At 57.7% G+C, this 139,814-nt stretch overlaps 3 protein-coding genes across 7 annotated transcripts; 2 read left to right on the forward strand and 1 right to left on the reverse strand.

Moving 5' to 3' along the window:
- The first annotated feature begins 14,997 nt into the window (after window positions 1-14,997).
- On the forward strand, window positions 14,998-50,557 carry LOC119565530 (sphingomyelin phosphodiesterase 5). Of its 5 annotated transcripts, XM_037891773.2 has the most exons (9): window positions 31,199-31,391; window positions 33,691-33,809; window positions 37,606-38,680; window positions 39,956-40,028; window positions 46,345-46,485; window positions 47,267-47,356; window positions 47,717-47,780; window positions 48,046-48,202; window positions 49,708-50,557. In XM_037891773.2, exons 3-9 carry the CDS (start codon window positions 37,772-37,774, stop codon window positions 49,801-49,803), a joined length of 1,530 nt encoding a protein of 509 aa, XP_037747701.1. In that variant the 5' UTR covers window positions 31,199-31,391; window positions 33,691-33,809; window positions 37,606-37,771; the 3' UTR covers window positions 49,804-50,557. The 5 variants fall into 5 exon arrangements, with proteins under 5 accessions (XP_037747699.1, XP_037747700.1, XP_043394841.1 ...); XM_037891771.2 differs by lacking the exons at window positions 31,199-31,391; window positions 33,691-33,809 and adding an exon at window positions 14,998-15,151; XM_037891772.2 differs by lacking the exon at window positions 33,691-33,809 and having other exon boundaries at window positions 31,175-31,391.
- An 11,923-nt stretch (window positions 50,558-62,480) lies between these two features.
- OPLAH (5-oxoprolinase, ATP-hydrolysing) lies at window positions 62,481-106,791 on the reverse strand. The gene is made up of 26 exons (XM_037891775.2): window positions 106,392-106,791; window positions 105,235-105,426; window positions 101,762-101,876; window positions 101,347-101,470; window positions 100,821-101,016; window positions 100,252-100,417; window positions 99,847-99,985; window positions 97,970-98,037; window positions 97,621-97,889; window positions 96,903-97,015; window positions 95,922-96,092; window positions 95,369-95,506; window positions 92,501-92,639; window positions 91,848-91,960; window positions 85,673-85,824; window positions 77,622-77,782; window positions 77,381-77,482; window positions 76,148-76,322; window positions 75,558-75,742; window positions 75,249-75,395; window positions 74,698-74,832; window positions 73,992-74,141; window positions 68,582-68,739; window positions 68,024-68,184; window positions 67,301-67,398; window positions 62,481-66,140 (listed from the first exon to the last, which is right to left on the reverse strand). Exons 1-26 carry the CDS (start codon window positions 106,563-106,565, stop codon window positions 65,988-65,990), a joined length of 3,894 nt encoding a protein of 1,297 aa, XP_037747703.1. The 5' UTR covers window positions 106,566-106,791; the 3' UTR covers window positions 62,481-65,987.
- Window positions 106,792-126,182: 19,391 nt separating this feature from the next.
- On the forward strand, window positions 126,183-129,244 carry EXOSC4 (exosome component 4). Its single transcript, XM_037891776.2, has 3 exons — window positions 126,183-126,399; window positions 127,523-127,729; window positions 128,398-129,244. Exons 1-3 carry the CDS (start codon window positions 126,229-126,231, stop codon window positions 128,755-128,757), a joined length of 738 nt encoding a protein of 245 aa, XP_037747704.1. The 5' UTR covers window positions 126,183-126,228; the 3' UTR covers window positions 128,758-129,244.
- Window positions 129,245-139,814: the final 10,570 nt, after the last annotated feature.

The following is a 139,814-nucleotide window of genomic DNA, read 5'->3' on the forward strand; positions in this document are numbered from 1 at the left end:
AAAAGGTTCCTACCCTCCCTCCCCGCCCCGCTCTCCTGCTGGTAATAGCTCACCTTACCTGATCACTCTCGTTACAGTGTGTATGGTAACACCCATTGTTTCATGTTCTCTGTGTATATAAATCTCCCCACTGTATTTTCCACTGCGTGCATCCGATGAAGTGAGCTGTAGCTCACGGAAGCTTATGCTCAAATAAATTGGTTAGTCTCTAAGGTGCCACAAGTCCTCCTTTTCTGCTTGCTGGAAGTTCACCCCAATAAACATCAAATTGTTTGCACCTTGGACTTCGGGTATTGTTGCTCACTGTTCATGCGAGAAGGACCAGGGAAGTAAGTGGGTGAAGGAATAAGCCCCCTGACATCTTGGTGCCGTGACTTGGATGCTTCGGATAGGTGAGTGGCAGCCTGTAAGTCCCCCTCCCCAACAGTCTGCACAGCTGCTTGGAGGGGGTATCGCAAACTCTCCTGATGGTAGTTGCAGGTTCTGGCAAGCCAGGGTAAAGGATTTTTTGGATAAATGGATAAGGAAGAACCAGGGCCCCTACCAGGTGCAGGGGTCACCCTGGGAGGGGATTAAAAAGGAAATGGGGGCAGAGTTAGGGGACCCAGAGGGATGGGAGGCGGCTGAGGAGCCCACCCTCCTTTGGTATATGGGTAGTGGAAGAAGGTCCCTGCCTATGGGGACTGAATGCCTTCCAGGGAAAGGAGGCCCTTCAGTCCCCTTGTGAGCGGTTTGAAGTAAGGGCAGCATTATGGGAAGCTGCCAGGAATCTTTCAAGTTTGGTGCTGCTCCAGCAAGGGCTGCTGAAGGGTTGTCAGTTAGTTAGGGGTGGTTACACATGATTTGGCACAACAGGGTTTAGAGTCCAAAGCAGAGTTAACAGACTTCCTTAGAGACTGGAGCTGGGACTTGGCCCGGGGGGGGCGGGGGGGGAGTTTCAAAAAGTGCAGAATGGCAGGGTTTTCAGGAGCAGGTAACAACCCCCACTCTTCTCCCAGAGCCAGGATGAAAACCTGTGGGTAAGGATTCCCAACTGTTGCAACCCAGGAAGCCTACTCTTGGCTCAGAGCTAACTGTATCCTTTTCTTGTTTTCCTTCTTCTTTTTCTCAGTTTACTTAATTTGCTGCTGGTAGCTTATACTTTAAACTGACCTGACAGGCTTAATTGGTTTATTTCCACCTCTTCGCCCTCCTCTCCCCTGCCTTTCCACACTTGTTTTTCTGACGTTTTAATGGAGGGTACTTTGGATAGTTATGTGAGATGTTTTTGGTTATTTTGGACAAAGTATGAGGGAGGTCTGCTGTATTCCACTGGAATTTTTGGAGTAAAAGATCCATGGGCATCCATGGAGACAAATGTTTTACTGCCTCTTTGAACAGTCTCAAGGCGAAGACAGCACAGGTTAAGGCAGCTGTGTGGCAATAATTGTACTTAGTGGCTGAGTTGTTACAGACAAATTGCACTGCCTTAAAGAACTGAATGTAGGAGTTAGTGATTTAAAGAAGTGAGTGAAAGGTTAGAAATAGCTTTTGCAAAAATTGATGATACAGGGTTTGGAGGAAAGTAAACATTTGGGAGTTGTGGAAATGGTAAAAGGTAACTGTTGTGAAGACATTAAAAGAGTGACAGTTGTGGTGTTACAAGAAGGAAGTTTTTGTTTAATGATCAAACCCAGTTATATCAATGTAACTGTGCGTGCAACTCTGTGCAGTCACATTGGATGGAAGCTTGGTAATTGAATTATCCCAGGGGGTCAGGTAGAGTGGCTACTACCACCACTTGGCTTCTGTCCCCAGAAGCCTTTACTGCTATTCTAAGGGGAAATGGGCCCTTTTCCCACAGAAATCATAGAATCATAGAATATCAGGGTTGGAAGGGACCTCAGGAGGTCATCTAGTCCAACCCCCTGCTCAAAGCAGGACCAGTCCCCAACTAAATCATCCCAGCCAGGGCTTTGTCAACCCTGACCTTAAAAACTTCTAGGGAAGGAGATTCCACCACCTCCCTAGGTAACGCATTCCAGTGTTTCACCACCCTCCTAGTGAAAAAGTTTTTCCTAATATCCAACCTAAATCTCCCCCACTGCAACTTGAGACCATTACTCCTTCTTCTGTCATCTGCTACCACTGAGAACAGTCTAGATACATCCTCTTTGGAACCCCCTTTCAGGTAGTTGAAAGCAGCTATCAAATCCCCCCTCATTCTTCTCTTCTGCAGACTAAACAATCCCAGTTCCCTCAGCCTCTCCTCATAAGTCATGTGTTCCAGTCCCCTCATCATTTTTGTTGCCCTCCGCTGGACTCTTTCTAATTTTTCCACATCCTTCTTGTAGTGTGGGGCCCAAAACTGGACACAGTACTCCAGATGAGGCCTCACCAATGTCGAATAGAGGGGAACGATCACGTCCCTCGATCTGCTGGCAATGCCCCTACTTATACACCCCAAAATGCCATTGGCCTTCTTGGCAACAAGGGCACACTGTTGACTCCTATCCAGCTTCTCGTCCACTGTAACCCCAGGTCCTTTTCTGCAGAACTGCTGCCGAGCCATTCGGTCCCTAGTCTGTAGCAGTGCATGGGATTCTTCCATCCTAAGTGCAGGACTCTGCACTTGTCCTTGTTGAACTTCATCAGATTTCTTTTGGCCCAATCCTCCAATTTGTCTAGGTCCCTCTGTATCCTATCCCTACCCTCCAGCATATCTACCACTCCTCCCAGTTTAGTGTCATCTGCAAACTTGCTGAGGGTGCAATCCACACCATCCTCCAGATCATTTAGGAAGATATTGAACAAAACTGGCCCCAGGACCGACCCTTGGGGCACTCCGCTAGATACCGGCAGCCAACTAGACATGGAGTCATTCATCACTACCCGTTGAGCCCAACAATCTAGCCAGCTTTCTATCCACCTTATAGTCCATTCATCCAGCCCATACTTCTTTCACATGCTGGCAAGAATACTGTGGGAGACCGTGTCAAAAGCTTTGCTAAAGTCAAGGAACAACACGTCCACCGCTTTCCCCTCATCCACAGAGCCAGTTATCTCGTCATAGAAGGCAATTAGATTAGTCAGGCATGACTTGCCCTTGGTGAATCCATGCTGACTGTTCCTGATCACTTCCCTCTCCTCTAAGTGCTTCAGAATTGATTCCTCGAGGACCTGCTGCATGATTTTTCGAGGGACTGAGGTGAGGCTGACTGGCCTGTAGTTCTCCGGATCTTCCTCCTTCCCTTTTTTAAAGATGGGCACTACATTAACCTTTTTCCAGTCATCCGGGACTTCCCCCGATCGCCATGAGTTTTCAAAGATAATGGCCAATGTCTCTGCAATCACACCCGCCAACTCCTTTAGCACTCTCGGATGCAACGCATCCGGCCCCATGGACTTGTGCATGTCCAGCTATAGTTCGTCCAGCTATAAATGATCTATAAGGGACTGCTGCAGGCAGCAGGCAGAGAGAGAATCTGATCAAAATTATATGACTTTGGGTAATGTAATCAAAATCACTAAAGGATGTAAGGGGTTTCTATTGGAACTTAACTTGGCTGCCCCTGGTTGTGTCCAGTTGTACAAGATGGAAGTGTAATCGGGGTACAGCTGTATAAAAAGGAGTAATCACAGCGCAAGGGATGTTTGGCAAAAAAGAATTTTGTGTGTGTGCACAGGAAAAAGAAAAGAAAAAGGGGAGGAATGATGGGAACGCTGAGCCTTGGGCTGTCTCTGCGGGATCGGATTGTTGCTTTGGTGGGTGTGCATAAAAACTTTGTGGGCACGGGGGAGGCAGTTACACCTTGTGTAAAATTAATATGGCTAATATAATGTTATGGAGGTTAAACTATGGAAGGAATGTGCATTTTCCCAGGACGTGTGCAGTGTACATTGGAGAAGGGGTAGGGGGAAAAAAATGCAAACAAAACATGGTACTTAATTAAAATCCTATTAGGGCTCCAAAAGGAGCCACAATAGGTTGTGCTTTCTTTTTCAGATCTCTGTGTGTTTTGGAGCAGGAGATGAAAGTGGAAAGTAATCAGAACTCTAGTGGAAGTGGACTGTTTCCCTTTTAAGACAGTCTCTGAGCTGCTAATAGCTTTGGATCCAAAAGCAAGCCAGAAAGCCTCTATGTAAATGCAAATTACCTAGCTGATGGGCACAAAGGAGCTGCAAATAATGAATACATCTGGTCAGCAATCAAGCTACTAGAAGACTCAGATTATGGCGCTCCAGGAAAGGGAGGTGAAAAAACAAGTCAAGCTTGAAAATAAGGGGAACAGGTTAACCCTAAGGGTGGGGGGTTGGGGGGTGTACAGTGCTAAAGTCTGAAGCTGTGTCTCTGCTATTACCTGAGAATAAATGTAAAGCTTGGTACAGCAGAGAAACTATTGCAAACCTGGTCTGTTGTACAAGAGGGGAAACTGAGGTACACCACCTCATGAATTTCATAAATGACCAGTGAGTGGGGTAATTCACTAGCCTATATAACAAAATAAGGACAGCCTGGAGGTAATTCTTCTGTTTTTCCTGCAATTAGCAAGGAAATTTGTAAAAGGAAGTGGTATTATTATTAAGCAATAATCTGTCCCCCACTAAGGGGTGGTGGAAATTGTTTCTTTTGTTTTCAGACACTCTACAAGCAAGCTGGCACCAGCAGAAAAATAACCCAGAATTCCATGGATCTATGTTTTGTGTTTGTCTGTGGTGTTTGTCTTGTTGCTAGCATTGTTGTGTTTCAATGAACAGAAAACCTCATGACGTGGGTGGGGGATGGCTTCAAAAGACTAACCTGGGGGTGGAGATGTGTATGGGAATGCAAAATACTCAACTAGGAGGCCAGCACCTGTGTAATAGCTACCGTGGTACCTGGAAATGGAACAGCAACTAAGGTGGTCCCCACAAGCCCTATGCAAATAATGAGAAGGGGAGGAGCTCACTGGGAATCAATGGAGGGGTGTGTACAATAGTGTACAGCAAGAGAAGGTGTTTGGATGTGCCCCTCTCCTATGACTATGGAGGAGTAGGATCAATGGCCTATGCAAAGGGTGGACAATTGCGTGTACTGTGTATGAGGGGTTTTGGCGGGAATGTACATATTACAGGGGGCACAATTACACCAGCCCATAACCAAACTACACCCATCTATACGCTGCTATCTGGACTTTGGTGCACAAATGGATCTGTGAATCTTATTGCTGTAAATAATCAAACCAGGGCATACGGCCTGATTCCATACCAAGTGGTCAAGCTGGTTTGGACAATATCCCATTTCTCTGTGAACATTCAATGGACTTATGATATGGACAAAAACAGGCAAAACCTGCAGGGGCAGCTTGTTGCAACTGCCAGCAACTGGACACACACAATCTTGACCCTGTCGAAGGGGAAGGGGCAGTGTTTTGGGGGTGGCTCGGATGTTGGACCATACTGCAGTGGTCAGGACTCGGTGTTGCTGTGGATTTTGTATTGTTAACTGTACTTGTGTTACGTTGCATATGGAGATTACTTATACGTTATGTAGTAAGCCCTCCACCCCCTACAATGTTCTAGACAACCCAGACCCAACCTTCTCAGGCCCACTATAATGGGAAGTCTGGAACACTAATTGGAATAGATGTGGTATGCCCGTATGAGAGAAGGTGCAGAGCATGGTACTACACAAGGGGCAGTGGGACAAATGGAATATCGACACCTTCCACCTGGATGCCTGGCCCTATCAGGAAATGTGTCGCCATATCTCCTGGACTTTTCCAGGGATATCTGGGCAGGAGGATCCCAAAAGAAAAAGAAAAAAAAAGGGGGGTGGAGTGTTAGGATATAGGTATTCAGGCCTGCCTGTAAAGGCCCATACTCTAAGAATTTAGGTGTATTCTTATCACTTGGTTAGTTCTAGAGGTATAAATGAAAGAATCAAAATCACTGTCTGCCGGTGTCAGGGCCTTCTCTCCCTGTGACAGTCTGAGCCCTTGTTCTTAGGCTAAGGCCTTTGGCTAAGCAACAGAGGCAGCCATAAGCTGGGAAGCGACCCGTCACATCCTCACATTGAAGGAAGGTGCTGTTGGGCTGTTAGGGATACAATCCTGTCCTGATAATGCCTATTGCCTCCAGAGAAAGGGAAGTGCCTAGAAGATGTAAAAGTAAACAGTTTGAGAGCATCCTTATCAATAGCTGGGATGTGAAATCCTCACTTCTGTATTGTTTTGTCATTATATTTCCCACTTTGCTATTGTTTGTCTGTATAATCTCTGTCTGGTTCTGTGGTTGTTTCTGTCTGCTGTATAATTAATTTTGCTGGGTGTACGCTAATCAAGGTGGTGGGTTATAATTGGTTAAATAATCATATGACAATATGTTAGGATTGGTTAGTTAAATTTCAGGAAAATGATTGGTTAAGGTATAGCTAAGCAGAACTCAAGTTTACTATATAGTCTGCAGTCAATCAGGAAGGGAATGGGGGTGTGGGGGGGGATGGGAACAGAGAATGGGGGTGGGGAAATTGGAATCATGTTTTGCTAAGGGGAGAAATGGGAACAGGGACACAGGTAAGGCTCTGTGGTGTCAGAGCTGGGATGGGGGACATGAGGGAAGGAAACTGGAATCATGCTTGCTGGAAGTTCACCCCAATAAACATCGAATTGTTTGCACCTTTGGACTTTGGGTATTGTTGCTCTTTGTTCATGCGAGCAGGACCAGGGAAGTAAGTGGGTGAAGGAATAAGCCTCCTAAAAGGGACTTTGTGGATCTGCACACGTACAGAAAGGCCTCCCGGCCGGAGGTGTGCAGGACAGCTCCTGGTGTGACTGGGACTCAGGGAAGGTTGCTAGTCCTCTGCCCATCACTAGGGTAGCCAGGTGTCCGGTTTTTGAGCAGAGCGCCTGGTCGAAAAGGGACCTTGGCGGCTCCAACCGGGCCATTAGAAATCCAACCGGTGGCGCGGCAGGGGCCTGGGGCTCAGGCTGGCTCCCTGCCTGCCCTAGCTCTGCACGGATCCTGGAAGCAGCCACCAGCTCCTTGCAGCCCCTAGGCACATGGGCACCAGGGAGGCTCTGCATGCTGCCCCCGCCCCTGCAGGTCCCATTGGCCATGAACCTTGGCCAATAGGAGCTGCGGGGGCGGCGCCTGTGGGCAGCAGGGCAGCGTGCGGAGCCTCCCTGGCCACCCATGCACCTAGGAGCTCCAGGGACTTGCTTCCTGGGAGCCACGGTAAGCGCTGCTGGGATCCCACACCCCAAACTCCCTCCCAACCCCCTGCCCCACCACAGAGTCCCCTCCCGCACCCAAACTCCCTCCTGGAGCCCAGGCCCCCTGCCGGAGTCATAACCTCCCTCCCAACAGTCTGCCCCAGCCCTGAACCCCCTCGTTCACTCCAACTCCTCATCCCCAACCCACCTGGAGACCTCACCCCCTCCAGCACTCCAAACCCCCCAGCCCCGAGCCCTCTCCTGCACCCTGAACCCCTCATTTCTGGCCCCAGCCAGAGTCCTCACCCCCCTCCCAACACCCTGCCCCAGCCCTGAGCCCCCTCCTGCACCCCAAATCCCTCATCCCTGGTCCCACTCCAGAGCTCGCACCCCCAGACGGAGCCAACACCCCAACCCCCTGCCCCAGCCCGCAGAAAGTGAGTGAGGGTGGGGGAGAGCGAGCGACAGAGGGAGGGGGAAGAAGGGAGTGGGGGCTGGGGACTCGGAGAAGGGGCAGGGCAGGGGTTTGGTTTTGTGCAGTTAGAAAGTTGGCAACCCTATCTAGCCCCAGTTTCTTACCTTCCCAGCAAGAGGTTCTGAGCTGGGAACCTGTCTGCCTGCATTGATTGGTCCATTGATCACGTACAGCTCCCGTACACTGTGACCAATTCTTTAGCAATCTGGCTGCGTGTGGTTGTCCCACTGTGACTCTGCCTGGCCCCAGAGCTCCAGTGCTTATGGGTTTCCTCTCATTTCTTTAGTAAAGTTTATTTAAAATACTCACTGAGGACACCGAATTCGGCTCTCAGAGCAGGCGGGCAGCAGGAGGAACCTGCAAAGGGGCACTGGTGCCTGGGAGGGGAAAGGTCGGGTAGAATGTGGGGCTGAACCCCTCACTGCTGGCAGAGGATCTCTGCCGGAGTTGATGCCAGCCCGTGTCCGGTCTTCTCTCTCAGCCCCAGGCTTTTGTCTCTTTTCATGAGCAGGGCAGTTCATCAACTTCAGCTGGGCCCTCTTGGGCCCTGGCCAGCATCCGCCCTTGGGCTCCTTTTCTCTCTGGCAATGCTCACGCCTGCTTCTGGTCAGGCTGTAACCATGGGGCTGTGCCGACAGATCTCCGCTGTTCTCAGCATCGACTGAGCCAGCCTGAGACCACCCCACCCCGAGTGACGTTTTCACCTCCCGGAGATGTGGAACCCCGTGTTCTGTGTCACGTAACGCTACCGTTTCCCCATGCAATCACCATGACGACCAGCGAGTTCCTCACTTTGGGGAGGGACCCCACATGCCCCCTTTGGTGACGGATTGGGCAGAGGGCCGGATGCAGGGGTGCTATCAGTAGAAGTATGTGTGGGGGGAAATGAGGCCCTGCTCCCTCTCTTTGGTCCCACCCCCTGTTAGCAGATTTGCCTGTTACTTTGGGGTATGCTCATTTATTAAGGTTACTCTTCTGGGAGGGTTTCAGAGTAGCAGCCGTGTTAGTCTGTATTCGCAAAAAGAAAAGGAGTACTTGTGGCACCTTAGAGACTAACCAATTTATTTGAGCATAAGCATCCGATGAAGTGAGCTGTAGCTCACGAAAGCTTCTGCTCAAATAAATTGGTTAGTCTCTAAGGTGCCACAAGTCCTCCTTTTCTTCTGGGAGGGGGGGGTTCTGTAATTCTATCCATGTACTGCTTGTGTCCCTTGTGTTCTCATACGGAGCTCTGCTTCTCCCTGCTGCAAGTTCCCTCCCAGTGGCGCTGTCCTGGCGGACCTCGGTTCCCAGGGCTGGGTTCCTCCAGCCCCAGAATCAGATGAGCCCACAGACACATTAACAGAGCACATATGAGAGAGAGAGAGAAGCAACCAGCTTGACCATGAAAGTTATTTATTGCCAGGTAATAACCAGAGGGGAGCCAAACAAACAAAACAGGGATAATACTAAATCTAACTTAAACTTGATTATAAAGGTCAGATTTAGAAACCTATAACTGATCCCACAAGTTAGGGTCAGAAGGCTACAGAGAGAGAGAGAGAGAGAGAGAGAGAGCTGGGTTCTCACCACTCCGTGAAGCTGGAATCAATCGGGGGGCCCAGGTGGGGGTAGCTGGGGGTCCAGAGTGCTGGAGACAGGCAGAGCCCCCAGCACGATCAGTCAGGAGAAGATGAGGTCCCAGTGGAACGGATGCACACTTTGGATCCAGGCATTAGAGCACTTACTTGAGCATGGGTCGGGGTTTGTGTAGGGAAAGAACAACGGTTCAAGGGATTTGTTTATGGGTAAACTGATGGCTCAGGGGAGTATCCCAAGTGGTTTTGTTCAGGCTAGACAATAGGAACGGATCATTCCTGGCTATGGGTGGTGTTTCTTCGAGGGAGCTCACAGTGCAGTTAGGAAGCTTGACTATTTTGGATATCAATCAAGGATTTATTACTAGAATTGGTCTGATAACTACTGAGCTGGGAGCGTGCAGGCGTGGGTTCGTTAACATCTGGAGCAGAGATCGCCCATCATGCAGTGCTTCCCTGCTTTCCTGGTCCCAGAGTTCCCTGCGGTTCTTGCCTCGGAGTCTCTGTTCTCCAATCTGTATGCTAATGGAGATGCCTCCCTGTCCCATCTTCAATGCAAATGAGCCTAGGGGAGTTGCCTTTGTTCTTGTCACCCTTGTCCCGGGGGTTTAGGGGTCTCCCATGGCCTTTTCATTGCCTTTTGTCAGCCTTTCTTCTGATCGGCTTCGGTTCAAGCAGAGGCTGGGGGCGGGGGAAGGTCTCCCATGAGTCAGACAGGCTGGGTGCTGCGCCCTTGTTCCCCAAGAACACGGAGCTGATAGTTAACACCCCTGCTCCTCCTCTTCCCCCAAGGCCCTGCCCCCAGGCCAGAAGCCAGAGCCAGGCCGTGGGTGGGAGGGAGGGGCGCCCGAGAGCAGCCCCCAGCCTGCGTCCCCACCCCCAGGAGCGTGCTGCTCAGGGGCAGATGGAGGGTTTGGGCTCCCCATTGCAGCCTGGGTTCCCTGGGTGGCTCTTACCATGGCCTGGCTCCGGCCCCTGGCCTGGCCAGGGCAGGGCCTCAGCAGGCAGAGGAGGAGTGTGGGGCGAGGCCTCGTGGCGGGGGGGCTGAGCGGCATCGCAGGGAATCTGGGACAAATGCTGTCCCGAAACCATTCGCCCCGGGACCGGCACTTGCAATGTATATTAGTGGGACTGTCCTGCCCAATTCAGGAAGGGGTTCACCTAGTCCCTGCCCAGGGCCCTGCTGGGCCAGGCACTGCACTCACGGGTGACAACGACAGCCCCTGCCCCAAGAGCCGCAGTCTACGGGCCAGCCTGCCCTTTCCCAGGGCCTCAAGACCCGCAGGGCATGGGCTGCGGCTCCCTCGGTGCCCCCTGCGCTGTCTCCATCCCCAGGCTACTTCAGATTGACCCCCAGGGCTCCTGCCCCACACCCTCAGCTCTGCCCAGCGAGTCCAGCTGGGCCAGACCCCTGGGGAGACCCGGCCACGCAGCAGGGGCTAGTGCCCTCGCCCAGCGTTCGCAGGGACACTCTCCGCGCGTCACAGCCGGGTCGTTAGCTAGCTGCTCACAGCACGGGATGTGCTCAGGGTGGCCCAGGGAAACGCGGGTTAAAGCCCCGACCGGTGGGGTCAGCCCGGAGCCCAGAGCCCAGCTGTAAGAGCCCCTTTGTTCCAGCTCTGTCTGTCTGTCCGTCTGACCTCCTTGGGCAGTTCCCAGGTGAGCCCAGGCTCCTTCCAGCAGCCAACACCTACCCCCTCACCTCACTCCTCACAGTCCTTTGTTCTCGAGCTGGGGGGTCTTTGCTCAGCCTCCCTGCAGAGGTGGGGAAACCCCTCCCCGGTCTCCCCCGCCTTGGGCGCCAGGTGTCAGTGTCCTGTAACTGGATTTGCCATTGTCTTCTTGGGTCCTCCATTGATATGGGGTCAGCTGGGCCAGCCCTTTTCAATGGTGCATCCCACCTCATACAGCCCAGCGACATTCATAGCCAGGTCTCTCAGCCTGACCTATCCTTCCCCCTTCCCCACCGGGTAACCTGTGAAATATAGGGGAAACTGAGGCACACACTGGCATCATCAAATGTTTCAGAAAATTCCTGCTTTGTCCCACAGGGATCCCAAGGCTCAGTTGCATGCAGAATAATTCACTAGCGGGTGGCCTGTGGGGGTGCCAGGGAGAGCCAGTCCCATCACTGTACGGTAAGGAGCCCAACACTGCATTACCCCGGCACTCGATATCAGAGTGATTATCACACAAACCAGCCCAAACGCATCAGGCTGGCGAGGCAGAGGCAGCCCCACCCTCTGTGCCCCAGGCAGAGGAGGTGTGTCTGTGTGAACCCGGCTGCTGCTGAAGGCCCCCCCAGCTCGTCACTCTGGCTCACGGGCGAGCTCAGTCTACCCTGCTCACCTGTCTTGCTGGCTATTTCCGGCTAAGCCAAAGGTGGATGAGCCAAAGACTCCACCAGGGACTTCTCTGGTGCCAGTGGAAAGTGCTCAGGTACTGCAGCCCAGGTGACAGGGCAGACCCCGAGAGGGGGCTGCCCCCCCCACTTCAGCCATAGCTCACAAGTGCCTCCATTACCTGCTGCCCCCATGTCTGCCGCAAGCGCCTCTCGCCTCACTTCACACCCACACTTCACACCCGCAGGGGCAGCACTTGGGGTGGGGGCAGCATGCGGAGCCTCCTGGCTGCCCCTACGTACAGGAGATAGAGAGAGGGCATGCTGCTGCTTCGGGGAGCTGCATGGAGTGGGGTGAGCCCTGGACCCCGCTGCCTTATGGGAGCATGAGGGCCGGATTAAAACGTCTGCCGGGCTGGATGCAGCCCCCAGGTCATAGTCTGCCCACCCTTGATCTGTGCCGTACCTCTGTGCTGGGGTGGCCATGGGCCTGCTCTTTGGAATGTGGTTACCGGAATACCCAGTGCCTGGGCCTTCCCAGTGTTTTGCTTACAAGAAGCACACGGGATCTTTTTCAGGGGAAAAGGCAATACGCTGCATTTATTGAAAATACAACAGTTAACACATGCATTTAATCACTCTTACACACACACACACACACGTTATCAGTCTGTCGTAGCTCGAGTCAATCTAATGGCCAGTTAGATTGAGGGCAAGTTGAGGAGCTGGGCTCTGTTGGTCGCGATCCGATGCTCCAAGGCTTTGCAGGACTGAACCCAGAGTCTTATGGCAAAACACGCCAGCTTTATACTTGTAAATTCCCACTTTAGTCTATGGATTTTGCAATGTTTCAGAGTAGCAGCTGTGTTAGTCTGTATCCGCAAAAAGAAAAGGAGGACTTGTGGCACCTTAGAGACTAACAAATATATTTGAGCATAAGCTTTTGTGAGCTACAGCTCACTTCGTCGGATGCATGCAGTGGAAAATACAGTGGGGAGGTTTTATATACACAGAGAACATGAAACAATGGGTGTTACCATACACACTGTAAGGAGAGTGATCAGGTAAGGTGAGCTATTACCAGCAGGAGAGCCGGGGGGGGGGGGAGGGGAGGGAGGGACCTTTTGTAGTGATAATCAAGGTGGGCCATTTGCAGCAGTTGACAAGAACATGTGAGGAACAGTGCGGGGGGGGGGGGGGAAATAAACATGGGGAATAGTTTTACTTTGTGTAATGACCCGTCCACTCCCAATCTCTATTCAAGCCTAAGTTAATTGTATCCAGTTTGCAAATTAATTCCAATTCAGCAGTCTCTCGTTGGAGTCTGTTTTTGAAGTTTTTTTGTTGAAGAATTGCCACTGGGTTGGGGGAAAAGGTTGTTTACTCTGCAGAGAGCCAGGTGTGACTGACACTCGGCTGTCTGGGGCCTGGGCCCATGGAGAGCCTGGTAAAGACAATGGCCACTCCAATTACCCAGACATTTGGTACCTAGCAACTAACTGGCTCTCTGCAGGAAGCCAGCCAGGTGTGACGAGCTGGAGAACAAAGGGCTGAGGAGGAGGCCAGGTGACCAGGTTTCCCAGGAATAAGAACAAAGAACTAAGGAGGGGCCCCTTGGGTTTGTTAAATGTAGGGTGGCTAGAACCAGAGGGAAGCTTCTGGACTGGGACTAGAGAGAGATCATAGACTCATAGAAGATCAGGGTTGGAAGAGACCTCAGGAGGTCATCTAGTCCAAACCCCCCACCCCACCCTCCCAAAAGCAGGACCAACCCCTCTGGCCTTGGTCCACTTTTCATTTTGATTTGGAAATGCTGCCATGATGCCTCATGGTCATTGTAGTGCAGTTTTCTCATGTCCCCATTCTCCTCTCTGCGTCCAACTCTCAGGCTGGACTGTCCTCTTCATTATTTGCCACCCGACAGCTCTTTCCAGCATCCGAATGTCCTGCGACGCAAAGCCAAACACCTGGCCAAAATGTCAGGATCCTAGCTGGAGATGGAAACGTGTCAGTAATGATGCAGAAGAGCCTGAAGTGTGGAAGAGTTCAGAGACTGTAACCAAGCTGGAAGCCTAGTTCCCTTCATCAGCCAGACTTGTGATCTTGCCAAGGAATGACTGTGTTCCCTGACTGGCATGGATTATATTTCCCTCCTTCCATTCTCTGTTGATAGAGTCCTGTGTCCATCATTCCATTATTTTACCCAGGATCAGTGTCAGGTAACTGGCCTAAAGTTACCTAGGCCATCTTGTTTGCCCTGTTTGACAGGACATTGGCTTTCCACAGTCCTCTGGCCCCTGCCTAGTTTCCTACACTCTTATTACAAATGCACATGAGTGACCTTGAGAGTTCTTCAGCCATCTCTTAAATGAAACTCGTTGATGCAGATTACCTGCTTAGCAGATCCTGTTTGACATCCGCCTTCTTTCCTGCTGGACAAGAAAGTCTTGCATCCTCCTTGTACGATATGAATATGGCTTCCAGCTGGGTTCCAAACTCTGAACTCTTTCACACCTCTGGCTCTTCTGCATCATTACTGACAATTTTCCATCTCCACCTAGTCATGGGTTTTATTTGTGGTATATTTAAAACCTTCTTGCTCATTGTCTTTAACTCTACTGACCATAGACATTTCATTGCTACCTTCAGCTTCTTGTATCAATCGCTGGAGGCTTTTAACTTCTGCCCGGTACCCACTGCCCTCTGCCTCCCCTTTGGCAGATAATGGATTTGCTTTTCCTTCCTCATTGCTGCTTTCATGTCTCCTCTTAATCAAACGATTTTTAAGGAAAGCAGCTTTTTTTTTCTTTTTTGGCAACTGGGAAATTGTGGCTTTGGGACACCTAGAAAAGGTCCCTGGTTTGGGTCCCATCTCTCGTGACATTCTTCTGCTAATCAGTTTTGCACCTAATACTCTTTAGCTTTGGGAAATGGGGCCCCTTTAAAGGGTCTGATATGGATGTTACTAGCATGAAGAGGCAAGTGCAAAAAGTGACAAATTAACCTCTCCCATTGTGAATGTTCTTCAGCATGGAAGGCTCAGCAGACAGTAAATGGACTGAGTGAGCCAAAGCCATGCCAGCTGAGTAACCAGGTAACAACGTAACCCTTCCCCTTCCCCTCTGCTGTCCTCCTTTTTGTGATTGTTAACGGTGGTGCTTGGGGCAAGTCTATAATTAGGCTGTAGTTTCCTTGTGGCAGACCCTGTCACCTGGACTCCTGCTGTGGGTGCAGTAAAATGACTCTATAATAATACTAACGTGCAGGAAGTCTGGAAGCAAGACCTGTGAGTCAGCAGACCAGAGGGCGTTCCGCGAGTGGAGTTCCAAACACGCCTACAGCAAGAATGTGTGTGTAGAGCAGCCAGGTGTGCAGGGCGTTTCCCAAGGAAACATGATTAAGACTGTCGCTGTTGAGCGCACAGGTCACCCTGATGGCAGAGAGACATTTCTTCAGCGGGAGCCCAATGCACGTTGCACATCCTGACCCGGAGCTGCTAACTGGTCGCAGTTCTTCCAAAGGACTTGAACGTGTAACTCAGCCACACCAAATGGCCTGCTGGTGATGAATTCTGTCGGAGGCGGAGGTAAGTGCTGTCATAAAACTGTGCACAGAATAGGGAATGAATCTGCGGAAGAGAAGAATGAGGGGGGATTTGATAGCTGCTTTCAACTACCTGAGAGGTGGTTCCAGAGAGGATGGTTCTAGACTGTTCTCAGTGGTAGAAGAGGACAGGACAAGGAGTAATGGTCTCAAGTTGCAGTGGGGGAGGTTTAGGTTGGATATTAGGAAAAACTTTTTCACTAAGAGGGTGGTGAAACACTGGAATGCGTTACCTAGGGAGGTGGTAGAATCTCCTTCCTTGGAAGTTTTTAAGGTCAGGCTTGACAAAGCCCTGGCTGGGATGATTTGATTGGGGATTGGTCCTGCTTTGAGCAGGGGGTTGGACTAGATGACCTCCTGAGGTCCCTTCCAACCCTGATATTCTATGATTCTATGAATGTGATGGGGAGCCAGCAGCGGGAACTTGTACCAGTGTGCTGCATTCCTCTGGACACCTGGGGGAAGGTGGGCTGCTGCCTCTGGCACCAAATGTGGGCAGGAGCAGGGATAGGATACAGGGGGACCTAGACAAATTAGAGGATTGGGCCAAAAGAAATCTGATGAGGTTCAACAAGGACAGGGAGGGAGGGATAGCTCAGTGGTTTGAGCATTGGCCTGCTACACCCAGGGTTGTGAGTTCAATCCTTGAGGGGGCCATTTAGGGATCTGGGACAAAAATTGGGGATTGGTCTTGCTTTGAGCAGGGGGTTGGACTAGATGACCTCCTGAGGTCCCTTCCAACCCTGATATTCTATGATTCTATGACAAGTGCAGAGTCCTGCACTTAGGATGGAAGAATCCCATGCACTGCTACAGACTAGGGACCGAATGGCTCAGCAGAAGTCCGGCAGAAAAGGACCTAGGGGTTACAGTGGACGAGAAGCTGGATATGAGTCAACAGTGTGCCCTTGTTGCCAAGAAGGCCAATGGCATTTTGGGATGTGTAAGTAGGGGCATTGCCAGTAGATCGAGGGACATGATCGTTCCCATCTATTCGACATTGGTGAGGCCTCATCTGGAGTACTGTGTCCAGTTTTGGGCCCACACTACAAGAAGGATGTGGAAAAATTGGAAAACATCCAGCGGAGGGCAACAAAAATGATTAGGGGACTGGAACACATGACTTATGAGGAGAGGCTGAGGGAACTGGGATTGTTTAGTCTGCAGAAGAGAAGAATGAGGGGGGATTTGATAGCTGCTTTCAACTACCTGAAAGGGGGTTCCAAAGAGGATGTATCTAGACTGTTCTCAGTGGTAGCAGATGACAGAAGGAGGAGTAATGGTCTCAAGTTGCAGTGGGGGGAGGTCTAGGTTGGATATAAGGAAAAACTTTTTCACTAGGAGGGTGGTGAAGTACTGGAATGGGTTCCCTAGGAAGGTGGTGGTGGAATCTCCTTCCTTAGAAGTTTTTGAGGTCACGTAGAGACTGTCCAGTATGACCAATGTACATGGCAGAGGGGCATTGCTGGCACATGATGGCATATATCACATTGGTAGATGTGCAGGTGAACAAGCCTCTGATAGTGTGACTGATGTGATTAGGCCCTATGATGGTGTCCCCTGAATAGATATGTGGACAAAGTTGGCAACGGGCTTTGTTGCAAGGATAGGTTCCTGGGTTAGTGGTTCTGTTGTGTTGTGTGTGGCTGCTGGTGAGTATTTGCTTCAGGCTGGGGGGCTGTCTGTAAGCAAGGACTGGCCTGTCTCCCAAGATCTGTGAGAGTGATGGGTCATCCTTCAGGATAGATTGTAGATCCTTGATGATGCGTTGGAGAGGTTTTAGTTGGGGGCTGAAGGTGACGGCTAGTGGCGTTCTGTTATTTTCTTTGTTGGGCCTGTCCTGTAGTAGGTGACTTCTGGGTACTATTCTGGCTCTGTCAATTTGTTTCTTCACTTCAGCAGGTGGGTATTGTAGTTGTAAGAATGCTTGATAGAGATCTTGTAGGTGTTTGTCTCTTTCTGAGGGGTTGGAGCAAATGCAGTTGTATCGTAGAGCTTGGCTGTAGACAATGGATCGTGTGGTGTGGTCTGGGTGATGTTACGAATTATACCTGATAGGACACGCACACAACTGCTGCGAATTATACCTGGTAGGACACGCACACAAATGCTACGAATTACACCTGGTAGGACATGCACACAAATGCTACGAATTATACCTGATAGGTCACGCACAGTTCGAATCTAGGCTTAGGCACATAAACAAAGTCCACAACTGCAGAGTTCCCAAAAAAACACCAAGTTTATTACGCTCGAGCGTGGTGCCCCCCTGCTAGCCAGGAGGGGACCCCGAATACAGATTATACAAAGGTTATATACCTCTTAGCAAAGCATGTTGCCCTCGTGCATCGGAAACCTTAGCCAATAAACAAACCCTTTTCTTATCTACCACCTATCCCTGCTTGGTGCATTCCTTGTGCTAAACTAGCATGTTAATTACACAGCTTGGTCCTAAAGCCATGCATCAGTAACTTTTATTATCAGGATGGGAGGCCTCACATCAAAGGCCAGGAGAGAGGGAGTTAGGGACAGACAAAGAACAGATACGGGGAGTCAAGGCAGGCTGGAGACAAGGAGGAGGATTTTCACAGAAATGCAGTATCTAAGGAACACTCCTCCTGGTGCATGATGTGCTTGCTTTTAGACAATGGTGGGCCCCAAACCAAAATGGAGTCACATGTGCTAACTTTTCCTTAACAGTGAAAGCTGGAGGCATGTAGGTAGGAATAGCGGGCAAGTTGACTACGTGGCTCCTATCTACTCCGTCCCAGAGGCTGGTCCAGATTAGAAGGCAGAAAAAACGAACTTGGGACGACATGTTCACCGAGCTCATGCAGTCCTCCCACACTGATAGGGCCCAGCTGAATGCGTGAAGGCAAACAATTGCGGAGTCGCGTAAAACATTACATGAACACGAAGAGAGGAGGAACATGCGCGATGAGAGCAGGCAGGATGCTATGGTCAAGCTCACGGGGGAGCAAACTGACATGCTCCGCTGTATGGTGGATCTAATGCGGGAAAGGCAGCATGACCACAGACTGCCGCTGCAGCCCCTGTATAACTGCCCTCCCTCCTCCCCAGGTTCCATAGCCTCCTCACCCAGACGCCCAAGAACATGGGCGGGGAGGCTACAGGGACCCACACAGTCAACCCCAGAGGATTGCACAAGCAGCAGAAAACTGGCATATCTGAAATTTTGATTTGGTTTCTGGACTTGTCCTTCCCTCCTCCTGCACTGCGCCAGCGCGCTTTCAAACGTCCAAACGCACATTCTACCACCATTCTGCACTTGCTCAGCCTATAGTTGAACAGCTCCTGACTACTGTCCAGGCTGCCTGTGTACGGCTTCATAAGCCATGGCATTAAGGGGTAGGCTGGGTCCTCGAGGATCACTATAGGCATTTCAACATCCCCAGTGGTTATTTTCTGGTCTGGGAAGTAAGTCCCTTCCTGCAGCTCTTCAAACAGACCAGAGTTCCTGAAGATGCGAGCGTCATGCACCTTTCCCAGCCATCCCACGCTGATGTCGGTGAAACGTCCCTTGTGATCCACCAGTGCTTGCAGCACCGTGCAAAAGTGCCCCTTGCGGTTTATGTACTGGCCGCCCTGGTGTTCCGGGGCCAAGATAGGGATATGTGTTCCGTCTATCGCCCCGCCGCAGTTAGGGAACCCCAGGGCATTAAAGCCATCCACAATGGTCTGCACATTTCCCAAAGTCACTACCCTTGATAGCAGCTGGTCAATGATTGCGCTGGCTACTTGCAGCACAGCAGTCCCCACAGTAGATTTGCTCACTCCAAACTGATTCCTGACTGACCGGTAGCTGTTGGGCGTTGCAAGCTTCCACAGGGCTATGGCCACTCGCTTCTCAACTGTGAGGGCTGCTCTCATTTTGGTGTCTCTGTGCTTCAGGGCAGGGGACAGCAAGTCACAGAGTTCCATGAAAGTGGCCCTATGTATATGAAAGTTTCGCAGCCACTGGGAATCATCCCATACCCGCAACACTATGCGGTCCCACCAGTCTGTGCTTGTTTCCCGGGCCCAGAATCAGAGTTCCACGGCATGAACCTGGCCCAACACCACCATGATCTCCCACTTGCCACATGCCGTGCTTCTAGGAACGTCTGTGTCCATGTCCTCATCAGTATAGTAATCGTGCTGTCGTCGCTTCCTCGCCCGGTTTTGCAGGTACTGCACACACTGTTGGATAACGCGCGAGGTATTTACAATGGTCAAAACTGCCGCGGAGATCTGAGCGGGCTCCATGCTTGCCATGCTATGGCGCCTGCACGGGTAATCCTGGAAAAAGGGCGCGAAACGTAGGAGAGCAGAGTGGCAGCGGAAGAGGTGCTGTTCGGTTCACGATAGCTGAAAAAGGCGGGAAATGGCTGTCTTCTGTAGCTTTCACGGAGGCGGGAGCCCAGGACAGACAACATGGAGAAGCTCGGTAGTGCGGCAAGAGCGGGAGAGCAGAGTTGGCGGCGGAAGCTGTGCTGCTCGGTTCACGATGGCCGAGCAGAGTTGGCAGCGGAAGCGGTCGATGAGGAAGAGAAAGAGCAGATACATATAGAGACTCCACAGAAAGACGAGAGGAAATGCGAGGTGGATTCGTAGTACCAGGAGAGAAGCGGTGCACCGTACTGCACCGTCTGCTGAAAGCAGTATGGCGTCTGCACGCCAAAAAGGTGTGAAACGATTGTCTGCCATAGCTTTCACAGAGGGAGGAGCGACTGACGACACACACCCAGAAACACCCGCGAGAATGTTTTTGCCCCATCATGCCCTGGGAGCTTAACCCAGAATTCCAGTGGGCGGCCGGGACTGCAGGAACTGTGGGATAGCTACCCACAGTGCACTGCTCTGACATTCGATGCTAGCCTCGGTACTGTGGATGCACTCCGCCAAATTCACGCCCTTTAGTGGGGACACACAAGACCGAATGTATAAAATCGCTTCCGAAAATTCGAATAGAATAATTTTTAAATAATTTCATACTGTAGACATACCCTTAGCCTCTCTCCGCCTCTGTAACATGGGCTAATAGTGCTGCCCTGCCCCATAGGAGTGTGTGGGGAGAAACACATTAAGGGTTCTGAGGCCCTTGGGTACCTTGGTGACAAGAGCCTTAAAAAATCAAAATAAAGTGGGTACTGAGTGGTGCTAGATCTAAGCGTTTCTGAGGATTAGCGCTTGAACAAGAAGGGACATGATAAAATAACAAATGGGATATAGACTGGAGAGGGGCAGCTCTGGTTCTCCCCATCTCATAACAGAAGACAGCCAGGAGGGAATATGTAAAGGTGGCTAATTCCAAACTGATGAAAGGAAAGCTGTGTTCCCACATGCGATTAGCCTGTGGAACTCACTGCCACAGGAAGCTGTTGAGGTCAAGAACTTAGCGTGATTCTGAAAAGGATTGGACACTTATATGGATAGCGAGAATAGCCTGAGTGAAAGGAGTTGGTGCTAAGAAGGGTGAGGCCTCTCGGGGCTTCAGCCCTTCACTTGTGATTAGGGTCAGAAGGAGGCCGGCATGGAGAAGAATATCTTGGACTTCTTCCCCTGAGGCAGCTGGGGCTGGAATCTGTCAGAGACAGGAAACTGGGCTGACCCAGTCTGGCCATTCCTATGTCCGCTTCAGGGGGCTGCCGGGGCCACCCGGGAGGCCAAAAGGGCAGTTTTCCCTTGGCCCTGCATTTTAGGGCCTCCCGACTGAGTGATGTTGTGACCCTTGTGGTCAGGCTACACCTGAGTGGCGCTGCGATCCCACGTGCTGGGTCCCCGCCCCATGGTAATTATTTTGGCCTCAGTTTCAGATTGTTCCCTGGGCCACCAGAAACCTGTAGCCAGACAGCCAGCCCCCCCTCTCAGACCAGCATTGCTGGGAACACAAGGGAGCCAAAACAACAGGGCACTTAACATAAATTCCAGCACAGCCTTTGAAGCTGTGAGAAGCACAGGTGTGCTGCTACAATGTGCCTCTGGGAACACATACAACGATTAGGCTCACAGCAGGCAGAGGCGCTGTGACAGATATGGCTCTTAGCCCCTACTAAACAGCATGATGCACACACACCAACATCCTAGGTGGGAAAATATTTACCCTAATAAAAGGAATGTCCAGTAGTCGAAACTTATTGTTTCTCTCCCTTGCAAGTGTAAACTACTCTTGCGAGAGCTGGCGTCGCCCAGACAGACCAGCCCCAATTTGGCATAAGAAAGGAGAAAGAGAATAAAGGAGTACAGAGGTATAAGTAGGGGACCTACAGCACCATGATTTTTGAGTGCTTTTCACTATCTATCTGCTGGTCAGATAAGTGACAGCCTCCCAAGGCTTCTGCAGCTAAGAGGGTCCCTAAGCCTTGTCCCTTATTCGTCTTTCCGCGGAATTGAGTGACCGATCCTGGCTTGGCACCGCTGGAATCGAGAGATGCAAGGAGGGTAAGAAGCACCCACACCTGATCTCCTATCTTTAGTGTACACATATTTTGAAATAGAGCTCTATACTTTGTTTTCTTTCTTTGGGATTGTGGCTTCAGTTTTGTAACTTGTTTGTGTGTGTAACATCTCTACATTTAAATAAGTAGGCACTAGCAATTTTGTAACCACATGATTAGAATCTAGTTTAATAAATTTTTTGGTAAACATTTGTGCATAAGCCTGACTTGTTTCTCTGGTTTACTGTAAAGCAGCCAACACAATTAAAGAACCTCAGCAGTTTTGGCTATAAAGCCTGGCCATTAGGTGAGAGTACTAAGAGCCTAGCGTTGAGTTGTGTCGCCTCCACGGGGCAAACTCTTGGGGCGCCTGTCAGTCAATCCTGACTGCCCGCTGCGAAGGAGCTCTGAGCTCTAGCAGTTAAAGTCACGGGTGGTTAGGACCTTGGGGCATCCGTCAACCTAGCCCGGGCTGCCCGCCGCGAAGGGACAGTGCGTCCTAGCGGTTAAAGTCACGGATGGTATAAAACGGGCATAGCTGACACCTCACCAAACATCCTTGGCCATTGGCTAACAAAACCTCAGTGTGGCCATGGGGCTAGCACGCTGCATCTCACCCCCAGCAGCTCCCTGCTGCTCCAGAATGGCTCTCGCAGCCCAGGGGCAGAAGGGGGAAGCCTGTTGATCTGCCCTTGGGCATGTAACCCCTGGGATCTGTACTGGCTGCCTACGGGTGTCCGGCTTGGTTTTGGCTGCCAGAGCCCCTCCCCGGGCGGGGGCCTGCCTGGCTGACAGCTTGCCTCCCCTGTGCCCTCCGTTCCTCCCCACCTGTGCTGCAGCGTGCACAGCGCTGTACAGTGACGGGAGGAGCCGGAAGGGGAGGGGGCGGTGGGCTCAGCACAGTGCGGGCTGGGCAGGGACGAGAGCTTTGTGCACCTGCAGCTGGACACCCCTCCAGAGGGGCGGCTGGGAGGTGCTCGGCCAGCGCGAACTGGGCCGTGCTCCAGGCGCTGGGACATCCAGAGGAGCAAGGTCAGGCAGGCAGGAAGGAAACGCTGGGAGCAGTCAGCAGGGATGGAGCGTAAGGAGTGGGAGGGGGCAGGGCTGCCAGTGGGAGCTCTGCTGTGCAGGACCCCGGGGGGAGCAGCGTGGACTTGCTGCAGGAGGAGAAGAGACGGGGGGAGAAGGATCCTGGCACACCACAGGGCCAGTTTTGGGCAGGGTCGGTCAGAGCCATCCCTTGGCTGAGCTCCCACTGGAAGGGGCAGGAGCCTGGGCACTGCCTGCCAGCCCTGGGATGCACAAGGGCAGCAGGGAACGGTCCTGCATCACCCAGGAGATGGGCTGGATGGGCCCTAGCAGCTCTGACCGTCTCTGCCCCCAATCCCTGTTCCGTGTCCTCGCCAGCTCTGGCTTAGGGAGCTGCTCACTGCCAAGGGGAAGGCTCAGCCTGGCCAGGGGAAGCAGTAGATAGACAGAGGGATGTGCATGGGGACAGACAGACAGAGAGCTGGGGGGTGGGGTGGGGGATGGATGGACAGGTAGATAGGGGCTGTGTATGGATGGACAGACAGAATGGGAAGAGGAGATGGACAGATGGGAGGGTGTAGGGGGATGGACAGACAGAACGGGTCGGGGGGATGGACAGGCAGATGGATGAACTGTGAAATTATTGCTTTCCTTCTTGCCTCCCGCTGCTCTTGGTGAGCGTGGGTGGCCTGTCTTGGCACCGTGGCACATGGCGCGTGGCTGGGCCGGCTGGGTTCTCGGAGGGTCACCTGCAATCACTGACCGACCCGATCTGTTTCCAGACTGGTTGGGAGGCCCCATGGGAAGAGCTCCCTGGACATTGCAGCAGGACACAGGGGGATCCGGCAGGTGACGCTTTCATGTAGGTAAAAAGAAAAGGAGGACTTGTGGCACCTTAGAGACTAACAAATTTACTTGAGCACAAGCTTTCATGAGCTACAGCTCACTTCATTGGATGCATTCAGTGGAAAATACAGTGAGGAGATTTATATACACACAGAAACAATGGGTGTTACCGTACACACTGTAACCAGAGTGATCAGGTAAGGTGAGCTATTACCAGCAGGAGAGCTCGGGGAGGGGGGGGGGGGGGACCTTTTGTAGTGATAATCAAGGTGGGCCATTTCCAGCAGTTCACAAGAACCTCTGAGGAACAGTTGCCGGGGGGGGGGGGGGGGAGGGAATAAACATGGGGAAATAGTTTTACTTTGTGTAATGACCCATCCAATCCCAGTCTCTATTCAAGCCTAAGTTAATTGTATCCAGTTTACAAATTAATTCCAATTCAGCAGTCTCTCGTTGGAGTCCATTTCTGAAGTTTTTTTGTTGAAGAATTGCCACTTTTAAGTCTGTAATCGAGTGACCAGAGAGATTGAAGTGTTCTCTGACTGGTTTTTGAATGTTATAATTCTTGACGTCTGATTTGGGTCCATTTATTCTTTTACGTAGAGACTGTCCAGTTTGACCAATGTACATGGCAGAGGGGCACTGCTGGCACATGATGGCATATATCACATTGGTGGATGTGCAGGTGAACGAGCCTCTGATAGTGTGGCTGATGTGATTAGGCCCTATGATGGTGTCCCCTGAATAGATATGTGGACACAGTTGGCAACGGGCTTTGTTGCAAGGATAAGTTCCTGGGTTAGTGGTTCTGTTGTGTTGTGTGTGGCTGCTGGTGAGTATTTGCTTCAGGCTGGGGGGCTGTCTGTAAGCAAGGACTGGCCTGTCTCCCAAGATCTGTGAGAGTGATGGGTCGTCCTTCAGGGTAGATTGTAGATCCTTGATGATGCATTGGAGGGGTTTTAGTTGGGGGCTGAAGGTGACGGCTAGTGGCGTTCTGTTATTTTCTTTGTTAGGCCTGTCCTGTAGTAGGTGACTTCTGGGTACTCTTCTGGCTCTGTCAATTTGTTTCTTCACTTCAGCAGGTAGGTATTGTAGTTGTAAGAATGCTTGATAGAGATCTTGTAGGTGTTTGTCTCTGTCTGAGGGGTTGGAGCAAATGCAGTTGTATCGTAGAGCTTGGCTGTAGACAGTGGATCGTGTGGTGTGGTCTGGGTGATGTTACAAATTATACCTGATAGGACACGCACACAACTGCTGCGAATTACACCTGGTAGGACACGCACACAAATGCTACGAATTACACCTGGTAGGACACGCACACAAATGCTACGAATTATACCTGATAGGTCACGCACAGTTCGAATCTAGGCTGAGGCACATAAACAAAGTCCACAACTGCAGAGTTCCCAAAAAAACACCAAGTTTATTACGCTCGAGCGTGGTGCCCCCCTGCTAGCCAGGAGGGGACCCTGAATACAGATTATACAAAGGTTATATACCTCTTAGCAAAGCATGTTGCCCTCGTGCATTGGAAACCTTAGCCAATAAACAAACCCTTTTCTTATCTACCACCTATCCCTGCTTGGTGCATTCCTCGTGCTAAACTAGCATGTTAATTACACAGCATGGTCCTAAAGCGATGCATCAGTAACTTTTATTATCAGGATGGGAGGCCTCACATCAAAGGCCAGGAGATAGGGAGTTAGGGACAGACAAAGAACAGATACCGGGAGTCAAGGCAGTCTGGAGACAAGGAGGAGGATTTTCACAGGGATTCAGTATCTAAGGAACACTCCTCCTGGTGCATGATGTGCTTGCTTTTAGACAATGGTGGGCCCCAAACCAAAATGGAGTCACATGCGCTAACTTTTCCTTAACAGTGAAAGCTGGAGGCATGTAGGTAGGAATAGTGGTCAGTAGGTTTCCGGTATAGGGTGGTATTTATGTGACCATCGCTTATTAGCACCGTAGTGTCCAGGAAGTGGATCTCATGTGTGGACTGGACCAGGCTGAGGTTGATGGTGGGATGGAAATTGTTGAAATCATGGTGGAATTCCTAAAGGGCTTCTTTTCCAGGGGTCCAGATGATGAAGATGTCATCAATATAGTGCAAGTAAAGTAGGGGCGTTAGGGGACGAGAGCTGAGGAAGTGTTGTTCTAAGTCAGCCATAAAAATGTTGGCATACTGTGGGGCCATGCAGGTACCCAGAGCAGTGCCGCTGATTTGAAGGTATACATTGTCCCCAAATGTGAAATAGTTATGGGTGAGGACAAAGTCACAAAGTTCAGCCACCAGGTTAGCAGTGACATTGTCGGGGATAGTGTTCCTGACGGCTTGTAGTCCATCTTTGAGTGGAATGTTGGTGTAGAGGGCTTCTACATCCATAGTGACCAGGATGGTGTTTTCAGGAAGATTACCGATGGATTGTAGTTTCCTCAGGAAGTCAGTTGTGTCTCGAAGGTAGCTGGGAGTGCTGGTAGCATAGGGCCTGAGGAGGGAGTCTACATAGCCAGACAATCCTGCTGTCAGGGTGCCAATGCCTGAGATGATGGCGTGCCCAGGATTTCCAGGTTTATGGATCTTGGGTAGCAGATAGAATACCCCAGGTCGGGATCCCAGGGGTGTGTCTGTGCGGATTTGTTCTTCTGCTTTTTCAGGGCGTTTCTTGAGCAGATGGTGTAGTTTCTTTTGGTAACTCTCAGTGGGATCAGAGGGTAATGGCTTGTAGAAAGTGGTGTTGGAGAGCTGCCGAGCAGCCTCTTGTTCATATTCTGACCTATTCATGATGACGACAGCACCTCCTTTGTCAGCCTTTTTGATTATGATGTCAGAGTTGTTTCTGAGGCTGTGGATGGCATTGTGTTCCGTACGGCTGAGGTTATGGGGCAAGTGATGCTGCTTTTCCACAATTTCAGCCCGTGCACGTCGGCGGAAGCACTCTCTGTAGAAGTCCGGTCTGTTGTTTCAACCTTCAGGAGGAGTCCACCTAGAATCCTTCTTTTTGTAGTGTTAGTAGGAAGGTCTCTGTGGATTAGTATGTTGTTCAGAGGTGTGTTGGAAATATTCCTTGTGTCGGAGGTGTCGAAAATAGGATTCTAGGTCACCAGAGAACCATATCATGTTCATGGGGGTGGAGGGGCAGAAGGAGAGGCTCCGAGATAGGACAGATTCTTCTGCTGGGCTAAGAGTATAGTTGGATAGATTGACAATATTGCTGGGTGGGTTAAGGGAACCATTGCTGTGGCCTCTTGTGGCATGCAGTAGTTTAGAAAGTTTAGTGTCCTTTTTCTTTTGTAGAGAAGCAAAGTGCGTGTTGTAAATGGCTTGTCTAGTTTTAGTAAAGTCCAGCCACGAGGAAGTTTGTGTGGAAGGCTGTTTTTTTATGAGAGTATCCAGTTTTGAGAGCTCATTCTTAATCTTTCCCTGTTTGCTGTAGAGGATGTTGATCAGGTGGTTCCGCAGTTTCTTTGAGAGCGTGTGGCACAAGCTGTCAGCACAGTCTGTGTGGTATGTAGATTGTAATGGATTTTTTACCTTCAGTCCTTTTGGTACGATGTCCATCTGTTTGCATTTGGAAAGGAAGATGATGTCTGTCTGTATCTGTATGAGTTTTTTAAAGACTACAAAAAGAAGGATTCTAGGTGGACTCCTCCTGAAGGTCGAAACAACAGACTGGACTTCTACATAGAGTGCTTCTGCTGACGTGCACGGGCTGAAATTGTGGAAAAGCAGCATCACTTGCCCCATAACCTCATCCGTGCGGAACACAATGCCATCCACAGTCTCAGAAACAACTCTGACATCATAATCAAAAAGGCTGACAAAGGAGGTGCTGTTGTCATCATGAATAGGTCAGAATATGAACAAGAGGCTGCTCGGCAGCTCTCCAACACCACTTTGTACAAGCCATTACCCTCTGATCCCACTGAGGGTTTCCAAAAGAAACTACAGCATTTGCTCAAGAAACTCCCTGAAAAAGCACAAGATCAAATCCGCACAGACACACCCCTGGAACCCCGACCTGGGGTATTCTATCTGCTACCCAAGATCCATAAACCTGGAAATCCTGGACACCCCAGCATCTCAGGCATTGGCACCCTGACAGCAGGATTGTCTGGCTATGTAGACTCCCTCCTCAGGCCCTACGCTACCAGCACTCCCAGCTACCTTCGAGACACCACTGACTTCCTGAGGAAACTACAATCCATCGGTGATCTTCCTGATAACACCATCCTGGCCACAATGGATGCAGAAGCCCTCTACACCATCATTCCACGCAAAGATGGACTACAAGCCGTCAAGAACACTATCCCCGACAATGTCATGGCAAACCTGGTGGCTGAACTTTGTGACTTTGTCCTTACCCATAACTATTTCACATTTGGGGACAATGTATACCTTCAGATCAGCGGCACTGCTATGGGTACCCGCGGGGCCCCACAGTATGCCAACGTTTTTATGGCTAACTTAGAACAACGCTTCCTCAGCTTTCGTCCCCTAACGCCCCTACTCTACTTGCGCTACATTGATGACATCTTCGTCATCTGGACCCATGGAAAAGAAACCCTTGGGGAATTCCACCATGATTTCAACAATTTCCATCCCAACATCAACCTCAGCCTGGTCCAGTCCACACAAGAGATCCACTTCCTGGACACTACGGTGCTAATAAGCGATAGTCACATAAACACCACCCTATACTGGAAACCTACTGACTGCTATTCCTACCTACATGCCTCCAGCTTTCATCTAGACCACACCACACGGTCCATCGTCTACAGCCAAGCTCTGCGATACAACCGCATTTGCTCCAACCCCTCAGAAAGAGACAAACACCTACAAGATCTCTATCAAGCATTCTTACAACTACAGTACCCACCTGGTGAAGTGAAGAAACAGGTTGACAGAGCCAGAAGAGTACCCAGAAGTCACCTACTACAGGACAGGCCCAACAAAGAAAATAACAGAACGCCACTAGCCGTCACCTTCAGCCCCCAACTAAAACCCCTCCAACGCATTAAGGATCTACAACCTATCCTGAAGGATGACCCAACACTCTCACAAATCTTGGGAGACACGCCAGTCCTTGCCTACAGACAGCCCCCCAACCTGAAGCAAATACTCACCAGCAACCACATACCACACACCAGAACCACTAACCCAGGAACCTATCCTTGCAACAAAGCCCGTTGCCAACTGTGCCCACATATCTATTCAGGGGACACCATCACAGGGCCTAATCACATCAGCCACACTATCAGAGGCTCGATCACCTGCACATCTACCAATGTGATAGATGCCATCATGTGCCAGCAATGCCCCTCTGCCATGTACATTGGCCAAACCGGACAGTCTCTACGTAAAAGAATAAATGGACACAAATCAGACGTCAAGAATTATAACATTCAAAAACCAGTGGGAGAACACTTCAATCTCTTTGGTCACTTTATTACAGACCTAAAAGTTGCAATTCTTCAACAAAAATACTTCAAAAACAGACTCCAACGAGAGACTGCTGAATTGGAATGAATTTGTAAACTGGATACAATTAACTTAGGCTTGAATAGAGACTGGGAGTGGATGGGTCATTACACAAAGTAAAACTATTTCCTCTTGTTTATCCCCCCCTTATTCCCCCCCTCCCCCGTTCCTCCAATGTTCTTGTTAACTGCTGTAAATGGCCCACCTTGATTATCACTAGAAAAGGTTCCCTCCCCCCCTCCCCCCCGAGCTCTCCTGCTGGTAATAGCTCACCTTACCTGATCACTCTGGTTACAGTGTGTACGGTAACACCCATTGTTTCATGTTCTGTGTGTATATAAATCTCCTCACTGTATTTTCCACTGAATGCATCCGAAGAAGTGAGCTGTAGCTCACAAAAGCTCATGCTCAAATAAATTTGTTAGTCTCTAAGGTGCCACAAGTCCTCCTTTTCTTTTTGCGGATACAGACTAACACGGCTGCTACTCTGAAACCTTTCATGTAGGTGACGCTTTCAGCAAAGGGGAAAATGAAAGTGGCCCCCCGGGGAGATTTCTCTCTTCTCCAGGTGCATGGATCCCCACTGGCACCGCTCGGACAGGAAGCGCTGCGGGGAGGTCTCTGCATTGGGGAGCCCTAGGTACAGATGTGCAGGGTCTGGGAGACACACTGCTGACTAAATCGCACTGGGCATCCCTGTGAAGCCAAGCCCCTGATCCCTGCTCAGAGCTTCCAGTGCCAGCTGCTGGTGCCAGCCAAAGGCTGTGGCATGGTCGGTTCCAGGCTAGAGCGGGAGCAGGGCTGGCGTTCCAGACACGCTTTCCTGAGCAGGCAGAACTGTTCAGTACAACCCCTCTTCCTGGGGCGTCAGACAGCGTCACCCACCAGAGAGCCCTCACCTCCCCCCATGAGGCGGGGGAGCATGTCCTGCTCTGCACTGGGACAGACTCGAGACCAACCAGAGAGCCCACAGTGCCTGCATTCCTGGCACCCCAGAGAGCGCCCTGCCCCCTGGGCTGTTGGCTCATCTCTCAATCTGGATTTAGTCAGAAAGTCTGTCCTGACCTGAAGAACCGTCCCAGGGCCAGCTCTGTTTAAACCCACCTGCTCCCACCCAACTGACAAACTGGCGTTTTCTGGTGGGAAACCGTTTTGTGGAACAGTCCTCGCCCGGCTCTGCACAAGACGTGGAGACGTCCCTCCTCATCCTGACCGAGAGCTGAGGCCCAGCCCGGACTGTCACCGCTCAGCTGCGCGGGTGCTCCCGGGCCATGCGGGTGCCAACGTTCAGGAGATCCCGTTTCCCACAGCTGTGGTCAGACAAGTAGACTACGCCTGCCTCAGTGGGCTCTGAGAGAAAGGGGGAAGGATGTGCTGGGGGCTGAACAGGGGACTGGGAGAGCTCAGCTGCAGCCCTGTCTCTGCCGCTGACTCGCCATGTGACCCTCGGCAAGTCACCATCCTGCCCTGTGCCTCAGTTTCCCCTCTGTCGAATGGGGAACATGTCACTGCTGGCCCTTCTCTGGCATGATGGGAGCCCTCCAGTACCTTCCGATTCCAGAGGAGTTTCCAGGCCTGCCCCATCCTTCTCACTGGAGGCTCGGGCTCTCTGTAGGGCTGTGCTAGCTTCTCCCCGTGTAACAGACAGTGCGGGGAGGAGGGGGGCAGAGGCAGCTCCTGCCCCAGGGGCTCAGAGGTGAAGCAGAGGAAGGTGCGTGCTAGGGCGGCTCAGATGTGATTTCCTCTGGCGGCAGAGGCTCCCCTCTGCCAGTTTCCTTCCTGCCCTGCTGCTAGCCCACGATGCCGCAAAGCGTCAGTCAGGCTGCACGGGGGCCGAATCGGGCCCTGCCGCCGGCAAAGGGGGACATGCCCCCCCACTCCCTGCCCCTTCCTTCCACCTGCCTCCTGCCCTGGCGCTCCCACAGCCAGCCCAGAACCCTGGGCCAAGGAGGCGAGGGTGTGACTGCCTGCAGGGCAGCTGGGGGTGAGTGGGGGCACCCAGAGCCCAGGAAATGGGGGGCACCCAGAGATCCGGGCAGGGGGAGGTTGCAGGGAGTCCCTGGAATGGAGGGTCTGAGAAGGGGGTGCGCAGGGAGTTTATGGGAGACTCTGGGCTGCAAGGAGCCCCCGGGGGTGTGATGGGCTGGGCCTGGAGAAGGAAGGAAGTGGGCGGTCCCCCCACGCACAGAAAGCTTCATCGCAAATTACCGCACAGGCCACCCCCAAGGGTCAGGGCGTGACCCCAGCCAGTGGGCCGTCCCCTCCCCACACTGACACCCTCACCGCCCAGAGCGCTGCAGCTCCTCCGCTCCCCTGCCCCCCCGTCCCAGCCCCCCCAGTGCTAACAGCCGGGGTGTCTGCGGCTGGGGAGGGGCTCGTTCTGCGGCGGGAGGCAGGAGTCCCCCCATCCCGGGGCAAGCAGGGGCCAGGTACAGTTGGGTGGTTTCACTTTCCATTAGCTTCCCTCGGGGGTTTCCAGTGACCTTCGCTGCCCCGGGCATTGCCCGGGTCTGTACAGGGAAGCCGGGGAGGGGGGCTGCTGGGGAGAGGGGCTGGAGGGGACTGCGGGGGGCAGGAGCGGGGGCGGGGGACTGCCCGGCCCCGCTCCTCTCCCGGGGGGATAACCGGCCAGGGGCAGTGGCTGTGGGGAGGTGTGTGGGGCAGAGGGGGGACCCGTCCCGGCTCCGCGCTGCACACAGCCCAGCCCGGCTGCTGAGGGACATTCCCCAGCCCCTGACTTCAATCCCCCCCCCCCGCCCCCCGGGGTTAACGGCCGGGGGAACCGGGCTCCCGCACACCCGGCTCAGCCCGGACCAGCCGCCCGGGGATCGTGCCAGGCTTTAAACACCTTCCAGGACGCAGCCCGGTCTGCGGTCCCAGCATCGCCACACAGCCCCCAGGGCCCCGGCCCCGCAGGGACCCCCAGGCAGGGGCCCGGCTGCCAGGCTGAGAGCCAGGGGTCGGCACGGCGCTCCTGGGCGCTAATCCGGGCTCTGCGCAGGCTCGCTGTGTGGCTGAGTCCACCCCCACCCTTGCCTCAGTTTCCCCATCTGGGTAATGACCGGGGAGCGAGGAGGGCTAGGGAGCGCGCAGAAGGAAAAGCTCAGAGCCCTGGGGCTGCCCCTGCCGGGGTCCGGGCTGCGCCCCCCGCCCAGTCCTGCCCCCCCGGGCGGCGCCCGGCACGACGCGTGTGCGACTGCGGGGTAGGAGACAGCCCTGGCCAGGGGCTTGTTGCCGGGAGGGGGCACGGAGAGGCTCCTGCGCGGTGCTGGAGGGCCCGGGCGGGGTCATGCTGTGCCGGGGAGGGGGGGCACGGACGGGACCTCCTGGGTCCCCCAGGCTGCGGCTCCTTTAAGCGCTGGGGCGGGGGCTCCGGCCAGGTAGGGCTGCTTTCGCTTTCAGCCCGGCGCCCTCCCCAGCCGCTCTCGGGCCGGCGGGCTCCGGGGTGGGGCCGGCAGCTGCCCGGGGGGGTCTCTCGCACCGGCCAGGTGGCTGCTTCTGACGGCGGCCAATGGGGAGGCGCCAGGTCAGTGCCCAGGGCATCCGTACCGGGAGGGGGGCAAGGACACCCCAAGGTCACACGGCGCTGGAACCCAGGCGTCCCGGCCCCCCGTAACCACTAGATCCCACTCCTCTCCCAGGACCAGGGAGAGAACCCAGAAGTCCTGGATCCCAGTCCCCTGCTCTACCCACTAGGCCCCCCTCCCCTCCCAGGGCTGGAGAGAGAACCCAGGAGTCCTGGATCCCAGCCCCCCCCCCCGCTCTAACCACTAGACCCCACTCCCCTCCCAGGGCTGGAGAGAGAACCCAGGAGTCCTGGATCCCAGTCCCCTGCTCTACCCACTAGGCCCCCCTCCCCTCCCAGGGCTGGAGAGAGAACCCAGGAGTCCTGGATCCCAGCCCCCCCCCGCTCTAACCACTAGACCCCACTCCCCTCCCAGGGCTGGAGAGAGAACCCAGGAGTCCTGGATCCCAGTCCCCTGCTCTACCCACTAGGCCCCCCTCCCCTCCCAGGGCTGGAGAGAGAACCCAGGAGTCCTGGATCCCAGCCCCCCCCCCCCCCGCTCTAACCACTAGACCCCACTCCCCTCCCAGGGCTGGAGAGAGAACCCAGGAGTCCTGGATCCCAGTCCCCTGCTCTACCCACTAGGCCCCCCTCCCCTCCCAAGGCTGGAGAGAGAACCCAGGAGTCCTGGATCCCAGCCCCCCCCCCCCCCTAACCACTAGACCCCACTCCCCTCCCAGGGCTGGAGAGAGAACCCAGGAGTCCTGGCTCCCAGCCCCCTGCTCTAACCACTTGTCATGGAGTGTGGGGGAGTCCAGGCCCTGCACCCCTCTTCCTGGGATTCAGCGAGACTCTCAGCCAGCCAGTAAAACGGAAGGTTTATTGGACAGTAGGACACAGTCTAAAACAGAGCTTGTGGGTACAACCAGGACCCCTCAGTCAAGTCCTTCTGGGGGGCAGGGAGCTTAGACCCCAGCCTTGTGGTTTCTGCTTTCCACACCCAGCACAAAACTGAAACCAAACACACACACACACACACACCCAGCAGGCTCTCTCCTGCAGCCTTTGTCCAGTTTCCCGGACAGAGGTGTTACCTCCCCCTCCCGGCTCAGGTTACAGGTTCTCAGGTCTCCCATCCCCAGTGAAACTCCCCTGCCACATTCCCAGCTCAACACTCCCCCCTCCCTGCTGCGTCACACCACTGGACCCCACTCTCCTCCCAGGGCTGGAGAAAGAACCCAGGAGTCCTGGCTCCCTGCTGCCTGCATGATGCCTGCAACTCGGTGGCCCCCTGAAATGACAAAGTGGAGGGGCAACCACTGAGTTACGCTGACAGGGACAGGTTAGCAGGGCCCCCGTGTTGCCGGGGAGAGGGGGGCGGGCGGGGGCTGGGTCAGGGGCAGGTGGCTCAGGAAGCAGGGTGAGCAGGTGAGGGTGATGGAGTGGGGCCAAGGGTAGGCAAGGAGAGGGGCGGGGGCCAAGTTGGACTGAGGGTGGGCAGGGAAGGGCTCAGGAAGCCAGGCTGGCAGGAGAGCCCAGGCAGGGGCATGGGACCGGGCATGGGGGAGGGAGACACAAACTGTCCCTGAGGCCAGACGGGCTGGTGCGCTGGGGTAACGCTGACAGACCCCGGTTGTCGGCGGGCTGGATCGAATCTGGGGCCTCGGGAGCTTAGTGCATGAGCTAAAAGCCGACTGTAGACTCATTTTATCGCTCAGTGTGAGCTTGTGAAATGTGAAATTGCAGAACTACTAACTGCCATCTGTAACCTGCCCTTAAAATCTGCTTCTGCACCAAACGACTGGAGATAGCTACGGTGACACCAATGTTTAAAAAGGGCCCCAGAGGTGACCCTGGCAACTACAGGCCGGTGAGCCTGACTTCAGCACTGGGCAAATTGGTTGAAACTATCATAAAGAACAAAACTGTCAGACACATAGTTGAACATAATTTGTTGGGAAATAGTCAACATGGTTTTAGTAAAGGGAAATCCTGCCTCCCCAATCTACTAGAATTCCTTGAGGGAGTCAACAAGCATGTGGACAAAGGCGATCCAGTGGATATAGTGTACTTAGATTTTCAGGTCTCAGAGTAGCAGCCGTGTTAGTCTTTATCCGCAAAAAGAAAAGGAGGACTTGTGGCACCTTAGAGACTAACCAATTTATTTGAGCATGAGCTTTCGTGAGCTACAGCTCACTTCATCGCATGCATAAAGTGGAAAATACAGTGAGGAGATTTATATACACACAGAACATGAAACAATGGGTGTTACCATACACACTGTACCCAGAGTGATCAGGTAAGGTGAACTATTACCAGCAGGGGGCAGGGGGGAACAAAAAAAACCTTTTGTGCTGATAATCAAGGTGGGCCATTTCCAGCAGTTGACAAGAACGTCTGGGGGGGAGGGAGGGGAATAAACAAGGGGAAATAGTTTTACTTTGTGTAATGACCCATCCACTCCCAGTCTCTATTCAAGCCTAAGTTAATTGTATCCAGTTTACCAAATTAATTCCAATTCAGCAGTCTCTCCTTGGAGTCTGTTTCTGAAGGTTTTTTTGTTGAAGAATTGCCACTTTTAGATCTGTAATCGAGTGACCAAAGAGATTGAAGTGTTCTCCCACTGGTTTTTGAATGTTATAATTCTTGACATCTGATTTGTGTCCATTTATTCTTTTGTGTAGAGACTGTCCAGTTTGACCAATGTACATGGCAGAGGGGCACTGCTGGCACATGATGGCATATATCACATTGGTGGATGTGCAGGTGAACGAGCCTCTGATAGTGTGGCTGATGTGATTAGGCCCTGTGATGGTGTCCCCTGAATAGATATGTGGGCACAGTTGGCAACGGGTTTTGTTGCAGGGATTGGTTCCTGGGTTAGTGGTTCTGTTGTGTGGTATGTGGTTGCTGGTGAGTATTTGCTTCAGGTTGGGGGGCTGTCTGTAGGCAAGGACTGGCCTGTCTCCCAAGATCTGTGAGAGTGATGGGTCGTCCTTCAGGATAGGTTGTAGATCCTTGATGATGCGTTGGAGGGGTTTTAGTTGGGGGCTGAAGGTGACGGCTAGTGGCGTTCTGTTATTTTCTTTGTTGGGCCTGTCCTGTAGTAGGTGACTTCTGGGAACTCTTCTGGCTCTGTCAATCTGTTTCTTCACTTCAGCAGGTGGGTATTGTAGTTGTAAGAATGCTTGATAGAGATCTTGTAGGTGTTTGTCTCTGTCTGAGGGGTTGGAGCAAATGCAGTTGTATCGCAGAGCTTGGCTGTAGAGAAAGGATCGTGTGGTGAGGTCTAGATGAAAGCTGGAGGCATGTAGGTAAGTATAGCGGTCAGTAGGTTTCTGGTATAGGGAAAGCCTTTGACAAGGTCCCTCACCAAAGGCTCCTAAGCTAAGTAAGCTGTCATGGGGTAAGAGGGAAGGTCCTCTCATGGATTGGTAACTGGTTAAAAAAGTATGAAACAAAGGGTTGGAATAAATGGTCCGTTTTCAGAATGGAGACAGGTAAATAGTGGTGTCCCCCAGGGGTCTGTACTGGGCCCAGTCCTATTTAACATATTCATAAATGATCTGGGAAAAGGGGTAAACAGTGAGGTGGCAAAATTTGAAGATGATACAAAACTACTCAAGACAGTTAAGTCCCAGGCAGACTGCGAAGAGCTACAAAGGGATCTCACAAAACTGAGTGAGAGGGCAACAAAATGGCAGATGAAATTCAATGTTAATAAATGCAAAGTAATGCACATTGGAAAACATCATCCCAACTATACATATACAATGACGGGGTCTAAATTAGCTGTTACCACTCAAGAAAGATCTCGGAGTCACTGTGGATAGTTCTCTGAAAACATCCACTCAATGGGCAGCAGCAGCCAAAAAAGTGAATAGAACGTTGGGAATCGTTGGGAAAGGGATCGAGAATAAGACAGAAAATATCATGTTGCCTCTATATAAATCCATGGTACGCCCACACCTTGAATACTGTGTGCAGATGGGGTCGCCCCTTCTCAAAAAAGATATATTGGAATTGGAAAAGGGACAGAGAAGGGCAACAAAAATGATTAGGGGTATAGAACGACTTCCGTCTGAGGAGAGATTAATAAGACTGGGACGTTTTAGCTTGGAAAAGAGGCGACTAAGGGGGGATATGATCGAGGTCTATAAAATCAAGAGTGGTGTAGAGAAAGTAAATAAGGAAGTGTTATTTACTCCTTCTCATAATACAAGAACAAGGGGCCACCAAATGAAATTAACAGGCAGCAGCTTTAAAACAAACACAAGAAAGTATTTTTTCCACGCAACGCACTGTCAACCTCTGGAACTCCTTGCCAGAGGGTGTTGTGAAGGCCAATACTATAATGGGGTTCAATAGGGAGCTAGATAGATTCATGGAGGATAGGTCCATTAATGGCTATTAGGCAGGATGGGCAGGGATGGTGTCCCTAGCCTCTGGTTGCCAGAAGCTGGGAATGGGCGACAGGGGATGGACCACTTGGTGATTCCCTTTTCTGTTCATTCCCTCTGGGGCCCCTGGCACTGGCCACTGTTGGCAGACAGGAGACTGGGCTGGATGGACCTTTGCTCTGACCCAGTCTGGCCGTTCCTATGTTCTCTCTCTAAGGGGTCTCTGTCAGGAGGTCTGTGGGTGACACCGGCGCTCATCAGGGAGCCGAGCACACACAGCACGTAATGTTCCTCTGTGCCTGGGTCCTGGTCCCCTCCGAATCCCCACCAGTCCCTCCCTGCGGCTTGTCCACAGGCTCTGTCCAGGGAGGGGGTCGTCCCAAGCCCCGTCTGCAGGCTCCGTCCAGGGGTGGGGGTGTCTTGGGCCCCATTTCCAGGCTCTGTCCTGGCGGGACCGAGGCCCTGCGCTGCCGCCCTCTGCTCCTGGGGCAGCTGCTGCAAACCCCCATTCAGAGGAGGCAGCTCTGGCCGGCTGGTCTGTGAACCCACCAGGGGGTGTTTGGGGTCATCAGCCCGCCCAGCCTGGCAAGGCCTGCCCCAGGTAACCAGCAGGGTCAGATGCCAATGTCCAAACCACTCACCCAGGGGCGTGGGGCTGACCCCCCGTACACCGCCTGTCCCCGGTGATGCCTGGCACCCACCAGGCAGTGCTGACTTCAGCCCGTTCTCTCCCCTCAGCACCTCCCGGGACGCGAAGCCGACTGGGATCAGCCGCTCCTCCCGCCCTGCAGGACCCCCGGGCCGGGCATTGGGACCCCCGGGGCGTGGCGAGGTGTGACCGGAGCCCCCGGGAAGCAGGTGGAGCAGTAACGCCCGGGCTCCCCGGCCCCTGGTGCCGTGCAGCATGGTCCTGCGGGAGTCTCCGTTCCCGAACCGGTTCCTGAGCGGCCTATACAGCCTGGGACAGTACCTGCTCTTCCCCAGCTACTGGGCCGCTGACTGCCTGCTCGACCTCAGAGAGACCACGGCGGAGCGGCAGCAGAGCTGGTGCCGGGGCTGCCCCTGCTCCCCCCTGCGGGCAGTGGTCACCGGCCCCTTGCTGCTGCTGCTCCTCCTCCTCTCCATGCCAGTCGCCCTCCTGGGCCTGCTGCTGTGGCTCCCGCTGCAGGCTGCCCGCAGGCCCTTCGCCTACAAACACACCACGCCCTCACGCCACCCAGAGCCGTGGGAGCTGCCGGGCACGGGCAAGGCCTTCAGCTTCGTCAGCGCCAACGTGTGCCTCCTGCCCAATGGCCTGGCCAAGTTCAGCAACCTGGGACAGATGAAGCAGCGCGTGGCCCGCATCGGCCAGCGCCTCACGCAGGGGGAGGCCAGGGCCAGCTTGGCCAGCCCCAGGAGCAGCCAGTTCCTGCTGCCCACCAAGTACGGGACCACCATGTCCAGCCCACCGCGGTCGGGGAGCAGTGCCCGCTGCCCTGACGCCAGCGTGGTGGTCGAGATCCCCGACGGGGAGGGAGGGGCTGGGCCCGGGGAGATCTCGGCGCCCTTCCCGCCGGATGTGGATTTCCTTTGCCTGCAGGAGGTGTTCGACCAGCGAGCGGGCGCCCGCCTGTGCCAGCTGCTGAGCCCCTTCTACGAGCACATCGTGTACGATGTGGGCACCTGCGGGCTGCCTGGGTGTTGTACTCTCAAGGTCTTCAACAGCGGGCTCTTCCTGGCCAGCCGCTACCCCGTGCTGGCCGCCCAGTACCACTGCTACCCCAACGGCACTGGCGAGGACGCGCTGTCCGCCAAGGGGCTGCTCTCCGTGCAGGTGAGGAGCTGCCCCAGCTGCGGGGAGCCCAGGGCCCTCTGCCCTCCTGGGCCTGGCGTGGCCTCTCGCCGGCCAGCCTGACGGGGTCGCTGCAGGGCGGCGTGGGGCATTCCCTCCCGGCCCTGCTCAGGGCAATGCTGCATCCGCGTACGAGCCACCGCTCCCTGCAGGGGCGCTGGGCCTGCGTGGGCAGAGGTGGGCCTGGGTGGCGGAGCGGGTTACAGCAGGGGACTGGAAGTCAGGACTCCTGGGGTCTCCTCCCGGGTCCGCCCTGGACTCCCCGAGTGACCCTGAGCCCTCTCCCTTTTCCCCGTGTGTCCTGGCCTCCCAGCTGTGGGGAGGCCCTGAGTCTGAGCCCCCTGCGTGCAGGGGATTGGTTACCCTGGGGCCCCCTGCGCCCCACGGGCAGAGGAGGGACGATGCCCCACACCACCAGCCTAGCCCCATCTTGACGGGTTAACAGCTCCGGGAGCCCTGGCCGGGGAGTGGGTGTCTGCAGCCCAGGCAGGGACAGGGCTGGGGGGAGCAGGCGCTTCGGGGACAGCCCTGCCGGGAGAGCAGTGAGAGCCCTTGGCAGTGGGGCTGGGAGCCAGCAGGTTGGCTGCAGGGGGCTCAGCCTCTGACAACAGGCCACTGGGCACCCGACCCCCTGCTGCCCCAGCCACTCGCTGCCCCTTAGCCAGGCCTGGAAACACCTACCCCAGCAGTGACCCCAGCATGGGATGGAAACTGCTCTGTCTGTCCAGGGCTTTGCCTCCTCCCAGCGCCGGGAAGAGTCACCCAGGGTGTGTCGCCCGGCTCTGCAGCAGCCTCCCGGCGGGGCAGAGTGGGGCTAGCAGGGCTCGTGCGAGCGCTCACAACCAGCCGTGTGGACATGGCTCCGGCTGGAGCTCGGGCTCTGACACCGGGGGCGAGCCGGCCCTGCGCTGGGGGCTCACCGCTGCAGGCTGTCTAGATGTACCCCTGGGAGCCGGGCTCCCACCCCACAACCTGCTGGGACCCCAGCCAGACAATAAGGGCTGAATCCAGTGCACCCGTGGGGTGACGGACACGTGGGCCCATGAACCATGTGGGGGTCATCTCCTCCCAGCTCCCAGCCATCTGTTTCACTGATGGCTGAAACTGACCCTCCTTCCCCACGGCTCTGACTGTTGCCCTGGCCAAACGCCTGCACCCCCACCCCTCCTCGGGATGGGGCCTGTGCTGTGTGGGGCCCCGGCCCCGTCAGTGGCCTTCCAGCTTGTAACTGGCAACGTTTCCATGTGCACCTGCTAGGTGCAGCTGGGGGAAGCCCACGGGCAGAGGATTGTGGGCTACCTGAACTGCACACACCTGCACGCTCCAGCCGGTGAGTGTGGGGAGGGGGCAGTGAGGGGCTCTTGCCCACCGGGGCTGGGGAGGGAGAACAGCTCGTCCAGATGCCCCCCCTTCCCCGCTCTACTCCTGGGAGCAGCCCAGCCGCTGACCCTGCCACCGCTCCTGGAGCGGGCTTGGTGCTGGGGCTGCATGGGCACCTGGGCCCCGGCCCCCCCTGCTCGCCTCCCCAGCCCTGCCCCGCAGGGCCCCGCGAGCGAGGAGGGGACACCTGGCCCCTGGACTGGGCTGAGATCCCAGCGCCGACCCGTCAGCCAAGGGCCAAATCTCCTCTGCCCCACAGTCTGCAGTGGCAGGGCAGGGGACCCCGTGTGGGTGGTGGGTGGGGGGCACTTGTTTCCGGCCCTGGGGCTCCTGGCTCCGTGGCTGTGCGACCCCGTTGGGGAGCCCCGCAGGGATTGGGTGTGGGGTGCAGCCGGTAACAGAGTAGGGTTGCCAGGTGTCTGGGTTTGAACTGGAGGGTCCAGTCAAAAAGGGAACCTGGTGGTGCCGGTCAGCAGTGCTGCCTGGACACTAAAAGTCCAGTTACCAGGGGGCGGGAAGAGCACCTGGGGCCTGGAGGAGCCCTGAGCACCCAGCAATGGCTCCAGGGGGTCCGCTGTCCTGCCCCGAGCACGGCTCTCCCTCCCCTCCCCTCACTGCCCCACTCAGCCCCCACCCCCGGAGCGCGGCTCCCCCTCCCCTCCCCCCACTGCCCCACTCAGCCCCCACCCCCGGAGCACGGCTCCCCCTCCCCTCCTCCGCCCTGCCCCACTCAGCCCCCACCCCCGGAGCACAGCTCTCCCTCCCCTCCCCCCACTGCCCCACTCAGCCCCCACCCCCGGAGCGCGGCTCTCCCTCCCCTCCCCCCACTGCCCCACTCAGCCCCCACCCCCGGAGCGCGGCTCTCCCTCCCCTCCTCCGCCCTGCCCCACTCAGCCCCCACCCCCTGAGTGCAGCTCTCCCTCCCCTCCCCCCACTGCCCCACTCAGCCCCCACCCCCGGAGCGCGGCTCTCCCTCCCCTCCCCCCACTGCCCCACTCAGCCCCCACCCCCGGAGCGCGGCTCTCCCTCCCCTCCTCCGCCCTGCCCCACTCAGCCCCCACCCCCGGAGCACAGCTCTCCCTCCCCCTCCCCCCCACTGCCCCACTCAGCCCCCACCCCCGGAGCGCGGCTCTCCCTCCCCTCCTCCGCCCTGCCCCACTCAGCCCCCACCCCCTGAGTGCAGCTCTCCCTCCCCTCCCCCCACTGCCCCACTCAGCCCCCACCCCCGGAGCGCGGCTCCCCCTCCCCTCCCCCCACTGCCCCACTCAGCCCCCACCCCCGGAGCACGGCTCTCCCTCCCCTCCTCCGCCCTGCCCCACTCAGCCCCCACCCCCAGAGCGTGGCTCTCCCTCCCCTCCCCCCACTGCCCCAGTCAGCCCCCACCCCCGGAGCACTGCTCTCCCTCCCCTCCTCTCCCCTCCCCTGCCCCACTCCCCCTGTCACAGAGGGTGGAGGAGTCAGGGCCCTGCACCCCCACTTCCTGCAATTCCCCGTGACTCTCAGCCAGCCAGTAAAACAGAAGGTTTATTGGACAACAGGAACACAGTCCAAAACAGAGCTTGTGAGTACAACCAGGACCCCTCAGTCAAGTCCTTCTGGGGAGCAGGGAGCTCAGACCCCAGCCCTGGGGTTCCCTGCGTTTCCCCAGACCGTTCCAAACTGAAACCCCTTCAGCCGTCTCACCCAGCCACCCCCCGGCTCCTCCTCCAGCCTTTGTCCAATTTCCCGGGCAGAAGGTGTCACCTGGCCCCATCCCCCCTCCTGGCTCAGGTATCATCCCTCAAGTGAAGTCACCCCCTGCTACCCCATCCCCAATGCAGACAGTCCCAGTAAAACTCCCCTGCGACATCCCCAGGTCAACGCTCCCCCCTCCCTGCTGCGTCACATCGTCACATCTCTCCCCCCTTCGAGACTGAACTGAGCGGGGTCACTGTGACCAGTGACCTGGGGAAGTTCGGGGCCCCCTCTCCGGGACAGCGCATCCGCTATCAGGTTGGCACTTCCCTTCACATGGACCACGTCCATGTCGTAATCCTGCAGGAGCAGGCTCCACCTCAGGAGCTTGGCGTTGGCTCCTTTCATCTGGTGCAGCCAGGTCAGGGGAGAGTGGTCGGTGTACACGGTGAAGTGTCGCCCGAAGAGATAGGGCTCTAGTTTCTTGAGGGCCCACACCATGGCCAGGCACTCCTTCTCGATGGCCGCGTAGTGTTGCTCCCGGGGTAGCAACTTCTTGCTCAGGTACACGATGGGGTGTCTCTCCCCCTTTTCATCCTCCTGCATTAACACCGCCCCCAGTCCCGTGTCGGAGGCGTCGCTGAACACCACAAAGGGCTTGTCAAAGTCTGGGTTTGCCAGAACTGGGCCACTGACCAGAGCCTCCTTCAGCGCCCGGAAAGCCTCCTGGCACTGCTCGGTCCAGACCACCTTGTCTGGCTTCCCCTTCTTGCATAGCTCAGTGATGGGGGTGGCTATGGCGCTAAAGTGGGGCACAAACCTTCGGTAGTATCCTGCCATCCCAATAAAGGCTTGGACCTGCTTTTTGGTGTGGGGAGCGGGCCCCTCTCTGATCACCTCCACCTTGGCTGGTTCCGGCTTTAGGCGGCCGCTCCCCACCCAATGGCCCAGGTAAGATACTTCAGCCATCCCCACCTTGCACTTCTCCGCTTTTACAGTCAGCCCAGCCCCCTGGAGTCGGTCCAGCACTTGTCTAACCTGGGACACGTGGTCCTCCCAGGTCTGGCTAAAGACACAGATGTCGTCAATATACGCCACGGCAAAACTCTCCATCCCCCTCAGTAGCTGGTCCACCAGGCGCTGGAAGGTGGCCGGCGCTTCCTTGAGGCCGAAAGGCAGGGTCAGGAACTCACAGAGCCCCAGAAGTGTGATAAAGGCCGATTTCAGCTGGGCATCTGCATCCAGCGGCACTTGCCAGTAGCCCTTTGTAAGGTCCATGGTGGTAAGGTATCGAGCTCCTCCCAGCTTGTCTAGGAGCTCGTCAGGCCTGGGCATGGGGTAGGCATCAGATACAGTGATGGCATTGAGCTTCCGATAGTCCACACAGAACCGGACTGACCCATCCTTTTTGGGGACCAGCACCACCGGCGAGGCCCAAGGGCTGGCAGATGGCTGGATCATCCCCAAAGCCAGCATGTCCCGGACCTCTCTTTCCAGGTCCTGAGCAGTTTTCCCTGTGACTCGGAAGGGGGAGCATCTTATCAGCGGGTGCGACCCTGTCTGCACCCGGTGGACAGTCAGATTAGTTTCAGAGTAGCAGCCGTATTAGTCTGTATTCGCAAAAAGAAAAGGAGGACTTGTGGCACCTTAGAGACTAACCAATTTATTTGAGCATAAGCTTTCATGAGCTACAGCTCACTTCATCGGATGCATTCAGTGGAAAATACAGGGGGGAGATTTATATACACACAGAACATGAAAACCTGGGTGTTATCATACACCCACACCCATCAGGGTCAGATAGGTGTTGGGCACCACCCGATCTGGGGCCACCACCTCGGGCCGGGCCAGCGTCACCTCCGCCCCCGTATCCCAGTATCCATTGACCTTCCTCCCATCCACCTCCAGGGAAATGAGGCACTCATTCTGCAATGACAGCCCCGCGCCCACCCTGTAAACCGAGAACCTTGAGTCCGGAGCATCCAGCCCTTCAGAGGAGCTGGTCTGGGACACTCCTCCCTCCTGGGCAGTTGGAAAGCTGTCATCCACCCTTGCCTGGGAAGTCTGCCCCTCGTCCAGCTGGGTCCCTACCCAGTTAACCCTGTGTGGGTTCGGTCTGCTCAGTCTGTCCTTGAGCCTGGGGCACTGGGTCCGTATGTGGCCTCTTTGGCCACAGTGATAGCAGCTCAGGTCACGTTGGTCCCCTGGAGCAAGTCGGTTGGTCCTGATGCCGGATGCTCCCCTTGGGAGGGGGTTCTCCATATTCCCCCTTTGAGAGGTCCATGGTGACTCTCTCTCTGCATCATGGTGGGCCTGTTCCTTTGGGACTCCTCCCTGTCACCCCTTGACCAGCTCTTCACAAACTCGTTGGCCAGCTGCCCTGCGTGCTGTGGGTTCTTTGCTTTTTGTCCTCCAACCATAGCCTCAGGTCGGATGGGCACCGCTCATCCAGTTGCTCCAGTACAATCAGGTCAAGCAAGTCCTCCTTCGACCAGGCCCCATCTGCCCACTTGCGGGCATATCCCTGCATCCGGTTGACCAGTTGTAGGTAGGTGACCTCAGGCGTTTTACGCTGACTCCGGAACCTTCTCCGGTACATCTCGGGGGCCAGCCCAAACTCATGGAGCGGGGCCTGTTTGAACAGTTCGTAATCCCCTGCCTCCGCCCCTGTCATTCGGCTGTACACCTCCACGGCTCTGGGGTCCAGTAAGGGGGTGAGGAACTGGAGCCTGTCTGCAGGGTCAACCCTGTGCATCTCGCAGGCATTCTCAAAGGCCGTCAGGAAGCGATCTATGTCCTCCCCCTCCTTCCGCTGGGCCAGGAGGCACTTGCCAAACCTCCTTGCAGTCTTGGGTCCCCCTGCACTCACCGCAGCCGGGGCCCCACTGCTCCTCAGCCTGGCCAGCTCCAGCTCATGCTAACGCTGCCTTTCACGGTCCTCTCGCTCCTTCTCTCCATCTTCCAGCTCCCTCATTTTCATCTTCCTCTCCCATTCCAGCCGCCTCTGCTCCAGGGATGAGGAGCTCCGCCGGGAGGATCCCCTGCTGGCTGCCGGGGTCCGGGTGCCCTCGGTATTTGCTGGGCTCCTCCCAGCCCCTCCCCTAGGCATAGGAAGGAGGGGTCTCGGGATGTCCTCAGTAGCTGTTTGACCCCTCCCAGCCGGGACAGGCAGCGGGGCCCGCCTTGTGTCTGCCGGGCTGCTCCCCTCAGGGACAGGGATCGGCTCCTCTGAGCGATCGTCCTCCTCCAACTGGGCAATCAGCTGTTCTTTGGTGGGCCTCCCGATGCGCAGCCCCCTCTGCCTGCACAGCTCCACCAGGTCGCTCTTAAGGCGCTTCGCATACATCTCCCTGCTGGCCACTCGCAGGCCTGTGCGCTCTCAGCTCCCCACGGTTTCCAGGAGGACCCCCTAGTGTACCAGCCCTTCTCCAGGTCACCACCTCTCTCCCAGGGTCGAGCCGCAGACTCCTCCACCCCTGAGCCTGCTCACCACAGTCCCCAGGGGGGTCCCCATTATTGCAAGAGTCCTTCTCGCTGGTCTCACACACTCCCAAGGGTTAAGCGTAGCTCCTCTGCCCCCCGAAACTGCTCCTCTCTGAATCTTCAACACACCTGGTCCTTGTCAATCCCCCTTCGTTTACTGCTCCCCCCGTAACTTACTGCAGGAAGCGCCGTCCACAGGGTGCAGTAGATCCACCTCTGCCACCTGTTGTCACGAAGTGTGCGGGAGACAGGGCCCTGCACCCCCACTTCCTGCAATTCCCCATGACTCTCAGCCAGCCAGTAGAACAGAAGGTTTATTAGACAACAGGAACACAGTCCAAACAGAGCTTGTGGGTACAAACAGGACCCCTCAGTCAGGTCCCTCTGGGAGCAGGGAGCTTAGACCCCAGCCTTGGGGCTCCCTCCGTTTCCCCAGACTGCTCCAAACTGAAACCCCTTCAGCCGTCTCACCCAGCCACCCCCCGGCTCCTCCTCCAGCGTTTGTCCAGTTTCCTGGGCAGAAGGTGTCACCTGGCCCCACCCGCCTCCTGGCTCAGGTGACAGGCTCAGGTATCCTCCCTCAAGTGAAGTCACCCCCTGCTACCCCATCCCTAATGCAGACAGTCCCAGTAAAACTCCCCTGCGACATCCCCAGGTCAACACTCCCCCCTCCCTGCTGCGTCACACACCCCCTGTCCCCAGAGCCCGGCTCTCCCTCCCCTCCCCTGCCCTGCCCCACTCAGCCCCCACCCCCGAGCGCGGCTCTCCCTCCCCTGCCCTGCCCCACTCCGCCCCACCCCCGGAGCGTGGCTCTCCCTCCCCTCCCCTGCCCTGCCCCACTCAGCCCCCACCCCCGGAGCGCGGCTCTCCCTCCCCTCCCCTGCCCTGCCCCACTCAGCCCCCACCCCTGCAGCGTGGCTCTCCCTCCCCCGCCCTGCCCCACTCCGCCCCCACCCCCGGAGCTCTGCTCAGCTGGCAGGGGGAGGGTGGTGGAGGGAGCAACAAGCCATGCGGGGGGGCCTCGAGGGAAAGTGGTGGAGCGGGGGCAGTGTCCGGGTGTCACACGTGAGGAAGTTGGCCCCCCTGTAATCGAGCTCTGTCCCCCCCAGCCGATGCACAGACCCGCTGCGACCAGCTCACCCTGGGGCTCTTCTGGGTGCAGCTGTTCCAGGACGCCCACACGGAGCGAGGGGACGTCGTCGCCTTCGACGTCTTCTGCGGGGACTTCAACTTCGACAACTGCTCCTCAGGTGGGGCCTGGCCCGGGTGGGGGCAGGGGAGGGCAGCAGCCTGGCGGGGTGTCGCGGCGTGCCCAGCCTGTAACCCGTCCCTGGGGAGTGCCGCACCCCGAGGGGCTGGCTCCTCGGGCCCCAGCGACCCTGGCTTGCCCCGGGGCTCCCTGCAGCGAATCCAGCCACGCCAGCCCCTTGCGGGACGCGGGGGCCGAGTCTGCAGGGCGCGAGGCTCTGGGGTATTTGCAGCCACGCTGGCAGCCTTGCACTAGTCCCCTGGCCACAGAAACGAATGGCTGCGGGCTAGCCCAGAGAGGCAAAGGCCCATCCTGCCCAGCCAGAGCCAGGAACCAGCCCAGCGTGATGGACTCTGTTCCTGGGGCTCCCTGTCTCTCTGCCTCGGTCCCTCCAAAGCCACCTGACCCCACTGTCCCCCAGCACGGGTCCCAAGTCCCACACGCAGGCTTCCCGCTCGGCGGTCTTGGATGTTCAGTCCTGGGGACTTCAGTTGTCTCCCTGGCCCTTCTGTTGATCTGGGTTTGCGCCAAGCAGTTAATTACCGACCCCAACAGCAAGTGACACACACACACCTGTGTCTCCTGCACTCTTCCAGGAGCAGCAAAGTGTAGAGGGAAACTGAGGCACACATCGGCATCATACAAATATTATGGAAAATTCCCGCTTCATCACACAAGGAGTGGGGGGGGGGCAGTGGGAGGGGTGGGGGAGGGTAGTCTGGAGGAGGGGGAGGGGATGGGGGAGTGCAGATGGGCCCATTCACTCTGCCGGATCTTTCCAGGGGATGAGTTGGAGCAGACCCACCACATCTTCCAGCAGTACCAAGACCCATGCCGAGTGGAGCCCAAGAAGGACAAGCCCTGGGCCATAGGTACGTGTCTGGCTGGCCCAGTGCCCAGTGCAGCTGCTGCCCTCTCTGTCTCAGTTCCGCGGAGCCGGGCCCCCATCTGGGGCTGCAGATAAACATCTAGATCCAGATCCCCACAGGGGGACCCAGCCTTTGGAACCCCCGGGTGAGATGTCGGGGGTCAGGGGTCCAGGGGCCCTGCTAGCCGAGGCCTGCCCCCCAGCTCTGCCCGTGCCCCTCCACACCCGGAGCCCCCTCCTGTCCCAGCCCTGCTCCCTCCCCGCACCCAGATCTCTGCTGAGGTACCTGTGGGCGAAGGAAGATTTTGGGGTGGGGGGAACGGCAGAGCAGGGGAGGCTCTAACTGCTGCTCACGTCCCTGCAGGCACCCTGCTGAACTACCTGGAGATCTACGAGGAGGCCGTGTCGACCCCAGAGAAGCTGAAAAGGTAACGGCTGCACCTGCGGGTTCCGGAGCGCTGGGGGGCAGAGGGGCTTACAGCCCTAGTTCAAGGCAGGCTCTGCCCCCGCCCCCACACAGGGTAATGGGACGCTAATGGGACAGGGTAAAGGCTAACCTGTGGATGGCCCTCCCTTGCCACGCAGCCCCTGTAGCCCAGGTGTGACTAGCCCCCTACGCAGAGCCACGCTCCTCCTCCCCAGCCACTCGGCCCCCTCGGCCCCCTGCTGACGGCTCCCCCGTGCACCCCGCAGCACCCTGGAGCAAGAGGAGGGCAGGCGGAAGTACCTGGCCTGTCCCATCCTGCAGGACGGCCGTCCCGACCCCTCGGCAGCAGGGAGCCCCCGGGAAGGGCGTCGCATCGACTACATCCTGTACCGCGAGCACCCCACCCCCATCAGCCTGACAACGGTGAGTGCCCAGAGGGGCCCCGGCTCCCGCCGGCCTGGGGTGCTCCCCGGGGTTCTTTCAACCCAAAGCTCTTGGTAACTTTTACTCGGTGCGAGGTGGTGTCAGGGAATAAATCAGGGGAGACACGGCCGGCCGGCCGATCGAAGGCGGCACAAACAGGACAACACAAGAGGGATTTCACTTACAGCTAAACTTTACTTGGTCCCAAGCACTTACACACACGTCCGCAGGAGGTTAGTAAAACACCCCAACCCTTGATAATTACCCAAGCTGAGCGAGGCTCTCGAGTGGCGCGGCGGCAGCCCGTCTGCCGCTGGCAAACACAAGACGCATCCAGAGGGAGAGTCCAGTCCTGAAGAGTCCCCCTTATTTATACAGGAGTAATAGAATGACATGTCCCTTAAAGCAAACTTGTTCAGCCAGCGGTTCCCATGGGCAAGCAAGAGGCTCCTTCTGATTATTGGGGTGGGTTTTTGCAGCGTTTGCAGCCTTGAGGCCCCAGCAGACATTCCTGGGGCACATCCTGCTCTTCTAAGATGCATGTATCAGCAACTTCAACACAATTCTTATCAGGAAGGATGCAGGGTCAAGCTGCCCTTCCCGTGGCACCCAAAGACCCCCCTCCCCTCCTGCCTTGGTTAAGCTAAGCCTGCTGCCTTGGCTAATTTACAGCCTGCTGACTTGGCTGCTTTTAGTAATAAGCCATAGTGGTTTCAGGCACTTTACTGGTTTGCCAAAGTCTCCCCGTACAGGGGTACCCCCGTGGGAGCCCCTAGCCCCCAGCCTGGCCTGGGCCCCATAGAGCGAAGGGCAAGCCCCAAGCCCAAGGGTGCAGGCGAGCTCCCAGCCAGGGATGCTGGGCCCAGGGCAGGGGGGTTCAGCTCTGGGGCCTGCCTGGCTCAGGGGCCAGATGCTGGGGGCTGGTAGGGCCACGGGGGCCCATGCTGGGGAGGTGGCTGGGGCTGGTAGCTGCACTCACTAGGTCAGCTCCTTCAGGGGCTCTCAGCAGCTCCCACACTCCGGGGTTTTCATGGTATGGTGCCGTGGAGCCAGGCTGCAAGGGGCTGGCCTTGCCGAATCGCTGCTCAGGGTGTGCGGGGGATTCAGAGAGCTAGTCAGCATGGTCCAGGGCTCCCGGGAAGGGTCCGAGCCTGGGGGCCAGGACGCCTGGGTTCTCTGCTGGCTCTGACCCTGATGTGCTGCATGATGCTGGCAGGGACCTCCTCCCCGCTCTGTGCTGTTTCCTGCCCTGCAGCGGGGGAAGGAGCCTGGCCTGGCCATGGCTGGGAAGGGGTAGTGAGCTGTGTCAGTGCTCAGCGTTGATTGAGGGGAGGGTGCAGCCCATGGAGACTACAAGTCCCAGCCTGCAGTGCTCTGGCTTAGCCAGACCTGGACTCATTGCATGCTGGGATCTGTGGTCTCAGGGGACCCCCCCCCCCCGCATTCTTGGGCGGGGCGGGGAGCCTGCTGTGCTCCTGACACCGCTGTCCCCTTGCTTTCCCCAGGAGGTGGAGAAGTTTTCCTTCATCACCCAGCTGGCCGGCTGCTCGGACCACATGGCTGTAGGGCTGCGGCTGCTCCTCAACCCTGCGCCGCAGTGACGGCAGCGAGTGTGAACCCCGGTGTCCGGGGCGGAAGGTCGATGGAGAATCCTTGTTATGGTGGAGCTGGGCAGGGCCCTCCCCCTGCCTGTGCCCCCCTCCCTCCGGACTCGGGTAGGCTGCGAGGCCTGAGACCTGGTGGGGCTGTGCAGGGCTGTGTGGGGCCAGAGTCACCCCCAGGGGCTCTGCTGGTCCCGTGGAAGGTGGGTCTGTGCTGGCCAGAGCCCCCGGTCAGTGCCCCAAGAGGGGGACAGCCCTGACGCCTGGCTTCTGGGCTGGCGGGGGCCCAAGGAGGAGGCTGCTCTGCTGCGCCCCCTCTGCCCAGTGAGGCCCAGCACCCATGGGTCTTGACTTGGGGTCCGCAGGGGATCGCTGGGGTGTGGAGCTGCCTCTGCAGACCTCACCCACTGCAGCAGGACGGGGGGCCGGCTATTTCCCAGGCTGCCAGCCGGCTTCCCCACCTGACAGCGCAGCACCCCTCCCGGCTCAGTGCCACGTGCTCCCTGGGTCCAGCCGGCCCTTGGGCCCCCTCCCCAGCCCGTGAGCCGGGTGTTAGCTGGGCAGGGGCTCCCCGGAGCTGGCGTGGGCCCGACAGGGCCACGTCTGCCTCTGCGCAGCATCGCGAGCCTCAGCTGCACGCGAGGCCTGTCTGTCCCTCGGCAGGGCAGAGTGCCCTTCTGCTGAGCCGTGGCTGCCAGGAGGGGCTCCCCTCTCCCCTGGGTCACCTGGCCCCCCTGGGGAATCAATAAAGTTTTCAAAGCAACTGTCCACGTCTGTGCACTGGGGAAAGGGGGTGGGGGGGCGGCTGGGGCGGACTCTCCCAAGGCTGGCCACTGGCACAGCTACACCCCAACTTTGAACAGTCCCTAGTAGGAACCCTTCAGCAGGCCGGGCCCCCAGGGTCCCACTCTCCCTTCAGGGGGGCCACGCAGCCCCCCGGACTGAGCCTCCGGGCTCCACCTCTCCTGCCCCAGGCTGTGAGCTCTGCCCAGGACAGACCTGTCCCCTCCACCACTGGCTGCGTCTCCGGGCGGCAGGGTTTGTCAGTCGCTGTAACGTGGTGGCACGGGGCAGCCAACGTTCCCATGTGGCCCCGGTCCAAGCACGTGGCCAAGCGGCCACACAATCCAGGGCCTGGCTCCCTCAGTCCCGGGTGAGATCCACCCAGTCTCTCCAAAGCCGGGTCTTATCCAACCCCCCCTCGGCCCCTTGTCCCAGCCTGCAGCAGTCAGCTGAGGTCACAGTTCCCACCAGCCTTGGGAGGTGTCGGGGTTCAGCCCTCAGAGCTCCGGTCGCCCCCTGGATCCTCCACGGGGCTGGGTCGGTTCAGCTCCCTTCAACACCCCCTTCGCGTTACCCCGGCTAGGCTGTGACCCAGCAGCTCCCGGCTCCTGCTCTGCCCCGGGCGTTGTCACCCTTCGGCACCACTGGGGAAATCCCTGGTCGGGCACGCCAGGCCTCTCAGCCATACGCCTACTGCAGACCCCCCCTCTTGGGTACGGGGGGTCCCTAGGACTCGGGGCCATCATCCCCCACAGCCTGCCCCGGCCTCTCAGCCATACCCCCCCTGCAGACCCCCCTCTTGGGTACGGGGAGTCCCTAGGACTAGTGGCCATCACCCCCCACAGCCTGCCCAGGCCTCTCAGCCATACCCCTCCTGCAGACCCCCCCTTGGGTATGTGGGTCCCCAAGTCAAGGGGCCATCACCCCCCCACAGCCTGCCCAGGCCTCTCACCCATACCCCTACTGCAGACCCCCCCTCTTGAGTAAGGGGGGTCTCTAGGAGTCAGGGCCATCACCCCCCACAGCCTGCCCAGGCCTCTCAGCCACACCCCTCCTGCAGACCCCCCTCTTCGGTACGGGGGGTCCCTAGGACTCAGGGCCATCACCCCCCACAGCCTGCCCAGGCCTCTCAGCCATACCCCTCTTGCAGACCCCCCTCTTGGGTATGGGGGGGGTCCCTAGGACTAGTGGCCATCACCCCCCACAGCCTGCCCAGGCCTCTCAGCCATACCCCTCCTGCAGACCCCACCCTTGGGTACATGGGCTCCCCAGGACAAGGGGCCATCACTCCCCCCACCGCCTGCCCAGGCCTCTCACCCATACCCCTACTGCAGACCCCCCCCCTTGGGTACAGGGGGTCCCCAGGACTAGTGGCCATCACCCCCCACAGCCTGCCCAGGCCTCTCAGCCATACCCCTCCTGCAGACCCCCCCCTTGGATACCATGGGCTCCCCAGGACAAGGGGCCATCATCCCCCCCACCACATGCCCCAGCCTCTCAGCCATACCCCTCCTGCAGACCCCCCTCTTGGGTACGGGGGGGTCCCTAGGACTCAGGGCCATCACTCCCCCCACCGCCTGCCCAGGCCTCTCACCCATACCCCTACTGCAGACCCCCCCCCCTTGGGTACAGGGGGTCCCCAGGACTAGTGGCTGTCACCCCCCCACAGCCTGCCCAGGCCTCTCAGCCATACCCCTACTGCAGACCCCCCCCCTTGGGTACAGGGGGTCCCCAGGACTAGTGGCTGTCACCCCCCACAGCCTGCCCAGGCCTCTCAGCCATACCCCTACTGCAGACCCCCCCCTTGGGTACAGGGGGTCCCCAGGACTAGTGGCTGTCACCCCCCACAGCCTGCCCAGGCCTCTCACCCATACCCCTACTGCAGACCCCCCCCCTGGGTTACAGGGGGTCCCCAGGACTAGTGGCTGTCACCCCTCACAGCCTGCCCAGGCCTCTCACCCATACCCCTACTGCAGACCCCCCCCTTGGGTACAGGGGGTCCCCAGGACTAGTGGCTGTCACCCCTCACAGCCTGCCCAGGCCTCTCACCCATACCCCTACTGCAGACCCCCCCCTTGGGTACAGGGGGTCCCCAGGACTAGTGGCTGTCACCCCTCACAGCCTGCCCAGGCCTCTCACAGCCGTTGTACCCAGAGGGTGATGCCATGTGTGGCCACTAGACAGGAGTCACTGGCAAAGGAGTCACTGTTCTCGTCTCTGGCCAAGGAGCTGCAACCCCAGGCCTGGGCCAGAGCCCCCAGACCCTGCAGGCTCCCCGGATGGGCTTTGGGACCCTGCTGCTCTTGGACTTTGTGACTGGAAAAGTGGGGCCTGCCGCTACCCTGCTGGCCAGGCCCCAGGGTGGGGGTCGGGGAGGCAGGCCATGGGGCTGGTGGAGCAGTGGGGCGGACACTGTAATCGGGCTGGGCAGGCCGTGGGGTGCTGGTGGGCGCTGTGGGCCATGCCCCTGGGGGCCGGGGCTGATGTCCCCGGTGTGGCGGGCAGGCTGGAGGGGGGGGCTGGTGCCGGAGGAGCTGCTCCAGTCAGAGGCCATGATTTGATAGGAAGGAAGAACTGTGGGGGGCAGAAAGGGGCTGTGGCTGGTTGGAGCTGGACTCTGAACACTCCAGGTTGCTGGGGAGCCCTGTGGGGAGGGGTGGCATGACCCTCCTGGGGGGGCACCTTTTAGAGCCAGCACCATGCACCCCACTGCCCTCCCCCTGCCAGGCACCTCACTGCACCGAGTCACTACTAGGGGCATGGGGTGCTGAGATGGCAGGGGCTGGCCAGGCTCCTGGGGTGGCCCCTGCCCCCCCTCAGGTCAGTAGCTGCACATGGGGGGTGAGGTTGTGCGGGGGAAGGAGCCGACCCACCGTGTCCTGCAGCTCCAGCCCCCCCCGGCTGCAGCAGGCTCATGCCCACCAGCCGGACGGTGCCTGTGGCCGGGGGCAGAACTGGTGGCAGGCAGACGCAGACTGGGAAATTGCTTAGGACCCCGAGCAGCTCAGGGGGCCCCCATTAAATATTAGTATGTGGGGCTGGGAGTATTCCTGCTTGGGGCCCCCAAGGGCCTGGCCCTGCCTTGCACCAGGGGCACTGCTGCCAGCTGCAGCTGTGGGGCACAGCCGGGGAGACCAGCTCACGTGCATGGCGCCCGCACCTGGCACTAACTACGAGGGCTTGCGGGGGGGCACCCAGGTGGGCAGAGACGGTTCTGGGTGGCTGTACATGCTGCAGGGGCAGTCCCGGACGCCATGGGGGGACCCACAGCCCTGGTTCCTATGTCCCTCCCCCAGTCTAAAGACCCGACCAGGGACGTGCCGTCTGAGCCCAGGAATCCCCAGCCCCTCCCAGGGGCCCCCCAGGCATCTGGTGCCCCACTGGGCCCCCTGCCCCAAGGACTCAGTCAGCTGCTGCCGCCTCTGCCCAGGAACGCCCCCACCTGGAACACCCCTGTAACGATGCTGCCCGTGGGAGCCAGCTGAGGTCACTCAATCAGGGTGAACTGCAAACAGACCGGGGCAGACAAACCCCAAACGCTGGTGGATATTGCAATAGTTAGATTTACCCAGCCAGCCCAAAGCAGCTTCTACAGCACCTCCCTGGGTGCTCAGATGTCCAAACAACGCAGTTCCCTTAAAGTAGCCAGCCTCAGGCCTCCCTCCAGACACACCTGTCAACCATAGGGTGATAAACTCTGAAAATCTTATTTCATCCTCGAAAAGAAAAGGTTCTTCTGACCCCAAAGGACCAAGCCCCAGACCCAGGTCGAATGATAACTCAGATCTTACCCCAAATACACGCTTACGGTCAATCCTTGTTATCTAAGCTAAAATTTATTAAAAAAGAAAAGAGAGAGCTCGTTGGTTAAAAGATCAATATACAGAGAGACTTGGGTTCAATTCTTGAGGTCCAGATACAGAGCAGAGATGAGCTTGTAGTTGCCAAAAGTCCTTTTAGAAATAGTCCAGAGGTTATAGTCCAATGTCCACATTCAGGGTGACTCCAGTCAGTGACTGGGGATCTCAATCCTGATGGCTTAAGGTTTCCCCCTCCTGAAACCCAAAGCAGATCTGACATGAAGAAGGATCGTGTCCCAGGGTCTTTATACATTTTCTGCAGCCTTTTGGCCTGAGAAAACAATCGGCTTGGCTTTCCTTCTCCCAAACATCCTGGCAATTAGCACAGGATCCATTAAACAGTTCAGACACAGGTTCCCACAGCCTTCAAAGAGACATAGACAATTATACTCTGTCACTCAAGTGTCTTCCTAAATGTTAATATTCCCTTTTTGATCTTTGAATCAAAGCCGTAGCCATAGACAAGGCTTGTTTGCGGACATCACAAGACCTGAGCAAACATCTCCCCTTCTCTCTCTAACAAGCCGGCTGCATTTCAAAGCTCTGTTCATTTACATCTCTTCCTAACCAGTCTCTAAAGTTCGGCCATGGGTCAGGTCAGTCTGGGAGTTAATTAGCTCTTTCTGGCCCTGTCACCTTTCCATGAGACTTTAAATCACACTCAGAACATCACACCCCCACCTCACTCTGTGCACGCACAGCCACCCGTTCCCCAGGCCCTGGTGCACTGGCCTGGATGGGGTCATGCATGTCTCCAGACTCAGCCCCTGCGGGGGTGGCCCAAGGGGGAGTACTGAGTCCCCTTACCTTGCCCCCCCCACCCCCCGACAGTGGAGGGAACCTGGGGAGGAGGAATGTGGAGGGCAGGGGATAGAGCAGCAGGCAGAGGGTTGTGGGGGCAGGGGATGTCAGGGTAAGAAATGGGGGAGCATGCAGGGGATCATGGGTACAGGGCATATCGGGGTGCTGCAGTGAGACGTGGGGGGGCGGGCAGGGGACTGAGAGTGGGACAGACAGGGTATGGGGGTCAGGTAGGGTAGGGTCAGGTAGGAGGCAGAGTCAGAACTGCCAAGTGTCCAGTCCCCCCCCTTGCACCATAACTCCGCCATTTTTTTGGCACCTGGACACCTACCCACCCAAACACTAGCATGAGCCACAACCCAGGGAAGAGCAGTGTGAGCCACAACCCAGGGAAGAAAGGGAAAGTTGATAGTAATTAATATAAATAAGAAGTTAGGGATTGTAGAACATTGATAAGGAAAGCCAAGGGACACAAGGAGACGACTATGGCCAGCAGCAGTAAGTACAATAAAATTTAAAATATATTAAGAACAAAAAGAATCCTGACAATGGTATTGTACCATTACTAGATGGAAATGGTAGAAATCTCAATAATAATGCAGAAAAGGCAGAAGTGTTCAATAATATTTCTGTTCTGTATTTGGGGAAACTACAGATTATATAGTGTCATCATTTGGTGATGATAACACTCTTTCCATTCCACTAGGATCTCAGGAGGATGTTAAGCAGAAGCAACTAAAATTAGACATTTTTCAAAACAGCAGATCGTGATAACTTGCATTCAAGAGTTTTAAACGTGCTGGCTGAGGAGCTCACTGGACCATTAAGGTTGATTTTTCAATAAATCTTGGAGCACTTCTAGAAGACTAGAAGTTGTGCCAATTTTTAGAAAGGGTAAACAGGATGAGCTGGTAATTATAGGCAAGAGAATGAAGCAGCTGAATACAGGACTCAATTAATGCCAATCAACCAGGGTTTATGGAAAATAGATCCCATCAAACTAATGTGAAATCTCTTTTTGATGAGATTACAAGTTTGGTTGACAAAGGTAACAGGGTTGCTGTAAAGCATTTGAGTTGGTCCTGCACAACATTTTGATTCAAAAACTAGAATGGTATAAAACGACCATGGCACACATTCAATGGATTAAAACCTGGCTAACTGATAGATCTCAAAATGTAATTGTAACTGGAGAATCACCACTGAGTGGGTGTGTTTCCAGTGAGCCCCCACAGGGGTTGGTTCTTGACCCTACTTTACATTTTTATCAATGACCTGGAAGAAAACATAAAATCATCACTGACAAATTGTGCAGATGATACAAAAACTGGGGCAGTGATAAATAACAAAGAGGCCAGGCCACCGATTCAGAGCAATCTGGATCACTTGGTAACCTGGGCACAGGCAAACTGCGTTTTAATACAGGTAAATGTAAATGTATACAGCGAGGATGGGGACCCTGAACAAGATTTGGGAGTCACGGTGGATAATCAGGCGAACATGAGCTCCCAGTGGGAGGCTGCGGCCGAAAGGGCCAATGCCATCCTGGGATATATAAAGAAGGGAATCTCGAGTAGGAGCAGAGTTTATTTTCCCTCTGTACGTGGCACTGGAGCGAGCGCTGCTGGGATCCTGGCTCCAGTTCAAGAAGGACATTGATAAATTGGGGAGTGGTCAGAATTAAAGGGTTAGAAACCTGCCGTACAGAGGAGCGCAATCTATTTAGCTGAACAAAGAGAGGGTTAAGGGGTGAGTTGATCCCAATCCGGAAGTACCTACCTGGGGATCAGAGATTTAACAATGGGCTGTTCACTCTAGCAGAGGAAGGTCTGACAGGATCCAGTGGCTGGAAGTTGAAGGTCGACACATTCAGACTGGAAATAAGGCCTAGGTTTGCAACTAACCCTTGGAACAATGTACCCAGGGTTGAGGTGGATTCTCCAGCCCTGGCGATTTTTCAGTCAAGACTAGCTGTTTGTCGAAACGCTCTGCTCTAGGGGCTGGTGTCTGGCCTGTGCTGTACAGAGGGTCAGCCAAGACGGTCACAATGATCCCTTCTGGCCTTGGAAGCGATGAATCAAGACTTACTCATTTGCTAACTCAAGAGTTTTAAGCCAATCACCTGATTTGGGCACCTGGCTGGAGGGGGTTCTGGGGGGGGGGAGAACATTAGCAGACAGACACAGCAACCAAGCCGGGGATGGAGTAGAGGTGAAAGACCCCCTCTCCCCGCATGCTCCCGCCAGTAACAGTGAATGCTGATCAGCACAATGACCAGAGGTTGAGAGCACCAAGAGCCCCTGTTCCCCAGTGCCTCTGTGATCTCAGCGGGGTGTTGTGTGTTCACGAGCCCAGACAGCAGGAGCAAGGGAGCCCCCGGTTCCACGGGTGCACTACACTAAGCTGCTGAGGGGGCACTGACCACCCGCAGCAGCACCCTCCACCCCGGCACCACAACCCGAATCGTGGCTGGTGAGGAGGGGAGGCCCCAAGAGGGGGGACTGGAGAATGAGCCCACCCTGCACTCACCCTGGTTAAAAGACAGGAAACAAAGGGTAGGAATAAATGGTCCGTTTTCAGACTGGAGAGAGGTAAATAGTGGTGTCCCCCAGGGGTCTGTACTGGGCCCAGTCCTAGTCAACATATTCGTAAATGATCTGGAAAAAGGGGTAAACAGTGAGGTGGCAAAATTTGAAGATGATACAAAACTGCTCAAGATAGTTAAGTCCCAGGCAGACTGTGAAGAGCTACAAAAGGATCTCACAAAACTGGGTGTCTGGGCAACCAAATGGCAGATGAAATTCAGTGTTGATAAATGCAAAGTAATGCACATTGGAAAGCATCATCCCAACTATACCTATACAATGATGGGGTCTAAATTAGCTGTTACCACTCAAGAAAGATCTTGGAGTCAGCGTGGAGAGTTCCCTGAAAACATCCACTCAATGGGCAGCGCCAGCCAAAAAAGCGAACAGAATGTCGGGAATCATCAAGAAAGGGATAGAGAATAAGACAGAAAATATCCTATTGCCTCAATGTAAATCCATGGTATGCCCACAGCTTGAATACTGCGTGCGGATGTGGTCACCCATCTAAAAAAAAAATATATTAGAAAAAGAGACAACTAAGGGGGGATAAGATAGAGGTCTATAAAATCATGACGGGTGTGGAGAAAGTAAATAAGGAAGTGTTATTTACTCCTTCTCATAACACAAAAACCAGGGGTCACCCAATGAAATGAATAAGCAGCAGGTTTAAAACAAACCAAAGGAAGCATTTCTTCACACAACGCACAATAAGCCTGTGGAACTCCTTGCCAGAGGAGGCCAAGACTATAGCAGGGTTCAAAAAGAACTAGATTAACTTCCTGGAGGATAGGTCCATCAGTGGCTATTAGCCAGGATGGGCAGGGATGGTGTCTCTGGCCTCTGTTTGCCAGAAGCTGGGAATGGGCGACGGGAGATGGATCACTGGATGATTCCCTGTTCTGTTCATTCCCTTTGGGGCCCCTGGCACTGGCCACTGACAGGACAGGACACTGGGCTAGATGGACCTTTGGTCTGACCCAGTCTGGCCGTTCTTATAGTCACCCTGCAGAGGTGGCTCCTGTCCCAGGGGCTGCGTCTGGCTCCCCACTCTCAGCATTGCAACCTGGTGCATGTGGTCACAGTGTTACTCAGGTCCAGGGGTGAAAGTAACTTCAAGGACTTACCGGTACTTAGGAGGGGGCGGGGCCTGAATTGGAAGAGGCGGGGCCTTTACATCCCCAGGCCCTTTAAATCAAGATTTAAAGGGCCCGGGGCTGGGACTGTGGTAGCAGCAGCTGGGAGCCCCGGGCCCTTTAAATTGCCACCACGATCCCTGGGGCTCCAGCAGCAGGGCTCTGGCGGCAACTGAAAGGGCCCGGGGCTCCAGCCGCTGCTGGGCTCTTGCCGGTACGCCATACCGGGGTGTAGCAGCTTACTTTCCCTTCTGCTCAGGTCTGACCCAGCCTCAGCCTACCCCAGGTCACAATGCCACTCACTCAGACTTGGCTCCGCACCCCCCACCCCCGTCCCAACGGAGGCCAGCTGGGCCAAACCTGAGCTGGGAGCCCAGGGCAAGCACGCCCAGTGCACACTGGCTAATCCGCGACTGATTTCTGTGGGTGCAACTGCACCCGGGGCACTGGCTAAAGCCACCCCGCTTGGGCATCAAAGGTGTTAATAAAAAGAAAAGGAGGACTTGTGGCACCTTAGAGACTAACCAATTTATTTGAGCATGAGCTTTCGTGAGCTACAGCTCACTTCATCAGATGTATTGGCTATAGCTCACGAAAGGTTATGCTCAAATAAATTGGTTAGTCTCTAAGGTGCCACAAGTCCTCCTTTTCTTTTTGCGAATACAGACTAACACGGCTGTTACTCTGAAAGGTGTTAATGTGACCCTGGCCCTGAACAGTGTTAAATGACGTTTGGGTGAGGCTGCTCGAGCCCCTGGCAAACACACCACGAACAGTCCTTCAGCATTTTATTAAAGATACAGCAAGAGGAAGAAAAACAGTGAAAACGTTGGACCTGTCAGGTTCCCAGCAAGGCTGTCATTGTCACAGTGAGGCTTTTTCCCTTTCATGGGAGAGACGTTTTACCAGGAACCTGACCCCCATTTGACAGCCTTTCAGCTGGTGTTAACGATGGTATAACCCGGGATCCTAGAAATCCCTTTGTCATGGAAAAACGCGCATTTTTACATTTCTTATTGGTGAATGTTGGGGTTTTATCACAGAAAACTGGGGTCCTGGTAATAACCATCCAGTTAGGGGGAAAGAGCGTAAGTCAGGTGAGCTGGGCTGGAGCTGTCCCTGTTGTTATTAAAGTCCCATCCTGCTTCCGAGAGGACGGAACGAGACAAGCACACACAAGGGGGAGAGAACCGAACCGCAGAGACAACGCAGCTCCCGTCTCTGGTGCTGCCTGCTGGAGAATCACAATCCCCGCGGGCTCAGCTCACTCGCAGGCCAGCCGGACTCCTGACTCCGAGCGCTCACACAGCAGCAGCCGGCCCAACGCTCTCTGCCATCTCCATCCCCTCCTGGGGGACAGAGAGAGGCCTGGCCTCCGTTCGTCGCGCCCTCGTCACCTCCTGGCCATGTACCTGGGCAAGACACCTTCAGCACAAAGGAAGCTCCAGCTCGTTCAGAAAAATGCAGCCTCTCCTAAGCAACACAGCCTCCGGCGAGCCCCTCACCCTGTCCTCTGCTCCCTACCCCAGCTTCCCACAGCAAGTTCAAGGGCTGGGCCTTCCCTTCCCAGTGCTCCATGGCCGGGGCCCAGGACACCCAAACAGAGGCTAGGCTCCTGGATGGAGATCAGGCAACAGTCGCAGGGGCCAGGCGGAGACTGGAATCACACACACACACACACACACACACGGAGCGAAGGACCATCCCAAACCGCCCCATCTTCCACTCCAAGGGCCAGGCGCGGGTCTAAGAAACAGAGCAGCTGGGGTATCGATATTAACCCCCCAACCTCTCCCCCTCCCAAAACAAGAGACCCCGCTGCACCCGCCACGCCCTCTAGGGACAGGCTCAGGGAACGAACCCTGTGTGACACCCAGTGATGAGCTCCCAAAATCTTAACAACCGGTTCCCTCCTCACCCCACGAGGGGGTCGTGGCCCACCTCCGGCCCCCGGGACTCCTGCCCCATCCAACCCCCCGCATTCCTTGATGCCCCCATCCACCCCCCTCCCCTGTCCCCTGACTGCCCCCAGAGCCAGGCAGGAGGGTCTCGGGGGCCACAGTAGTGGGTGCCCACCCTACCCCTAAGAGCCAGAGGGACCTGCCGGGGGGCAAGGTGGGGAGTCCCGGAGCTGCTTACCTGGGGCAGCTCCCAGGAAGCAGCCGGCAGGTCCCTCTGGCTCCTGGGGTGGGGTGGGGTGGGGTAGCTAGGGGGGGAGCAGGGAGAGCAGCCGCTCCCCCCACCGATCACATCAAAAGTGGCGCCTTAGACACCGACTCTGGGGGTGCTCCGGGGCTGGAGCCCCCATGGGGAAAATTTGGTGGGTGCAGAGCCCCCACCGGCAGCTCCTCGCCCTGCGCCCAGCCCCAGCTCACCTCCGCTCCGCCTCCTCCCCTGAACGCGCTGCCCGGCCCTGCTTCTCCGCCCCCCCCCCCCCCCCCGCCTTCCCGCGAATCAGCTGTTCGCACTGGAAGTCTGGGGGGGCTGAGAAGCAGGCCGCGGCTTCCCGCTCAAGCCGAGGGAGGCGGAGGTGAGCTGGGGCAGGGAGCAGTTCCCCTGCGCCACCCCACCCCCCGCCGGGTTACCTGCTGCGGCGCGGGCGGCCCTCCTCTCGCCCCCCTCGCCGAGCTCCCCTCCGCCTCCCTGGGCCTGAGTGCGAAGCCACCACCTGCTTCTCAGCCGGCCCCAGCTTCCCGCGCGAACAGCTGATTCCCGGGAAGCTGTGGGGGGCGGAGAAGCAGGGCGGGGCGGCGCGTTCAGGGGAGGAGGTGGAGCGGAGGTGAGCTAGACCCGGGGGTGGGGCGGGGAGCTGCCGGTGGGTGCTCTGCACCCACCAAATTTTCCCCCTGGGTGCTCCAGGGCTGGAGCACCCGTGGAGTCAGCCCCTAAGGCGCCACTTTGGGCCGGTTAAATTTAGAAGCCCTTTTAGAACCGGTTCTCCCTCGCGGAACCACGGGTTCTAAAAGGGCTTCTAAATTTAACAACCAGTTCTAGCGAACTGGTGCAAACCGGCTCCAGCTCACCACTGGTGACACCCATGTGCTCACACAGTCGCCCCGTGGCCGGTAACACCCGGGGCAGAAGAGAACAGGCTCATCACAGGGGCCGATCGGCCACGCCAGGAGCCAGCAAACGTATACCAGCTCGGGGCTGTTTGGGCATGACCGTTAGTCGCCTCCATGGCCACCGGCTCACAGCGGGGCTGCTAAGGCGCAGTCTTGGCCGGCTCAGCCAGGGTCTTATTAGGCAGAAGGCAGAGGAGAGGGAGAGGACAGAGGAGAGCTAAGGGGAGAAAAAGAAAACACCAGGGGTGGGGGGCAGCAGGGCTGGGAGTTAGTGGGAGCCAGGGCAGCTGGCGACGACATTTGGGTCCCTCTCTCTGGCCTGGTCAGGGCAGCGGCCCAAGGGCAGATCCCAGGAGAAGGTGGCAGTGGTAACCATGATGGAAAAGCCGGTTTCTGCCGGCCCTCCTGCTTCCCCACCAGCTCCCCGAAGGCTTTTTGTCTGGCCCCCAAAAGGTAGCCGCGGGCGGAACAGCCCATCCCCCTCATTAGTTTCCTCACCAGTTAGGTCTCATTTTGGCCCATTGATTTCTGGCCCCACTTCTCTTGGTTAGCAGACGTGGGGTTAGCACCGTGCTGGGGCTCTCCTGGGGGCCAGGGGGTTGTCTGGACTAGCCTAGGCTCTCTGTTTGTCTCCTTTATGCACCTTTTCCCACCCCTGGAATATCTTATAACCCTTTCTCTGCATCTCACCGTTCGGTGGACACTGCGAGCAGGTCAGCGGGGCCCCCATGATCACAGCAGCTGTTACCTGAAGGAGAGTCACCCGCTGAATATGCTGCTGGCCCCCTGCCCAGCCCAGTCAGCCCCGCCCAGCTCCTCCGGTCCTCGCTGACGACAGCGTTAATTAGCCCGAGGATGTGCCCAGGTTTGTACAGGGCCGTGCGGCTTCCCCAGGCAAACCACAAACCGGGAAGCTCCCTTCAATTGCCAAAATTAGCTCCCGAGGCACAGCCCGGCACAGGGCACAGCCACGCCTGCCCTGGCGTACAACCACAGCTCGGCCGGCTCGCCGCGGGCCTGGCTGGCAGGTCGCTTCCTGCCCCGCAGAGCGGGCGCACACAGGGTAATTTCACATACAAATGGCCAAATAAGCAAGGGGGGAAGCCAAGGCACCTCCCATGGGTGGGAACTGTACAGCATGGGCTGAAGTGCACCATCTTTGTTGGAGCTCAAGGGCAAGCAGGATTGCCCAGTGTCCCTGCGAGCGTGGAAGTTCTACAATGAAGTCCATTGGCACAGCAGACCAAGACTGGTGGTGTGGGCAGAGGCTGGAGGAGATCTAGGGGTTTAGACTGTAGGTTCTTGATACAGGCACAGAGGTTGCAGGACCTTATATAATCCTTGATGTAATCTCATAGGCCTGGCCACCAGAGGTTCCTCAAGACCAGATTGGCTTGAATTGGCCAAAACGGCCACTGCTGGCGAATTGTGGCATAGTTTCAATACCTGAAACCTAGGTTGTCCCTCCGGAACATACAGAAAAGCCTTGCAATAGAAGAGGCCATTCTGTAGTCGGGTCTGGGGTGATTGGGTACCCACATCGTTCAGGGTCTGGAAGATCTAGGTCACAAATGCGTCGTTGGGGAGCAGATGGAGGACATCAGACTGCTGTCAATTGTCCTGTTGACAAAGTTGGGCCCCTTGACCATGGTGGCAGGGGGCTCTTCACCAGGTCTGAGATGTTAGCCTTTGCGGGATAGGGCATCTGCCCTGGGATGGTAGGTTGCAACAAACCTGAAGTGAGCAAAGAAGAGGGACCAGCAGATCTGGGGTTGGTTAAGGAGTCTGGCAGTCTATAGGTATTCCAAGTTCTTATGGTCCATCAGGACTTGGACTGGGAATGGTGCCACCTCCTAGAAGGAGCCCTACTTCTCAGAGCCGCCTTGGTATCCAGTAGTTCCTTGTCCCAAATATTGTAATTTTTCCACTGAGGACTGCTTCCAAGAATAAAAACCACATGGGTAGAATTGGTTACAGGGACCCACATGTAGAAATAATTCTGCACCTATGGCAAAGTTTGAGTCATTGGCCTTGATCATAAATGGTTCAGTGAATTCTGGGTGAATTTGGATAGGTGCCAAGGTGAATGCCCTCTTCAGTCGATCAAAGGCTAACTGAAGCCCCAGGGGTCAGGCAAACTGGCCCCCTTTTGCAGGAGCACTGTTATGGGTGCAACCAGGCTAGAGAATCCTTTAATAAATCACCTGTAAAACTTGGCAAATCCGAGAAATCACTGCCCTCCACCTACATCCTTGGGTGTGGCCTAGTCAAATATTACCCCTGCCTTACGAAGGTCCATGTGAGTTCCTCGGGCCAGGGGATCCCAAGAATTCCACCGTGTCCTTATTGAACTCACATTTCTCAAGTTTTGAGCAGAGGTGGTTTTGGCATCATCACTCCACGACAGCGCAGACAAGATGACTGTGGAGGTCCTGACTTTCAGAGAAAATGAGGATCTCATCCAGGTAAAGGACAACAAATTGGTCCAGTATGTCCTTAAGATGTTGCCAGGGCATTGCACAACCCAAATGGCATGACCATGGCCATGCCTGGTATGGAAGGTGGTCTTCCATTCGTCTTCTTCCTGGATCCTCACCAGGGTAGAAGTTCCACGGTGGCCAACTTTGTGAAGACCTTGGCAGGGCAGGGTCTTTCAAACAGCTCATTAATAAGCCGTACATGGTACCGGTTTCAGATTGTAATCTTGTTCAATACTTGGTAGTCCACACAAGGCCGGAGGAACCACCATTCTTTGCCGCCCAGAAGACTGGGGCCTCTGCTGGGGATGTAGAGGGGCAAATTAACCCCTTCTGAAGGTTTTCCTGGGGACAGGTCCCCCAGAAATGCCTGCAGTTCAGATTATGAGAGGGAGTAAATGTGCCCAAAAGGAGCCTCGGCTTCTGGCGGGAGGTCAATGGGGCCGTCATGCTGCAATGAGGCAGTAGGGCGCTGGCTGTCTTTTCACTGACCATGTCGGCATAGAGCTGAAATTTAACAGGAATCCCTGGAGCTGTGGAGGAGGTCATGGGGGTTGCCAGGGTCACCTTTGGATCCTCTCTTAGCATCTCTGAATTCTTTGGAGGACTGAGTAAGCGGCAGCGGGCTGCTGGGCCTGGTTTGGCTCTCAGGAAACAGGACTGCTGGCGAGACAGGGAACAAGAGCATATTGTGCCTGACCACCAGATGTGCAGGTCGTAGGCGATGAGCCAGGGGATGCCAAGGACAACTGGTGAATGCAGTTCATGAATGAGCCCAAACAGAACTTCTCGGTGGCCTCAAAGGACAGTTGCCTTGAAGGGAGCCATCTGGTGGGTGACTGGTCCCGACGAAAGGGCAGACTCCGGATCCATGAAACTGCCTGAGGCGTCCAAGTCCACCAGCACCTCTAGGCTGGTGTCGGGCACCACAAGGTCGACAAGTACAGGTGCGGGCTGCTGGAGAAAAGGGAAGGGCACCAGCCCAGCCCCCTCCCCCCTATCGAGTCTAGGGCTTTGCTTTCTCTGAACCAGGTGCAGATCAGACCTTAGCGGGGCAGCTTGACGCAGTGTCCTGGTTCCCCACGGTATGGACATACGTCTGATGCCCAGAGTCAATTCTTCTCCACGTCCAAAAGGCCGGGCCGGAGCTGCTCCCTTTGCCTGGGTTCGGAGGTGGAGACGGGTCCCCAACTGCACCTCCAGCCCCACAAGTCCCAAACCCTCTGCAAAGGCCAGGAATGACCCCTGCAAGTGCTCACCCCATAGTGGGCAGAGAGGGGCAGGGACTCAGGCAATGTCACACAACGAGGCAGGGCATAGCTGACTGAGACCTAGGAGTCCTGGCCCAACAGAGGATGCTCCCCACATTAGGAGGCCAGGAGGGGGGAGGGGGCCATGCCACGGCTGCTTGTTCGGAGCCCGCATGGCGTGGGGGCAGAGCCCTGGGGTGGCTCATCCCACGCCCCAGCCCCGGCCCTCACGCCGTCTCCTGTGCCAGGCGATAGTCGTACAGGCTGCCACGTTCCAGGAAGCTCCTGGCATCAGGCGGCTGGCGCCGCTCCAGGGAGTCCCCAGTGTCAGCAGCCGGCCCAAAGCCACCCCCGCCAGGGGTCTGCAAGCGGAAGACGTCCTGCGGGGAGGGGAGGGGAGGGAGACGGTGAGGGGGGGAGGGGACTGTCCCCAGACCCTGCCCAGACAGGAGCCCCAGAGAGGGGAATCAGACCAGGTCAACCCAAGGAAAGTACCAGCCACACCACAGCACAGCCGTGCCAACCGCACCCCACACCGGGAGAGCTGGGTCAACCAGCCCCTCCTACCCCCCCCCCCCCCAGGACAGCCGTGCCAGCCCCGCCCCCCACCAGGAGAGCTGGGTCAACCAGCCCCTCCTACCCACCCCCGGGACAGCTGTGCCAACCCCACCCCGCACCGGGAGAGCTGGGTCAACCAGCCCCTCCTTCCCCCCCTCCCTCGGGACAGCCGTGCCAACCCCACCCCACACCGGGAGAGCTGGGTCAACCAGCCCCTCCTTCCCCCCCTCCCTCAGGACAGCTGTGCCAACCCCACCCCGCACCGGGAGAGCTGGGTCAACCAGCCCCTCCTTCCCCCCCTCCCTCAGGACAGCTGTGCCAACCCCACCCCGCACCGGGAGAGCTGGGTCAACCAGCCCCTCCTACCCCCCCCCCCGGGACAGCCGTGCCAGCCCCGCCCCCCCACCAGGAGAGCTGGGTCAACCAGCCCCTCCTACCCACCCCCGGGACAGCTGTGCCAACCCCACCCCGCACCGGGAGAGCTGGGTCAACCAGCCCCTCCTTCCCCCCCTCCCTCAGGACAGCTGTGCCAACCCCACCCCGCACCGGGAGAGCTGGGTCAACCAGCCCCTCCTTGCCCCCCCCCCGCGGGACAGCCGTGCCAACCCCACCCCGCACCGGGAGAGCTGGGTCAACCAGCTCCTCCTTCCCCCCCTCCCTCGGGACAGCCGTGCCAACCGCCCCCGACCGGGAGAGCTGGGTCAACCAGCCCCTCCTACCCGCCCCCGGGACAGCCGTGCCAGCCCCGCCCCCCCACCGGGAGAGTCGGGTCAACCAGCCGCCCCCCACCCCTAGGACAGCCATGCCAGCCCTGCCCCCCACTGGGAGAGCCATGCCAACCAGCCAACCCGCCCCCCACCACACTGGGAGAGCTGTGCCAGCCGGCCCCACCCCATCCCGGGACAGCCCCACCCCCACCAGGACAGCCATGCCAACCGGCTCCCGCTCCCACCCCCAGCCAAGCGGGGCGCTGGACTCTTACCCCGGGAAGCACTCGCACTGACGTCTTCCCCCCCAGGCTGATGGTTCGTCCATCTCTGCGGATCAGCAAGTTCAGCCCGGGGGAGCCAGAGTCCCCCCCTGCCCAGAAGAGAAAAGGGAGTCAGAGGGAGGGTCAAATTCAAGGTGACAGACGGGGTACACCACGAGGGGGCGGGGTGGGGGGTCAGAGGGCGGGGGGGCGGGGTGACAGGCGGGGGGACACCACGAGGGGGCGGGGTGGGGGGTCAGAGGGCGGGGGGGCGGGGTGACAGGCAGGGGGACACCACGAGGGGGCGGGGTGGGGGGTCAGGGGGCGGGCGGGGTGACAGACGGGGGGACACCACGAGGGGGCGGGGTGGGGGGTCAGAGGGAGGGAGGGTGGGCGGGGTGACAGACGGGGGACACCACGAGGGGACGGGGTGGGGGGTCAGAGGGAGGGTCAAATTCAGGGTGACAGATGGGGTACACCATGAGGGAGCAGGGTGGGGGGTCAGAGGGAGGGTAGACGGGGTGACACCACGAGGGGGCGGGGTGGGGGGTCAGACAGAGGGCAGACGGGGTGACAGACGGGGGACACCACGAGCGGGTGTGGGGGTTTGCCGGGGGGGGCCGGAGGGAGGATCAAACGGGGATACCACGAGGAGCTGGGCAGTTCAGTGGGGACCGCAGTGGAGGGGAGGGGAGGAGAGGGGGTGCCCGGTGGGGGCCCACGGCGGGTGCTCACCCTGCAGGCCGTAGGGGCGGAAGGCCCGGCGCTCGCTCAGCACCGACAGCACCATCTCCTGGCGGAAGAGCAGCTCGCGGATCACCCCGTCCCCGCCCCGGAACCGCCCGCTGCCCCCGCTGCCCTGGCACAGCTCAAAGCAGCGCAGGATCACTGGGTACCTGGGGGGGAGGCAGCGTCACTGGGGAGATGAGCGGCCCCCCCAGGCAGGGCACCCTCCACCCGGTCCCCCTGCACACTCTGCCACTGCCCGAGCACAGAGCGGGGAGACCCTGGGACCCACAGCCGGCTCAGCCCCCCCGGCAGCGGTTACAGGGGCCGAGGACACTACATCCTGAGGGCCCATCGGCTCGGTGGAGGCCCCTAAAAAGCTGGGGTTACCCCACAGGTCTTGGGTGTCCTGGCTGCTGCCACTCCCCCACCAAGGGACCTCCCACTCCATCCAGCTCCCCCCCCCACAAGGCCCTTCTCCCAGACTCCCTGCCCGTGTCCCCCAAGGAGGGCCCTAGCCGAGAGCCCTGCAAAGACGGGGCGCTCCCCGTGGGGTCCCAGACCCACCGTTTCTCCAGGATCTCGGGGTCAGTGATGCGGGTGTTGGTCATGTGGGTGTGCACCCCGCTGCGCCCATGCCAGTGGGGCCCGGCCCCCACGCCGCCCGCCACTGTCTCATAGTACCCCACATGCTCGTTCCCAAACGTCACGTTGTTCATGCAGCCCTGGAGTGAGGGGATGAGAGATGGAGGGAGATCCGGCCCCGGGGACCCCGACGGGAGATCCGGCCCCGGGGACCCCGACGGGAGATCCGGCCCCGGGGACCCCGACGGGAGAGCATGACCGGCCTTGTGCCATGGAGTGTGAGGGAGTCAGAGCCCAGCACCCCCCACTTCCTGCGATTCCCCATGACTCTCAGCCAGCCAGCAAAACGGAAGGTTTATTAGACGACAGGAACACAGTCCAAATCAGAGCTTGTAGGTACAGACAACAGGACCCCCTCAGGCAGGTCCATCTGGGGGAGCAGGGAGCTTAGACCCCAACCCTGGGGTTCCCTCCGTTTCCCCAGTCCACGTTGTCACGGCGTCCCCGGGCGATGCTCTGGAGCTGCTCCCTACGAAGCCAGGCAGGACTCTGGGGAAGTCTCCTTTCTGTGAGCAGCCTGTCTGCAGGACACACAGCTCACACAGCTTCCACCTTCCTGGGTCTGACCTCGGAGCATTCAGCATCCTCTGCCCCTCCGTGCGCTTCCCACAGCCAGTCCGCACAGGCGGGGTCCTGGGGAAGCCAGAGGGTCCTGCCCCCCAACTCCGCAGTCAGACGGGACTCTCAGCCAGCCAGGAAAACAGAAGGTTTATTAGACGACAGGAACATGGTCTAACACAGAGCTTGTAGGTACAGAGAACAGGACCCCTCAGTCAGGTCTATCTTGGGGGGCAGGGAGGCCAGAGCCCCATCTGGCCTCCCTCCATTTCCCCAGCCAGCTCCAAACTGAAAATCTCCAGCCCCTCCTCCTCTGGCCTTTGTCTCTTTCCCGGGCCAGGAGGCCACCTGATCTCTTTGTTCTCCAACCCCTTCAGTGGGCACCTTTGCAGGGGAGGGGCCCAGGCCATCAGTTGCCAGGAAACAGGGTGTCGGCCATTCACCATCGCACCTGCCCTCTCGGGCTCTGCAACAATCACACCCCCTTATTCCCCCCACCTAGATACTGAAGAACTGCATAGGGGAAACTGAGGCACCCACACATTATTCAGAGAAAACATTAAGAACAGTCCCACTTTGTCACATCTCTCCCCCTTCGAGATCGAACTGAGAGGGGTCACTTTAGCCAGTGACCTGGGGAAGTTTGAACCCACCAACGTTCCCGTGGATGCCCCAGCATCTCTCCCGTTCCTTGGTGGGAGTTACACCAGGCCCTTCCAGTTTCACGCCCTCCCTTAGGTCGGGGGTGGTCGATAGCACTCGCAGGCCACATATGGGAAGGTTTATGCGGCCTGTGCCTTTTGCCACCCCAAAACCCCCGGGGGTCAAACTGGGATCCGGTCTTCTCCCAGTGCTCCAGTCTGGAGGGCTGTGATTTGGGCTCTCTTGGTTAAGAGCCCCCATCTTGACCTGGGCCACCCTCTGACCAGGTGTCTCTGTCCCCCGCCGCTCGGCATCAGCCCCTTTCATTGGATGCAGCTGCGTCGGGGCAGAGGGGTCCGTGTACACAGCAAAGCGCCGCCCCATAGATCTGGCTACAGCTTTTCAAGGGCCTGCCCCACGGCCGGGCATTTCTTCTCGATGGCCGCATAGTTCTGCTCCCGGAGCAGCAGCTTCTTGCTCCGGTACCCGATGGGGTGTCTCTCCCCCGTAGCATCGGCCTGCATCAGCACCGCACGCAGCCCTGCGTCTGAGGCGTCGGGGGCACTGAAAAGGCCTTGGCGCAGTCTGGGTTTACCAGATTTACTGGGCCCTAGATTAGAGCCTCCTTCAGCGCACAGAGAGCCCTCTGGCACGGCTCGGTCCCGACCACCTTGTCTGGCTTCCCCTTCTTACACAGCTCAGTGGTGGGGGCAGCTGGGGAGCTCAAGTGGGGTACAAACCCCCGGTAGTACCCTGCCATCCCGATAAAGGCCTGGACCTGTTTCTTGGTCTGGGGAACAGGCCAATCTCTGATCATCTCCACCTTGGCCGGCTCTGGGCTTGGGTAGCCGTTCCCCACCTTGTGGCCCAGGTACGACACCTCTGCCATCCCCACCTTACACCTTCCAGCTTTTACTGACAGTCCTGCCTGCTTCGGGTGACCCAGCCCCCTCTTCACTGGGGACACGTGTTCCTCCCAGGTCTGGCTAGAGACACAGGTATCATCAATGGACGCCAGGGCCAAGTTCTCCATCCCCCTCAGTAGCTGTTCCACCTGGTGCTGGGGGGTGGCCGACGCCCCCCCGAGGTCGAAAGGCAGGACCAGGAACTCAGAGAGCCCCAAAGGGGTGGTGAAGGCAGATTTCAACCTGGCATCTGGGTCCAAAGGCTCCTGCCAGTCGCCCTTGGTGAGATCCATAGAAGGGAGGTAATGAGCCCCCCTAGCTTGTCTAGAATCTCACCAGGCCTAGGCCTGGGGTAGGCATCGGACACGGTGATATCCTTAAGCTTTCGATAGTCCCCACAGAACCAGAGCGACCCGTCTTCCTTGGGGACCAGCCCCACGGGTGAGGCTTGTGGGCTGTTGAATGGCTGGATCACCTCTAAAGCCAGCATGTCCTTGACCTCTCTGCAGGCTCTGGGCTGTTTTCCCAGTGACTCTGAACGGGGGACACCTGATGGGAGGACTGGCTCCCACCTCAGGGAAGAGATCCACCAGGGGGTCTCCCCCCTTCACCTCCCAAACGTCCCTTACCAGGTCCAGGGGTCCCCTCACTCTCCTCCCGCACAGCAGCTCAAAGGGAAGAACCCGGTGGATTCCTGGGGCACGTCCCCATACCACACGTGGGGCAGGTGCTTGTCCCCGTCCTGGGGATGCTGATTCATAAAAGTCCTCAGCACCATCCCCAGGGCCCCATAGACTCTCTCCACCAGCCCGTGGGACGGAGGGTGACCTGCAGAGGCCCAGGTGGGCCAGACCCCCCATTTCTCCCACCAGCCTTGGAGCCAGGCTGACAGGACATTGGACCCCTGGTCTGTAAGGACCCCGCTGGGGACCCCCTTCTGCTCAAGATGGTCAGCAGCACGTCTGCCCTGGTGTCTGCCTCGGTGGAGGACAGAGCCCCCGCCCCTGGGTAGCGGGTGGCGAGATCCATCACCCCCAGGACGTATTTCTTCCCCGACCAGGTCGCCTTGCTGAGGGGCCCCACTATGTCCAGAGCCCCCTTCTGGAAAGGCTCCTCTATGATGGGCAGGGGTCTCAAGGGAGCTTCAACCTTGTCCCAGCCTTCCCCACCCTCTGGCCGGGGTCGCAGGACCTGCCGTGCTGCTGGGTCACAGGACCTGCCGTGCCACTGGGGTGGGTCCCCGAGGAAGACGGGTCGATCTGGTTCTGTGGGGAGTATCGGAAGCTTAAGGATATCACCGTGTCCGATGCCTACCCCAGGCCTAGGCCTGGTGAGATTCTAGACAAGCTGGGGGGGCTCATTACCTCCCTACTATGGATCTCACCAAGGGCGACTGGCAGGAGCCTTTGGACCCAGATGCCAGGTTGAAATCTGCCTTCACCACCCCTTTGGGGCTCTCTGAGTTCCTGGTCCTGCCTTTCGACCTCAGGGGGGCGTCGGCCACCCCCCAGCACCAGGTGGAACAGCTACTGAGGGGGATGGAGAACTTGGCCCTGGCGTCCATTGATGATACCTGTGTCTCTAGCCAGGCCTGGGAGGAACACGTGTCCCAGGTGAAGAGGGGGCTGGGTCACCCGAAGCAGGCAGGACTGTCGGTAAAAGCTGGAAGGTGTAAGGTGGGAATGGCAGAGGCGTCGTACCTGGGCCACAAGGTGGGGAGCGGCTGCCCAAGCCCAGAGCCGGCCATGGTCAAGATGGGGGCTCTTAAGCAAAAGAGCCCAATCGCAGCCCTACAGTTTGGAGCGCTGGGAGAAGACCCGATCCCAGTTTGAACCACAGGGGTATTGGGGTGGCAAAAGGGCACGGGCCACATAAACCTTCCCACATGCGGCCTGCGAGTGCTATCGACCACTCCCGACCTAAGGGAGGGCGTGAAACTGGAAGGGCCTGGTTTAACTCCCACCAAGGAACGGGAGAGATGCTGGGGCATCCATGGGAACGCTGGTGGCTTCGAACTTCCCCGGGTCACTGGCTAAAATGACCCCGCTCAGTTCGATCTCGAAGGGGGGAGAGGTGTGACGAAGTGGGACTGTTCTTAATGTTTTCTCTGAATACTGTGTGGGTGCCTCAGTTTCCCCTATGCAGTTCTTCAGTATCTAGGTGGGGGGAATAAGGGGGTGTGATTGTTGCAGAGCCCGAGAGGGCAGGTGTGATGGTCTCTGCACAGAGAATGGCCGACACCCTGTCTCTTGGCAACTGATAGCCTGGGCCCCTCCCCTGCAAAGGTGCCCACTGAAGGGGTTGGAGAACAAAGAGATCAGGTGGCCTCCTGGCCCGGGAAAGAGACAAAGGCCAGAGGAGGGGCTGGAGATTTTCAGTTTGGAGCTGGCTGGGGAAATGGAGGGAGGCCAGATGGGGCTCTGGCCTCCCTGTCCCCCAGGATGGACCTGACTGAGGGGTCCTGTTCTCTGCACCTGCAAGCTCTGTGTTAGACCATGTTCCTGTCGTCTAATAAACCTTCTGTTTTCCTGGCTGGCTGAGAGTCCCGTCTGACTGCGGAGTTGGGGGGCAGGACCCTACGGCTTCCCCAGGACCCCTCCTGGGCGGACTCGCTGTGGGAAGCGCACGGAGGGGCAGAGGAGGCTGAATGCTCCGAGGTCAGACCCAGGAAGGTCGAAGCTGTGTAAGCATCTTGCCTTTGGGACAGGCTGCTCCCAGAGAGGAGGCTTCCCCAGAGTCCTGCCTGGCTTCGTATGGAGCAGTTCCAGAGCATCGCCCGGGGACGCCGTGACAAGACAGTCCCAGTAAAACTCCCCTGCGACATCCCCAGGTCAATCCTCCCCACTCCCTGCTCCGTCACATCTTGTGCCAGCCAGCCCCCTGCCTTGGGGTCCTGGTCCAGAGGAGAGGCAGGCCCAGCTGCGTACTCGGCCCTGGCCCAGCCCCAGCCAAGGCAGTTGGAGGAGGGCGAGCCCCAGCCCAAGGGACGCCCAGCCCCATCCTGCGGGATGCCTCCAGCCGCCTGGGCCCATTCAACAGGCAACTCCCCTCGGCTGGGCACAGCCGCCAAACTGCCCGTGCCCTATGCCCGCAGACTGGAGGAATCGCCAGACCCCACTGCTTCCGTGCCCCTGTCCAAGCCCCAGCCAGGGAGAGCCCCAAGGCCCAGCTCCACAGCCGCCCCTCCCCAGCCCCACACAGGGCATGCCGCCCCCCGACGCTCTCACCTGAGAGGCGGCGCAGGTCCCAAAGGCCCTGAAGATCACGTCCACCACCCTCTGTGAGGTCAGCACGTTGCCCCCGACCACGGCAGCCTCCGGGGACGGGTCCAGGATGGAGCCCTTGGGAATGAGAACTTGCACCGGGGCCAGGCAGCCCTGCCATGGGGGAGAGAGCATCAGGCTGCCCTGAGCACCCCCGCCCCTCTGCCCTCCGCCGAACTGGGGCTGAACCCACCGCTCCAGGCAAGTGCGCAGCCGCAGGGGGCACAGAGAGAGCCTACAGCTCCCAGCGCGCCCTGTGCCAGCCCCGGTGCCACCCAGAGACCGCAGCTCCCAGCGCGCCCTGTGCCAGCCCCAGCCCCGGTGCAACCCAGAGACCGCAGCTCCCAGAGCACCCTGTGCCAGCCCCAGCCCCAGTGCAACCCAGAGACCGCAGCTCCCAGCGTGCCCTGTGCCAGCCCCAGCCCTGGTGCCACCCAGAGACCGCAGCTCCCAGCGTGCCCTGTGCCAGCCCCGGTCCCATCCAGAGACCGCAGCTCCCAGCGCGCCCTGTGCCAGCCCCGGTCCCATCCAGAGACCGCAGCTCCCAGCGCGCCCTGTGCCAGCCCCAGCCCTGGCCCTATCCAGAGACCGCAGCTCCCAGCGCGCCCTGTGCCAGCCCCAGCCCCGGCCCCACCCTCCCTTCTGCCCTGCAGACCCCTCCTGGGCCCACCTGGTTGAGCGGGATGTCCTGGCCCACTATGCAGCGGACACAGTAGATCAGTGCCGAGAGGGTGATGGCGCGGGGCGCGTTGCAGTTTCCATGCACCTCGGGGCCAGAGCCGGAGAAATCAAACACAGCACTGCCCTGCGGAGAGCCGGGCTCAGAACGGGCTCCGCGCGCCCCGCCCCCCAGGTAGGGGTCAGCTCAGCACCCACCTCCCCCCACTCTGGGGTCAGCCCAGAAGCCTGGCCCTCCTTCATTCCAGCCCCTCTTCCCCCATCCTGGGTCACCCCAGCACCCACCTCCCCCATCAGAGTTACCCCAGCATCCTAGCTCCTCCCCCACAGATTCACCCCCCTGGAGTCACCCCCAGCCCCATTCCTGCTCACCCATCAGATGGGAGTTTCTCTCTGCCACTGGGTCCCCCACCTTTGAGTTAACTCTCCTCCCGCCAGCTGGATCCCCCCCCAACTCTCTCATCCTCCTGCTACCCCCCCAGTTCCTCCCCCTGCGGATCCCCCGACATCAGCCCCGACCCCCGGCAGAGGGGCCTGGCTCACCTCCTGTGGGTCCACCTCCACCTTCAGCCGGATGGGGGAGCCGTCGTCCATGTGATCCTGCGCCTGCACCACTATGGGGCGTGTCGCCCCCCCACAGCGAGCAGCGAAGCCCTTCAGCATGTCCCGCACCGCCACCTCTGCATTGGCCTGTGGGGCAGAGCAGGGCAGTGAGGCGGGGGGGGGGCTGGGAACGGGATGTGGAGGGCAGGGGAGCCCGGGGTCCTGCTCCTTTGCACAGAGATCGGGGCACACCAGCCCCAGGACCCCAGACCAGGCCCCTCTCCGGCGGCCCTGCCCCTCCCCGCTTACCTGGATGTGTGCCATGTAGGCCTGCACCACCTCCAGCCCGTACAGGCCAATCAGCTCGCTCACCAGCTGGATCCCCTTCTGATTGGCCGCCACCTGCGCCCGCAGGTCCGACAGGTTGTCCTGGAGCTGGCGGGTGCCGCTGCTGCCTGGGATGCGGCCCGGAGCCATCAGGGCCTCGGTCACAGCTGCTGAGAGGAGGGACAGGTGCGAGCGGGCCCCTGGAGACGGGGCCAGCAGGCACCACGGGCTGCACTGCATGCTGGGATATTCACGCCCCCAGGGGCGCACTGACGGGGCAGGACCGTGCTATCCGGGGGGCGAGATCTACCCACTCCCCAGCCTGGGGCGTTGGGGGAGGCAAACGCCCGGTGAACAAATCCTGCCCCCCCTGCAGGGCTCGGAGATGGAGCCCACTCACCCGGCTGGCGCGGAAGGGGAGCTCATGCCAGGGTCAGGAGGATGGCTCCCCTGGGGCCAGAGCGTAGGGACCCCTTTGGGGGTCTCCCATCCGCATGCGGATCTAGCCCAAGGCTGCTTAGCTGCTCCCCCCAGCTCATACATGCAGCCCCCATCCTGCCCCCAGCACTCACCCTCCTCCTGGAAGACTCCGTCCTTCACCAGCTTAAAGGAGACGAAGACGGCGCCTTCCTCCTGCAGCGCCTTGGAGTGCGGGGGCATGGAGCCGGGCGTGATGCCCCCAATGTCCACATGATGCCCACGGCTGGCTACGAAGAACACGGGCCTTGGCATCCCTGGCCAGAACACCTGGGAGGGGAGAGCAGCTGGAATCGGGGCCAGGGACCCACATGCCCTGCAGGGGCTCAGGACAGGGCACTGCAAGGTGTGGGGCAACCCCCACACGCTGCCCCTGCCTTTGGCCTACCCACTGCCCTGAGTCACCAGCCTGCCAGCCCTCCTTGGCCCCTGCCCTCTCTGCTGAGGCCACAGTGCCCTGGGGGCTGGCACCTCTGGGGTGGGGACAACTGCCTGCTCAGGAATGGGCTGAGACCCATAAACTCATGTCACACATGGGCCCCAGGGATGCCCCCCAAAGAATGGCTTCTGGCTGGATCTGTGTGACGAAGCGGGACTGTTCTAATGTTTCCTCTGAATAGTGTGGGGGTGCCTCAGTTTCCCCTATGCAGTTCTTAAGTATCTAGGTGGGGGGAGAAGGGTGTATGATCGTTGCAGAGCCCTAGAGGGCAGGTGTGTGCAGGGGTCTGGACACAGAGAATGGCCAGCACCCTGTTTCCTGGGCCTCCCCCCTGCAAGGTGAGAGCTAAAGGGTTGGAGAACAAAGGAATCCGGTGCCCTCCTGGACCGGGAAAGGGACAAAGCCCAGAGGAGGAGGGGCTGGAGAGAGTTTCAGTTTGGTGGCTGGCTGGGGACGTGGAGTGAAGGGCAGACGTGGTTGTCTCGCTCACTGCCCCCCAAAATGGACCCAGCTGAGGGGTCCTGTTCTCTGCACCTGCAAACTCTGTGTTAGACCATGTTCCTGTCGTCTAATAAACCTTTTGTTTTACTGGTTGGCTGAGAGTCACGTCTGACTGCGGAGTTGGGGGGCAGGACTCGCTGTGGGAAGCGCACGGAGGGGCAGAGGAGGCTGAATGCTCCGAGGTCAGACCCAGGAAGGTGGAAGCTGGGTGAGCTGTGTGTCCTGCAGACAGGCTGCTCCCAGAGAGGAGACCTCAACAGAGTCCTGCCTGGCTTCATGGGGAGCAGTTCCAGAGCATCACCCGGGGACTCCGTGACAATCTGACATGGGGAGCTGCAGCCCAGAGGCATCAGCTGCCCCTTGCCCAGGCCCTGCTGGTGGTACTCACAGGTGTGATGACAGTCAGGTCTGGGAGGTGGCTGCCCCCCGCACATGGGTGGTTGCTGAGGATCACGTCACCCTCATTCAGGTCATCCCCGAGGTTCCGGATCTGAAACGGCACCAAGAGCGGTGCTCAGGGGCCGCCCAGGGGGCTGGCCAGCCCTGGGGGAGCCGCAGGCCCAGCCCTCAAAGCGCAGAGCCAGGGCGCAGGGGGATGCCAAAGAGGCGTGTGCCGGGGTTGCACCTACCTGGAACTGGACGGTCTCCTGCATGGCCCCCAAGTGCACCGGGATGTGGGGAGCGTTGGACACCAGCCCCCCATCCGGCCCAAAGAGGGCGCACGAGAAGTCAAGCCGCTCCTTGATGTTGGTGGAGATGGCCGTTCTCTGCAGGATCCGGCCCATCTGCTCTGCAGGGCGAGATGAAGCGACTGCTACCAACCCCGAGGAGGGAGCCGTTCCATAGGAACCCCCAGCCCCAAGGGCACCCCCCACAGCCATGCAACTCCCCTTCCCAGAACCTAGGCAGCTCAGCAGACCGGGCAGAGTCCCCCTCCATCCTTGGCTCCAGCTGGCATCACGGGTCCGTCTCTCCCCCACTTCCCCAGCACCAACCTGTCTGCACTTTGCATCAGTGCCACACACTCTCTGTGCAAGAGCCTTCTTCACCGCAGCTCCAGTGCCTCTAGGCCTCTGTATCATGGACCCGGCAGCTCCTCCCAAATCTCAGCCACAAACGCATCACCTCCCTGTCCTACATGCCTCTCGGTGCCCCACACCCCCTGACTGAACTGGGGCGGCCCTTGGGCGACAGTTTGTTTAAAAGATGCTGCGTGAAAGGCAGCTGCCTCTGGGGTGGGGCACGGAACGGCTGGGTAACAGCCACACAGCAGGGCTCATCAGCAGCTTGGGACAGGTAGTGAAGGAGAGTCTGTGCTCCAGCTGAAGCGCCAGCGGGAATTTGGAGAGGCAGAAGGAGCTCCACCTGATTAGAATGGGGCCAGGACAGTGGGGTTAACACCCCGACTCTGGGGTACGTGGGCCAGAGACCCTAGCAACACTTCCAGCCGCGGAGCGCCCCCTAGCGCTGCACTGGGGTCAGCCCCAACTGCAAGGGGACCGTGTCCCCTACAGGGCCCACATGCTGCTCCCGGCAGCTTCTGGCATCCTGGGAAGTCTCCCATCCAAGCACTGCCCTGCCCTGCCCAGTCCCCCTGGCTTGTGGGATAGGCCCAGCTGAGAGCACTGGAAGTGGGGATTTTCTGTAGTATTTTTATGAAGCCTAAATGTGGCTCAGTTTCCTCTATATGGCAACCGTCATGGGGGAGGGGAGAAAAGGGCTGTTTTGTCTGAAACGGTGATTGGGCTGGGGAGGCCTAGTGGCCGGAGCCAGACTCAGGCATCGGACTGGCTTGGTGTGAGAGCAGGGCTGGAGCAGGACTAGGAACACCGTGGGCCTGGGCCCGAGAGCAGGGCTGGAGCAGGCGAAGGCCGGGGGGCTCTGTTGTCACTGCCGGGCAGGAGAGAGTTCCAAGCCCTGGAGTCACACTGAGCAGACTGAGCTGCGGCTCCTCCCGTGGGGCTTATGTTCCTGCCCTGGGAGTCACAGCCCAGCTCCTGGCTTGTGGGCTGGCGCCTGGACCAGGAGTGACTCCTCACCTCCCGTGTGCTCTCAGGGCAGGCTGAGGCCTGGGTAGGAATGGTGCCCAGCTGTCTGAGCCAGGAGGGGTCACTGGAAAGGACTGGCCCAGCCGACCCCAAAGCAGTGAACAATGGAAAAGCCTGCAGCAGGACATTGACACCTGGCACCCATGGCCTAGGGGGAGAGGGGTTTCCCCACCACTCTGCAGCGAGGCTGAGCAAAGACCCCCCAGCTGGAGGACACAGGCCTGGGGGGGGAGTAGGCTGCTGGAGGGAGTCGGGGCTCTCACCTGGGAACTGCCCAAGGAGATCAGACTGAGAGCTTGTCTACACTTAAAGCACGAGCCGTGCTGCTGTAACACGTCAGTGTAGACACCACCTACCCCCGGGAGGGGTTCTTCGCTTGGCATAGCTAACCCACCTCCCCGAGAGACGGCAGCTCGGTCAACAGAAGAATTCTTCCATCGATCTAGCACTGTCTCCATGGGTTGTCTTAATTACGCCATGCAGGGGGAGGGATTTTTCACACACCTGACTAACGTTTTTAAACCGACCTAATTTTCTGGTGTCGACCAGGCCTGAGCGAGAGACAGCCTGAGCATGGAACTCACGGCAGCTCAGCCTGGCTCTGGGCTAACCGGCAGGGACTCGGACTGTGCTTTAACCACTCACACGAGTGAAATGCCTGCAAGCATCATGGACATTTTTTACAAACATCATAATAGAGGCTCAAACTACACGTATACCCCACAGGAGAAAACAAAAAGAAGTAAGACGACCAAAGAAATGCCACCATGGCTAAACCAGAGAGCAAAAGAGGTGGGTAGAGACAAAAAGACAGCTTTTAAAATTGGAAGTCAAATCCTGCTGAGGAAAATAGAGAGGAACATAAATTGTGGTAAGTCATGTGCAGAAGTATGATTAGGCTGGCCAAAAAACAATTTGAAGACACAAAAACTAACAGCAAGTACATCAAGAGGCAGGAAACCTGCCAAACAACCAGTGGGGCCACTGGACGATCCAGATGCTAAAGGAGCACCCAAGGGGGATAAGGCCACTGCAAAGAAGCTACATGAATTCTTTGCATCGGTCTTCTCAGCTGAGGATGTGAGGAAGATTCCCAAACCTGAGCCAGTCTTTTTAGGTGACAAATCTGAGGAACTGTCCCAGATTGAGGTGTCATAAGAGGAGGTTTTGGAACAAACTGATAAACTAAACAGGAATAATCACCAGGACCAGATGGGATTCACCCAAGAGTTCTGAAGGAACGCAAATGTGAAATTGCAGGACTGCTAACTGTGGTCTGTAACCTCTCATTTCAATCCGCTTCTGTACCAGATGACTGGAAGGTAGCTAATATGACACCCAATTTTTAAAAAGGCTCCAGAGGTGATCCCGGCAATTACAGGCCGGTGAGCCTGACTTCAGTACCAGGCAAATTGATTGAAACTATAGTAAAGAACAGAATTATCAGACACACACATGAACACGATTTGCTGGGGAAGAGTCAACCTGGCATTTGTAAAGGGAAGTCATGCCTCCCCAATCTACCAGAATTCTTTAAGGGGTCAACAAACATGTGGACAAGGGGGATCCAGTGGACATAGCTGTGACGAAGTGGGAGTGTTCTTAATGTTTCCTCTGAATAGTGTGGGGGTGCCTCAGTTTCCCCTAGGCAGTTCTTAAGTATCTAGGTGGTGGGGTAAGGGTGTAAGATCGTTGCAGAGCCCTAGAGGGCAGGTGTGTGCAGGGGTCTGGACACAGAGAATGGCCAACACCCTGTTTCCTGGCAACTGATGGCCTGGGACCTTCCCCCCTGCACGGTGAGAGCTAAAGGGTTGGAGAACAAAGGAATCAGGTGCCCTCCTGGCCCGGGAAAGGGACAAAGCCCAGGGGAGGAGGGGCTGGAGGGAGTTTCAGTTTGGGGCTGGCTGGGACATGGAGTGAAGGGCAGACGTGGTTGTCTGGCTCACTGCCCCCCAGAATGGACCCAGCTGAGGGGTCCTGTTCTCTGCACCTACAAGCTCTGTGTTAGACCATGTTCCTGTCGTCTAATAAACCTCTGTTTTACTGGTTGGCTGAGAGTCACGTCTGACTGCGGAGTTGGGGGGCAGGACCCTCTGGCTTCCCCAGGACCCCGCCTGGGCGGACTCGCTGTGGGAAGCGCACGGAGGGGCAGAGGAGGCTGAATGCTCTGAGATCAGACCCAGGAAGGTGGAAGCCGGGTGAGCTGTGTGTCCTGCAGACAGGCTGCTCCCAGACAGGAGACTTCCCCAGAGTCCTGCCTGGCTTCATGGGGAGCAGTTCCAGAGCATCGCCCGGGGACTCCGTGACAATAGCGTACTTGGACTTTGAGAAAGCCTTTGACAAGGTCCGTCACCAAAGGCTCTTAAGCAAAGTAAGCTGTCATGGGATAAGAGGGAAGGTCCTCTCAGGGATCAGTAACTGTTAAAAGATAGGAAACAAAGGGTAGAAATAAACGGTCAGTTTTCACAGAGGAGAGAGGTAAATATCAGGGTCCCCCAAGGATCTATACCGGGACCTGTGCTGTTGAACATATCCATAACTGATCTGGAAAAAGGGTGAACAGTGAGGTGGCAAAGTTTGCAGATAACACTAAATTAATCAAGATAGTTAAGTCCCAGGCAGTCTGCAAAGAGTTACTGTGACGTTACTGATATAACCTGGGACCGTATAAATCATTGTTGCAACCACTGTTATCTATTTTCAGCAATATTGTACAAAGGTTGCCGTATAAGGTGTCTATGGAAAGGTTATGGCTTGCTGATCATGATTATGCTGTCTGCATGCAGGCATCGTTTTTGTAGTTGAAGTTATGAATATTAGCTCTGTACTGGTATCTCGATGTGTTTTGTTTCCAAGAAGCCTTCATAAAGCATTTGGTCAGCTTCTTGAAAGGAATTTGCAAGTTAAGTGCCCTATCAAGAAACACTTAACTGACAATAGACCTTGGGAGACTCCAATCCACATAAGAAGTCTTCCTGGAGACGTTCAAGATAGCATGTGGGCAATGGCTGCCACCTCTAAAAACTGAGTCATGCATGGACATGTGACTCCAAACTCCATTTTTGCTGTAATTTTCCACGGTAAGAACAAAGAGGGGTTCTTACACCTGGAGGAGACTATAAAAGGCTGATGCCTCATCTCCATCTGGTCTTCAGTCCTGCTTCTTACCTCTGGAGGGACTTTGCTACAGACTGAAGCTCTAAGCAAAGGACTGAAGGACCCATCCCAGCTGGGGATGTTCTCCAGAGACTGGATTTGAACCTGCAGTTTATTTTATCACTGCTGCAAGCCTGAACCAAGAACTTGGCCATCACTGTCTGTCATTGATTCCATTTCACCCATTCTAGCTCTCATCTCTATCCTTTTCCTTTTCTGTATAAACCTTTAGATTCGAAAGGATCGGCAGCAGCGTGATTTGTGGGTAAGATCTGATTTGTATATTGACCTGGGTCTGGAGCTTGGTCCTTTGGGATTGAAATAACCTCTTTTCTCTTACTGGGGTATTGGTTTTCATAACCATCTGTCCCCATAACGAGTGGCACTGGTGGTGATACTGGGAAACTGGAGTGTCTAAGGCAGGGGTCGGCAACCTATGGCACGTGTGCCAAAGACGGCATGCAAGATGATTTTTAATGGCACGCTCCTGCCTGCCGGGTCCCAGCCGCTGGCCCTGCTCAGCCTGCTGCCGAACCCAGGCTGGGATCCCGGCAGGCAGCGGCGAGCCATTAAAAATCCTGCCCGCCCCGGCCCGCTCTTCTCCCCCTGCCTCTCCTCTGCTCCCTCCCTGCGGCCGATCAGCTGACGGCCCTTGGCCCTTGCGAGGGAGGGGGGGAAGCCGAGCTGCAGCTGCGCTCACTGCTCTGGGGAGGAGGTGGAGAAGAGGTGGGGACGGGGCCTTGGGGAAGGGGGTGGAATCGGCATATCCCCTCCAGCCTCCTGCCGTGAGCCGCTCAGGGCAAGGGGCTGGGCGCACCCCCACAAACCCGGCCCACACCCCAAGCCCTCTGCCCTGACCCCTGCACGCCCCCACGCACACACCCAGCCCTCTGCTCTGACCTCTGCACCCCCCCACACACACACACAGCCCTCTGCCCTGACCCCTGCATCCCCACACACACCCAGCCCCCTGCCCTGACCCCTGCACCCCCCCCCACACACCCAGCCCCCTGCCCTGACCCCTGCACCCCCACACACACCCAGCCCCCTGCCCTGACCCCTGCACCCCCCCACAACCCCAGCCCTGACTCCAGCACCCCCCACACATACCCAGGTCCCCCACACCCCTTGCCCTGACTCCTGCACCCTCCTCACACACCCCCAGCCCCCTGCCCTGACTCCTGCACCCCCCCCACATACCCAGCCCCCCCCCCACACCCCATGTCCTGACTCTTGCACCCCCCACATCCCACCCCCACCCCTCGCACCAAATGGGAGCTGCCCAGGTAAGCACTCCACACCCAAACCTCCTGCCCCAACCCTGAGCTCCCTCCCTCATTCTAGCTTCTGGCCAGACCCTACACCTCAACCCCCAGCCTGCTCCTTCACCCCCAGCCCTGTGCAGAGAGAGAGGAAGAGAATGGGCTAGAACCAGGGAGAAGGTAGGTACCCACTCTGTATGGGCAGGGCCGGGATCCCAGACCAGCAGCGGGCTGAGCGGGGCCTGCAGCTGGGACCCTGGCTGGCAGGAGCCGGCGGACAGAACCCCAGACCGGCAGCGGGCTGAGTGGCAGTGGGCTGAGCCGCTCAGCGCACTGCTGGTCTGGGGTCCTGGCCACCGGCCCCGCTCAGCCCGCTGCCGGTCTGGGGTCCTGGCTGCCGGCCCCTTGCCAGCCGGGGTCCCAGCCCAGGCCCCGCTCAGCCTGCTGCCGGCCTAGGTGAACGGAAGCCCAGGCTGGCAGTGGGCTGAGCGGGCCGGCGGCGTAAGATCAGCATTTTAATTTAATTTTAAATGAAGCTTCTTAAACATTTTGAAAACCTTGTTTACTTTACATAAGACAATGGTTTAGTTCTATAATATATAGACCTATAGAGAGAGACCGTCTAAAAACGTTAAAATGTATGACTGGCACGCGAAACCTTAAATTAAAGTGAATCAGTGAAGACTCGGCTCACCGCTTCTGAAAGGCTGCCAACCCCTGCTCTAAGGGAATTGCTTGTGTGACTTGTGATTAGCCAGTGGGGTGAGACCAAAGTCCTCTCTGGCTGGCTGGTTTGGTTTGCCTTGGTGTGCGCGGGAACCCCAGCCTGGGGCTGTGACTGCCCTGCTTGAAGCAGTTTGTCCTGAATGGACACTCTCAGGCGGGTCCCGCCGGGACCAGCCTCGTCACAGGGGCAAAGGGATCTCACAAACGGGGGTGAGTGGCTGCCAGTGACGCCATGCAGTATTTAGGCCGAGATAGAATTCCGGGTTTTTTAACTGGCTGCGTATGGTGTACAGCTCCTCTCCCAAGCCAAGGCCAAGGAACCAGTGAGGAGGGGCAAAGGGAGATGAGGGGGAAAGCATAAGAAACACTAAAAGCCAAAGAAAAGCTTGGCCTCACTCCATACCCTTCCCTCAGGGTACAAAAGAGGTGGCACCGAAGCCCCCAGACTCACAGCCCTCCAAAATGGAACAGGACCATAAACTGTAAAGGGCGGTGCCAGGGGCATGCTCTACAGGTATAACTGCCCTGTTAATAAAGAGGAGGGGGCCAGGGAACAGCTCTGCTGGTGTACAGAGCTGCGGATTATGCTTGCTTGGTAACCCCAATAACCATCACATTGCCTGCACGTGGGACTCTGGCCTTCTGCTTTCTGTCTGGGTGACAAGAACCAAGGGAGGACGAGAGGAAGCCCTAACATGGGGAACAGAATGGCAGGTGAAATTCAATGGTAATAAATGCAAAGTAATGCACATTGGAAAACATCATCCCAACTCTACATACAAATTGATGGGGTCTAAATTAGCTGTTACCATTCAGGAAAGAGAGCTTGGAGTCACTGTGGATAGTTCTCTGAAAAGATTCACTCAATGTGCAGCAGCCATCAAAAAAGCGAACAATGTTGGGAATCACTGGGAAAGGGATAAATACGAAGACAGAAAATATCATAATGCGTCTCTATAAATCCATGGTACTCCCACACTTTGAATACCATTTCCAGATCTGGTCGCCCCATCTCAAAAAAGAAACATTACAACTGGAAAACGTACATATGAGGAGAGATTAATAAGACTGGGACTTTTCATCTTAGAAAAGAGACAACTAAGGGAGGATATAATAGAGGTCTAAAAATCGTGACTGGTGTGGAGAACGTGAATAGAGAAGTGTCATTTACCCCTTCACATAACACAAGAACCAGGGGTCACCTAATGAAACTAGAATCATAGACCCACAGGGTTAGAAGGGACTGCAAGGGCCACCTAGTCTAACCCTCTGCCGAGGGTTTCTAAACCAACCATTAACAGGCAGCAGGCTTAACACAAACCAAAGGAAAGATTTCTTCACACAACACACAGTCAACCTGTGGCACTCCTTGCCAGAGGATGTTGTGAAGGCCAAGACTATAACACGGTTCAGAAAAGAATGAGAGAAGTTCCTGGACAACACACGTGGAGACAGGGCCTGGGAGCTGGCCTGGTGCCGCAGCCTCACCTGCAATGCCCAGGAAGCGGTGGGAGAAGATGGAGAGCTGGATGGTGTCGAGCTGGGTGCTGATGGGGCCCTGCTTCTCGGAGCCCACGGCAATGCTGATGTCCCCATGGCGGGTGATGGAGGCCGTGCAGCCCGGCTCAATGAGGATGGTGCTGAGGGATGAGGCTGTGTTACTGCACATGCCCTGGGGAGAGTCCCCCAGGGCAGCACTTCCCATCGCCCCCCAGGACGTCCATCACCACCCACCGTCCAGAACTCCCTGAAGTGCCCTGCAGAGCCTCTCACACAGCAGGGACAGAGACTTCCCCAGCCACAGAGCAAGTCAGACGCTGGGCCGGGCACAGCACCCAGGAGCGCTGACCACCCATCTCAGCCCGGCCCAGCTCTACCCTGTCGACACTGGGCACAGCACCCAGGAGCACTGACCACCCATCTCAGCCCGGCCCAGCTCTCCCCTCTCGACACCAGGCACAGCACCCAGGAGCGCTGACCACCCATCTCAGCCCGGCCCAGCTCTACCCTGTCGACACCGGGCACAGCACCCAGGAGCGCTGACCACCCATCTCAGCCCGGCCCAGCTCTCCCCTCTCGACACTGGGCACAGCACCCAGGAGCGCTGACCACCCATCTCAGCCCGGCCCAGCTCTCCCCTCTCGACACCAGGCACAGCACCCAGGAGCGCTGACCACCCATCTCAGCCCAGCCCAGCTCTACCCTGTCGACACCGGGCACAGCACCCAGGAGCGCTGACCACCCATCTCAGCCCGGCCCAGCTCTACCCTGTCGACACCGGGCACAGCACCCAGGAGCGCTGACCACCCATCTCAGCCCAGCCCAGCTCTCCCCTCTCGACACCGGGCACAGCACCCAGGAGCGCTGACCACCCATCTCAGCCCGGCCCAGCTCTACCCTGTCGACACCGGGCACAGCACCCAGGAGCGCTGACCACCCATCTCAGCCCAGCCCAGCTCTCCCCTCTCGACACCGGGCACAGCACCCAGGAGCGCTGACCACCCATCTCAGCCCAGCCCAGCTCTACCCTGTCGACACCGGGCACAGCACCCAGGAGCGCTGACCACCCATCTCAGCCCAGCCCAGCTCTCCCCTCTCGACACCGGGCACAGCACCCAGGAGCGCTGACCACCCATCTCAGCCCGGCCCAGCTCTCCCCTCTCGACACCGGGCACAGCACCCAGGAGCGCTGACCACCCATCTCAGCCCTGCCCAGCTCTACCCTGTCGACACCGGGCACAGCACCCAGGAGCGCTGACCACCCATCTCAGCCCTGCCCAGCTCTACCCTGTCGACACCGGGCACAGCACCCAGGAGCGCTGACCACCCATCTCAGCCCTGCCCAGCTCTACCCTCTCGACACCGGGCACAGCACCCAGGAGCGCTGACCGCCCATCTCAGCCCAGCCCAGCTCTCCCCTCTCGACACCGGGCACAGCACCCAGGAGCGCTGACCACCCATCTCAGCCCAGCCCGGCTCTACCCTGTCGACACCGGGCACAGCACCCAGGAGCGCTGACCGCCCATCTCAGCCCGGCCCAGCTCTCCCCTGTGGACACTGGGCACAGCACCCAGGAGCGCTGACCACCCATCTCAGCCCAGCCCGGCTCTACCCTCTCGACACCGGGCACAGCACCCAGGAGCGCTGACCGCCCATCTCAGCCCGGCCCAGCTCTCCCCTCTCGACACCGGGCATAGCACCCAGGAGCGCTGACCACCCATCTCAGCCCAGCCCAGCTCTCCCCTCTCGACACCGGGCACAGCACCCAGGAGCGCTGACCGCCCATCTCAGCCCTGCCCAGCTCTCCCCTCTCGACACCGGGCACAGCACCCAGGAGCGCTGACCACCCATCTCAGCCCGGCCCAGCTCTCCCCTCTCGACACCGGGCACAGCACCCCGGAGCGCTGACCACCCATCTCAGCCCGGCCCAGCTCACCCCTCTCGACACCGGGCTCAGCACCCAGGAGCGCTGACCACCCATCTCAGCCCAGCCCGGCTCTACCCTGTCGACACCGGGCACAGCACCCAGGAGCGCTGACCACCCATCTCAGCCCGGCCCAGCTCACCCCTCTCGACACCGGGCACAGCACCCAGGAGCGCTGACCACCCATCTCAGCCCGGCCCAGCTCTTCCCTCTTGACACCGGGCACAGCACCCCGGAGCGCTGACCACCCATCTCAGCCCGGCCCAGCTCTCCCCTCTCGACACCGGGCACAGCACCCAGGAGCGCTGACCGCCCATCTCAGCCCTGCCCAGCTCTCCCCTCTCGACACCGGGCACAGCACCCAGGAGCGCTGACCGCCCATCTCAGCCCGGCCCAGCTCTCCCCTCTCGACACCGGGCACAGCACCCAGGAGCGCTGACCACCCATCTCAGCCCGGCCCAGCTCTCCCCTGTGGACACCGGGCACAGCACCCAGGAGCGCTGACCACCCATCTCAGCCCGGCCCAGCTCTCCCCTGTGGACACCGGGCACATCACCCAGGAGCGCTGACCACCCATCTCAGCCCTGCCCAGCTCTACCCTGTCGACACCGGGCACAGCACCCAGGAGCGCTGACCACCCATCTCAGCCCTGCCCAGCTCTACCCTGTCGACACCGGGCACAGCACCCAGGAGCGCTGACCACCCATCTCAGCCCGGCCCAGCTCTACCCTGTCGACACCGGGCACAGCACCCAGGAGCGCTGACCGCCCATCTCAGCCCTGCCCAGCTCTCCCCTCTCGACACCGGGCACAGCACCCCGGAGCGCTGACCACCCATCTCAGCCCGGCCCAGCTCTCCCCTCTCGACACCGGGCACAGCACCCAGGAGCGCTGACCACCCATCTCAGCCCGGCCCAGCTCTACCCTGTCGACACCGGGCACAGCACCCAGGAGCGCTGACCGCCCATCTCAGCCCTGCCCAGCTCACCCCTCTCGACAGCGGGCACAGCACCCAGGAGCGCTGACCACCCATCTCAGCCCGGCCCAGCTCTCCCCTCTCGACACCGGGCACAGCACCCAGGAGCGCTGACCACCCATCTCAGCCCGGCCCAGCTCTACCCTGTCGACACCGGGCACAGCACCCAGGAGCGCTGACCACCCATCTCAGCCCGGCCCAGCTCTCCCCTCTCGACACCGGGCACAGCACCCAGGAGCGCTGACCACCCATCTCAGCCCAGCCCAGCTCTACCCTGTCGACACCGGGCACAGCACCCAGGAGCGCTGACCACCCATCTCAGCCCAGCCCAGCTCTCCCCTCTCTACACCGGGCACAGCACCCAGGAGCGCTGACCACCCATCTCAGCCCTGCCCAGCTCTACCCTGTCGACACTGGGCACAGCACCCAGGAGCGCTGACCACCCATCTCAGCCCGGCCCAGCTCTACCCTCTCGACACCGGGCACAGCACCCAGGAGCGCTGACCACCCATCTCAGCCCGGCCCAGCTCTCCCCTCTCGACACCGGGCACAGCACCCAGGAGCGCTGACCACCCATCTCAGCCCGGCCCAGCTCTCCCCTCTCGACACCGGGCACAGCACCCAGGAGCGCTGACCACCCATCTCAGCCCGGCCCAGCTCTCCCCTGTGGACACCGGGCACAGCACCCAGGAGCGCTGACCACCCATCTCAGCCCGGCCCAGCTCTCCCCTCTCGACACCGGGCACAGCACCCAGGAGCGCTGACCGCCCATCTCAGCCCGGCCCAGCTCTCCCCTCTCGACACCAGGCACAGCACCCAGGAGCGCTGACCACCCATCTCAGCCCTGCCCAGCTCTACCCTGTCGACACCGGGCACAGCACCCAGGAGCGCTGACCACCCATCTCAGCCCAGCCCAGCTCTCCCCTCTCGACACCGGGCACAGCACCCAGGAGCGCTGACCACCCATCTCAGCCCGGCCCAGCTCTCCCCTCTCGACACCGGGCACAGCACCCAGGAGCGCTGACCGCCCATCTCAGCCCGGCCCAGCTCTACCCTGTCGACACCGGGCACAGCACCCAGGAGCGCTGACCACCCATCTCAGCCCTGCCCAGCTCTCCCCTCTCGACACCGGGCACAGCACCCAGGAGCGCTGACCACCCATCTCAGCCCTGCCCAGCTCTCCCCTCTCGACACCGGGCACAGCACCCAGGAGCGCTGACCACCCATCTCAGCCCGGCCCAGCTCTCCCCTCTCGACACCGGGCACAGCACCCCGGAGCGCTGACCACCCATCTCAGCCCGGCCCAGCTCTCCCCTCTCGACACCGGGCACAGCACCCAGGAGCGCTGACCGCCCATCTCAGCCCAGCCCGGCTCTACCCTGTCGACACGGGGCACAGCACCCAGGAGCGCTGACCACCCATCTCAGCCCGGCCCAGCTCTTCCCTCTTGACACCGGGCACAGCACCCCGGAGCGCTGACCACCCATCTCAGCCCGGCCCAGCTCTACCCTCTCGACACCGGGCACAGCACCCAGGAGCGCTGACCACCCATCTCAGCCCAGCCCAGCTCTCCCCTCTCGACACCGGGCACAGCACCCCGGAGCGCTGACCACCCATCTCAGCCCGGCCCAGCTCTACCCTCTCGACACCGGGCACAGCACCCAGGAGCGCTGACCACCCATCTCAGCCCAGCCCAGCTCTCCCCTCTCGACACCGGGCACAGCACCCAGGAGCGCTGACCGCCCATCTCAGCCCAGCCCGGCTCTACCCTGTCGACACGGGGCACAGCACCCAGGAGCGCTGACCACCCATCTCAGCCCGGCCCAGCTCTTCCCTCTTGACACCGGGCACAGCACCCCGGAGCGCTGACCACCCATCTCAGCCCGGCCCAGCTCTACCCTCTCGACACCGGGCACAGCACCCAGGAGCGCTGACCACCCATCTCAGCCCTGCCCAGCTCTACCCTGTCGACACCGGGCACAGCACCCAGGAGCGCTGACCGCCCATCTCAGCCCGGCCCAGCTCTCCCCTCTCGACACCAGGCACAGCACCCAGGAGCGCTGACCACCCATCTCAGCCCAGCCCAGCTCTACCCTGTCGACACCGGGCACAGCACCCAGGAGCGCTGACCACCCATCTCAGCCCTGCCCAGCTCTCCCCTCTCGACACCGGGCACAGCACCCAGGAGCGCTGACCACCCATCTCAGCCCAGCCCAGCTCTCCCCTCTCGACACCGGGCACAGCACCCAGGAGCGCTGACCACCCATCTCAGCCCGGCCCAGCTCTCCCCTCTCGACACCGGGCACAGCACCCCGGAGCGCTGACCACCCATCTCAGCCCGGCCCAGCTCTACCCTGTCGACACCGGGCACAGCACCCAGGAGCGCTGACCACCCATCTCAGCCCGGCCCAGCTCTCCCCTCTCGACACCGGGCACAGCACCCAGGAGCGCTGACCACCCATCTCAGCCCGGCCCAGCTCTACCCTGTCGACACCGGGCACAGCACCCAGGAGCGCTGACCGCCCATCTCAGCCCGGCCCAGCTCTCCCCTCTCGACACCGGGCACAGCACCCAGGAGCGCTGACCACCCATCTCAGCCCGGCCCAGCTCTACCCTGTCGACACCGGGCACAGCACCCAGGAGCGCTGACCACCCATCTCAGCCCGGCCCAGCTCTCCCCTCTCGACACCGGGCACAGCACCCAGGAGCGCTGACCACCCATCTCAGCCCAGCCCAGCTCTCCCCTCTCGACACCGGGCACAGCACCCAGGAGCGCTGACCACCCATCTCAGCCCAGCCCAGCTCTCCCCTCTCGACACCGGGCACAGCACCCAGGAGCGCTGACCACCCATCTCAGCCCGGCCCAGCTCTCCCCTGTGGACACCGGGCACAGCACCCAGGAGCGCTGACCACCCATCTCAGCCCTGCCCAGCTCTACCCTGTCGACACCGGGCACAGCACCCAGGAGCGCTGACCGCCCATCTCAGCCCGGCCCAGCTCTACCCTGTCGACACCGGGCACAGCACCCAGGAGCGCTGACCACCCATCTCAGCCCGGCCCAGCTCTACCCTGTCGACACCGGGCACAGCACCCAGGAGCGCTGACCACCCATCTCAGCCCGGCCCAGCTCTCCCCTCTCGACACCGGGCACAGCACCCAGGCGTCCTGATGCCCAGCGTCCTGCTTTCGCCATTGGCCCAGGCTTTCGCCGCAGCGATGGGAATAGAACTCATATGTCCGGGCTCCATCTACCCCTCCTCCTACCTGTTCTTATCAATGATGATGCTGGGGCCGGGGATGGAGTGGTCCCAGGACAGATCCTCCAGCAGGTACACGCAGGTGTCCAGGTAGCCGTCGGTGAAATAGCAGCGGGTCACCTGGCCAGGGAGAAAAAGGGGATGCCCTGAGAGTGCCTGGGCCCAGGTTCCTCCAACCCCGCCCTGTTGTGCGTCACTTAACAGGGAACCCCCTCCCCCGCCCCCTGGCATAGCTGGAGCCATTGTCTCAGCAGTTCAGATTGTGGGGCCATGGGCCAGGCACTGATCCTGCCCTGCCCCAGAGGAGCCAGCTGGACCCACAGGCCACGGCTCAGCGCAGTCAGAGCACGCCTGGGCCCCAGCCAGCCTGCCCTCCCTGCACTCAGCGCCCCGCGGGCCTGTGGTGGCAGGAGAGGTGCCCATCGTGCCGCCCCCTATCTGGGAAGAGCTGAGCCCCCGGGATCTGCTCCGAGGCAGGGCATGCGGGAAGACCAGCAGATCACTGACAGGCAGGGGCATTGTGGGATTGCCCTGGGAGAGGTGCTGCCCCATCCCAGAGCCCACCTGCCCCTAGGCATGGAGGGAGCGACCCCCTCTCCACTGCCCCAGGGTGGGGGGCGCTCACGGCGGGGCAGGAGAGCGCTGCTCCCTGGGTCTCACCGTCTCCACACGGGCAGGTCTGCCGCTGGCCGCAACTGGCTCGTCCTGACCAATCCCGGTGCTGCCCGTGCCTCGCACCCGCACATCATCCACCACCACAGGGCGCCCGGGGATGGTGAAGCCAAACTCTTTCAGGTACCTGCAGGGCCAGGCAGCCGTTACCCCAGACACACGCTGCACCGGGGCTGCAGAGACGCCCACCAGCCCGGCACGTGGCTGAGAACAAGCCCCGCTGCACCCCTTGCAAGGCAGGGCTCCTCTGGGCCACAGGTGGGTCAGGGGCAGTGGCCTGGCAGACACAAGGCAAGTCTCCAGCGAGCCCTGGGCAGTTGCTGCCCATTAACCCTCAGGTGCCCAGTGACCATGAGATGGTCGAGTTCAGGATCCTGACACAAGGAAGAAAGGAAAGCAGCAGAATACGGACCCTGGACTTCAGTAAAGCAGACTTTGACTCCCTCAGGGAACTGATGGGCAGGATCCCTTGGGAGAATAACATGAGTGGGAAAGGAGTCATAGAATCATAGAATATCAGGGTTGGAAGGGACCTCAGGAGGTCATCTAGTCCAACCCTCTGCTCAAAGAAGGACCAATCCCCAACTAAATCATCCCAGGAGAGCTGGCTGTATTTTAAAGAATCCTTATTGAGGTTGCAGAAACAAACCATCCCTATGTGGAGAAAGAATAGTAAATATGGCAGGCGACCAGCTTGGCTTAACAGTGAAATCCTTGCTGATCTTAAACACAAAAAAGAGGCTTACAAGAAGTGGAAGATTGGACAAATGACCAGGGATGAGTATAAAAATATTGCTCGGGCATGCAGGAGTGAAATCAGGAAGGCCAAATCACACCTGGAGTTGCAGCTAGCAACAGATGTTGAGAGTAACAAGAAGGGTTTCTTCAGGTATGTTGGCAACAAGAAGAAAGTCAAGGAAAGTGTGGGCCCCTTACTGAATGGGGGAGGCAACCTAGTGACAGAGGATGTGGAAAAAGCTAATGTACTCAATGCTTTTTTTGCCTCTGTCTTCACGAACAAGGTCAGCTCCCAGACTGCTGCACTGGGCAGCACAGCATGGGGAGGAGGTGACCAGCCCTCTGTGGAGAAAGAGGTGGTTAGAGACTATTTAGAAAAGCTGGACGAGCACAAGTCCATGGGGCCGGATGCGCTGCAACCGAGGGTGCTAAAGGAGTTGGCGGATGTGATTGCAGAGCCATTGGCCATTATCTTTGAAAACTCATGGCGATCCGGGGAAGTCCCGGACGACTGGAAAAAGGCTAATGTAGTGCCCATCTTTAAAAAAGGGAAGGAGGAGGATCCAGGGAACTACAGGCCAATCAGCCTCACCTCAGTCCCTGGAAAAATCATGGAGCAGGTCCTCAAGGAATCAATTCTGAAGCACTTACACGAGAGGAAAGTGATCAGGAACAGTCAGCATGGATTCACCAAGGGCAAGTCATGCCTCACTAATCTAATTGCCTTCTGTGCTGAGATAACTGGCTCTAGGGATGAGGGGAAAGCAGTGGACGTGTTGTTCCTTGACTTTAGCAAAGCTTTTGACACGGTCTCCCACAGTATTCTTGCCAGTAAGTTAAAAGAAGTATGGGCTGGATGAATGGACTATAAGGTGGATAGAAAGCTGGCTAGATTGTCGGGCTCAACGGGTAGTGATCAATGGCTCCATGTCTAGTTGGCAGCCGGTATCAAGTGGAGTGCCCCAAGGGTCGGTCCTCGGGCCAGTTTTGTTCAATATCTTCATTAATGATCTGGAGGATGGCGTGGATTGCACCCTCAGCAAGTTTGCAGATGACACTAAACTGGGAGGAGAGGTAGATATGCTGGAGGGGAGGGATAGGTACAGAGGGACCTAGACAAATTGGAGGATTGGGCCAAAAGAAATCTGATGAGGTTCAACAAGGACAAATGCAGAGTCCTGCACTTAGGATGGAAGAATCCCATGCACCGCTACAGACTAGGGACCGAATGGCTCGGCAGCAGTTCTGCGGAAAAGGACCTAGGGGTGACAGTGGACGAGAAGCTGGATAGGAGTCAGCAGTGTGCCCTTGTTGCCAAGAAGGCCAATGGCATTTTGGGATGTATAAGTAGGGGCATAGCGAGCAGATCGAGGGACGTGATCGTTCCCCTCTATTCGACATTGGTGAGGCCTCATCTGGAGTACTGTGTCCAGTTTTGGGCCCCACACTACAAGAAGGATGTGGAAAAATTGGAAAGAGTCCAGCTGAGGGCAACAAAAATGATTAGGGGACTGGAACACATGACTTCTGAGGAGAGGCTGAGGGAGCTGGGATTGTTTAGTCTGCAGAAGAAAAGAATGAGGGGGGATTAGATATCTGCTTTCAACTACCTGAAAGGGGGTTCCAAGGAGGATGGATCTAGACTGTTCTCAGTGGTAGCAGATGACAGAACGAGGAGTAATGGTCTCAAGTTGCAGTGGGGGAGGTTTAGGTTGGATATTAGGAAAAACTTTTTCACTAGGAGGGTGGTGAAACACTGGAATGCGTTACCTAGGGAGGTGGTGGAATCTCCTTCCTTAGAGGTTTTTAAGGTCAGGCTTGACAAAGCCCTGGCTGGGATGATTTAGTCGGGGATCGGTCCTGCTTTGAGCAGGGGGTTGGACTAGATGACCTCCTGAGGTCCCTTCCAACCCTGATCTTCTATGATTCTGTGATTAACCCCTGGGCCCCCAGGATCATGCCACGGTGCACATCAGTCGTTCTGGGAGAAGCACAGGGCAGCAACTCCTCCCCCCAGGGCCTAGGCAGGCCCCTGCCCGAAGGGATGGCAGCCGCAGCCCCAGTGCTGCCAGGGGGAAGGAGAGGCCCAGGCCCCTGCGTGGGGCAAGGGACACCCACCTGCTGGAGAAGGCGGCGTGGAAGTCCCCGGCCCGGCAGGAATCGGACGTGGCCGGGTGCCCCTTGGCCGAGCACATGAGGGCACAGTCTGTGCGTTCATAGCGCAGGTGCAGGAAGGGCTCCGTGCGGATCTGAGACCTGGGTGGGGAGGGGGCGTTAGCTGTGGGGAGGGGCTTTTTCTAGACAGAGAGCCCACCCGCCTGCTGCGTGTTAGAGAGCCGACCCGCGCCCCTGAAAGCTCCCCCGCCCCCCTCCCCCGAGAGCCCGTCCCCCCGCCAGAGAGCCCGCCCCCCCCCCGAAAGCCCGCCTGCCTGCTGAGTGCTAGAGAGCCCATCTGCCCACCCCCCAAGAGCCCGCCCCCCATCCAGGAACCCGCACCTGCCCGCCCGGAGAAAGCAGTGGGAGGTGCTGATGCAAACCCCGGGGCGGAGGGTGACGGGCCCCTCCTGATCCCCGCAGCACCCAGTGTTTCCTCCTCGGGGCGGCCAGCCGGCAGCACCCCAGCCCCAGCTCCAGACCCCGGTGGGCAGCCCTGGGCCAGTGGGGCGGGTACCTGGGGAAGCCCTGGGCCTGCAGGGCCCGCACACACTCGGTCTCCAGCACCGCCAGGCGCTCGTCCAGCTGGGCATAGGCCTGGGGCCCGTAGTGCAGGGAGCAGGGCTCCTGGGCCTCGTGCACCACGTCCGCCAGGGCCAGGCCGTAGGCCGACAGGATCCCGCTGTGCCTGCAAGGAGACCCGGCGTGAGGGCGCCGGCTCGGTCCTCAGGGCAACGCGGCGGGGGGCACCCTGAGCCGGGCAGAGCGGCCCCTGGCCGGTCCCAGGGCGCGGGTCCAGCTACGCAGGAACCACAGGCTCCCCCCTGTCCCCCACTTCCAGCGCCCGGCCCAGCTCCCCCCAGGTTCCCACGCTCAGTGCCCGGCCCAGCTCCCCCCGTCCCCCCACTCCCAGCGCCCAGCCCTGCTTCCCCCACTCCCAGCGCCCGGCCCTGCTCCGCCCATCCCCCCATTCCCAGCGCCCGGCCCAGTTCCCCCCAGGTTCCCCCGCTCAGTGCCCAGCCCAGCTCCCCCCAGCCCCCCACTCCCAGCGCCCGGCCCAGCTCCCCCCGTCCCCCCACTCCCAGCGCCCAGCCCAGCTCCCCCCACTCCCAGCGCCCGGCCCAGCTCCCCCCACTCCCAGCGCCCGGCCCAGCTCCCCCCGTCCCCCCACTCCCAGCGCGCGGCCCTTCTCCCCCCAGCCCCCCACTCCCAGCGCCCGGCCCAGTTCCCCCCATGTTCCCCCGCTCAGTGCCCGGCCCAGTTCCCCCCGTCCCCCCACTCCCAGCGCCCGGCCCTGCTCCCCCCATCCCCCCACTCCCAGCTCCCCCCACTCCCAGCCCCCAGCTCCCCCCAGCCCCCCGCTCCCAGTGCCCGGCCCAGCTCCCCCCATCCCCCCACTCCCAGCCCCCAGCCCAGCTCCCCCCATCCCCCCTCTCCCAGTGCCCAGCTCCCCCCATCCCCCCGCTCCCAGCGCCCGGCCCTGCTCCCCGGTACGCACTTGTGAATGAACACCCTCTTCATGCCCAGCGCCCGGGCAATGGCGCAGGCGTGCTGCCCTCCCGCGCCCCCGAAGCAGGCCAGCATGTGGCGCGAGGTATCGTGGCCCCTCGCCTGCCAGAACCAGAGGAAGCGTCACCCACAGGGACATCAAACCGAGCCCCTCCGCCCCAGCTCAGGGACCCAACCCCTCCCCCGGGAAACAGAGCCCCCCTGCCCAGGCGAGACCCAGGGAACCAACCCCCCTGGGGAACAGAGCTCCCCGCCCCGGACCAGACCCAGGGAACCAACCCCTCCCCGCCCCCACCCCCAGGAACTGAGCCCCCCCGGCAAGAGCCAGGAACCACCCCCACCCCCAGCCAGGGAACTGAGAGCGAGCCCCAGGAAACCTTCCCCACCCCCAGGAACAAGTCCTGGGGAACCTTCTCTCTCCCGCAGGCAGGATGGGGCTGCACTTGGCCAGAGTCACCAGCCTGGCCTGAGCCTTCCCCGGGCTCAGCTCTGCGCGTAACACCGGGGAGCGCCGGGGCCCCGGCAGAGCCAGGAGCTGTCCATGCACAGCCCCTGGCTCTGCTCCCAGTGCTGGCAGGGGAGCAGGGGTGGGGGACTCCTGGGCATTTTCCCGGGGTGGGGGGAGGTGCCCTGCCGACTCCGGGCAGACGAGGGGGCAGATGTCACCATCCTGGGGCTGATGGGCTGCAGCACTGCCCCGCCCCTACCTGGGTCAGGGAGCGGATGGGCCGGCACATGGCCTCGTTGGCCACCTGGATGAAGCCCATGGCCACCTCCTCCACAGTGAGAGAGGGGTGGGGGCCCAGCGCCTGGCTGGCCGGGAAGGCGTTCACGCGGGCAGTGAGCTCCTGGAAGCCCTGCAGGGCGGCGTCCCGCGAGAGCGGCTGGTCCTCACCCGGCCCAAAGATGTGGGGGAAGTAATGGGGCAGCAGGCGGCCCAGACAAAGGTTGGCATCAGTCACTGTCAGGGGCCCCCCTGCAAGGACAAGGGGGTCAGTCGCTGACACTCGCCAGCCCACCCAGACACGCCCCGGCACAGCAGAGCCTCGGCCTCACCCTTCCTGTAGCAGGCGGGGCCAGGATGGGCCCCTGCGGACTCGGGACCAACCACAAACAGCCCGGACCTGGTGGGGAGAGAAGGGGGAGGCGTTACTGCAGCATGGCCCCGGGCAGGCACGGGAGCCCCCTGCGGCGGCATCGCCCTGCAGTTCGGGGCAGGGAGTGAAGGAGAACCCTGTGCCCAGCTGAGGGCACATGGCCAAGAGGGAGGAAAAGAGTGACCTAGATCAGACCCAGGCAGGGACAGTGCGGGTCACGCGCCAGCCCCGGGAAGTACCAGGAGATCTCCAATTAACACAAAGGGTCAGGAGCCCCGTTACGTGCCCCTAGCGCCAGGCTGGGGCATCGGGGACAGACCCGGGGGAGAGCGCGCCCTACTGAACCCCCCCCCCCCCGGCAGCACACGCCCCTAGCGCCAGGCTGGGGCATCGGAGACAGACCTGGGAGAGAGCGCCCCCTACTGAGCTTCCGCCCCCCCCCCCCCGGCAGCACACACCCCTAGCGCCAGGCTGGGGCATCGGGGACAGACCTGGGGGAGAGCGCCCCCTACTGAACCCCCCCCCGGCAGCACACGCCCCTAGCGCCAGGCTGGGGCATCGGAGACAGACCTGGGAGAGAGCGCCCCCTACTGAGCTTCCCCCCCCCCCGGCAGCACATGCCCTTAGCGCCAGGCTGGGGCATCGGGGACAGACCTGGGGGAGAGCGCCCCCTACTGCGCCCCCCCCCCCGGCAGCACACGCCCCTAGCGCCAGGCTGGGGCATCGGAGACAGACCTGGGAGAGAGCGCCCCCTACTGAGCTTCCCCCCCCCCCCGGCAGCACACGCCCCTAGCGCCAGGCTGGGGCATCGGGGACAGACCCGGGGGTGAGCGCCCCCTACTGAGCTTCCCCCCCCCCCGGCAGCACACGCCCCTAGCGCCAGGCTGGGGCATCGGAGACAGACCTGGGAGAGAGCGCCCCCTACTGAGCTTCCCCCCCCCCCCCCGGCAGCACACACCCCTAGCGCCAGGCTGGGGCATCGGGGACAGACCTGGGGGAGAGCGCCCCCTACTGAGCCCCCGCCCGGCAGCACACGCCTCTAGCGCCAGACTGGGGCATCGGGGACAGACCCGGGGGAGAGCGCCCCCTACAGAGCCCCCCCCCGCCCGGCAGCACATGCCCCTAGCGCCAGGCTGGGGCATCGGGGACAGACCCGGGGGAGAGCGCCCCCTACTGAGCCCTCCCCCCGGCAGCACACGCCCCTAGCGCCAGGCTGGGGCATCGGGGTCTCCGCTGACACAGGGGAGAGCGCCCCCTGTTGAGGGGAAATGGGGTGCAGCACCCCTCCCAGCAGTAGCCGAGTGCGTGTAGGTCTCAGAGCTGCCCTGACACTGCTTAGCTGGTGGGGTGCCAACGTTACACCCCAGTGTGGGGAGGGGAGAAGGAGCCGGGACGGGGCTGGAACCAGGCCGGCTCTGCTGCGAGCCAGGAGTGGCCGATGTCCAGGGGCCGGATGCTGAAGCTCAGACAAAGCACAGCCCCTCGGGCTCAGAGCGCAAGGCCCAAACAGTCCCTTGAGCAGCAGGCGAAGCACCCCCAGAGCCAGCCCCACAGTGCCCTTGCCATTCGGCTCCCAGCCCCAACCCCGCACTCGAGGGCCTCTCCTGGCCCACAAGCAGGACTGGGGCTGCTAGGCCTGGAGTGGCTGCCACGGAGGGATGTGGGAGGCTCACCCCCTGTGTAAGGGGAGTCAGGTGCCACAGCAGCAGGACTGGCTGTTCGAGCCCCCCCCGAGCCAGCCGGGGTCCCTGAACCCCACCGCTGGGGGAAGGCTCCCCAGGAGCGGCAGGCCAGGGAAGGGGCTGTGCGGGGGCACGGCCGCAGGCAGGCACCCACCGGAAGAAGAGCATGGAGCCTCCGCCGGCCGCCACGGTGTTGATGTCCAGCTGGGGGGCCTGGATGCTGATCCCAGCCGTGGTCGCCTCGAAGACATGCTCGTACTCGCCGGCGTAGCGGCTGACATCCGTCGAGGTGCCTGCGGGACTCACAGCTCAGCCGCTTGCCCCAGGCCCCAGCCAGGGCCTGGCTCAGAGCTGGCTCCATGCAGCCAGCTCCATCCCCAGGGCCTGCAGCCTGCCCGGGGCAGGGCAACATCCCAGCTTCCCCGCCCGCCCTCCCAGCGCAGGGCCTCACCCGCCCTGGGGGAGTCCATCTGGGGGAGCCAGGGTCCCCCTGCCATGTGCAAAGGAGCTCAGACCCTCCCCAGTCACAGGGAGAGACCCCCCTGCAGGCGGCACCCACCTCCCATGTCGAAGCCGATCACAGGCTGCCCGTCCTCCTGGCTGTAGGTGGTGATCGCGTAGCCCACAACGCCGCCAGCGGGGCCAGACAGGATGGCCCGGGAGCCACTGAACTGCCCCATGGGGGTCAGGCCCCCGTCGGAGCGCATGAAGAGCACCTGGGTGTCCTGCAGAGGGAGCCAGAGAGAGCAGGTGAGCCTGGAGCCAGGTGGGATGAGGGGCCCTGCATGGACCGAGGGCAGGAGGCAGAACGGGAACCAGGGTCCCCAGCCAGGTTCACAAGGCAGAACCGGGACGGGCCCTGGGACAGAGGATGGAGCCAGGTGAGGGGCTCTGGGACGTGCCCAGGCAGGGAGAGGGCCCTGGCACGGGACACGGACCAGGCGCAGAAGAGGGGAGCAGATGAGTCCATGTGGAGGAGCGGGGGTGGCCGTGTGGGGAGGCGAGAAGAGCCACGTCTGCCTGGGTTGGTGGGGCAGCGCCAGGGGGCTGTTCAGGGCAACGCCCGCCCAGCCTCTGGGGCAATCAGGGCATGGCAGGCCCCTGGAGGCGATGTGCCGCCATGCTCACCTGGAGTTGCTGGGTGAAGCTGGCGCAGAAGCCATCGAGGTAGCGGCGAATGCAGGGGGTCAGGTAGGCATCGGCACAGGTGGTGTACCCACGTGGCACCACCCGCACCATGGGCATCACCGAGGATGACAGAGACACGTGCTGGAAGCCCAGCTCCTGGGCCAGGGCCCCCACTTGCTGCTCATGGGCTGGCCAGCTGCCAGGGAGAAAGAGAAGAGTCAGGGGACTGGGGAGAGCCGTGGGGCCGGGGCTGCCCCAGCCATACGGCAATCACCGGGGCGCCAGTTTCCCCAGAGCAAGGCACCCCCGCCCAAAGCCAGATAGGAGAGCTCCCCAGCCCCCTGGGGCAGGGCCATGCTAGCAGCTGAGCAGGGGGCTGGTGGGGCACCAAGCCGGGTGCAGTGCCCAGCGTGGGGGTGCACAAGGCTGACCTGTTCCCCAGGTTTTGGAGGTGCAGGCTCCAGCCCCGGCTGGCTCTGAGCACCGCGAGTGGGGTGGGGCCCAGCGCCCACGCGGAGGAACTCACGCATAGGAGTGCAGGAGCACCACGGCCAGGCTCCGGATCCCCTGCGCCAGCAGCCGCTGCAGGTCTCTCCGCAGCGCGGCCAGGTCCACGGGGCGCTGCACCACCAGCGAATCCCCCGTCACGCCTGGGGAGGGGATGGAGCCACGGTAGAGGGGCCCACGCCTGCAAACCGCATCCCCAATCCCGCTTCCCCCCACCCACCCCCCCGCAGAGGCCATGGGGCAGAGGGACAGAGAGCAGGGCAATGTGGGGAGGGGACTGGCTGAGGACAGGGAGCGGGGGGGAGGGGAGGGGTAATTGGGGAGACACCAAAGGGACACAGGCTGAACCCCTTCCATGGCGCTGCCCTGGGTACGCAGCGGGCCTGGTCCAGCCGGCCCTGACTTCCCCCCTCCGCCTGGCTCCAAACACCAACCTGGGAGCGCCTGGCCGGGGTCGGCCCCGGGGAGCTGGCAGCTGGCATGGTGCAGGATCAGCCGCTCGTCCACCTCGACCACCTCCTCATACAGCACCTCGGGCATTGCCACCGCCTGGGGACCCGACAGAGGGGCCCGGTCACTGCCAGGCTGGGGGGCTGGAGTGTGGAGACCAGCCCTAGGGCAGGGCCAGTCGCATGCGCCCCCGCATGGTCCAGGGCAGACCCAGGGATTGGCTCTCGTCCCGCCCACCCCCAGGTGGCCGCCAGGGCAAAGCTGGGGGGGGGCTGGGGGCTGATCCTCCCCCGCCTTGCTGCATTTCACTCCAGTCCCCTGCTGCCATCCCCCACCCTCCAACCCTCGGGGGCTGGGGGGGTGCATTGCGGTCCCCGCTTCCGGTGTGAGGCTGCTGCCTATGCAGCCCCGCCCGCCACGTCCTGCCGCACCCCACTGACCCAGGTCTCTCTGCGCTGCCCCAGCTCCCCACAACTCCCGCCCACTGGGGTGGGCTCCCTGCCCACCATCTGCCTGCCCCAGGCGAGGGGCCGAGCCCCAGGCCCTGCTCCCGCCAGGACCCTCTGACTCAGCCCAGCCCCTGGTGTGTGAGGCCCCCGGTTCAGCCTCAGTAGCCTCATTTCCTCCCCTCTTCCAGGTGGTCCTGGAGGCCCCTCCTGCCCCCCCCGCCCCGGCTCCTTGCTGCCGTCAGTCAGGGCCCCACCAGGAACGGCTGCGCAGGGCTCCGGGGCTCTGATCGCTCTCTCCCAACACAGCGTCCCGGGTTGTCACACCTGGGTGGGCAAACTACAGCACAGCCCGCAAGACGCTCTGTGACGAAGCGGGACTGTTCTTAATGTTTCCTCTGAATAGTGTGGGGGTGCCTCAGTTTCCCCTGTGCAGTTCTTAAGTATCTAGGGGGTGGTGTAAGGGTGTATGATCATTGCAGAGCCCTAGAGGGCAGGTGTGTGCAGGGGTCTGGACACAGAGAATGGCCGACACCCTGTTTCCTGGCAACTGATGGCCTGGCCCTTCCCCCCTGCAAGGTGAGAGCTAAAGGGTTGGAGAACAAAGGGATCAGGTGCCCTCCTGGCCCGGGGAAAGGGAGAAAGCCCAGAGGAGGAGAGGCTGGAGAGAGTTTCAGTTTGGGGCTGGCTGGGACATTGAGTGAAGGGCAGACGTGGTTGTCTGGCTCCCTGCCCCCCAAAATGGACCCGGCTGAGGGGTCCCGTTCTCTGCACCTACAAGCTCTGTGTTAGACCATGTTCCTGTCGTCTAATAAACCTTCTGTTTTCCTGGCTGGCTGAGAGTCACGTCTGACTGCGAAGTTGGGGGGCAGGACCCTCTGGCTTCCCCAGGACCCCGCCTGGGCGGACTCGCTGTGGGAAGCGCACGGAGGGGCAGAGGAGGCTGAATGCTCCGAGGTCAGACCCAGGAAGGGGGAAGCCGGGTGAGCTGTGTGTCCTGCAGACAGGCTGCTCACAGAAAGGCGACTGCCCCAGAGTCCTGCCGGCTTCGTAGGGAGCAGTTCCAGAGCATCGCCCGGGGACGCCGGGACACCCTCCTGCCCGGCCTCTGAGCACCTGGCCTGGGAAGCTAACCCTGGCCTCTCCCCTGCTGTTCCCCCTTCCTCAGCCTCAGCTCACTAGGCCACCGGCGCGATGCTCTGGGATGGGGGCGGCGAGCTCCTGGGGCAGCGCAGCGGCAGAGCCCGGCCTGACCCGGTGCACTGTGCTGCGCGGCCCGGCTGCCTGACCTGGTCTCTGCGCTGCACGGTCAGTGGCTAGCTCCAGACGGGCGGCGGGGCTGCCTGACCTGGTGCTCTGGGCGGCGCGGTGAGGGGGCAGAGAGCGGGGGGTTGGATAGAGGGCAGGGGAGTTCGGGGGGGTGGTCAGGGGGCAGGGGTGTGATCAGGGTCGGGGTGGTCAGGGGGCAGGGAACAGGGGGGTTGAATGGGGGCAGGGGTCCCAGGGGGAGGCAGTCAGGAAGGAGGGGGGGGTTGAATGGGGCGGCGGGGGCATTCAGGGGCGGGGGGTCTGGGGGCAGTCAGGGGACAGGGAGGGGTGGATGGGGCAGAGGTCCCGGAGGGGTGGGCGTCAGGGGACAGGGAATGCGGGGGTTGGATGGGGCAGGAGTCCTGGGGGGGCCATCAGCGGGCGAGAAGCAAGGGGGGGGTCGGATAGGTGGCAGGAGCTGGGCCACGCCTGGCTGTTTGGGGAGGCACAGCCTCCCCTATCCGGCCCTCCGTACAATTTCTGAAACCCGATGTGGCCCTCAGGCCAAAAAGTTTGCCCGCCCCTGGTTTAACCCCTCTCGCCCCAGAGAGGCTAAAGGCACATCTACACAGCAAAACACCCGCGGCACCATCTCAGGACCCGGGGCAGCTGCCTTGGGTCCGCACTACGCCCGCTCGGGCTGCAGCCAGGCCCTGAGACCCAGCAGAGGCGGGACGGGGGTCTCGATTCCTAGCCTTCAGCCCAAGGCCAAACGTCTACACTGTGTGGGGAGCCCGGGGGCCCGAGTCAGCTGACCAGCGCCAAGGCTTGCTGCCGCGGCTGTGTTTGCTGTGGGGACGTACCCAAAGGGAGGCACATCAGGAGGAAGTCAGTGGGCCTAGTCTAGACCCTCCCGTCTAGAACAGACACCAGAGCCGACAGCCAGGACACACCCGCCCTGCCCCCCCCCCACCCCCACCCCCACCCCTGGGTGCTCAGTGGCGGAGGCGCCTGGACTGGGGCGCTCTGGGATGCATCCGAAGAAGTGAGCTGTGGCTCACGAAAGCTCATGCTCAAATAAATTGGTTCGTCTCTAAGGTGCCACAAGTCCTCCTTTTCTTTTTCCAGGGATTAAAGGCTCAACCCGGGCCATGTACAAAGTGCAGGGGAGCCTCAGGGGAGAGGCACTGACAGCAAGAGTTGGGAGGGTCTGTGGGGAGGGATGGAGCAGCCGCAGCTGCCACGTGGCCCCACAGCCAGCCAAGTGCAGAGAAAGGGAGGCGGGTACTGCAGCCAGAGATTAGCTGAGGAATCCAGTCCAGGCTTCTTCCAAACAATGGGCCCCTTGCACTGGGTTCCCAAGGACATCTGGGTTCCCAAGGACATCCTCTGGGTCAGTGGACAGGGCCCTCCCGAAGGGCGACTCCCCCAGGGCCTCACGTGCTGGATTCACGAGGGCGCCCCGCCGGCTGGAACAACTCAGCGTGCGCTCAAACTGTGCCAGCCAATCGCCAGGTGCAGCACATACCCCGCCCTGCCCGGCTGCCCCTGGCATGTGGGAAAGGGGCCCTGAGGGCAGTGGGGGGCTGGTTTACTCGGCGACAGAGCATGCAGGAGAATCCTGCCCAGATTCCAGATGCTCCTGGACCCAGGAGCTCCTTGCCCTGGCCACACTTGGCACCCAAGGCCACACAAAGTCATGTCAGCAGTAGCAGCCTGGCCCAGGAGAGGCAGACAGACAGGAGGCAGGGCTGGGGACTCACCAGGTCAAAGATTCTGGGCCGAGCCTGGTTGCCGATGTGCAGGAGATCCCGGAAGCCCTTGGTGACCAGCAGGGCGATCCGCTCCCCCTTGCGCTCCAGCAGGGCGTTGGTGGCCACCGTGGTCCCCATGCGGATCCACTCTATCTGCGATGTGTCCAGGGGGTGGTCGCAGGGAAAGGGAATGCCGCATTCCTGGGGGAAGCTCCTGTCACTGTGGGGCACTCTCCTCCCACAGCCAGTAACACCCCTCCATGGAGCTCAGATCATCTCATGCCCATGAGCCCAGGAGAAGGGAGTCACTGTCCCCAGAGCGCTGATGGGGAAACTGAGGCTCAGAGGGGAAGGAACTGGTTCAAGGTGATCCAGTGAGCCAGTGGAAGAGCTGGAAACACCCCAGGAGCCTGGCTTCCCAGCCCAGGGCTCTAACCTTGGGGGCCCTTCATGAGCCATGACCCAGCACGACCAAGGTCTCCCCTCCCTCAGGCAAAGCCAGGCCAGGCAGCTCCCCCTTAGGGAGAACAGGGGGTGCTGGGCCCGCACCATGACAGATCTGTCAGGGGAGCACCCCCCTCAGGGTGTCACACACCGCGCCCCCTTCCTGCATCAAACTGGGCCAGGGAGAAACGGCCACCCCCTCCCAGATGGGCCAGGGAGAAACGGCCACCCCCTCCCAGATGGGCCAGGCTCACTCTGCGGGCCAGAGCCACGGGCAGGATGCGGGCTGCTGGCTGCTGCTGCGATCCTGGCAGCGGGACGTGCAAGAGACAGACAGGGCGAGAGGCTGCCCAGTCTGCTCCGGGCTATTGGGGCCAGGTTGGCGGCAGCCGGGGGCAGGACGCTGCTCAGACGGCGCCCGCTCCGACCTGCTGAGGTGCATTCCTGGCCTGGGCGGTGCGCTGGGCTGGCCGGGGCCTCGGGGGGGAAAGGAGCCAAAGGGACCGCGGGGAGCGAACGGACCCACTGGGGTGCTCCAGCGCAGCGTCTGCGCCCCACCATGCCCCCGGCGCCTGGGCCAGCGCATGCAGCTGCCAGGCAGGGGGCTGGGCACCTCCGTCTCCGGAGCCCCTGGGGGCAGTGCCCGCTCCTAGCCCAGACCATCCTAGGGCCGTGAACGGCTCCCCCCGGCACTGCCGGCCGCCCCGTGCCCGGCCCCTCACCTCCTGCAGGATGCGGCGGATGCCTTCCGTGGGCGCATCGCGGTAGTTGGCCGGGTCCTCGGACAGCAGCTTCATCACGCGGACGCGCCCCCCGGGGCAGCGGGCAAAGATGTCGGTGAAGGTGCCCCCGCGGTCGATGGCGAACTGGAACTTGCCGGGGCTTGGCACGGCCATGGCTGGGTCCCTGCGGGGCACGGCCCGGGGGCACGGCGCAGGGGAAGTGCGGGGATAGCCCCGGAGCCAGAGGGCCGGGCAGAGAAGCAGCCGCGGGGGCACCGCACGAGCCCTGGGGGGAGCGGTCGAGTCCGGCTCCCGGTCCCCGGTTTAGCCCGGCCCAGCGCCGCTCCCCGCCCCCTGCCCCGCCCCTGCGCCGCCTGGCACCGGAGAGCCGCGGCGCGGGGCCGAGGGCTGGGCTCCTGGGGGGCTGGGCTGTGGCCTGGCCGGGGAGCCCAGGAGGCGGGGCTGCATGGGGAGGGGGCGAGGCTGGATGGGGGAACCAGGGGGGCGGCTGCGCTGCGCCCTCCGGCGGACCCGGGAGCGCGCGGGGCTCTCCCTGGGGCTCGTCTGCGCTTCGACCGCTGCGGCTGCCGAGCCCGCTGCCGGCTCCAGCCCACGCGAGCTTCTCCGCCCGGCCTGGAGAGACTGCCCACGCCGCGAGGGGGCGCTGCGTCCCGGCCAGAATTCGCCCCTCGCTGCCCGCACGGGCTGGGCTCCGCTGCGCGACCGATTCGCGAGTGCAGCGCCGAGCGCAGGGGGCTCGCCTGGCCCCGGCCCGGCGCCCGGAGCGGGTTACCGGGAGCCAGGGCAGCGGGAGCGGCCCGGTCGGTGCAATGCGCTGCAGGAGTCTGTCTGAGCCCGTGCAGCCCGTGTGCCAATGGGGGCCGCGGTGATAATTTTGAGGCTTGTGTGTGCCTCAGTTTCCCCTGTGTGCTGCATTGTTACCTGGGAGTGGGAAACGGCTGTATGCTCTCCAGGCAGGCGAAGAGACATAGATGTGGGTGGCACCCAGCTGTCTGGGTCTTGTTTCCCATATCACTGGACCCTCTGAAAAGCCAGTGGCAAATCCAACTGCCAGGACATTGATACCAGCCACATGGACTTCCCAGCCTCTCCTTTGGGAAGCTGAACAAAAATCTCCCAGCTCAAGATCTAAGGACTGGGGAGGTGGGGGGCAAGTCATAGAATCATAAAATCATAGAATATCAGGGTTGGAAGGGACCTCAGGAGGTCATCTAGTCCAACCCCCTGCTCAAAGCAGGACCGATCCCCAATTAAATCATCCCAGCCAGGGCTTTGTCAGGCTTGACCTTAAAAACTTCTAGGGAAGGAGATTCCACCACCTCCCTAGGTAACGCATTCCAGTGTTTCACCACCCTCCTAGTGAAAAAGTTTTTCCTAATATCCAACTAAAATCTCCCCCACTGCAACTTGAGACCATTACTCCTTGTCCTGTCCTCTTCTACCACTGAGAATAGTCTAGATCCATCCTCTTTGGAACCCCCTTTCAGGTAGTTGAAAGCAGCTATCAAATCCCCCCTCATTCTTCTCTTCTGCAGACTAAACAATCCCAGTTCCCTTAGCCTCTCCTCATAAGTCATGTGTTCCAGACCCCTAATCATTTTTGTTGCCCTTCGCTGGACTCTCTCCAATTTTTCCACATCCTTCTTGTAGTGTGGGGCCCAAAACTGGACACAGTACTCCAGATGAGGCCTCACCAATGTCGAATAGAGGGGAACGATCACGTCCCTCGATCTGCTGGCTATGCCCCTACTTATACGTCCCAAAATACCATTGGCCTTCTTGGCAACAAGGGCACACTGTTGACTCATATCCAGCTTCTCGTCCACTGTAACCCCTAGGTCCTTTTCTGCAGAACTGCTGCCGAGCCATTCGGTCCCTAGTCTAAAAAGAAAAGGAGGACTTGTGGCACCTTAGAGACTAACCAATTTATTTGAGCATGAGCTTTCGTGAGCTACAGCTCACTTCATCGTATGCATACTGTGGAAACTGCAGAAGACATTATATACACAGAGACCATGAAACAATACCTCCTCCCACCCCACACTCCAACTGGTAATAGCTTATCTAAAGTGATCATCAATTTGGGCCATTTCCAGCACAAATCCAGGTTTTCTCACCCTCCGCCCCCCCACACACAAACTCACTCTCCTGCTGGTAATAGCCCATCCAAAGTGACCACTCTCTTCACAACCTGTATGATAATCAAGGTGGGCCATTTCCAGCACAAATACAGGTTCTCACCCCCCCCTTTTTCCCAAAAAACACACACACACAAACTCACTCTCCTGCTGGTAATAGCTTATCCAAAGTGACCACTCTCCCTACAATGTGCATGATAATCAAGGTGGGCCATTTCCAGCACAAATCCAGGTTTTCTCACCCCCCCACCCCCATACACACACAAACTCACTCTCCTGCTGGTAATAGCTCATCCAAAGTGACCACTCTCCCTACAATGTGCATGACAATCAAGGTGGGCCATTTCCAGCATAAATCCAAGTTTAACCAGAACGTCTGGGGAAGGGGGGTAGGAAAAAACAAGGGGAAATAGGCTACTTTGCATAATGACTTAGCCACTCCCAGTCTCTATTTAAGCCTAAATTAATAGTATCCAATTTGCAAATAAATTCCAACTCAGCAGTTTCTCCCTGGAGTCTGGATTTGAAGTTTTTTTTGTTGTAAAATAGCAACCTTCATGTCTGTGATTGCGTGACCAGAGAGATTGAAGTGTTCTCCGACTGGTTTATGAATGTTATAATTCTTGACATCTGATTTGTGTCCATTTATTCTTTTACGTAGAGACTGTCCAGTTTGACCAATGTACATGGCAGAGGGGCATTGCTGGCACATGATGGCATATATCACATTGGTGGATGTGCAGGTGAACGAGCCTCTGATAGTGTGGCTGATGTGATTAGGCCCTGTGATGGTGTCCCCTGAATAGATATGTGGGCACAGTTGGCAACGGGCTTTGTTGCAAGGATAGGTTCCTGGGTTAGTGGTTCTGTTGTGTGGTATGTGGTTGCTGGTGAGTATTTGCTTCAGGTTGGGGGGCTGTCTGTAGGCAAGGACTGGCCTGTCTCCCAAGATTTGTGAGAGTGTTGGGTCATCCTTCAGGATAGGTTGTAGATCCTTAATAATGCGTTGGAGGGGTTTTAGTTGGGGGCTGAAGGTGACGGCTAGTGGCGTTCTGTTATTTTCTTTGTTGGGCCTGTCCTGTAGTAGGAGACTTCTCGGAACTCTTCTGGCTCTGTCAGTCTGTTTCTTCACTTCCGCAGGTGGGTATTGTAGTTGTAAGAATGCTTGATAGAGATCTTGTAGGTGTTTGTCTCTGTCTGAGGGGTTGGAGCAAATGCGGTTGTATCGCAGAGCTTGGCTGTAGACAATGGATCGTGTGGTGTGGTCAGGGTGAAAGCTGGAGGCATGTAGGTAGGAATAGCGGTCAGTAGGTTTCCGGTATAGGGTGGTGTTTATGTGACCATCGTTTATTAGCACTGTAGTGTCCAGGAAGTGGATCTCTTGTGTGGACTGGACCAGGCTGAGGTTGATGGTGGGATGGAAATTGTTGAAATCATGGTGGAATTCCCCAAGGGTTTCTTTTCCATGGGTCCAGATGATGAAGATGTCATCAATATAGCGCAAGTAGAGTAGGGGCGTTAGGGGACGAGAGCTGAGGAAGCGTTGTTCTAAGTCAACCATAAAAATGTTGGCATACTGTGGGGCCCTGCGGGTACCCATAGCAGTGCCGCTGATTTGAAGGTATACATTGTCCCCAAATGTGAAATAGTTATGGGTAAGGACAAAGTCACAAAGTTCAGCCACCAGGTTAGCCGTGACATTATCGGGGATAGTGTTCCTGACGGCTTGTAGTCCATCTTTGTGTGGAATGTTGGTGTAGAGGGCTTCTACATCCATAGTGGCCGGGATGGTGTTTTCAGGAAGATCACCGATGGATTGTAGTTTCCACAGGAAGTCAGTGGTGTCTCGAAGATAGCTGGGAGTGCTGGTAGCGTAGGGCCTGAGGAGGGAGTCTACATAGCCAGACAATCCTGCTGTCAGGGTGCCAATGCCTGAGACGATGGGGCGCCCAGGATTTCCAGGTTTATGGATCTTGGGTAGTAGATAGAATATCCCAGGTCGGGATTCCAGGGGTGTGTCTGTGCGGATTTGATCTTGTGCTTTTTCAGGGAGTTTCTTGAGCAGATGGTGTAGTTTCTTTTGGTAACTCTCAGTGGGATCAGAGGATAATGGCTTGTAGAAAGTGGTGTTGGAGAGCTGCCGAGCAGCCTCTTGTTCATATTCTGACCTATTCATGATGACAACAGCACCTCCTTTGTCAGCCTTTTTGATTATGATGTCAGAGTTGTTTCTGAGACTGTGGATGGCATTGTGTTCCGCACGGCTGAGGTTATGGGGCAAGTGATGCTGCTTTTCCACAATTTCAGCCCGTGCACGTCAGCGGAAGCACTCTATGTAGAAGTCCAGTCCGTTGCTTCGACCTCCAGGAGGAGTCCACCTAGAATCCTTCTTTTTGTAGTGTTGGTCGGGAGGCCTCTGTGGATTAGTATGTTGTTCAGAGGTATTTTGGAAATATTCCTTGAGTCGGAGACGTCGAAAATAGGATTCTAGGTCACCACAGAACTGTATCATGTTCGTGGGGGTGGAGGGGCAGAAGGAGAGGCCCCGAGATAGGACAGCTGCTTCTGCTGGGCTGAGAGTATAGTTGGATAGGTTAACAATATTGCTGGGTGGGTTAAGGGAACCATTGCTGTGGCCCCTTGTGGCATGCAATAGTTTAGATAGTTTAGTGTCCTTTTTCTTTTGTAGAGAAGCAAAGTGTGTGTTGTAAATGGCTTGTCTAATTTTAGTAAAATCCAGCCACGAGGAAGTTTGTGTGGAAGGTTGGTTTTTTATGAGAGTATCCAGTTTTGAGGGCTCATTCTTAATCTTTCCCTGTTTGCTGCAGAGGATGTTGATCAGGTGATTCCGTAGTTTCTTTGAGAGCGTGTGGCACAAGCTGTCAGCATAGTCTGTGTGGTACGTAGATTGTAATGGATTTTTTACCTTCAGTCCTTTTGGTACGATGTCCATCTGTTTGCATTTGGAAAGGAAGATGATGTCTGTCTGTATCTGTACAAGTTTTTTCATGCAGTTGATAGATTTCCACTCCATACGGCTAAATGCAGTGCCTTGCATAATGACAGGTTTCAGAGTAACAGCCGTGTTAGTCTGTATTTGCAAAAAGAAAAGGAGGACTTGTGGCACCTTAGAGACTAACCAATTTATTTGAGCATGAGCTTTCGTGAGCTACAGCTCACTTCATCGGATGCATACTGTGGAAACTGCAGAAGACATTACATTGGTCAAACTGGACAGTCTCTACGTAAAAGAATAAATGGACACAAATCAGATGTCAAGAATTATAACATTCATAAACCAGTCGGAGAACACTTCAATCTCTCTGGTCACGCAATCACAGACATGAAGGTCGCTATTTTACAACAAAAAAACTTCAAATCCAGACTCCAGCGAGAAACTGCTGAATTGGAATTCATTTGCAAATTGGATACTATTAATTTAGGCTTAAATAGAGACTGGGAGTGGCTAAGTCATTATGCAAAGTAGCCTATTTCCCCTTGTTTTTTCCTACCCCCCTTCCCCAGACGTTCTGGTTAAACTTGGATTTATGCTGGAAATGGCCCACCTTGATTGTCATGCACATTGTGGGGAGAGTGGTCAGTTTGGATGAGCTATTGCCAGCAGGAGAGTGAGTTTGTGTGGGGGGGGGCGGGGTGAGAAAACCTGGATTTGTGCTGGAAATGGCCCACTTTGATTATCATGCACATTGTAGGGAGAGTGGTCACTTTGGATGAGCTATTACCAGAAGGAGAGTGAGTTTGTGTGTATGGGGGTGGGGGGGTGAGAAAACCTGGATTTGTGCTGGAAATGGCCCATCTTGATTATCATGCACATTGTAGGGAGAGTGGTCACTTTGGATAGGCTATTACCAGCAGGAGAGTGAGTTTGTGTGTGTGTGTTTTTTGGGAAAAGGGGGGGGGGGGGTGAGAAGACCTGGATTTGTGCTGGAAATGGCCCACCTTGATTTTCATGCACTTTGTAAGGAGAGTGGTCACTTTGGATAGGCTATTACCAGCAGGAGAGTGAGTTTGTGTGTGTAGTTTTTGGAGGGGGGTGAGGGGGTGAGAGAACCTGGATTTGTGCAGGAAATGGCCCACCTTGATTATCATACACATTGTGAAGAGAGTGGTCACTTTGGATGGGCTATTACCAGCAGGAGAGTGAGTTTGTGTGGGGGGGGTGAGAAAACCTGGATTTGTGCTGGAAATGGCCCAACTTGATGATCACTTTAGATAAGCTATTACCAGCAGGAGAGTGGGGTGGGAGGAGGTATTGTTTCATGGTCTCTGTGTATATAACGTCTTCTGCAGTTTCCACTGAATGCATCCGATGAAGTGAGCTGTAGCTCACGAAAGCTCATGCTCAAATAAATTGGTTAGTCTCTAAGGTGCCACAAGTACTCCTTTTCTTTTTGCGAATACAGACTAACACGGCTGTTACTCTGAAACCAGTCCCTAGTCTGTAACGGTGCATGGGATTCTTCCATCCTAAGTGCAGGACTCTGCATTTGTCCTTGTTGAACCTCATCAGATTTCTTTTGGCCCAATCCTCCAATTTGTCTAGGTCCCTCTGTATCCTATCCCTGCCCTCCAGCGTATCTACCACTCCTCCTAGTTTAGTGTCCTCTGCAAACTTGCTGAGAGTGCAATCCACGCCATCCTCCAGATCATTAATGAAGATATTGAACAAAACCGGCCCCAGGACCGACCCCTGGGGCACTCCACTTGATACCGGCTGCCAAATAGACATGGAGCCATTGATCACTACCCGTTGAGCTCGACAATCTAGCCAGCTTTCTATCCACCTTATAGTCCATTCATCCAGCCCATACTTCTTTAACTTGCTGGCAAGAATACTGAGGGAGACCGTGTCAAAAGCTTTGCTAAAGTCAAGGAACAACATGTCCACTGCTTTCCCCTCATCCGGAGAGCCAGTTATCTCGTCATAGAAAGCAATTAGATTAGTGAGGCATGACTTGCCCTTGGTGAATCCATGCTGACTGTTCCTGATCACTTTCCTCTCATCTAAGTGCTTCAGAATTGATTCCTTGAGGACCTGCTCCATGATTTTTCCGGGGACTGAGGTGAGGCTGACTGGCCTGTAGTTCCCAGGATCCTCCTCCTTCCCTTTTTTAAAGATGGGCACTACATTAGCCTTTTTCCAGTCATCTGGGACCTCCCCCGATCGCCATGAGTTTTCAAAGATAATGGCCAATGGCTGCAGGAAGCAGTCTGGGCTCTCATCAGGAGTCTGGCAGCAGAGGTCAGACAGGGGGGCAGGCAGAACTTGAACCAAGGGTTCACTGCAGCTTGGCTGGTCTCTGGGCCAAGCAGAATGGACTATGCTCTAACCTTCAATCCTCTTGTGACAGAGTGGGAATTTTTCATAATATTTTGGATGAGTATTGTGTGTGCCTCAGTTTCCCCTATGTGCTGCATGATTAACTGGGTCAGGGGAAAAAGTTGTTTACTCTTTGCAGAGATCCAGGTGTGACTGACGCCAGGCTGTCTGAGGCCTGGCCCCATGGAGAGCCAGGAAAAGACAATGGCCACTCCAATTGCCCAGACATTTGATACCTAGCAACTGACAACCATGGATGACCAATCCTCCGCAGGATGCCAGCCAGGTGTGATGAGCTGGAGAACAAAGGGTTGAGGAGGAGGCCAGGTGACCAGGTTTCCTGGGGAACAAGGACAAAGGACAGAGCAGGGGCCAGGTGGGGTTAAGTGCTGGGCTTCTGGACTGGGACTAGTGAAGGGTCGGAGAGCTCTGGGCTCTGGACTGACCCAGCTGAACGTTGCTGTAACCCTGGAGAGAGAGGTCAGGGACATGCTGACTTTAAGGGTGATAGTTTTACTTTGTGTAATGACCCATCCACTCCCAGTCTCTATTCAAGCCTAAGTTAATTGTATCCAGTTTGCAAATTAATTCCAATTCAACAGTTTCTAGTTGGAGTCTGTTTTTGAAGTTTTTTTGTTGAAGAATTGCCACTTTTAGGTCTGTAATCAAGTGGCCAAAGAGATTGAAGTGTTCTCCGACTGGTTTATGAATGTTATAATTCTTGACATATTTATTGTTTATTTATCCCATGTTTATTCCCTCCCTCCCCCACCCCCCCCGGACATTCCTGTTAACTGCTGGAAATGGCCCACCTTATCACTACAAAAGGTTTTCTCCTCCCTCACCACCACACCCCCCCACCCCGCTCCCCTGCTGGGAATAGCTCATCTTAAGTGATCACTCTCCTTACAGTGTGTATGATAACACCCAGGTTTTCATGTTCTGTGTGTATATAAATCTCCCCCCTGTATTTTCCACTGAATGCATCCGATGAAGTGAGCTGTAGCTCACGAAAGCTTATGCTCAAATAAATTGGTTAGTCTCTAAGGTGCCACAAGTACTCCTTTTCTTTTTGCGAATACAGACTAACACGGCTGCTACTCGGAAACCTGTGAATATGATGTAACTGGAATATGCTTCATGCAAAAGGTCTCTTGTAAAGTATCATTACAAATCTTATAATCTACTGAGTGTGGTCATCCTATTTGTATGAATGCATCATTCTTGTATCTGAAACTAGAAATATGAAGTATTAATCTGAGGTCCTATTGTAATTATGCAAAGTGTGGACCATTAATGGTGCTTAGGATCTTGATAGGTTTCAGAGTAACAGCCCTGTTAGTCTGTATTCGCAAAAAGGAAAGCTCATGCTCAAATAAATTGGTTAGTCTCTAAGGTGCCACAAGTCCTCCTTTTCTTTTTAGGATCTTGATGGCTCCCATTAACTAGAACAATTGGTGGTGAATGGCTCTGTTTACTTGTAAGACTTCCTGTGTTCCCTGTGAGTCAGGCTGGAAGGAATGGAGGCTTGGGGTCTCACAGGCCATGTGACCATGTCACCTGGTACTGGAATCCATCTTAAATTTGGTGCTTTTCCATTTAGAAGGAGGGGTGGGGACCCAGAGAGACAAAAGATTCATGCCTTGTGCCAAAGCTATAAAAGGGGGTGGAACAGAACAAAGGGGGCTGCCAGTCATGATAAATCTCCTAGTTACCACCTAAGCTGGAACTAACAAGGGCTGTACCAGGGGAAAGGACTGGGCCCAGACTAAGGAGTCATCTAGTCTGTGAAAGAAGCTTATTAAAACATCTCTGAGGGTGAGATTTACCTGTATTCAGTTTCTTAAATGTATTAGGCTTAGGCTTGCATGTTTTGTTTTATTTTGCTTGGCAATTTACTTTGTTCTGTCTGTTATTACTTAAAACCACTTAAATCATACTTTTTATACTTAATAAAATCACTTTTGTTTGTTAGTAAACCCAGAGTAAGTGATTAACACCCGGGGGAGCAAACAGCTGTGCATCTCTCTCTATCAGTGTTGTACAGGGTGCTGGTATATGAGTTTACCCTGTATAAGCTTTAAACAGAGTAAAATGGATTTATTTGGGGTTTGGGTCCCATTTGGAACTGGGTGCTGGAGACAAGTGACTTGCTGAGCAGTTTTCAGTTAAGTCTGCAGCTTTGGGGGCGTGGACCAGACCTAGGTCTGTGTTTGCAGCAGGCTAGCGTGTCTGGCTCAACAAGGCAGGGGTCTGGAGTCCCAAACAGACAGGAAAAAAGGCTCAGAGGTAGTTTCAGCACGTCAGGTAACAGCCCCAAGGGCGTCTCTGTGACCGAACCAGCCACACCTCCCTTGAGCCACACCACTAGTTTACGCTAGCGACACCATCAGAGGACCCAACCATATGAGCCACGCCAGCAGGGGCTCGTTCACCTGCACATCCACCAATGTGATCGATGCCATCGTGTGCCAGCAGTGCCCCTCTGCCATGTGCACTGGCCAAACCGGACAGTCTCCACGCAAAAGAATAAATGGGGACAAATCAGACATCAGGAATGGTAACATACAAAAGCCAGTAGGAGAACACTTCAATCTCGCTGGACATTCAATAACAGATTTAAAAGTAGCCATCCTTCAACAAAAAAATGTCAAAAACAGACTTCAAAGAGAAACTGCAGAGCTACAATTCATTTGCAAACTTAACACCATTAATTTGGGCTTGAATAGAGACTGGGAGTGGCTGGTTCACTCCAAAAGCAATTTTCCCTCTCTTGGTATTGACACTTCCTCATCAATTATTGGGAGTGGACCAGGTCCATCCTGATTGAATTGGTCCTGTCAACACTGGTTCTCCACTTGTAAGGTAACTCCCCTTCTTTTCATGTGTCAGTAAATTTATGCCTACATCTGTAATTTTCACTCCATGCATCTGAAGTGGGTTTTTTACACACAAAAGCTTATGCCCAGATAAATCTGTTAGTCCTTAAGGTGCGACCGGACTCCTCGTTGTTTTTGTGGATTCAGACTAACAAGGCTACCCCTCTGATAATAAACAAATCTAGTGTTCTCCTTTGAACCATTGTTGTTTCCCTCCAAAAGCCCCTACCCATGCTCGAGTAAGTGCTCTGATGCCTGGATCCAAAATCTGAGTCAGTTCCATTGGGACTTCATCTTCTCCTGACTGATCATGCTGGGGGCTCTGCCTGTCTTCAGCACTCCAGACCCTCAGCTACCACCATCTGGGACCCCCGATCGAGTCCATCTTCATGGAGTGGTGAGAACCCAGCTCTCTCTCTCTGTGTAGCTTCTGACCCTGACTTGTGTGATCAGAGTTTTCTAAACCTGACTTTTACAATCTAAACCTGACTTTTAAGTTAGATTTAAAATTATCATTGTTTTGTTTGTTTGACTCCCCTATGGTTATTACCTGGCAATAAATAACTTTCATGATTAAGCTGGTTGCTTCTCTTTCTCTCTCTCTCTCCCCCTCATGGGTCTTTTTTTGGTTCATAGAATCATAGAATATCAGGATTGGAAGGGACCTCAGGAGGTCATCTAGTCCAACCCCCTGCTCAAAGCAGGACCGATCCCCAATTAAATCATTCCAGCCAGGGCTTTGTCAAGCCTGACCTTAAAAACTTCTAAGGAAGGAGATTCTACCACCTCCCTAGGTAAAGCATTCCAGTGTTTCACCACCCTCCTAGTGAAAAAGTTTTTCCTAATATCCAACCTAAATCTCCCCCACTGCAACTTGAGACCATTACTCCTTGTCCTGTCATCTGCTATCACTGAGAATAGTCTAGATCCATCCTCTTTGGAACCCCCTTTCAGGTAGTTGAAAGCAGCTATCAAATCCCCCCTCATTCTTCTCTTCTGCAGACTAAACAATCCCAGTTCCCTCAGCCTCTCCTCATAAGTCATGTGTTCCAGACCCCTAATCATTTTTGTTGCCCTTCGCTGGACTCCCTCCAATTTTTCAACATCCTTCTTGTAGTGTGTCCAAAACTGGACACAGTACTCTCAGATGAGGCCTCACCAATGTCGAATAGAGGGAAACGATCACGTCCCTAGATCTGCTGGCAATGCCCCGACTGATACAGCCCAAAATGCCATTGGCCTTCTTGGCAACAAGGACACACTGTTGACTCCTATCCAGCTTCTCGTCCACTGTCACCCCTAGGTCCTTTTCCGCAGAACTGCTGCCTAGCCATTCGGTCCCTAGTCTGTAGCGGTGCATGGGATTCTTCCGTCCTAAGTGCAGGACCCTGCACTTATCCTTATTGAACCTCATCAGATTTCTTTTGGCCTAGTCCTCCAATTTGTCTAGGTCCCTCTGTATCCTATCCCTGCCCTCCAGCGTATCTACCACTCCTCCTAGTTTAGTATCATCTGCAAATTTGCTGAGAGTGCAATCCACACCATCCTCCAGATCATTAATGAAGATATTGAACAAAACCGGCCCCAGGACTGACCCTTGGGGCACTCCACTTGATACCAGCTGCCAACTAGACATGGAGCCATTGATCACTACACCCATTGAGCCCGACAATCTAGCCAGCTTTCTATCCACCTTATAGTGTATTCATCCAGCCCATACTTCTTTAACTTGCTGACAAGAATACTGTGGGAGACCGTGTCAAAAGCTTTGCTAAAGTCAAGAAACAACACGTCCACTGCTTTCCCTTCATCCACAGAACCAGTAATCTCATCATAGAAGGCGATTAGATTAGTCAGGCATGACCTTCCCTTGGTGAATCCATGCTGACTGTTCCTGATCACTTCCCTCTCATGTAAGTGCTTCAGGATTGATTCCTTGAGGACCTGCTCCATGATTTTTCTGGGGACCGAGGTGAGGCTGACTGGCCTGTAGTTCCCCAGATCCTCCTTCTTCCCTTTTTTAAAGATGGGCACTACATTAGCCTTTTTCCAGTCGTCCGGGACTTCCCCCGATCGCCACGAGTTTTCAAAGATAATGGCCAATGGCTCTGCAATCACATCCGCCAACTCCTTTAGCACCCCCAGTTGCAGCGCATCCGGCCCCATGGACTTGTGGTCGTCCAGCTTTTCTAAATAGTCCCGAACCACTTCTTTCTCCACAGAGGGCTGGCCACCTCCTCCCCATGCTGTGCTGCCCAGTGCAGTAGTCTGGGAGCTGATCTTGTTCGTGAAGACAGAGGCAAAAAAAGCATTGAGTACATTAGCTTTTTCCACATCCTCTGTCACTAGGTTGCCTCCCTCATTCAGTAAGGGGCCCACACTTTCCTTGACTTTCTTCTTGTTGCCAACATACCTGAAGAAACCCTTCTTGTTACTCTTAACATCTCTTGCTAGCTGCAGCTCCAGGTGTGATTTGGCCCTCCTGATTTCATTCCTACATGCCCGAGCAATATTTTTATACTCTTCCCTGGTCATTTGTCCAATCTTCCACTTCTTGTAAGCTTCTTTTTTACGTTTAAGATCCGCTAGGATTTCACTGTTAAGCCAAGCTGGTCGCCTGCCATATTTACTATTCTTTTGACACATCGGGATGGTTTGTCCCTGTAACCTCAACAGGGATTCTTTGAAATACAGCCAGCTCTCCTTGGAATGAGGAATGGTTTCCTCATTCGCTCTGCAGCAATGCTCCTTGTGCCTAAGCTAAAGATCCCTGCACCACCCAAAAATCCTGTGGGGTTTGCTCATCCAGTGGGTTACGACCAGAACAACAGTAATGTGAAAGTGGGGATACGGACGTACTGACCTGGGACATAGGAGGGTGGCGGATTGAAAGTGCTGCTCGACCCAGCCTGCTCCGGCGGGCTCTATTCCGGTGCGGTGCCCAAGGCATACGAGGGTGGCAGCTTGGAGGCGCTGTTTGACCCAGTCTGCTGAGTGCAGGGACATATAAGGGGTCAGCTTGGGAGTGCTGATTAACCCCGTCCTCTCAGATGCACTCTGTTAACGTATGTGCATGTGCGCATCTGATTCTGGGGCTGGAAGAACCCAGCCCTGGGAACGGAGGTCCGGCAGGACAGCGCCACTGGGAGGGGCCTTGCAGCAGGGAGAAGCAGAGCGCCGTATGAGAACACAAGAGGCACAAGCGGTACATTGATTATATTGATAGAATTACAGACACCCCCACCCCAAAATGTAACCCTAATAAATGAGCATACCCCAAAGTAACAGGCAGAACTGGTAACAACTGGACCATGTCCCTAACCAAGAAACAGGCCCAGGCCTTCATTGGGATGGCGGGGTTCTGCCAGAGTTTTGCACCCCATTGTCACGGAGTCCCAGGCTGGGTGCTCTGGAGCTGCTCGGAATGAAGGCAGGCAGGACTCTGGGGCAGCGTCTCCCCTCAGGGCACACTCACCAGGGCAAGAAGCATCCTCGGCTTCAGTGCTTCCTGGGTCTGACCTCAGAGCGTTCAACCCCCTGTTAACCCCATGAGCTCCCTGCAGTGAGTCCCCCTGGGGAAGCCTTCCATGCCCCCAACGCCACAGCCAGCTGTGACTTTCAGCCAGCATGTAAAACAAAAGATTTATTAGCCATCGGGAACACAGTATAGGACAGAGCACAGAAATCAGGAAGTTACAGCAAAGTCCATCTTGGCGGGATCCAGAGCCAAACCAGGAGACTGACCCCTTCCATTAGCCCAGTTAAGCTCAGCAGACCCTCCTCCGTGCTTTGCCTCCTTCCGGGGCAAACAGGTCACCTGGTCTCCTTGTTCTCCAGCACCTCCGGCTGGCTCCTTGCAGAGGACAGGCTCTGGCCATCAGTTGCCAGAATACAGAGTATCAGCCATTCTGTGCCCAGGCAGCCAGTCGGCAGTCACACCTGCCCTCTAGGGGTCTCTGCAGCGATCACACGCCCTTATCCCATCACCTAGATACTTGAGTAACACATCGGGTAGTGGTTCCCAAACTGGGGTTCACGAACCCCTGGGAGTTCGCCAGAAAAATTTCCCTAATGGCAGCCAGAGGACCCCGGGCACGGGGGGCAGCAGGTGGGACCCGGCTGCAGGACAGACAGTCCGAGCCCCATGGAGTGCTGAGCCGGCAGCCAAGCCCTGGTCAGTGGGGGGGCCGGTAGCCCGAACCCCAGCAGTCAGTGCAGGGCTGGCAGTCTGAGCCCCATGGAGAGTGGGGCCAAGCAGTTGAGGCTAGCAGCATGATCCCTGAGGAGTGCACACCTGAGCTCCCGTCAGTGGGGGGGGCCAGCAGCTCGAGCCCGGGGCAGTTGGGGCCAGCAGCCCGAGCTCTGCAGAGAGTGCAGCTGAGCCCCAGTCGGTGGGATCCCGAGCCCCAGTGGTCAGCGCAGGGCTAGCAGCTCGAGCCCCATGGAGAGTGGGGCTAGCAGCCCGAGCCCTGCCCCCATCAGAGGAGGGGAATAGCAGCCCGAGCCCCAGTGGTCAGCATGGGGTTGGCAGCCTAAGCCCCATGGAGCGTGCGGCTGGGCAGTTGGGTCCAGGAGCCAAAGCCCCAGCAGTCAGCAGGGACCGCTAGCTCGAGCTCAGTGGAGCACTCAGCCCGAGCCCTGACCAACGGGGTCCAGCAGCCTGAGCCCCACAAAGTGCAGAGACAGCAGCCCAGACCCCGGTGCGGGGCCAGCAGCCTGAGCCCCATGGTGGGCAGAGCAGCAGCTGGGACCCCAGGCGCACAGTTGGCAGCTCGGACCCCATCCCTGGCAGATAGGAGAAGTTGGGTGGCATGAAGGGCAGAGTGAGCAGGGGCCACGCTGCACGTGGGCAGTGGTCCAGGCTAATTTGTCCCTCACAGGCAGGGCCTTCCTTACCCATATGCAAAGTACACAGCTGCATAGGGCACCAGGAAACTTGGGGCACCAAATTTTCTGGTGCCCTACGCAGCTGTGTGCTGCTTCAGCCCCTGCTCTGCCTCTTCCCCATGGCCCCTGCCCCACCCGTGCCCCACCTCTTCCCACCCCTGCTCCGCCCAGCTCTGCCCCCACTCCACCCCTTCACCTGAGGACTCCAGAAGCGGTCGGGCCTGCACTCGCCAGTAAGTAGAGTGACCCAGCCCCAGTCTGCTCCACTCCCTGGGCTCCCAGCCACACCGCCAGTGAGTGCTGGGGGGCGGTTCCCCCCTTCCCCCAAGCCTGGGAGCCAGGGGAGCAGAGCAGAGCAGCCTGGGGCCAGGTCACTCCACTTCCTGCAAGAAGTGGCCAGCCCCCCGCCCCAACCCTTGCAGAGGCCTGGGGTGGGGGCTGCGTAGGGCATCAAAATAGCTAGGGATGGCCCGGCCAGGACGGCACCCCCCTAGGGATGGCCCTGGTGGCGGAAGAAAAGGTGTTTGTGCGCCAGACCAGCTGGAACCATGTTGCAGGCAGTGTAGCAGCGTTAAGGTGCCTCAGTAATTCGATACTAAGTCATTCTCTCTGGAGTGCCGTTTTGCTTCAGTGAGACATGAGTAAATCTTCTCATTTTCTAGTTTGTTGGTTGTTAGCATTCTCTGTGTTATTTTTATTAGAACTTTTGTACACAAGTTCAATTAATAAGTGGCTGAAAAAGGAAAGGGGAAAGACGCAAGAATCAGCTTGTGTTTCCTCAAGTCCACACTGTGGAAAATCCAAGTCTAATGATCATGATGGTCCTGGAAAGTCACTTACAAAGAAAAGAAAATATGATTATATAAAATATGGGTGTACATGCCTTGGTGATCAAGAACGTCCAAAACCACTGTGTGCGATCTGTGGTGATGTTCTAGCAAACAGCAGCCTCAAACCTTCTCTACTTCGGCGCCATATAGAAACTAGGCATCCTGCACAACTCGACAAGCCTGTTGATTTTTTCAAGTGAAAATTAGCTCAGAGGAAAAGTGACATGACCAGTTTTATATCCAAAGCAAGTACTGATAACGAAAATACCACGTGAGCTACCGAGTAGCAAAAGCATCAGAAGCCCCTACCATAGCAGAGAGCTTGACTGGTCCATGTATAAAAGATGTAGTTCATTGCATGCTCGGAGAAAAGGCTTCAAAAAGGATTGACATGGTACCTTTGTCCAATACGTTGTCATGAAGAATTAATGACGTCAAATAATGTAGAGACAACAATTGTACATAGAGTGAAAAACAGTCCATATTATGCTATACAATTGGATGAATAAACTGATGTAGCTAATCTAGCTATTTTGCTCCGTTTGTACGTTGTGTGAATGAAGGTATGGTTGAAGACAACGTGTTGTTTTGCCAACCACTGGAAGAATGTACAACCGGAGAAGATATCTTCAATCTGACTAGTGCATATTTTCAAGAAAAGGAAATAGATTGGTCTCATTGCTTAGGCATTTGCACTGATGGGGCCACATTAATGATGGTTATATCAAAAGTCTCTTGGACTCATTGCAGTATTCATAGACAAGCCCACGCAGCAGAACACATGACTGAAGGAAGTGTTGGACAATGCAGTGAAAATGGTGAATTTCATAAAATCACGGCCAACAAATTCCAGAATATTTCACATACTTTGTGAAGAAACGGGTAGTGTACACAATTGTCTCTTGACCCATACTGAAGTCAGATGGCTCTCACATGGCAAAGTCCTTGTGCGCTTGTTTGAGCTTAGAACGGAAATCCTAGTTTTTTTCAGCCACCCTTTCCACCTTGCCAGCAGTATGGAAAATAATGTCTGGCTCTAGAACCTAGCTTATTTAGCAGATATTTTTTCAAGAATTAATTACCTAAATTTATCTCTTCAAGGCCTCAAAATAACAGTTTTCAATGTGCAAGAGCAAACTGAATCCATGATAAAGAAGTTGCAATTCTGGGAAAATTGTTTGGAAAACAATCAAACCGAGTGTTTCAGTAATCTTCATAAAAAGAAAAGGAGTACTTGTGGCACCTTAGAGACTAACCAATTTATTTGAGCATAAGCTTTCGTGTAGCTCACGAAAGCTTATGCTCAAATAAACTGGTTAGTCTCTAAGGTGCCACAAGTATTCCTTTTCTTTTTGCGAATACAGACTAACACAGCTGTTACTCTGAAACCAGTAATCTTCATGACTTCCTGGCAGAACATAAACTTCAGTTGGATCCGTGCACTAAAACCAATAAGGACTTTGCACAACTTTCAGGGAATACTTTCCAGCTACGTCAGGCAATAATGACTGGATTCACAACCCTTTTGTTGATACCACTTTCTTAACAAAGATATTGAACACTGAGGAAAAAGAGAAATTGATTGAGATCTCCTGTGATTACGAACTGAAAAGGAGTTTCAGATATATGTCAGTGATGAACTTTTGGCTGAGTTTAAGAAACAAGTACCCCCTTCTGGCAGAAAAAGCTACTACAGTTTTGTTACAATTTTCAACAACATACTTATGCAAAAAAGTGTTTTCCTCATATGCACATTTGAAAATGAAATATAGAAACAGACTTGATGCCGAACCAGACCTGAGACTTTAAACGTTCTCCAGTGGTTCCGGACTTCCAAGAGCTATGCAGAGCAAAGCCAGTACATCCATCACACTGAGGAAATTTAAACTTAAATCCCTGGAAATATTCATTTTAGGAGGGGGTTCACGACAGGGGAACCAAGGCGCACACACAGTATTCAGAGAAAATATTAAGAACATTCCCACTTTGTCACACCCACTGTAGCTCCTTGGCAACTCCCATCACCGAACTGTGCAAGAAGGGTACGTTAGACAGGATGGTCTGGACCGAGCAGTGCCAGAGGGCTCTGTGCACTGAAGGAGGTTCTAAATCCAGACTTCAACAAGCCCTTTCTGGTGTTCACAGGCTGGGCATGGTGCTGATGCAAGCCGATGCTAAGAGGGAGAGCCACCCAACTGTGTGCCTGAGCAAGAAACTGCTCCCCACAGAGCAGAAATTATGCTAAACTAGAGGCAGCATGCCTGCCCATTGTGTGGGCTCTTAAAGCTGCAGCTGTATCTGGCTGGGCCGCACTTTCCTGTGTATGGTCCCCTCTCCTCTGAAGTGGCTGCATCAAATGAAATGGGCAAATGCCGAGCCGCTGAGATGGAGCGTGGCCTTCCAAGATTATGATATGGAAGTGGCCCATGTTAAGGGGAGTGCAAATGTTATAGCTGAGGCCTTGTCACAGAGGTCCCTGAACTTCCCCAGGTCACATGTTATAGAGACCCTGCTAAGTCTGGTCTTGCAGGAGGAAAAGGGTTGACGGTCGAAGGGGGGAATAGTTTGCAATATTTTTATGAAGCCTATGTGTGCTTCAGTTTCCCCACGTGTGCCTCAGTTTCCCCCACGTGCTGCACTGCCACCGGGAGGTGGAAAAGGGCTGTTTGCTCTCCGGGCAGACAAAGAGAGGGGTGTGGGTGTCACCTGGCTCTCTGGGCCTGGTCCCCAGATCAATGGAACTGAAAAGACAAGGCTAAATGCAGCGGCCAGGAGACGGGCCCGAGCCACCAGCGGCCCAGAGAGACACCAGCTTCCCAGCCCCCAGCGCAAGCCCAGAGGGCTGGGGGGCGGGAGGCGGCTGCTGCGGCCCTGGCGGCTCTTGCCTGGCCTCACAGAGGACGCGGGCCCGACAGACGGGGCCTGAGCGGCCGGGCTCCCTGCTGCGCGGCGCGGCTCCGGCCTCGCGCCCTCGGCAGCGGCGGCTCGCACCGCGGGGCCCGCGGGCAACCGGGCCGGCATCAGCTCGCCTGGAGCTTCGCCCCGGCCCCGGCCCCGGCCCCGGCCCCGGGCTCGCTGTCCGAGCGCGCAGCGCCGCCCCCAGCGCACCGGGGCGAACCCGCCCGAGGGGTGCGGCGGGCCCGGGGCTCAGGCCCCCTGCGGCGCCCGCCCCAGAGACCGGCCCCAGGCCCGCCCCGCCCCGCCCCGCCCCTGGGGCCCGGGGGGGGGGCGCTCGAGACACCAGGAGGCTCAGAGACAGCGCACAACAGTGACGCGCGGGGCAGGCCGGGAGCGGGGGGGCAGTGGGCTCGGCGCGGGGCAGGCCGGGAGCGGCGGGGGGGGGCTCGGCGCGGGGCAGGCCGGGAGCGGCGGGGGGGCGGGCAGGGGGCTCGGCGCGGGGCAGGCCGGGAGCGGCGGGGGGGGGGGGCTCGGCGCGGGGCAGGCCGGGAGCGGCAAAGGGGCTCAGCGCGGGGCAGGCCGGGAGCGGGGGGGCAGTGGGCTCGGCGCGGGGCAGGCCGGGAGCGGCGGGGGGGGGGCTCGGCGCGGGGCAGGCCGGGAGCGGCAAAGGGGCTCAGCGCGGGGCAGGCCGGGAGCGGGACTCCCCGCGCGGGGCAGGCCGGGAGCGGCAAAGGGGCTCGGCGCGGGGCAGGCCGGGAGCGGCGGGGGGGCGGGCAGGGGGCTCGGCGCGGGGCAGGCCGGGAGCAGGGGGGGGCTCGGCGCGGGGCAGGCCGGGAGCGCGCCATGGCCGGCCTGGAGCTGCTGTCGGACGAGGGTTACCGCGTGGACGGGCGCCGGGCCGGGGAGCTGCGCAAGGTGCGCGCCCGCATGGGGGTGTTCGCGCAGGCCGACGGCTCCGCCTACCTCGAGCAGGGCAACACCAAGGCGCTGGCCGTGGTGTACGGGCCGCACGAGGTGAGGGGGCGGGGGAGTCCGGGCCCCCACTTCCCCCAGCCACGAGCCCCCACTTTCCCTCTAGAGAACCCAGGAGTCCGGTCCCCAGCCACGAGCCTCCCCTTTTCCTCTAGAGAACCCAGGAGTCCGGTCTCCAGCCACGAGCCCCTCCCCCCGAGAATCCAGGAGTCCGGTCCCCAGCCACGAGCCCCTCCCCCCGAGAATCCAGGAGTCCGGTCCCCAGCCACGAGCCCCCCCGCCCCCCCCCCCCCCGAGAACCCAGGAGTCCGGTCCCCAGCCACTAGCCCCCACTTTCCCCCTAGAGAACCCAGGAGTCCGGGTCCCCAGCCACGAGCCTCCCCTTTTCCCCTAGAGAACCCAGGAGTCCAGTCCCCAGCCACTAGCCCCCCCTTTCCCCCTAGAGAACCCAGGAGTCCGGGTCCCCAGCCACTAGCCCCCACATTCCCCCTAGAGAACCCAGGAGTCCTGTGTCCAGCCACTAGCGCCCCCCCCCCCCCCCCCCCCCGAGAACCCAGGAGTCTGGGTTCCCAGCCACTAGTTCCAACTCCCTCTCGAGCCGGGATGGAACCCAGGAGTCTGGGTCCCCAGTCTCCTCAACCACTAGGTCCCGCTCCCCCCAGAGCTCGAGATAGATCCAGGAGTCCAGGCCTCCAGCCCTGCTCCCCCATCCGTTACCCCCACTCCTGACTGTGCCTCTGCACTGGCCACCTTGGCCCTGTGTCAGATGGAGGAGCTGGGCGTGGGGGAAGGCGAGCTGTAGGATAAAACACCAAACAAGCCCACTTCCCCGGAGATGATCAGCTGTGGCTGGGACCCATCAGGGCTTTGTCCCTAGCAAGTTCACTGTGCGCCTCAAGTCCCTAGTACTGGTGGGAGAGATCCCCTCTCACCCTGCTCCGCAGGCCTGTCCCCAGGGAAACGTGCCCTTGGTCCCCCTCCCGGCCCATAATGGGGGGTCGTCCATAACACCCAGTATTGCAAGCCCTATATTATGGGACAAGCTAACCTGTCCACCGAATCCCTCTGAGACTCCCCGAAACTGCAGGACCCTGTCCCCCCTCCCAGGGCACTGCAGCACCATGTGGCCTGCTAGCCCTGCCGTGTTACCCCTGTCTGTTGGCAGATGCGTGGCTCCCGCAGTAAGGCCCTGCATGACCGGGCACTGGTGAACTGTCAGTACAGCATGGCTACCTTCAGCACAGGGGAGCGCAAGCGCCGGCCCCACGGTGACCGCAAGTCCAGTGAGATGACGCTGCACCTCAAGCAGACCTTCGAAGCAGCGATCCTCACCCAGCTATACCCCCGCTCCCAGATCGACATCTACGTGCAGGTAGGGGGTTTTCTAGCCTTGGCCCCCCAAGTCATGAGGCCTTTACACTGGTTAACTCAGCACCACCTGGCTCCTGTGGCCTGCAGCTCCTCACACAGCACTGGCAGCTTCCTGCCTCTCTGGTGTGCTGACCCCAGGGCGGCATGTCCCACCCCAGATGCCTGTAATAGGTCCCTGGAGCAGGTGGGAAGGGGGCTCAAACCTTGCCCATTGCTACAAGGGCCTTGGGCCCAGGGAGCATGTTGGGGAGTAGTATGGTGTGACCAAGGGGCACAAGGAGCCGTCAGCTGAGCCATTGGGGCAGGGGGCGGTGACCTATGGGGGGGGCACTCGCCTGGCTGGGGCACTGGCTCGTGCACCAATGTGAGGGGGGTTGTTTGTGTGGGGTTCAGGCTGGCATCAGCCACAGTGCGTTCTGCTCACTGCCCTGCGTTCTGCTCACTGCCCTGCGTTCTGCTCACTGCCCTGCTCGTTCCACCGCCTGCTCAGACAGCAACACCAGGAGTTTGCACAGGGCTTGCACTGTGTCTTGAGCGGGTGACTGATCACCAAGGAGGGTTGTGGGCATGCAGGGTCTAGCTCTGAACTCCGTGGGGCCAGACACAGGTCCCTTGAGTGGGTGGGTGCAGCCTGCTGTGCCCTCTGTGCTAAGCGCTGTGCCTCCCCAGATCCTGCAGGCAGACGGTGGGAATTACTGTGCCTGCGTGAATGCAGCCACGCTGGCCACCATCGACGCAGGCATCCCCATGCGAGACTACGTGTGCGCCAGCTCTGCCGGCTTCATCGAGGACACGCCGCTGGCCGACCTCAACTATGTGGAGGAGGCAGCCGGCGGGCCCCAGGTAGCCCTCGCTCTGCTGCCCAAGTCGGACCAGATTGCCCTGCTGGAGATGAACTCGCGGCTGCACGAGGACCACCTGGAGCAGGTCATTGAGGCTGCCAGCAAGGCCTGCAAGGACGTGTACGCCGTGCTGGACCAGGTGGTGCGTGACCACGTGCACGAGGTCACCACGCTGCTGGGGGAGTGAGCGCACAGGCATGTGTGCCTAGGACCAGCGCTGCATGTGACTCAGTGCATGGGGGCAGGGAGCACTGCCCTGGCCTCAGCAAGGGATCGGTCCAGCAGCCATTGCCCATGCCAGCAATGTGCCCTTTCGTCCAGCGGCCTGGTTCTGTTACGCCCCAATGTCAACGTCGGTGCTGGGCTCAGGCTGAGCTCCTCTGCTGGTGGTAACATCACGTTGGTATATTTGAACGTCTTGCCAGTGTCTGTAAAACCTGGTGTCTCTCACTGGGTGACGGGCCCTGACTCTGCTACCTGTGTCTGTAGCCCTGGCTGCCTACACCCAGGCTTTGGGCCCACTCATTCTCCTAGGGGCCGCGGGCGCTGAGGCGTGCATCCCCTGGGGCGTGCAGCTGTCCCATGGCTCGGGGCAGGAGCTGCTCAGTCCCCAGATATCAGTGGCAGTTCCTTTTTATAAAAACGCTCTAAATAAAACGTTGTTCTGGTGCAAATCGTATTTTGTACTTGCAAAGGGAGCCTGCTCCTCTGGCTGAGTGCAGGGCAAAGGGGAAACAGTGCTGGTGGGGATACATCAGAATTGAAGTCTTGCAGTTCCCAGGTGCTGGAGGAAGGACTGGCGCTCTGCGATATCAGTCTCCATTGTGCCAGGGTTCCTGTCTATGGCAGTTCCCAGGAGTAACCCTATGAGAGCTGGACTCTGCTGTGAACCTCCCAGCCGAGGCATCCCCTCTGCTTGCTGCAGGCTGCTCCTGGCATTGGTATGGCGGCGCTGCAGTCCCTAGGCAGGGTCCTCAAACACCACGGGCAGTTGTGACCCCAGTGCCAGGAACTCCCTGCCTGCTGGCACCATCGCTCTCTGGCCTGCCAGGCTCCGTGCTGGTGAAGCTCCCAGTGCTTCTGGCACAAGGGCAGTGGTCGGGTCTGGTCTGGGAAAGCCATTCCCAGCTGATGAGTAGCCCTTGCCTTGGGCTTTCCCAGCACCCATCTGCCCAGAGGAGCTCAAATGCTTGATAGCCTGGTACATTCTGAGCCTCAGTGCCCTCCCCCTCCCCCCGGCCATTGCACCTACACCCGCCAGGGGTACAGTCAGTACATGGGCTGGGTTCTGAGCCCCTGGCAGAGCAGGTGAGGGAAGGTCCCATGGCTTTTGAGAGTGTTGGGGTCTTGTGAGGAGCCAGGAGCTTCCTGCTTTAACTCTTTGGTTCCCAAACATTACAGTTCAATGAGCACCGTGTTTGTTCTGTGGAATTTCCCTTTTTACAGAAACTCCCTGCCGCCTGGGAGTGCTCTGGGGTACGTACTCAGTGGCCCCACTGCACAAGCTGTGCCCCTTTATCTTCTGGGCATCTCGTGTTCGAGGAGATGGCGCTCGGCCTGGCGTACGGCCCACCTGCGTAAACACCACTCAGCTCCTTGGCACTAGACTAGAGCAAGGGCTCCCCAGGAAGGGGAAGGCCTCTGGTGCAATTGCACCTAACACCCTTGCAACTGGCACAGGGAGAGGGGTTGTGCGAGTGCCCTCCATGCCGACCTTAAAGGCACAGTCTGCCTTTGTGCTGCAGGATGAGCTGGGCATGCTGTGAGAGTAGTTTGTATTTAAAAGGAGGGGGGCATTAGTTTCTGCTTGAACTTTACGTTGTAAACTCAGGTCTCATGGGAGCTGGAAGCCTGTGGTGGCTGGAGAAGCAGTCTTGGTGCAAGGGGGAATACCACAGCTTGTGAAGAAGGGATTTTGTTTAACACCAGATTTAGTAAACTGGGTTGGCCCAGCGTCCTGTCACCAACAGAGGCAGCACTGGCTGCGGCAGAGGCAGGGTAAGGAATGGGTTAAAACAGTGTTTTTGTTAACATGCATTTATCAGCAGCAGACAGCATCCAGCCAGACCCTCTTCAGGACCTGGCAGCCAGCAAACCAGCTGCAGGGAGGCGCTGTCCCCCTTGGCATGGGACACAATGATTTAACAGCAGTGCCTGGGGAACGCCTGACCAGGAGAAGAGCTCTGTGTGGCTCGAAAGCTTCTCTTCCACCAACAGCAGCTGGTCTGATACAAAAGAGATTGCCTCCCCGCCTTCTCTCATTGTGAGACCTCTCAGTTGATGGAATGATGACCAGGCTCCTGGCCCACGAGCCACCTGGCAAAGCCAGCCGGGAACTGGTCTGCTTCAGCCTGTCTGTGGCCATAGAAGTCTGGGGTTCCTCTGGAGATGGCTGTTATGTGGTGCCAGGCAGAAGTGTCATGATCCCACACTGCAGCGTGAGCAGGATGGGCGCCTGCCTGGTTCCCTGCTCTTGGGCGTGGCAGCATTAGATACCTTTGAACGGGTTGCAGGGGTTCTGGCGTTTCCATCCCAGCACATCCTGGCCCCATGCCCTGCAGGCAGGCGCCCCTCAGTACAGTTCGGCTTTAGAACGTCTGAATGAATCGGTCCATGGCACTGAGTACATGGAACGAGCCTGAGCAAGGCTTGCATGCTGGCGGGGTGAGCCCTGAGCTGCCCTGGCACAGGCTGGGCTGGCAGTGAGAGCCCCCCTCAGACTTTGGGCTTCCTGGGGAGGACTGGCTAGGGATCATGCCTTGAGGTGCTGTGGTCACCCAGGGACCATATCTTGTCCGTCCTCTGTCCTCCCCCGCAGTCACCCAGGGACCATTTGTCATCATCCCCCTTGCGCAGACACCCAGGGATCATACCTCGTCCCTCCCCCTTGCAGTCAGATACCAACCACACTTCCCTTCCGGTGGGGTCACCTCTCCACAGCATGGGAACCCTGGGCCCTGCATCTGAAGCTCCCCTTTGCTGGGATGGCTATAGAAAGCTCCAGGCCACGGGGACCTGAGCCTGCAGCCTCAGGCTGAGCAGTGTGTCATACCCTGGTGCTCCCTGTCCATCAGTCTGGACCCACCTCATGTTTCTGGCCTTAGCCTTAGAGCAGCAGCTTGGAGCAGGAGTTGTCTGTGTTCTGGATTTGTCTAGCACCTCCCACATTGGGGTCCGGGTCCATGATGGGGGCACCTGGCTGCTGCTTCAAAGCTTGTAATAATGATGGAGTGCCCAAGGTGTGTGGTGACCTGTGGGGCTAGACCTGCCCTGCCCCCGGCCTCTATCCTGGCTCGGGGGGTGGGGGGGAGGTGAAGTCTAGTGGTTACAGTTGGGGGGGACAGGCTGGGAGCCAGGCTCGAGGAGGAGCGTGGGACTGGGAGCTGGGACTCCTGGGCAGGGCCGGATTAACCTTTTGTGGGCCCCCATGGGGGCAAAGGAGCATGGCGTGGGGAAGCCAGTCCCAGAGCAAGGGGCCAGCCAGGGGCAATGGGGTATAGCATGGTGGGGGCCAGCCCCACTCTGCCCAGCCCAGTGCAAGGACACTATATACAAACCAGCAGTTGCCAGACACACACTGGCCCACCCGGCCCTGTGCTGCCAGCCTGCCCCTTCCCCTCCGGGGTGGGCCCATGCCATGCCACACAGCGTCCGGCTCCCTGTGCCCAGCGTCCCCTGCGATTGCTATGCCCAACAGCCTCCCCCCCCGCCCCGGACCTTCCCCCAAGAGACCCCACACTGGCCTGCAGACCTTCACACACCTCCAGAGACCCACTCCCTCACACCCTGCCCCCTGCCACACTCACCAGCCCTGCTGGAAGGTGATGGTGTCTGCCAGTCTGAGCTGGCAGCACGGCCGGTCCAGTGCCAGGGCGGGGAATTGCTCCAGCCTCTCAGGAGTGGCGCAACTAGCCAGGCTAGGGTCTGCCCCTGCCCTGGCCAGACTCCCTCAGGACCCACTTGCCTGGAGATAGGGTGACCATACGTCCCCATTTGGCCGGGACAGTTCCCTTTTTAAGCTCTGTCCCGGCTATCCTGACTGATCAGCTGGCAAGAGCAAACGAACAAATGCCCAGTTTACCACAAAAGTCCGGTGCCCCCCCCAGCGGGGCATGGAGGAACATGTGGGGGGGGGGGTGGCGACACGAGGTGTCAGGCAGCAGGGCTTGTGAGGACAGCCCCAGGTAGAATGGAGCTTGTGGGGGGTTCGGGGCCAGCCCCAGCCCCTGGCAGCGGTGTGGGGAGCTGGGGCGAGGGAGGGATCAGCCCCTGTCTTGACAGCGGCATGCAGGGCTCGGGGAGTGGTGGGGTCAGCCCCTGTCTTGGCAGCAGCATGCGGGGCTCGGGGAGTCGGGGGTCAGCCCCTGGCTGTGGCGTGGGGAGCTGTGGGGGAGGGGTCAGCCCCAGTGGCGGATTTAGAGTTAGTGGGGCCCTGTGCTCAGCTTCATTGTTGGGGCCCCTCCTTGGGACCCAGCCAGAAAGAAAAACATTCTCTATCTCCCCCCTGCCCTGTTTTTCATTCTTTTTTCCTTCATCCTCCTCCTATCAGTAATAACCAGTAAATGACAATAAAGGGAGGGACCTTGATTGTTCTTGTCGTCAAACTTATTTTTCCCATCTTTAAAAAAGGGAAGGAGGATCCTGGGAACTACAGGCCAGTCAGCCTCACCTCAGTCCCTGGAAAAATCATGGAGCAGGTCCTCAAGGAATCAATTCTGAAGCACTTAGAGGAGAGGAAAGTGATCAGGAACAGTCAGCATGGATTCACCGAGGGAAAGTCGTGCCTGACTAATCTAATTCCCTTCTATGAGGAGATAACTGGCTCTGTGGATGAGGGGAAAGTAGTGGACGTGTTGTTCCTTGACTTTAGCAAAGCTTTTGACATGGTCTCCCACAGTATTCTTCCCAGCAAGTTAAAGAAGTATGGGCTGGATGAATGGACCATAAGGTGGATAGAAAGCTGGCTAGATTGTCGGGCTCAACGGGTAGTGATCAATGGCTCCATGTCTAGTTGGCAGCCGGTATCAAGTGGAGTGCCCCAAGGGTCGGTCCTGGGGCCGGTTTTGTTCAATATCTTCATTAATGATCTGGAGGATGGCATGGATTGCACCCTCAGCAAGTTTACGGATGACACTAAACTGGGAGGAGAGGTAGATATGCTGGAGGGGAGGGATAGGATACAGAGGGACCTAGACAAATTGGAGGATTGGGCCAAAAGAAATCTGATGAGGTTCAACAAGGACAAGTGCAGAGTCCTACACTTAGGATGGAAGAATCCCATGCACCGCTATAGATTAGGGACCGAATGGCTCGGCAGCAGTTCTGCAGAAAAGGACCTAGGGGTGACAGTGGATGAGAAGCTGGATAGGAGTCAACACTGTGCCCTTGTTGCCAAGAAGGCCAATGGCATTTTGGGATGTATAAGTAGGGGCATTGCCAGCAGATCTAGGGACGTGATCGTTCCCCTCTATTCGACATTGGTGAGGCCTCATCTGAAAGTACTGTGTCCAGTTTTGGGCCCCACACTACAAGAAGGATGTGGAGAAATTGGGGAGAGTCCAGCGAAGGGCAACAAAAATGATTAGGGGAGTGGAACACATGACTTATGAGGAGAGGCTGTGGGGACTGGGATTGTTTAGTCTATGGAAGAGAAGAATGAGGGGGGATTTGATAGCTGCTTTTAACTACCTGAAAGGTGGATCCAAAGAGGATGGATCTAGACTGTTCTCAATGGTAGCAGATGACAGGACAAGGAGTAATGGTCTCAAGTTGCAGTGGGGGAGATTTAGGTTGGATATTAGGAAAAAAATTTTCACTAGGAGGGTGGTGAAACACTGGAATGCGTTACCTAGGGAGGTGGTGGAATCTCCTTCCTTAGAAGTTTTTAAGGTCAGGCTTCGCAAAGCCCTGGCTGGGATAATTTAGTTGAGGATTGGTCCTGCTTTGGGCAGGGGGTTGGACTAGATGACCTCCAGAGGTCCCTTCCAACTCTGATATTCTATGATTCTATGAACCTAATTGGTTCTCTAGCAACCCCTTTTCAGCTGAACCTTATTAACCTGTGGTTACCTCTCCTCAGTGGATAGGGAGGGGCCTTTTAACCTTCTGGGACTGATTACTTCCCCCCACCCCCTTTATAGCTGTTTGTCCTCGGTTTACCACACCTTGTATAAAGAAAAGGAGGACTTGCGGCACCTTAGACACGAACCAGTTTATTTGAGCACAAGCTTTTATGAGCTACAGCTCACTTCATCGGATACTCACCAAAGCTTGTGCTCAAATAAAGTTCCTCTCTAAGGTGCCACAAGTCCTCCTTTTCTTTTTGCGGATACAGACTAACACGGCTGCTACTCTGACACCTTGGATAGTTCTTTTTACAATTTCTGAGAACTGGTGTAAATGCGTGACAGGAAATGTGTGGATTTGCTTCTGAGTTAATGGCTGATGGGTTTCAACCAATTGGGTCGGTGGCCAAAGAAGCATCTGTTGTTTTGCGCCCTTTTCCCCATAGTGCCACAGTGAAGGGGGAGGACACTTGATTGCACACGAGCAGGCCTGGTAGCCATAATTCACCACCAGAGAGGCACCACTGGAAGTTGTAGTGCAAACAGGCCCCTGGTGTTTTCACCACCCTGCCACGTAACCCTGCTGGAGCGAGAGATGACACGATGGTGAAAACCCCTGATCCCTGCTGCCACTGGCACTTTCCCATTGTTACCACCATGTGGCATACAGGGGCCATAAATGTGTGTGGCCACGCTATTCTCCTCCTGGCACCCCCAGCTTGCAGGGTTCAGGCCAGGGTGACCCAGGCCCACAGAGCACAGTCCTGTGGAGATTCCGGGCTGTGTTACAGCCCGTAGGCAGGCCAGGTGAGGGGATCCCAAAGGGGCCCATTTCCTACCGCAGACACAGCTTCGGCCAGCACGAAATCAGGGGGACTGAGAGCCATTGAATGCCCTGTAAACCCTGCATAGGATTGTAACCGCTTCAAGCCAGGGGGTGTGGCAGCCCCCCAAACACCCCTATTCCCAGCACCTGTGTGAACCCTAGAGCTGGCCCTGATCGGAGCGTGCCCCCGAGGCCCTCTAGTGCCATGCTCCCAATGAGGGAAATAAAATAACCATCACATTAAGGATACGCCTTGCACTCAGCGCCCTGGGGTCTGTGCGGTAATCGCACCGTGCCCCGCACTCGGGGCGGGAGGGGGCCGGGGGTTGCACTCAGCGCCCTGGGGTCTGTGTGGTTTAGAAGGGAGCGTGCAAGCAACAATAAACAATGTGGCTTCCCAGGAGACTCCTAGTGCCCCAGAGGGGCAAGGAGGCCCTGGCCTCCCTCCACATATGAAATCCAAAATGACATAGGCCTTCTTTGCTGCACCATCAAGGCTCAAACTCTATTTATCTTACGAACTTTTATGGCCCCCATTACTGGAGCATCTGAGCACTGCACACTCTTGAGCTGGCCATTTTCTAAAGTGGTAGATTTTTATCCTTCCTCCCAGTGAAATCTCATATCCTTGTGCTGCCCTGCTCCCTCCTCCAATTCTTTGCCATTGCACATGGTCACTCGTTCTCAAAGTCATTTCTCCCATGTCGGTAAAAAAGCAGCCCTGGGAACGGCTTTTCCTCTGGCTACGGTAACGACTTCCTGTGTCATTTTATTTTATGAGTCCCACTGCTGACAAACGGGTACCCGTGCAACCCCCAGGGAGGCTGCAAACCCCAGACAAGCGACCAGGAAGCCAATAAGCCCTGATATGATGATCTAGGGGCCATGAAGCCGCTGTTCCTTCCAGCGCAGTTAAAGGTGTACAATCTCTAACGAGTCCCGGGTTTTTAATTAGGGAGCCTGTAGCTAAGTCAGCTATTTTCCCTTAACCTTTGTATGTCCATGTCTACCCTTGTGGCTGGTTGTATTTGTGTTATTGCCTTCGGGGCAGCTTGCCCACGGGGCCTCATGTGAGTAGAGTGCCTACGGGACATACATACAGAGCTACACCTACAGCAAACTCGTCCGGGACATCCTGGCCTAGGGCAGCGAGCTGGAAGGCTAGCCAGATCCGTTACCCCTGCAGAGGTGGGGAGCTTATCTAGACTGTAAAGCACTGCGGCCTGGTTACAGGAAGACAGCCATGTTCCCAGCCTGGGGGACAGAGGAAGCTGCTGCAGCTACTAACCATGTTATGTAGACGAAAGAGATGTTCTGAGCCAGCCCTGTCACTAGCTGGTTATAAATGTATTTGGAAGTGGCTGCGTAGACAGGCCCCAAGTTGATGCAATATATGTGTTAAGAAATCAGGATGAAGGTATGTTACGGCAGTTTAGACTTCACTCCTCCCCTCCTTAAACTCTCTGCATTGGACTCACATCTGAATTTGGCACAATGGATTGAGGGTCAGCAGCTTGCAGCACTAGCCCCTGTGTTCTAGACACAGTGATTCCTAGGCTGCTTCCCCTTGCTACCAAGAGGCAAAAACAACGCTGAGCCACCACTACAGAAATATTGTGTTTGAAAACTTCTCCTTTTGCCTGAAGCTCTGCTGGCAAAAGCAAAGCCAAGCCAGTGCTGCGGCTCGTGCATGAAGCTTTAGGCTCCGGGCTCTTGTTGATGCTCCCATGAGATGTGCTGCTAACACCCTGTGCAAGAACGAAACTCGGAACAGGGGATTAGTCGTGCAAGCTGGAAATCACTGAATGGAATGAACAGGCTGAGTCAAGCGGGCATTACATGTCTCCAGTCCTGGCCTTTATTTTCATTCAACCCCAAATCGACATTTCCGAGAAAGGTACAAAACAGTCATTGCGACATTACAAACAAAAATAGTTTTGCCTTTCGTACAGAATATTTACAGGAGACCAGAAAATCGCCATTTTAGGAACAGCAGCTGCATTTCCTGGATGCTGGAGCTTTGCAGACACAGCTCTTGGCACAATTATTGCATCCAGCTGGGCAACAGGAGCAACAACCTGAAAAGATAAAAATCAAGACACGATTATTGGAGATGCCAGACAACAAAAAATAAAAACAACCCTCCCCCGTAAGGACTGAAGGAAGTTCAACATGGATGAGACAAGGAGCAAAACCATGCCGTGAACTGTACTTTATAAAATATTAAAACATCTCAGCTGTACTGTTAATACATATTCCTCACAGAGGCCACATAAAAGTCAAGGTTGGACAGTCCTGAGTCATTTCCCACCTTAATATAGGTCAGAATCCTTTATCTGACCCAACGGTTTTATTAAGAACACTCAGCGTATGAAAAAGAAACAACTGGTTGGCGTTGGAAAGAACAGAAGTTTTTAGAAATTATTCTTAGGGAAAGGACACCAATTCCACCTTTCAGGCCCACACTTGGAAAGTAAGTGTACAGTTTAACAATAGACGCCCTGCTTCAGCAAAGCGCCTGCTTAGTTTAAAGCACAGGCTTAAATGCATCCCCAGTCAGCAAAGCACTTGCAGCCTGATCCCAAGATCCCACCGAAATGAGAGGTAAGACTCACGTTCCCTTTGATGGGCTTTGCAGCAGGCCCACAAAGCACAGCCCTAACTCCCCAGACTACAAGTTGAGCACACGCTTAATGGTTTTGCTACATCGGGGCCAGGAATTCGAGCTTCTGTACTCCAGTCTCCATGCTGCTGCCTCGGGAGCCAGTGACAAACCCCTCGTTCACCGCAGGCTCAGCCAGGCGGGGAACTCGCTTGTTGAGGAAACATTTTGAAAAGGGGGGGGGGGGGGGATACTCACTCTTTTTGCAAGAGGTGCACCTGCAATTTGTGCATTGGCAGGAGTCCGCGCAGGTACAGGAGCCACCTGGTAGACAAAGGGGGGGGGGGGGAATGAGCATCACAGCTGGAGTAAAACCGAGAGGAGGATCAGCAGGCCAGGGGAGAATTTTGTCACCAGCATGGCAGAAGAAGCCAGGGCCACCTGAGCCGGGGAGCTCGGTTTGCAGGCTCCCGCCCCACAGATTTCACAGCGGCCCCGAGGGAGAGGCCGGAGCCGTCCCGGGCGCAGGGATCGTTCCCCTTCCCCGGCAAGGGGGGCGGGGGGCTGTTTCCCAGCGAGGGGGAAGCAGCCCCCGAAGGCCCCGCAGCAGCTCGGAGCAGGGTCTGTGCGTCTCCGCAGCGGGAGGAGTCACTCACCGGCAGCGCAAGGACAGTCCTGGGGATCCATCGCTCTCCGGGTTGCTGCGGGCGCTGCTCAGCCAGGCGCAGGGGAGGAGACGAGGCTTGGAGCGGAGCTGCCCGACGCCTCCCATTTATCCCGGCGGAGGCGTGGGAGCGAGCGCAAAACCCCCGCCCCGCCGCCCTGCGCACGGGCCCCGAAGCAGCGAGCAGAGCCGGGGGCTGCTGGCGGCTCCTCTCGCCGCACGGAGCCGCGCTGCGTGACTGCGCACCGCCCGGGCGCCCCCGCACAGCGCCGCGCGCAGAGCCCCCGCCCCGGAGCGCATAGCGCGGGGCGAGCCCCGCACACACCAGGGCGCCGTGTGCAAACATCCCCCCCCCCACACACACACACCCCGCATTGCCTGGTGCTGTCCCCGCACAGACCCGGGCGCGGCGTGGAAACGCCTGAGTCCCGAGAGCAACACCCAGCCCCGGGCGCTGAGTGCAGCCCGCTCTCCCCGAGCGCAGTGCGGGGCGCTGTCCCCTGCCAGGGCCCGGCGCGGAGCGCAAAAGCCGCCGCAGTGCGGGGCCCGGTGCGATTCCCGCACAGACCCACCCCAGGGCGCTGAGTGCAAGGCGTATCCTTAATGTGATGGTTATGGTCCCGATGAGGGAAATAAAATGGCACTAGAGGGCCTGGGGGGCACGCTCCGATCAGGGCCAGCTCTAGGGTTCACACAGGTGCTGGGAATAGGGGTGTTTGGGGGGCTGCCACACCCCCTGGCTTGAAGCGGTTTCAATCCTATGCAGGGTTTACAGGGCATTCAATGGCTCTCAGCCCCCCTGATTTCGTGCTGGCCGAAGCTGTGTCTGTGGTAGGAAATGGGCCCCTTTGGGATCCCCTCACCTGGCCTGCCTACGGGCTGTAACACAGCCCGGAATCTCCACAGGACTGTGCTCTGTGGGCCTGGGTCACCCTGGCCTGACCCCTGCACCCTGCAAGCTGGGGGTACCAGGAGGAGAATAGAGTGGCCACACACATTTATGGCCCCTGTATGCCACATGGTGGTAACAATGGGAAAGTGCCAGTGGCAGCAGGGATCAGGGATTTTCACCATCGTGTCATCTCTC

This window comes from Chelonia mydas, chromosome 2, assembly GCF_015237465.2.
Source record: "Chelonia mydas isolate rCheMyd1 chromosome 2, rCheMyd1.pri.v2, whole genome shotgun sequence".
Taxonomy (NCBI): Eukaryota; Metazoa; Chordata; order Testudines; family Cheloniidae; genus Chelonia; species Chelonia mydas.

Excerpts from the sequence above, each read along its gene's own strand:
- EXOSC4 (XM_037891776.2), top strand. The coding sequence starts at position 126,229 with ATGGCCGGCCTGGAGCTGCTGTCGGACGAGGGTTACCGCGTGGACGGG. Across the intron at positions 126,400-127,522 it reads TGGTGTACGGGCCGCACGAG|ATGCGTGGCTCCCGCAGTAA; the intron begins GTGAGGGGGCGG and ends GTCTGTTGGCAG. Across the intron at positions 127,730-128,397 it reads AGATCGACATCTACGTGCAG|ATCCTGCAGGCAGACGGTGG; the intron begins GTAGGGGGTTTT and ends GTGCCTCCCCAG.
- LOC119565530 (XM_037891771.2), top strand. The coding sequence starts at position 37,772 with ATGGTCCTGCGGGAGTCTCCGTTCCCGAACCGGTTCCTGAGCGGCCTA. Across the intron at positions 38,681-39,955 it reads AGGGGCTGCTCTCCGTGCAG|GTGCAGCTGGGGGAAGCCCA; the intron begins GTGAGGAGCTGC and ends TGCACCTGCTAG. Across the intron at positions 46,486-47,266 it reads CTTCGACAACTGCTCCTCAG|GGGATGAGTTGGAGCAGACC; the intron begins GTGGGGCCTGGC and ends GGATCTTTCCAG.
- OPLAH (XM_037891775.2), bottom strand. The coding sequence starts at position 106,565 with ATGGCCGTGCCAAGCCCCGGCAAGTTCCAGTTCGCCATCGACCGCGGG. Across the intron at positions 97,016-97,620 it reads CCATCCGCTCCCTGACCCAG|GCGAGGGGCCACGATACCTC; the intron begins GTAGGGGCGGGG and ends TGGTTCTGGCAG. Across the intron at positions 75,743-76,147 it reads CGGAGTCTTCCAGGAGGAGG|CTGTGACCGAGGCCCTGATG; the intron begins GTGAGTGCTGGG and ends TCCTCTCAGCAG.